Source organism: Oncorhynchus nerka, linkage group LG24 (genome assembly GCF_034236695.1).
Source record: "Oncorhynchus nerka isolate Pitt River linkage group LG24, Oner_Uvic_2.0, whole genome shotgun sequence".
Lineage (NCBI taxonomy): Eukaryota > Metazoa > Chordata > Actinopteri > Salmoniformes > Salmonidae > Oncorhynchus > Oncorhynchus nerka.
In genome coordinates, this window is record NC_088419.1 from 27,755,765 (window position 1) to 27,897,221 (window position 141,457).

Below are 141,457 nucleotides of genomic sequence, written 5' to 3' on the forward strand. Positions count from 1 at the left end.
AGCGCGCACCACCGCTAACTAAGCTAGCCGTTTCACATCCGTTACACTAGACTAGCCAAAACCATTGACCAGACTATAAAGACATCATTGAAGGTGCCTCTGTATGTATGCAGAGCATCACATAGTGCTCTGCTCCTCCTCGTCTTGGAGAGGCTGCGTTCTGTTTCTATGGCAACACCCCTCCTCCTCATCCCTTTCCTCACGTTCACATCTCTTACGCAACCTCCTCTGTCTGATTCCCTTCTCCGAGGCAACGACCCCCCTGCACTGTGCGAGACCCGCAGCATCAATCTGACAGGAGGATATAGCAGGAGACGAGACAAGGACACGGAGAAAAAACATGGCGCTCATCCCATCTCAGGTGCTAAGGGTAGCCATTCTCCTGTCCTATTTCTCCATCCTCTGCAATTATAAAGCAATTGACATGCCCGCGCATCAAACATATGGCGGGAGCTGGAAGTTTTTAACATTCATAGACCTGGTAAGTGTAATATTGTTCTCTAGACCGGAGCCTGGTCATTCAGAAATGCTAGCACGTCATGGTATGATATGCTACAGACAGTCAGTGTCCTACCTCCAGTTGTTGATACCGCCCACCCTCAGTTGCGAAACGGGCCTGCTGTGTTATTAGGCTGTCAACTACAATATGTTGTTTCTTCCAGCGCTGTACAGACTCGTCAATTTTTTGGGCAAGTGTTACGGTCATTAAAAGCTCACACCCACTAAAAAGCCCCCCCCCCCTCTTCTCGGCTGCTGATGCGCGCAAGTCAGTTGCCTTTTTTGTTGCAACATTGGAATCACATGAATCACAATGATTAAGGAACCATCCGTGGCCCGTGGGTACCCGAGATGATGTGATTAGGATAACGACATCCCGAGCTCAAATGATTCCCCTGTTAGATCACACAGCCTTTATTTTAAGAGAACGTTGTTTGGATAGTAAAAAACCTTCTACGAAAACACCCAGGATGTTTTCTTTATCTCACTGTCTGTGTTTTGCTCTTCTTTTTTCTAGGAATAGTTGCACTATTGTTTTCTGAAATACTTTTTCACATTTTGCTTACTCTATAAGTATATGTACACGCACACACACACACACACACACACACACACACACACACACACACACACACACACACACACACACACACACACACACACAAACACACACACACATATATATATATTTAGATCCTGATGTTCTGTCAGTTTTTCAACAGATGACTCATGTTTTCCACATTAGAAGCCCACTGCTGAGCCATTTTACCACTATTTTTATGGCAATGGCGCGAAATGCAATAACAGCAATAAACATGTTTTGTTATTGTGCATTACAACATCTAGTTTAAGCCTATCGTATAAATCCTGACAACAAAGTTTGTGTGTCGCACGTGCATGCGCATGTTTGTGCATGTGTGTGTTTACTATTTAGTCATGATTCTGTCTTTAGTCATGATGAATTACTGCCGTGATGATAAAAACGCCAATGTGACGTGAATATGCCAACCCCAGGAATAGTACTTAGATTTAGCTCCCAATTTACTGTAATGAAAATGTGCAATGTCCTACTACTTATGACGGATTCTCTCATTCTTCTGCTTATTAGTTTTATTTTTCTCAGGAATCAAAGCTACTCAAAAAGTATCCAATTATTATACTTGAGTAAAAGTAAAGATACTTTAATAGAAAATGACTCAAGTAAAAGTGAAAGTCACCCAGTAAAATACTACTTGAGTAAAAGTCTAAAAGTGTTTGGTTTTAAATATACTTAAGTATCAAAAGTAAATGTAATTGCTAAAATATACTTATGTGTCAAAAGTAAAAGTATGAATAATTTAAAATTCCTTATATTAAGCAAACCAGACATCCCCATTTTCTTGCTTTTGTGATTTATGGATAGCCAGGGGCACACTCCAACACTCAGACATAATTTACAAACGAAGCATGTGTGTTTAGTGAGTCCGCCAGATCAGAGGCAGTAGGGATGACCAGGGATGTTCTCTTGTTAAGTGCGTGAAAGGACCATTTTCCTGTCCTGCTAAGCATTCCAAATGTAACGAGTACTTTTGGGTGTCAGGGAAAATGTATGGAGTAAAAAGTACATCATTTTCTTTAGGAATGTAGTGAAGTAAAAGTAAAAGTAGTCAAAAATATAAATAGTAAAGTACAGATACCCCAAAAACCTATTTAAGTAGTACTTTAAAGTATTTTTACTTCAGTACTTTACACCACTGCTACTCACACCCCACTGTGAACAGATTCCAGTTCCACATCTAGTTTTGATACACATTTGGTTGATTTGTAAACTAATGTGAATTCAACATGAAATCAATAGAAAGTGTCACCATGTCATTGGATTTAGGTTAAAAGTTGGGTGAAGAAAATAACGTTTGCCTTACTTTGATGATTCTTCGCAAATCCAAACAGTTTTCCGTGTTGATTCAACCTCATCATATTGATTGCGTTATTTTTGAAATGACGTGAAAACAACATTGATTTAACCAGTTTTTTTGCCCAGTGGGACACTGGTAGTGGGTAGTTTGCTCTGTTTTAGCTCACACAAATAGGGGCACAAGAAATGAAGGTAACACGATGTGAGGTTGATATGGATTGAGTTTGACATGAAACAGCTAGGCCTTTTGAATAACTGTTTTCATTTGATTCTATACGTCATCATCATGATCAAGTGTTGCTATATGAAGCAGTTATTATTCGAACAGACAACGAAGAAATATTATCACAGCAAAAGATGCCACTCGCTCGCAGGCTTTAGAATCAGACCTTACTCAGGGCGAATGGGATAGAAGTCTAGTGGAAAACTCTAGAAACCAGCCACGGTAGCCAGGCCTAACCTCCACGCCTCTGTCTGTCTACACTAATTCTGTTACACTTCACTTGGTTTAGGACCTTGGCTGCCTAGCTGTGATTTTAGCCTGTAGATATGTTTTCATTGGGTCTCAGTCATTCATTATTGAGTGTGGGGTTCAGATGTGGGGTTCCATCTGTGATTCATGAGGAGCAGAACACAGGGCTGTCCAGTGGGTTGATACCACCAGTGAGATCTGGCCTTTGTCCACATGAATCAATAAGCAGAACAAAACGTCTCACCCCTGTGCTTGGAGGAGTCAAGTCATATGATCTGAAAAGTTTTGTTGTGGTTTAGCATAGTGCCTCTTCGGATAAAAACTGAGGCACCTAGCAGACAGATTATGAAACTGAGTCATACTTTTGGTTTAAAATGTTCTCTCACTTCCAAGTTGTTAGTTATTAAATTAATCCGTTTTAAAGGCCCAATGCAGTAACAATTTTGTTTTTCCTGTGTTTTGTATCATATTGTTCAAAAACAAACACTGTGAAAGTGTGAATAAATGTGATCAGAGTTATTTCCAGATAGTTGCTGTTTGAAAATACAATTTACACAGGACCTTCTAATCAGCCGGTTTTACATGGGCAGAGTTTTGACTTGCCAAAATGTATATTTTTTTATTTCACCTTATTTAACCAGGTAGGCCAGTTGAGAACAAGTTCGGATTTACAACTGCAACCTGGCAAGGCAGTGTGACAAAAACAACAACACAGAGTTACACATGGAATAAACAAAAGTACAGTCAATAACAATAGAATATTGTATACGGTGTGTGCAAATGAAGTAAGGAGGTAAGGCAATAAATTGGCCAATTGTGGCAAAGTAATTACAAATTAGCCATTTACACTGGAGTAATATGTGTGCAGATGAGAATGTGCAAGTAGAAATACTGGTGTGCAAAAGAGCAGAAAATGAGGGGATGAGGTAGGTAGTTGGTTGGATGGGCTATTTACAGATGGGCTGTGTACAGCAGCAGCGATCGGTAAGCTGCTCTGACAGCTGACGCTTAAAGTTAGTGAGGGAGATATAAGTCTCCAACTTCAGTGATTTTTGCAATTCGTTCCAGTCGTTGGCAGCAGAGAACTGGAGGGAAAGGCGGTGTTGAAGGTGTTGGCTTTGGGAATGACCAGTGAAATATACCGGATGGAGCGTGTGCTATGGGTGAGTGTTACTATGGTGACCAGTGTACCTAGCAAAGACTTATAGATGACCTGGAGCCAGTGGGTTTGTCGACGAATATGTAGCGAGGACCAGCCAACGAGAGCATACATGTCGCAGTGGTGGGTAGTATATGGTGCTTTGATTACAAAACGGATGGCACTGTGATAGACTGCATCCAATTTGCTGAGTAGAGTGTTGGAAGCTATTTTGTAAATGACATCACCGAAGTCAAGGATCGGTAGGATAGTCAATTTTACGAGGGTATGTTTGGCAGCATGAGTGAAGGAGGCTTTGTTTGCTAAATAGGAAGCCGATTCTAGATTTAACTTTGGATTGGAGATGCTTAATGTGAGTTTGGAAGGAGAGTTTACAGTCTAGCCAGACACCTAGGTATTTGTAGTTGTCTACATATTCTAAGTCAGAACAGTCCAGAGTAGTGATGCTAGTCGGGTGTGCGGGTGCGTGCAGCGATCGGTTGAAGAGCATGCATTTAGTTTTAATAGCATTTAAGAGCAGTTGGAGGCCACGGAAGGAGTGTTGTATGGCTTTGAAGCTCGTTTGGAGGTTTGTTAACACAGTGTCCAAAGAAGGGAAAAAACTTACAGAATGGTGTCATCTGCATAGAGGTGGATCAGAGAATCACCCGCAGCAAGAGCGACATCATTGATGGGGCGGGAGGTGCAGAGCTGTTGGCCGGGGTTGGGGTAGCCAGGTGGAAAGCATGGCCAGCCGTAGAGGGATGCTCATTGAAATTCTAGATTATCGTGGATTTATCAGTGGTGACAGTTTTGCCTGGTCTCAGTGCAGTGTGCAGCTGGGAGGAGGTACTCTTATACTCCATGGACTTTACAGTGTCCCAAAACTTTTGGAATTAGTGCTGGAAGATACAAATTTCTGTTTGAAAAAGCTAGCCTTTGCTTTCCTAACTGAGTGTGTGTATTGGTTCCTGACTTCAGTGAAAGTTGCATATCGCGGGGACTATTCGATGCTAGTGCAGTTCGCCATAGGGTGTTTTTGTGCTGGTCGAGGGCAGTCAAGTCTGGAGTGAACCAAGGGCTATATCTGTTCTTAGTTCTACATTTTTTGAAAGGGGCATGTTTATTTAAGATGGTGAGGAAAGCACTTTTAAAGAACAAACAGGCATCCTCTACTGACGGGATGAGGTTAATATCCTTCCAGGATACCCGGGCCAGGTTGATTAGAAAGGCCTGCTCGCAGAAGTGTTTTAGGGAGCGTTTGACAGTGATGAGGGGTGGTCGTTTAACAGCGGACCCATAACGGACGCAGGCAATGAGGCAGTGATCGCTGAGTTCCTGGTTGAAAACAGCAGAGGTGTATTTAGAGTGCAAATTGGTCAGGATTATATCTGAGGGTGCCCATGTTTACGGATTTGGGATTGTACCTGGTAGGTTCCTTGATAATTTGTGTGAGATTGAGGGCATCTAGCTTAGATTGTAGGACAGCCGGGGTGTTAAGCATATCCCAATTTAGGTCACCTAGCAGTGCGAACTCTGACAATAGATGGGGGGCAATCAATTCACATATGGTGTCCAGGGCACAGCTGGGAGCTGAGGGGGGTCTATAACAAGCGTCAACAGTGAGCGACTTATTTCTGGAGAGATGGATCTTTAAAAGTAGAAGCTCAAACAAAAATCTCTACAGTAGATAACAATTCTGCCCCCTTTAGCAGTTATGTCTTGATGGAAAATGTTGTAATTGGGGATGGAATTTTCAGAATTTTTGGTGGCCTTCCTAAACCAGGATTCAGACAGCTAGGACATCAGGGTTGGGGGAGTGTGCTAAAGCAGTGAATAAAGCAAACTTAGGGAGGAGGCTTCTGATGTTAACATGCATGAACCCAAGGCTTTTACGGTTGCAGAAGTCAACAAATGAGACCTATTGGAGACACACAGGGCCTGGGTTAACCTCTACATCACCAGAGGAACAGAGGAGGAGTAGGATGAGGGTACGGCTAAAGGCTATAAGAACTGGTCGTCTAGTGCGTTCGGAACAGAGAATAAGAGGAGCAGATTTCTGGGTGTGGTAGGATAGATTCAGGGCATAGTGTACAGACAAGGGTATGGTAGGGTGCGAGTACAGTGGGGGTAAACCTAGGCATTGAGTGACAATGAGAGAGGTTGCATCTCTGGTGGCGCCAGTTATGCTAGGTGCGGTCTCCGCATGTGTGGGGAGTGGGACAAGGGGGCTATCTGAGGCATGTTGAGCAGGACTAGGGGCTTCGCAGTAAAATAAAACAATGAGAGCTGCCCTAAACAACAGTATACAAGCTAAAATAACAAGGTAAAATAACAAAGAGCGTTCCAAACCTCTCTGCCAATAACAGCTAGTTTTCAGGTTATAATGCCCCTCCAATTAGGCAAAATTCTTGCTTGAGAAATATGTTTTGCTGAAAGGTGATTTTTGTTTCTTTTTGACGTTTTTATTGAAAAACTATTACAGTAAGGTACTTAATTGTTACACAGAAAAGTATTTGATTGTGTGATAAAAACAGCTGCACAGAGCCTTTAAGTCAAATAAGTGACCATATAGAGCATGTGTCATCTGTTTTATGTCACACACACACACACACACACACACACACACACACACACACACACACACACACACACACACACACACACACACACACACACACACACACAAACATTATATAAGTGGCATAGCTGCAGTGCCAGAGTGTCAGGTGATGCCCAGAGGGGGCAGGTGTGGACAGAGAGATATTATGTCTGGCTTTACATACTGTCCCCTTCCCTAGACCACCCAGTACTTATGAAGGCCCTCTCTGCACCTGGCCAGCACACTACACAGCACATGTAAAGAGGGCTAGGGGGAGTGTAGGACAGTGCCTAATGTCTTTGCTAAGTAAGACATGATGCATTACTCTACTCTCCTGTCAGCCTCTGCTAACTGTGGAGGTAATTAGGTTCCTAGACATTACATTGCTTCCCATTAGTCTATATAGGGCAATACATGTTGGATATGTTCTGTCTTGTAATTACATTATGCTGTAGTATGTACATCATCACTCCTATAGCTGTTAAACTTCTAAACTGGTTCTGTATCTCTCTTGTTCATGCAGCTTCAATATTCTCCTTCCCAGACTCCCTCTGTGCTCCACTCTCCCAGCTGCAGACATTTGAGTTGTGTGGAGCAACACTTTATAACCTGAGCTCCAGTCCAGGAATTATTGTAGTTGCTCCTAAATGCCTGCAATACAGGGCAGGGAAAGAGCCTGTAGAAATATTAAAAGGGTTTTATGCTTAGATTTTGGCATTCATTCCCTGTGAGAGCTCTGTTTTCCAAACCCCTTGTATTTAAGTGAAAAAGAACCTGGAAGGCATTCGTTTTTTTTGCATAGCCTCAGGCTAAACCTGCTGCTTACAAAGGCAAAAAAAACAGGTCAAAGATATAAAGGCTGCGAAAACGCCTGAGATATGAAACAGCTGTCTTGTATGTTAACTAGGTGTCACACTAATGCTGTTGCTGAGCACTACCCTGTCCTAGAACCAAGTTCTGCAATGCAATTTTTGGACCGAAAAGATAATGCTGGTTCCTGGAATCCGAAATGAAACATTGAATTAAATGAGAATGAAAGTCACACTTTCCAGTCTGTTGGGTTTGTGCTGTGGCGATAAAGACACCCTGTTATGTTCTCTAGCTCTTAATTTCATGCAAAAATAATCCCCTCCGCTGCCACAGACTGCTCATAGACCCACATAAAATGACATATGCTAGTTTAAGGGGATAGACATCGAAAGTATGAGGTTTATGTAATTGTTCAGTTGTTATATAATTATTTGTATTGCTATATAAAATGTGTATTTTATTTAAATGTATGTATGGCAAAATATGCGTTGCGTTTTAGAGGACACCTCAATGAACTCCTTTTTGATATACATATGAATGTTTTATAGATATGCTTTTGGGGATTCATATGCTTCCCATGAATATAATGTGATATTAATATTTAATGCTACTGTCCTCTTGAGAGATGACGAACTCTACTGATTCTGTGACCCAAAATAATCTCCTGTTCACCTCTCCGGATTTAAATTGTGTTGTAAAATTCTTTATCCCGTGACACAACTCCTGGATCAGCTATTCTGCTTAGAAAGAGTGACATGATAATGTCTAACTATTGTGTAATCTGTTGTGGCTGCTCTTATCTCTAAGAACACATCGTTTTGTCCTCGCCTTCCCTGCTCTAGGTGATCCAGGCAGTTTTCTTTGGCGTGTGTGTGCTGACAGACCTGTCCAGACTGCTGACCAAGGGCAGTGAGAACCAGGAGCAAGACAGGCAGCTTAGGAAGCTCATTGGCCTGAGGGACTGGATGATGGCCGTGCTGGCCTTCCCCGTTGGAGTGGTGAGCGATAGTCACAACACAACACTACAGTAGGCCTGGAGCGTTGGAGTCTGCTCTCAGATCTGATTGTGTTGTACCGCTAACTCAACGACCATTGAAGTAGACTATACTGTACAGAACAACCAGATCTGGGACTATGATAGTTTCCCTTTTACAGTACGCCAACGATGCACAAATTCACTGAGAAAGAAGCAGAAGACACTGTAAATGCTCTGCATTGTTAAGAACGGCCTTTCTTAATCTGACAGTCTAGATGCTTGAAACCACAGATCCACAACAACCATATGTTTCCATTCTCGTTCCCTTTTCAAGAATCATTCATGGATAGAAGAAATATATTTGAAGAAACAGCTAATGTACCGGAATATGTGCTTCATTGCATTATTGTTATTTAATGCAAGTATCCTCAGTGCAGCATACAATACTACAGCTTCACTGATGTAGAGTACAGTGCATTCGGAAAGTATTCAGACCCCTTGACATTTTCCACATTGTGTTACCTTACAGCCTATTCCCCAAAAATGATTTATACACAATACTGCATAATGACAAATTAAAAACAAGTTTTTAGAAATTTTTGCAAATTTATTCAAATAAAAAACAGAAATATCACATTTACATAAGTATTCAGACCCTTTACTCAGTACTTTGTTGAAGCACCTTTGGCAGCGATTACAGCCTCGAGTCTTCTTGGGTATGACGCTACAAGCTTAGCACACCTGTATTTGGGGAGTTTCTCCCATTATTCTCTGCAGATCCTCTCAAACTCTGCCAGGTTGGATGGGGAGTGTAGCTGCACCAGCTATTTTCAGATTTTCGATCGGATTCAAGTCCGGGCTCTGGCTGGGCCACTCAAGGACATTCAGAAACTTGTCTTGAAGCCACTCCTGCATAGTCTTGGCTGTGTGCTTAGGGTCGTTGTCCTGTTGGAATGTGAACCTTCGCCCCAGTCCTGAGCGCTCTGAAGCAGGTTTTCTTCAAGGATCTTGCTGTACTTTGCTTCGTTCATCTTTGCCTCAATCCTGACTAGTCTCCCAGTCCCTACCGCTGAAAAACATCCCCACAGCATGATGCTGCCATCACCATGCTTCCCCATAGGGATGGTGCCAGGTTTCCTCCAGACGTGATGCTTGGCATTCAGGCCAAAGAGTTAAATCTCGGTTTCATCAGACCAGAGAATCTTGTTTCTCATGGTCTGAGAGTCTTTAGGTGCCTTTTGGCAACTCCAAGCGGGCTGTCATGTGCCTTTTACTGAGGAGTGGCTTCTGTCTGGCCACTCTTACATAAAGGCCTGATTGGTGAGGGGTGCAGAGATGGTTGTTGTTCTGGAAGGTTCACCCATCTCCACAGAGGAACTCTGACCATCGGGTTCTTGGTCACCTCCCTGACCAAGGCCCTTCTTCCCCGATTGCTCAGTTTGATCGGGCGGCCAGCTCTAGGAAGAGTCTTGGTGGCTCCAAACTTCTTACATTTAAGAATGATGGAGGCGACTGTGTTCTTGGGGACCTTCAAAGCTGCAGAAATGTTATGGTACCATTCCCCAGATCTGTGCCTCAACACAATCCTGTATCAGAGCTCTTCCTTCAACCTCATGGCTTAGTTTTTGCTCTGACATGTACTGTCAACTGTGGGACCTTACATAGACAGGTGTGTGCCTTTCCAAATCATGTCCAATCAATTGAATTTACCACATGTGGAGTTGTAGAAAGTTGTAGAAGGATCTCAAGGATGATCAATGGAAACAGCATGCACCTGAACTCAATTTTGAGTATCATAGCAAAGGATCTGAATACTTATGTAAATAAGATATTTTTTTTAATGTTTTTTTTATACATTTGAAACACTTCAAAAAACCTGTTTTCGCTTCGTCATTATGGGGTATTGTGTGTAGATTGCAGAATTATTATTTTTTTTCATCAATTTTAGATTGAGGCTGTAAGGTAACAAAATGTGGGAAAAGTCAATGGGTCTGAATACTTTCCGAAGGTAGCGTATCTGAGAAGCATAACAAAAACTCAACAACTCCACATACTAAACAGGTGTCTGTTTTTCTTCCAGGTCGCCAGACACATGCTAGTCTTTAGCCTATATGTTGGTCAGCCAAATCCATCTCACTTCTCACTGGTGAAACCGAAAGGCTGGCGGAAAGGAAATGTCCCCTAGCTAGCCTTCCCTGTGAGTCAGTGGACACCTTTCCCTGGTGCATGCTGCTGCCTGTGGTCTTACTGGACTGCACTGGCCTCTGGGAGGGCCTTTGCATAAGTAAGGACACCGAGTCACATTGTCTTGGATGCAGCACGGCCCATTTGCTTTGCAAATGCCAAGTCATCTATCAGGATGGGTGTCATGTGACAGCCTTGGAGGCAGCGGTCAGGCAGCGGGCAGGCAACGAGAAAAAGGAAACTGTGTTTGTCTTGCTTTTATATGCTCTTGTGTCCGTGATTGCCATCTGATAATTACTCTGAAAATATTTAAATTGGATCTTTGCTGCCGTCTTTTTTTTTCTGTTGCAGGAAGAGGTGATGTTTTAGTTTCATACAGTGAGGAGGTGGCGAAGGGCCAGGGTGCCCAGGCAGCAGGCGCTGAGGGGTTCGTACAGAGATGTGTATTTATAAGGTACTGGGAAGATACTGGTTGCCAATATGATGGTTTTTCCAGGCCTCGAGCCAAAAGATAGGGACATCATTTCATGTTCAATAACTTTGGCCTAGTCACTGTGTAATAAGTAAGAAGAAAATTACATGTCATGTCATCATCTTTTTTAACATGGCCTAAAGTGAAATAGGGACAGGCATGTTCTGTGTATCACAGTCCTTGTTTACCATAGATCATGTGACGTGTGCTGGGACCGAATTTTGATCCTGTGTTCTTCTGTGTAGGTACCCTTAGAAAAAAACACATGAAAAAAAAGAACGTGCAAAAAACATGTGAGTCAGACATGTGGTTTCCATACATTCGACCAAAAGGGCCAGCACTCATTTTGAAGTCGTAGGCGGGGCTTACCTCATCACGTGACCATGAGCAACCATGACCGATTCATACACTTTGACATGTGCATTTTCACATTTAAATGTCAACTAGGACTGTCAAACAAATTTGATCCAGTTCATCGCAGGATTTCCTGTGATTGATCAGGATTAATCGCAAATTAATCATTTGCTCAAATTGAGCTGTAATTTAAGATGTATTTATACAAAAAGCATTAAAGGAATATTATCATAATCAGGTAAATTGATAAAGACACTTTCTTTAACCTCAAAGTCAACTTGTTTTGACATTGTTGTTTTTAGTATATAGATTATGCATGTTGGATGTTTTCAGTGTTTCAACACTTTCAAACCAAAATTTCAAAAAGTGACCTTGAGTTAACTGATTAACTCTGACAGCGCAAATTTTAACATGTCAAAAAGGATAGATAATAGGCCTCCAGAGGGGCACATCGGTCTAAGGCCCTGCTTTGCAGTGCTTGAGGCGTCACTACAGACCAGGCTTTGATCCCAGGCTGTATCACAGCCGGCCACGACCGGGAGACCCATGAGGTGGTGCACAATTGGCCCAGCATCGTCCGGGTTAGGGGAGGGTTTGGCCGGCCGGGATGTCCTTGTCCCATCACCCTCTAGCGACTCCTTGTGGCGGGCCAGGTGCATGTACACTGACTTCGGTCGCCAGGTGTACGGTGTTTCCTCCGACACATTGGTGCGGGTGGCTTCCAGGTGAAGCGAGCAGTGTGGCTTGGCGAGGTCGTGTTTCAGGCGAGTCCGTACGGGAGTTGCAGCGATGGGACAAGACTGTAAATACTAATTGGATACCACAGAAAAAGGGGTAAAAAAAGATAAATAAGAAGACAGTCAGCGCTTCTCTGTCCTTTACACTGGGCTCTTCTAACGGTCACTGACCAACGTATGAAGAAGAGAGGAGCCTTCAGCTGTAACACTCCAAATGGAATGAAATAAAAGTAACAAGTAATTAAAGAGCAGCAGTATAATAACAAAATAACAATAGCGATACTATATACGGGGGGTACCGGTACAGAGTCAATGTGCGGGGCACCGGTTGGTTGAGGTAATATGTACATGTAGGTAGAGTTATTACAGTGACTATGCACAGATGATAACCACAGAGAGTAGCAGCGGTGTAAAAGACGGGGAGGGGCAATCCAAGTAGTCTGGGTAGCCATTTGATTAGGTGTTCAGGAGTCTTATGGCTTGAGGGTAGAAGCTGTTTAGAAGCCTCTTGGACCTAGACTTGGCGTTCCGATACCGCTTGCCGTGTGGTACCAGAGAGAACAGTCTATGACTAGGGTGGCTGGAGTCTTTGACCATTTTTAGGGCCTTCCTCTGACACACCTGGTATAGAGGTCCTGTATGGCAGGAAGCTTGGCCCCAGTGATGTACTGAGCCGTTTGCACTACCCTCTGTAGTGCTTTGCGGTCAGAGGCTGAACAGTTGCCATACCAGGCAGTGATCAAGATGGCGCTGAGGAACATGGCTGAAGTTTTACATTCTCCCAACCAATAGTGCTATTTTGTTTGTTTTTTGGCATTTTGTGTAACATATTTTTTAACTTATTGTGTACATAATGTTGCTGCTACTGTCTCTTATGACCAAAAATAACTTCTGGATATGAGAACAGCGATTACTCACCGTGGACTGGAATAAACTTTTTCCTTTAACGAGTCCGACAAGAAGGATATCCTGCTTTCTGGGAACAGGCCCAGATCCATGCCTTTTGCGTGAAGAAAAGACGCAGGGAAAGGGGCCGCAGATCGGGCAGCCTTCTGAGAATCCGTAGGCGAGCAAGTAAACTCCCACTGCCATCTGTTCTTCTTGCTTCTTTCCTGCCTGGATGGCAGGAAGCTTGGCCCCAGTGATGTGCAGGGCCATTCGCACTACCCTCTGTAGCGCCTTACGGTCAGATGCCGAGCAGTTCCCATACCATACCAGGCGGTGATGCAACCAGTCAGGATGCTCTCGATGGTGCAGCTGTAGAACCTTTTGAGGATCTGAGGACCCATGCCCTCCTCACGATTGTCTTAGTGTGCTTGGACCATGTTAGTTTGTTGGTGATGTGGACACCAAGGAACTTGAAGCACTCAACCTGCATCCACTGCAGCCAGGTCGATGAGAATGGGGGCGTGCTCGGTCCTCTTTTTCCTGTAGTCCACAATCAGCTCCTTTGTCTTGATCACCTTGAGGGAGAGGATGTTGTCATGGCACCACACGTCCAGGTCTCTGAACTCCTCCCTATAGGCTGTCTCGTCGTTGTCGGTGATCAGACCTACCACTGTTGTGTCATCGGCAAACTTAATGATGGTGTAGGAGTCGTGCCTGGCCGTGCAGTCATGAGTGAACAGGGAATACAGGAGGGGACTGAGCACACACCCTTGAAGGGCCCCTGTGTTGAGGATCAGCATGACTAATGTGTTGTTACCTACCCTTACCACCTGGGGGCGGCCCGTCAGGAAGTGCAGGATCCAGTTGCAGAGGGAGGTGTTTGGTCCCAGGGTCCTTAGCTTATTGAAGAGCTTTGAGAGCACTATGGTGTTGAACGCTGAGCTGTAGTCAATGAATAGCATTCTCACATAGGTGTTCCTTTTGTCCAGGTGGGAAAGGGCAGTGTGGAGTGCAATAGAGATTGCATCATCTGTGGATCTGTTGGGGCGGTATGCGGAATTGGAGTGGTTCTAGGGTTTCTGGGATAATGGTGATGATGTGAGCCATGACCAGCCTTTCGAAGCACTTCATGTCTACAGACGTGAGTGCTACGGATCGGTAGTCATTTAAGCAGGTTACCTTAGTATTCTTGGGCACAGGCACTATGGTGGTCTGCTTGAAACATGTTGGTATTACAGACTCAGACAGGGAGAGGTTGAAAATGTCAGTGAAGACACTTGCCATTTGGTCAGCGCATGCTCTCAGTACCCGTCCTGGTAATCTGTCTTGTGAATGTTGACCTGTTCTAAGGTCTTACTCACATCGGCTGCGGAGAGCGTGATTACACAGTCTTCCAGAACAGCTGGTGCTCTCCTGCATGTTTCAGTGTTATTTGCCTTAAAGCGAGCATAGAAGTAGTTTAGCTCGTCTGGTAGGCTTGTGTCACTGGGTAGCTCTCGGCTGTGCTTCCCTTTGTAGTCTGTAATAGTTTGCAAGCCCTGCCACATCTGACGAGCGTCAGAGCCGGTGTAATACGATTCGATCTTAGTCCTGTATTGACGCTTTGCCTGTTTGATGGTTTATCGGAGTGCATAGTGGGATTTCTTACAAGCTTCCGGGTTAGAGTCCCACTCCTTGAAAGCGGCAGCTCTAGCCTTTAGCTCAGTACGGATGTTGCCTGTAATCCATGGCTTCTGGTTGGGGTATGTACGTACGGTCACAGTGGGGACGACGTCATCGATGCACTTATTGATGAAGCCAATGATTGATGTGGTGTACTCCTCAAATGCCATCGGAGGAACCCAGGAACATATTCCAGTCCATACTAGCAAAACAGTCCTGTAGCTTAGCATCTGCTTCATCTGACCTCTTTTTTATTGATCTAGTTACTGGCGCTTCCTACTTTAATTTTAGCTTGTAAGCAGAAATCAGGAGAATAGAATTATGGTCAGATTTGCCAAATGGAGGGTGAGGGAGAGCTTTGTATGGGTCTCTGTGTGTGGAGTAAAGGTGGTCCAATGTTTTTTCCCCCTCTGGTTGCACTTTTAACATGCTGATAGAAATTTGGTAAAACAGATTTAAGTTTCCCTGCATTAAAGTCCCCGGCTACTAGGAACGCCGCCTCTGGGTGAACGTGTTCTTGTTTGCTTATACTCAGGTAGGCCAAGTTACCTTTTTACAGAACGCCATTACAGAATTAGTAAATATATATGTGAAAACACTGCTACTACTGCAACATGTTAACACCACCTTTTCACATGAGGAGAATAACACTGTTTCGCCACCACAGCTGAACTTGCAATTCGATATGTGGAAGTTATATTTTCAAATGCAGATGTCTCTTACATATGAAACTGTTTTCACATGTGCAACTGCAATTGTGTGAGGTGAAAACAAATTTAAATTTAACCTCAACATGTGAAAACCGCTATTTCACGTGAAAATGCGATTTCACGTGTGTTTTTTTTATAAGGGTAGGCTGTAAGACATGAGTCAATACAGAAGCAGAGCAGAGAGTGAGACCACGTGCTGCTCCTCAGGTGTCCTCCTAAAAACCAGCGGCCAGTTACTAGCGTCACCATCACAGAGCAGTGCAGGCTGCTATATGATGAGCCACTTGGCACTGGCCCCTGTCTGAGAGTTGGCCATGAAGTTCAGTTTACACACCACACAATGGATGTCATTAGTGTCGCGGCTAATGCCGGGAAAAATGAGCCCCAGTCGACGATGATGTTTGGTAATGATAATATACGTGTATCTCTAGACTGTTCTAGTGCTCTAGTGTGTGTGTGTGTGTGTGTGTATTCTCCCTGGATTGGTCGGGTATGAATGCATCCCTGGCAGGGTGCAGCGCACCCCTTCATTCTTCCCACCTCTCCACGTGATGAAAGAGGAGAGCGTGCCATCAGGGCACAATATCAGGGGCATCTCACATGCATCCGTCTGAGGCGCAGATGGTAGGCCAGGTAATTCCATCCACCTAACTGGGCTGCGGATGGTTTGGCTCCTGGACAGGCTTGAAGGCCCCTGACAGGGCCAGGTGTGGTTTCCCTACGGGCCCGATGACATGGAGCCCACGCAGCTAAAAAGGCTGAGGGTGTGGAAATGTGAAATGTCTAAATAAACTACCTGTCTCAGACCGAGTCCATTTACTCGCACTCTGCACCTCGGAGAGGAAATAAGAAATGCTGTTTCTCGCTTTCGAGGGGCTTTAATAAGCTGCTCCCTCAGTGTCAATGCTCTCCATTCAGCAGGCCTGCCTGCCGTGGCCTTGTAACGCAGCCTGTTTATTTGGCTACAGCGGCAAGTCATTGGAAACTTACTGGAAAACAGAGATCCAGTTAAATACTGTGAGAATACGAAGCAAAACAGGATTCTGTCACATCACTAATCGAGGTTGATTAATGCTAATAGGTTGGGTAGTTGGGTATGGTCGGGAGCAGTTAGAACTGTCTGGATCAAAGAGATTACGGGCAGAACTGGAATCCGTTCACCGAGGAAGCTGCTCCACTCCATGGAGCTGGAACTTCAAATAGACCCTTTCAAAGCCTCTACACTCGACAGTAACATGCTTGTTTTTGCAGTGCGTTTGATATCCTCACAAGCTGACTACTGTCCTTCCTACAGGGGGCATACAGGGCTTGTGGAGAAGCGTCGGGATAAGAGACAAGGAAAGGAGAAGAAGTCAGCTCTTAGGGATTAATTATGGTATGCTGATATGAAAACATTAGCCCAGAACTGTCGCTCCGCTTCACCTCACGGCTGCATGGTGGGCTTTAGCGCTAGCTCGCCTCGTTGTTAGTATGAGAGTGCCAGGCAGCCTGCCTTTGAAGGAGGAATGGATAGAGGAGATAGCTAGTGCTCAGGTCAGAGGCTGACATCTCTGCGCTCCAGGACTGTCCTCAAATGAACAGACTGTGGGGGTGGCTGGGCCAAGCTCAACCCGGGCCAGGTCAGGCCAAGCAGGAAACCTCATGGAGAGACAGGGAAGAGAAGGGCCACAACAGAACCAGGGGATTTCCTGGGTACATGATGACCTGAGGGATACCGCGCCTCCAGAGGGTGTAAAACGCAGGCGGATATGGTCTGGAAAATACAAATAGACCATTGCATTGCCATTTAAATTACAGACGTATTTATCTTGTCTGAAAAATATGACATGATAATATAATATGAAGACTTAGAGCTGAAAACACAATTTACCGTACTTTTTAAAAATCTACCCTTTGGATAGGTTGAACTATATTTTCTTGGCATAACATGGGCAGCATGTAAACATTCATGGTTATTTGATCCCCTGGGCCCATAGCTTCTCGAGGCTGGATGGTGTGTCCTATGACATGGCTCAATTTGCTGTACGTTTGGGTGTGTAATGGTACGTGTGTCACATATATATTATAGACTATATATATATATATATATTTATAGACTACCACAACCTCACGTTACACAATATACCAACCTAGTATTTCCAGCACAAAACATGAACTTACCAACAAATATATCTATGCCAAGTGCAGTGAAGTTTAACTTTGAATTAGTCCTATGTCCTCACTATGCCTCCTATGTTCTCACTATAGCTCCTATGTCCTCACTATTTCTCCTATGTCCTCACTATGTCTCCTATGTCCCTGTCTCTCTGCAGTTTGTGGTGACCATGTTCTGGACCCTGTACTTGTATGACAGAGACCTGGTGTACCCCAGACTGCTGGACAACTTCATACCCCAGTGGCTCAACCACGGCATGGTGAGTACTGTCTGTCTGCTATACAGTTCCCAGGCCTGTCATAGCATTACTCTGTTACATTATTTAGTATGGCTAGTACAGGGTGTCTAGAAGAAAAAAAGAGCTAGAATAAGATAATGGTTATGCATACATTTTTGTCAAAAAGACAAATGTTATTTAGTCCCAAAGATAAATGTTGTTTCACCCACCACACGTCTATGTGGTCATATTTGTCATTTAACATAATCATTTATCACAGTTAATACGAACAGTTACTCCAGTTGAGGTATTTATTATAGGCCATAAGCATTTTCCCATCACTATTTGAGAACCCACTCAGTAAATAAATAGACATTTGAGAGCATATCTGGAGCCCCAGACATTAGTCACAGTGGACAATGGGCAGCTAATGGTGCCTAAACGCTTCCTATAATAGCAGACAAGTAGCGAGGCCCATTTTGTTCTCCTCAATAAGAACAAACCTTCTCTATGGTCATATTGACGTCAGCATTCAAAACAATGGGAAGAGGTTTTTCAACTGCTGATATCAATCAGATGGAACTGAAGCCCTCCTGCTGGCACAATTAAATGATAGGCTTGTTATTCTAGCAGGTGAGACTGGTGATTGATGGCTGTGTTCACTGTGTGTGTGTGTGTGTGTGTGTGTGTGTGTGTGTGTGTGTGTGTGTGTGTGTGTGTGTGTGTGTGTGTGTGTGTGTGTGTGTGTGTGTGTGTGTGTGTGTGTGTGTGTGTGTGTCATCCAATTCCTACAATCACATCCCATTCCTACAACAAGAGTCAAGCCTCCAGCTGTGTGCATAGACAGTGTATGTAAGGTAAATACGTCTCAATCAATGGATGTCTTAATGGATGCGACATATTGTAGTAGTCTGTGTCGTGCCTAGCGAACCAATAATAGTACACAGACTGGTTGCTACGTAACAATAACTGTGTTCACATAGACTGCGTAAGCAATGATAAAGTCTGTGTATGCAATTTGGGCTGGAGTTTATGCAAATGTCCAAAGCGTCACAGATGATATTAAATGGTGTTTAATGGGCCATACTACCGAATATCAGCATACCTTTTTTCAGTCAAACCGTGGAACAATGCCTTGTTTAGATTGCAACTATGGATATGCAACCTTTCCATTCAGTAGAGATCACGTGAGAGATAAATCAGATCATTTTCAAGTGGCGCTATGCAAAAGTGCCAGACTCATATCCTCAAGCTTATTACACTGAACCATATCCACAGCAGCCAGGAGTGTTGTTTGTTGTGTGTGTTGGAATCTGGGTTGCTACGGTCAATTCAAGTCCCAATTGCTCGGATCAAACATAAACAGATCCATGATCATGATTCCGCAAATCAGGACGAGATGTTACCCAGCGCCTCAACAATCATGTGGACCAACATGACCCTGTCCAACCCAGAACAGACACACTCACAGAAAGTGGCCTGGCCTCCAGTCCTGCTAACCATGTTGCTAAGGGCCAACCCCAGGAAATAACCACAACGGGTCCAACAGCTGAAAACAATTCATAATATGCAAACCTTCCAGATATGTGAGCACTGGACGGGTGACGACTGCAGCAGCAGAGTTACTCCATAGTAAATATTTTGCCACATTCCATGGTACCGCATTTGTTTGTTTACCCCCGCTGCCACGGCAACTGTCTCCCGCTCCCTTCTGTGTTAGGAGGGAGTGACCGGACCCTGTTACTGTTTGGCAGTCTGGCCTGGCCTGTGTCTGCTATTACAGTTCACTACAGAGCAAGAGAGCCTGGCCTAGTTCAGCCCTATATATCTATCGCCTCATCACACTGCATATCACAGGGCTGCTGGTTGAAAATTCAAATACGCAGGCAAACAGGCAGCAGGTTGTAACAGAGGAAAGGAAGGCAGGCAGGAATTATTTTGCACCCTGTCTACCACACAATGAAGCCTTGATGCACACAGAGCGATGCAGGGGAGAGAGGTGTTGATAGAAACCTGGTCACACCTTTCCCTCAGTGTGGGAGATACAACAGACCATCCTCACACAGTCCCTGACACAGTGCACTGCTGCACACAGCCCTAGAGATAACGTTATTCAGGGAAGGCACAAAGAGAAGACAATAATGTTTTATAGACTGTGTAAGGAGGACTCTGATTACAATGCTGTTAGTATAGCATGTAGTACTGTCAAAGTGATATCCCACTGAATGTCCTAGTAACGTTCCATTAATTTATGCAGAATATCCCGCCCTGAATATTCCTTTCAAGTTCACAAAGTAAAGAGAGACTTCAAAAGTGTGCCACGGAAAGTGTAAATCTGCCATCAAGTGATTTGCCTTCCAGAAGATACACAAAGGAAGAGACAATAAACCAGTGTGAATTCTAGAGCATTTGTCACCAAAGTGGGAATATACGGAACAGTTTCCCTCAGCACATGTTTTGATGTTGTCAATTCCCGGTGCTGCATGTTCGGCAAGCTTAACAGGCTTCCCTTAATGTGACTGTGACAATTAGGGCAGAGTCACTTCATCGCCACTTAAACAGTTAGGCATTGCGGATTCTCTGTGAGAGTTCCACCGAGTTCCACCTGCGTCAAACTCGCTTCAACAATAATCCAAGTCTTCACTATGTTATAAGTGGGCTGCTGAGAGAGGACTGTCTCTGTACTGTAATGTTCATTCCAGACATCTCTCACCGCGAACAGTCCAGGTTCAAAGCAGCTCAATGCATGTCAATGCTGCAAGTAAACATTTTGACATTTCCCCGGAAGGATACATATGTAGGGCTGGCGCCAGCTGGCTACCAATGTCCCGGTTCACAATAACAACAAGAGTCAGAAACCAACAAAACAAGTGGAAGATTGAGAGAAACAGACAAGTTGGAGGTATTCTATTCTTGTTGGGCCCCTGTGGCGTTCGCAGAAAGCCTCTCTCTCCCTCTCTGTCAGGGCATGCTTATATTTCATTCAGCAGGTCGGTTCAGGGGACGTTTAAATGACACTGTGCCTTGAGATGGACCTCATTGTGCGCTGGGGTCTTTATGACTGATTATCCCTGGTAAACACCCCCTACGTCTCAGCCAGGCCTTTAGTTGCGCTGCCAAGTGTAAAGCCAGGGGACAATGTGATACACCACAGCACCCTTTCCATAAGAGCAGTCCTCTGATTCCCCCACATCAACTATTCATGTTCCTTCTCTTTTACTTTGTTGTGTTCCCTCTCTATGTTCTTTTGTCATGTGTATTTAATTACCTACGTGGAAATGTATTTGGATTATTATTAAGTTTTCATCACAGATGGTTGTAACAATATCACCTCCTCATGGAGCCCCACAGTGGAGGTGTCATACCCATAAAACGTAGCGGTGAAACAGGGAAATGGTTCCAATTGTTTCTCCACATTCATTTTTCCCACAGGGGGATTTTAAAAACACTTAAAATAAGGGCTGTGTTTCTTGTAGGCTTACACTGGCGTGACATTTTGATAACTATGTAAATCTCTCTGGGACAAGGTGACTCATCAATATATACAGCTCTATTTACCTCAGAACCCAAACATGCTAATTAGCATCAAAGTAGACATGATGCAAGACTCCAAGCTCCAGCACGTCATCTCAAAATCAAATCAGATTTTATTTGTCACATACACATGGTTAGCAGATGTTAATGCGAGTGTAGCGAAATGCTTATGCTTCTAGTTCCGACAGTGCAGTAATATCTAACAATAATATCTAATAGTAATATCTAACAAGTAATCTAACAATTCCCCAACAACTACCTAATACACACATATCTAAAGGGGTGAATGAGAATATGTACATGTAAATATATGGATGAGCAATGGTGAAGGTGCAATAGATGGTATAAAATACAGTATATCCAGATGAAGTCGGAGGTTTACATACACCTTAGCCAAATACATTTGAACTCAGTTTTTCACAATTCCTGATATTTCTGACATTTCAAAAATCCCTGTCTTAGGCTTTATTTTAAGAATGTGAAATGTCAGAATAATAGTAGAGAGAATAATTTATTTCAGCTTTTATTTCTTTCATCACATTCCCAGTGGGTCTTATATACACTAAATTAGTATTTAGTAGCATTGCCTTTAAATTGTTTAACTTGGGTCAAACATTTCGGGTAGCCTTCCACAAGCTTCCCACAATAAGTTGGGTGAATTTTGGCCCATTCCTCCTGATAGAGCTGGTGTAACTGAGTTAGGTTTGTAGGCCTCCTTGCTTGCACACGCTTTTTCAGTGCTGCCCACACATTTTCTATAGTATTGAGGTCAGGGCTTTATGATGGCCACTCCAAAACCTTGACTTTGTTGTCCTTAAGCCATTTTGCCACAACTTTGGAAGTATGCTTGGGGTCATTATCCATTTGGAAGACCCATTTGCAACCAAGCTTTAACTTCCTGACTGATGTCTTGAGATATTGCTTCAATTTATTCACATAATTATTTTCCTCATGATGCCATCTATTTTGTGAAGTACACCAGTCCCTCCTGCAGCAAAGCAACCCCACAATATGATGCTGCCAACCCCGTGCTTCACGGTTGGGATGGTGGTCTTCGGCTTGCCCCCCTCCCCCTTTTCCTTCCAAACTTAACAATGGTCATTATGGCCAAACAGCTCTATTTTTGTTTCATCAGACCAGAGTACATTTATCCAAAAAGTACCATCTTTGTCCCCATGTGCAGTTGCAAACCGTAGTCGGGCTTTTTTATGATGGTTTCAGAGCAGTGGCTTCTTCCTTGCTGAGCAGGCTTTCAGGTTATGTCGATATAGGACTCGTTTTACTGTGGCTCTAGATCAATACTTTTTGCACCGGTTTCCTCCAGCATCTTCACAAGGTCCTTTTCTGTTGTTCTAGGATTGATTTGCACTTTTCGCACCAAAGTACGTTCATCTCTAGGAGACAGAACGTGTCTCCTTCCTGAGCGGTATGATGGCTGCGTGGTCCCATGATGTTTATACTTGCGTACTATTGTTTGTACAGATGAACGTGGTACCTTAAGGCGTTTGGAAATTTCTCCCAATGATGAACCAGACTTGTGGAGGTCTACAATTTTTTTCTGATGTCTTGGCTGATTTCTTTTGATTTTTCTATGATGTCAAGCAAAGAGGCACTGAGTTTGAAGGTAGACCTTGAAATACATCCACAGGTACAGCTCCAATTGACTCAGATTATGTCAATTAGCCCATCAGAAGCATCTAAAGCCATGACATAATTTTCTGGAATTTTCCAAGCTGTAAGGCACAGTCAACTTAGTGTATGTAAACTGCTGACCCACTGGAATTGTGATACAGTGAATTATAAGTGAAATAATCTGTCTGTAAACAATTGTTCGAAAAATGCACAAAGTAGATGTCATGCACAAAGTAGATGTCCTACCAGACTTGCCAAAACTATAGTTTGCTAACAATACATTTGTGGAGTGGTTCAAAAACAAGTTTTCATGACTCCAACCTAAGTGTATGTAAACTTCCAACTTCAACTGTACATGTGACATGAGTAATGTAAGATATGTAAACATTATTAAAGTGGCATTATTTAGAGTGCATTGTATAAAGTGACTCATGATCTATTTATTAAAGTGACCAGTGATTGGGTCTCAATGTAGGCAGCAGCCTCTCTGAGTTAGTGATTTCTGTTAAGCAGTCTGATGGCCTTGAGATAGAAGCTTTTCAGTCTCTCGGTCCCAGCTTTGACGCACCTGTACTGACCTTGCCTTCTGGATGGTAGCGGGGTGAACAGGCAGTGGCTCGGGTGGTTGATGTCCTTGATGATCTTTTTGGCTTTCCTGTGACATCGGGTATCATAGGTGTCATGAAGGGCAGGTAGTTTGCCCCCGGTGATGCGTTGTGCAGACCGCACCACCCTCTGGAGAGCCTTGCGGTTGAGGGCGGTGCAGTTGCCATACCAGGCTGTGATAGAGCCTGACAGGATGCTCTCGATTGTGCTGTAAAAGTTTGTCAGGGTTTTGGGTGACAAGCCACATTTCTTCAGCCTCCTGAAGATTTCTTCACCACACTGTCTGTGTGAGTGGACCATTTCAGTTTGTCTGTGAAACTTAAAACTTTCCACTTTCTCCACTGCTGTCCCTTCGATGTGGATAGGGGGATGCTCCCTCTCCTCTTTCCTGAAGTCTACGATCATCTCCATTGTTTTGTTGATGTTGAGTGAGAGGTTGTTTTCCTGACACCACACTCCAAATGCCCACACCTCCTCCCTGTAGGCTCTTGTCGTTGTTGGTAATCAAGCCCACTACTGTTGTGTCGTCCGCAATCTTGATGATTGAGTTGGAGGCGTGCATGGCCACGCAGTCGTGGGTGAACAGGAAGTACAGGAGGGGGCTGAGCACGCACCCTTGTGGGGCCTCAGTGTTAAGGGTCAGTGAAGTGGAGATGCTGTTTCCTACCTTCAACACCTGGGGGAGGCCCGTCAAAGTCTAGGACCCAATTGCACAGGGAAGGATTGAGACCCAGGGCCTCCAGCTTGATGATGAGCTTGGAGGGTTCTATGGTGTTGAATGCTGAGCTGTAGTCAATGAACAGCATTCTTACATTCTTAGATATTCCTTTTGTCCAGATGGGATAGGGCAGTGTGCAGTGTGATGGCAATTGCGTCGTCTCTGGTCCTGTTGGGGTGGTATGCAAACTGATGTGGGTCTAGGGTGGCCGGTAAGGTGGAGGTGATATGATCCTTGAATAGTCTCTCAATGCACTTCATGATGACAGAAGTGAGTGCTACGGGGCGGTAGTCATTTAGTTGAGTTATCTTTGCCTTCTTGGGTACAGGAAGAATGGTAGCCATCTTGAAGCATGTGGGGACAACAGACTGGGATAGGGATTGAATGAATATGTCCGTAAACACACCAGCCAGCTGGTCTGCGCATGCTTTGAGGACACGGCTAGGGATGCCGTCTGGGCCAGCGGCCTTGCGAGGGTTAACACGTTTAAATGTTTTACTCGCGTCAGCCACAGAGAAGGAGAGGGGGGTGCAGTCCTTGTTAGCGGGCCGCGGCGGTGGCACTGTATTACCCTCAAAGCGGGCAAAGAAGGTGTTTAGTTTGTCTGGAAGCGTGACGTCTGTGTCCGTGACGTGGCTAGATTTTTTTTTGTAGTCCGGGATTTCCTGTAAACCCTGCTACATATGTATCATGTCTGAGCCATTGAATTGGGACTCGACCTTGTCGCTGTACTGTAATTTTGCTTGTTTGATTGCCTTGCGGAGGGAATAGCTACACTGTTTATATTCAGACATATTCCCAGACCTCTTTCCATGGTTAAATGCGGTGGATCGCACTAAATGCGTGAATGCCGCCATCCATCCACTGTTTCTGGTTAGGGTAGGTTCTACTAGTCACAGTGGGTACAACATCTCGAATGCACTTCTTTATAAACGCACTCACAGAGTCAGCGTATAGGTCAGTGTTGTTCTCTGAGGCTGACCGGAACATATTCCAGTCCACCGGATTAAAACAATCTTGAAGCGTGGCTTCCGATTAGTCGGACCAGCGTTGAATGGTTCTCATCACTGGTACATCCTGTTTGATTTTGTGCCTTTAAGACGGAAGGAGTAAGATGTCGTCGTGGTCGGATTTTCCGAAGGGAGGGTGTTGGAAGGCTTTGTATGCATCACGGAAGTTAGAGTAGCAGTGGTCGAGGGTATTATGCATGCACGTAGCTCAATCAATATGCTGTAAGAATTTAGATAGACTTGTTCTCAAATTTGCTTTGTTAAAATCCCCAGCTACAATAAATGCAGCCTCAAATGCAGTGTCTCTAGCTGACATCTTTGCTAACAGGTTTTGTGTCAATTTAAAACTTACACAAGACAGTTCACAAAATTGTATATTGAAAGAAATGTAGCCAATTCATTCATTACTAAATTTAGCTAATTTTAGGTAGTTAATCCAGAGATTCTTACCTTTGCCTCGACTCGACAGTCTCGTTCAGACCATCATGGCATTTGTAGTTCTTTATGATAGCCATATTAGCAGCTAATTAGCATTGCATTTTTGGGGGGTAAATACAGGCAAATATATTGATAAAAGTCACCATGTCCATGTCACGTTGTATAAATGATTGGAGACAGGCGCAGGAATTTGTAATAGGGTTTTTTATACTCCACCCAAAATATACAACATGCCCTGAAAAGGCATGGGGACGAAGCCCAAAACAAACACGTGTAAACACAGGGATGTAACCCAATCAAAGAGCGAGGTTACAAAGAGCTAATAAATACACGGGACGAGACCCGTAATAACAATACACGGGACGAGACACGTAATAACAATACACGGGACGAGACACGTAATAACAATACACGGGACGAGACCCGTAATAACAATACACGGGACGAGACACGTAATAACAATACACGGGACGAGACACGTAATAACAATACACGGGACGAGACACGTAATAACAATACACGGGACGAGACCCGTAATAACAATACACGGGACGAGACCCGTAATAACAATACACGGGACGAGACCCGTAATAACAATACACGGGACGAGACCCGTAATAACAATACACGGGACGAGACCCGTAATAACAATACACGGGACGAGACCCGTAATAACAATACACGGGACGAGACCCGTAATAACAATACACGGGACGAGACCCGTAATAACAATACACGGGACGAGACACATAATAACAATACACGGGACGAGACCCATAATTACAAGTGCACAACAATGCATGGGACGAGACCCGTAATAACAAGTGCACAAAAATACACGGGACGAGACCCGTAATAACAATACACAGGACGAGACCCGTAATAACAAGTGCACAATACACGCGGCACGAAAGCCGAAACAACAAAGCACAGGTACTCACAAGACCAACGGACATGGGAACAATAAACGACCAGGACAATGGAGAACAGAGGGCACATATATACAATTACTAATCAGGGGGAATGGGAATCAGGTGTGCGTAATGAGACAGTTCAGTGACGCCTGGAGGCCGGTGACGTAGACCTCCGGAACTGGGGCATGGAATGAGCAGCAGTACCGGGGGAATCAGTGACAGTCCTAGAGAGATTGACACGGTTATCAAAACGTCACGACAGGGTAAGCCTACACCAAACATAGCCCTTATTCTAAAATCCCCTATGGGAAAAATTAGTGGTGGAAAAATGATTGGAACCATTTCCTTCTTCGAACGCTAGGTTTTATGGGTATTATGACTCATATTGTGGTACTCTTTTCCCAGATGTGAATCTCTATATACAGTATAATACTATATTTTCTCCCTGACTCCGTCTCTTAGTTTTGAAGTTAGTACAGTGTCTTACAGAGAGTGACAGGACTGAAGAGTCTGTCAACTCTGCAGACTGCCTCCTAAACTGTCTCTGAACTGTTTGTGGCATTTAAGTCCAATTCCTTGTGCTGGATTTGTGGGCAGTCATTAAGAGTGGAAAATAGCAGTGCCCACAGACAAATGTGGAATGGACCCTTTGCAGAGGAGAAGATTGTGTGTAACTGTACACTTCTGCTGTGACTTTGGGGTTTGTTTAGACTGTGGGACAGTGGAGATGGCCATTTAAAGTAAGTCTTTACAGTCCCTACTGTAACTCTTGTGAAAGTAGAGGTCTCTGTCAGTATGGCCACAATCGATCAACGTCCCATCCAATATACTGCTGGGATGATTGCGGCTTCCAATGCACTCTAATGGTGTCCACATTCTTGATAATGACATGTTTGGTTTACCAACATCTGAGGAGCTACATCTTTGGAGTTAACACACTGTGTAAGTTCAACCAATGGTATTACCCAGACCAAGGATAAGACACTTGTACTATAAGAAACAGATGTGTTTGTGTAAGTCGACTGTTTTCAGAACTCTTATGCACTTCACATTGCATACTGTACATTTGGATGCAGAGATGTTTTTGGCGCAGTCTCAAGAACGCAAAACACAGATGAGACGAACACCCCATCCATAATGAGAAAGGCATGGCTAGGTGTAGCCCACTGTCAACCAGGCTCCGCCATGGTTACAGCACTGCAACTCCCACTTACATCATCCTGTTAAAGGCAAGACCCAGGTTCTAAACACTGTGCAGCTTCCTATGTCTTGGACTGATAAAACACCACAGGTACAGTCTAGGGAAGATATAGGTGGCTGTAATAAGATTGCCCCCTGGTGGGAATTGCCCAGGTAGCTACCTGGTACATGGCTACATGAAGGAGCGTTTATTGGCTGACATGATACCGTTTTATTGCAGGCATCAAAGGCAGTTGTGGGTCCTCCTACATTTGTACCTTGACATAATTTCGACCTGTTATAGGGCCTAGTGTTCCCCACATTATCTGATGGCTACACCAATCACTCAGGGTAGTCCCACGGAATTCCCTATGTAATGTCACAATGCAGATATGTAACTCTTTTTGGGGGGACTTCTTATATATAGTGTTAGGTGTGACCGAGATGGCAGCGCAGCAATTCATCTCTCTGGATAGCAGTCTACTATTCCCGGTGGCGGTATTAAAGGTAGCTGGGTGCAATCATTGTGCTTCAGTAGACACCAGGGTACTTGAGAGTGCATAACACTGGTTATAACCTGACTGAGCATGTCTGTCACTGGTCCACTCCATGGAAACAACCTGCCCCACTGACCTCAGGTTGCTTCATCTTCCACTGCTTGTTGATGTTTTCTCGGCCTGCCGTCACATAGTCATGTAAGTCTTATCTTTTACACGCTAACTACCTGCAGCCTTTTAGAAAAGCTGCAAAGTGACAGATGGGATCTGGCTGTTATTACTGGCAGGTGTCCAATATTTTACTAAGGACATACTGTACCTTAGTCTTGTGTAAGACCTGCTCAGTTGGGGCTGAGATGGCAGAGGGAAGAGAAGACAAGTGAAGAATAAGGGAAAGGCAGGCAGACGTTCTTATATGACTCAGCTCCCCTGTATTCTTCTAGAGAACAGAATGGGTCAGTTTAATTTCGACTAATGCCCAGTAAGGACAGCTGGTCTAAACAACTTATTGTGATTGGCTCGAGGCTATAGTGATGACAACACAAGGCCAGAGGTGCCATCTATGTATTGAGGGGCCTGTGATCTATAACCCCACAACCCCCTTGAACTTCCTTTCGATTAGAGCGTTGGGCCAGTAACCGAAAGGCGAATCTCCGCGCTGACAAGGTAAAACGCTGTCATTCTCCCCCTGCGCAGGGCAGTTAACCACTGTTCCCCGGGCGCCAAAAATGTGGATGTCGATTAAGGCAGCCCCCCACTCCTCTCTGATTCAGAAAGGTTGGGTTAAAGTCACATTTCAGTTGAAGGCATTCAGTTGTACAACTGACTAGGTATCCCCCTTTCCCATTTCCCTCCATCCCAGTGCTGGCCTTTGCTAACTGGCCTGTCCTGTCCTCAGCGTTAGGTCAAAGGTCATGGTCCCAGCTGGCATGAAGAGTTAGGCACATCATCACTAACCAGCGTGCCCATGTAGCCCGGAGCAGCCCTGCCAGCCCTAACAGTGGTGCCAGGAGTATTCATCCACGATGGCCTGTCATAACATGATAATCACATTAAGAATGCCAGTAGAACCCAGTGTTCTGCTCCCATAGAGTGCAATCATCCTCCTCTTTCCTTCCTAATGGGAGACATTACACAGAAACTCAATCCCCAGTGGGAGAACCATACGGCTCTGCTGCTCCTCTAGTGTCACAGAATAGCTTTCCTTCCTTCACTCTGATTATGCTTTACCAAATTAGATATTGAGGCAAAGTCAAATGCAGTCCCTTTTCCGTGGATAAAGAGGGAGACATTGTTGCATGTTTAATTTATATAACATAGGACATGTTAAACTCTTCTCTGTTGTAAGTCATCATACCAGAAGCCTCTGCATACTGTTTCTCGTGCCTCGGACAATATCCTTCAAGATTCTGCCAAGAGGTGCATCTCTCCACAGAGGAACCCACCCCGCCTGAAATGTACATCGGGAGAAGCTTCTCAAGCTGGAGGAAAACAACGCCTCTCCCGAAAACGCTGGGAAGGCCGATAAAACTACGAGGAGCGTATAAAACGTGCAACATTTTTCACGGAGACCTCGTGGGGCTGCCATGAACTGTTCTTTATATCGCAAGCATATTGTGGAGGGGAAAAGGAGGGAGGGGATGGGAATGTAGCAGAGGAGTGCAGAAGAAGAAAAAATGACCTGGCATCATTAGCTACTCAGCAGTAAGCCTCTCCCCGTCAACTTTGACTTGCTTATTTGGTTTAAGAGACGTTGGCCGTTGCTCAAACGTTTTCACATCTGCTGAAATTTGTTTGGTTCGGGGTTCCAGAAATGGGTTTGGAAGTGCAGATGAGCCTGGCCACGAAACCAAGGAGGTGGCCAAATTCACCGGGCATCAGGAGATTTTAAGAGTGTTCTCTGTCTGCTACAGTTACACTAAAAGAGTTGCGCATCCCAACAGACTTGAAATGAAACTGAAAATGAACTGAAGTCTGATGTCTCCGGATGGTAGTCAGTCACACAGACACGCTTTTTAATATAGCCCCCATCAGACACAAGTGTGATGCCACTATTCCAGATCCATCTGATAGTCTGAGAAATAGTTTACATCACTATGGGACCTCCATTTATTCAAATGGAGCTAATTAGTTGATATGAAAGTATAAAAGTAATTCCTTAATATGATCACAGAGGGACCATTCTAATGAGGGAGGTCCACTATCATACAAGAGAACATAACATGGGGGCTGTGTCTGGCTCTGCTGTGTATCTCTGGAAGAGGCCCTGTGAGTGTCAGCACTGTCCCAGCCAGCATGTTAGGGAGGCAGGGAGGTGACATGTGTTCATGGTTGACAGGTGTCCAGCTGACAGCTCCTCCACGGGGGGGGGGGGGGGGGCTCTCTACCCCAGCTCTCATCACCTCTGGCCTGGCCACTGCCTCTGGAGCCTCAGCCTGTCCTGTCATGGACACACACACAGTGGTGATGAGCTGAAGAGGCTCGTAGGGGTGCAGAGCTGCTCCCCCTGCCATCCCGACTGCAGGGCCCTCATCAGAGACACTTCCTCCAGTGTCAGAGGAGATCATCGATATTTGAGTGTGTGTTTTTTCAATTTCGGACAGGAAAGTGAGCGATTACAAGATGATGAGGGCTGTGGACATCTGCAGACTCAGCTGAAACCAAGGCCTTTCTTACAGTACAGCCATGGCTCTGACTAGTGTCATGTCTTTACTATCATTAACTGAAGATTTGTAGTTTTTATCAAAGATTCTCTGTAATTAGCATTTCGTGATTAACTAATCAGGCAAATGTAATTAACTAGGAAGTTGGGGCACCAAGGAAAATATTCAGATTACAAAGTTGTAATTTTCCTAATTCAACTTTTCAGATATTTTAATATCTGTTCATTTAGTCTTCTGATTAATGACCTATTCTTTATTTTACCTCACGTTAGTCTCATTCCAAAGGTCGTAAATTGTTGGTTATCTGAACGAACCCAGTCTTAAATCATTTATTTACTAACTAAGTCATTCACAGAAATGCATAAACAAACAGTAGATAGTTACAAGGAAATGTTAACGGAGTTTCCCTAGTGGCATAAACCGGCATTGCGGCTTGGTGTACAAAAGGGAAGTGGGGGTTGACTGAGATAAGACAACACACAGTTGATAATTATAACAATTGAAATGCTAATCCTTCGCACATGAACGCTCACTCATTCGGGAACAATTGCAATCAATATATATATATTTACGCTCAGTGTGTCGTCAGGATCTCTGTTGAAAAGTTGGAGAGTTTGTTGGAGAGTTTGTCCACCCTCTCTGTCGTGGTTAGAATGGATAGTTCAGAGTGAAATTAATTTATGTCATTTTGGATAGATGTTTCGGCGGTTTTCGGTCTTCGCGTTCAATGATACCGAATTCCTAGCTGCAGACTAGTAATTAATTTCAAAGACTGGTTCTTATTCTGTCGGTATCGATAGTCTAAGAGTTTAACCACGTGGGATGGTTAAAAGATTCAGCAGTCTGGTCTCAAACCTTGGCCCTCTCGTTATTGAAGTAAGCTGGTCTGCAACCTTTGTCCTCTCGTAATTGAGAGCAACATGGTCTGTTGAGAAATTCTCAAGGTGGGGGTTTTATTCGGAATTGCAGAAAAGGGCCTGTCCCAGGATGCCCCACCATAACTGTGCTCATGGGCGGTCCTCTGATTTAGTTATACTGCAAAGGGAATTGGAGTTTCCTTCATTAAACAGTCCAAAATCACATGACACAATTTCACAAACAGTATCATCCTCACTCATTCATCTTATACAACAATTAGATGTAAGCCTCATATCTGAGGCTATTATATAAACATTGTTATGGTAATATGGCCGTATTGTCTCCCATGAGTTTATAAAATTGTACCAAACAGACCAGTTCGTAGCTGGATTCTTCACCGATCTTTTATACCTTCTCCAGAACATAAATGTTGTTCGGTTCTCCAGTTCTGTGAGGTGGAAGAAATTCATTTTTTCTCTCTATGAAACTTTTCTCTTTCTCTCTCTATACTGTGGCCATGAGGAGATAATCTCCTCCAGGAATTTACGACCTCTCTCTGATCACAGCAGCCTGGGTGTAGGAGACAGGGGGGTAGGGGGATGGTACCTAGAAAAGGGCTGGTGCAGAGGTAGGGGTGCTCGTGTAACAGTATAACTTTAGACCGTCCCCTCGCCCATTACTGGGCGCGAACCAGGGACCCTCTGCACACATCAACAACAGTCACCCAAGGGGAACCACTACTTCAAGGTCTCAGAGCAAGTGATGTCACCGATTGAAACGCTATTTAGCGTGCACCACTGCTAACTAGCTAGCCGTTTCACATCCGTTACACTCGCTGTACCCAAAGACGGCAACGTCATGACACTAGCTCCTGACTGACCTTATTTAAGTGAAAACAGAGAGGCAACTCATTGTTAAACACTATAATGTAGTGCTCTCAGAGCCCTGTCTGCCGTGCAGATGCTTACCGCGGAGGAACATTTTGAGGGGAGATTTTGCTGAAAATAATCTGACTCTACCTTGCTGCTTGGGCCAGCTGTGTGTGAAGCGGGAGAACAGATGTGCACGGTGTCTGAGAGAGACAGATTCAGTTAGCCGGAGAGAACCAACCCAACTTCTCCAACAACCCAGGGAGGGAAGGAAAGAGAGAGAGAGAGAGTGAGAGACATCGAAAAAAGAAAAAAAGAGAGAGGCTGAGAGGGAAGATAGAGAAAGAGAGAGAGAACACGAGTGTTCAATGGTATTGATTTTCCACCAGAAAAACAATCACTTCCCGTGTTCTCTGCTCTGCTATTTCCTTCTGGTTTGCAGACTGCTGGGGGATTACTTAAAAAATATCAATAATTGCAGGTCAATTTTTCTGGATGCTAATATTTCAGGGCAGTTTGAGGCGCAGTGGTGTACAATATCATGATTGAGTCGCCGGCCACATTAAACCTGGAAAAGTTACTAAGTTAAGTTCCCCCGTCCAAACCCTGTCATTAAAACGGGTGCATAGCTGGCTCACTAGCTCATCCTTGACAACTGGGAAAATATTTACTCATCTCGACTCAGTGAACGATGGCCGTTTCACAGCTTGCTTTTTTGCCCATTGTTCCCAAAGCCGGTGTAAATCTTACTGCGTGAGAAAATCGGTTAGAGAAACACAATTCCTTATTTAGTTGAATTACAAAGACCTTTAGTGTGACTCTGCTTTAGCAGTACATTTCCAAACATTTGTGAGAATGCGTTCACAACCCTGTTGGTGGGATGGCAGCAGGTGAGGTGTGATGCATCCGCGCATTCAATGCTGCGCGTTGGCTCCTCAACGCATAATACGAATGTGAAGTCTTGACACTTGGCTTTCTCACTTATCATACGCTCCATTGGTGTTTTCAGAGCGCAGTGAGACCTGCTCCTCTCTTCCTCTCTCTTTCTTTCTCCCCAGTGTTTGTGTTTGACATGGCCTATCCTGTTTTAGCCCTGGACCACTTGAGTGACTTGCTCTTTTTTTGTAGAGGGGATTTTCCACAGACAGTACTGGCATCCCAGACCATAGGTCTCTGAGAGCTCCTCAATCTGGTGGTCAGAGAGAGAGAGTGAGAGAGACAGAGACTGTCACATTAGATTCATAAAACAGGGATAAAATAAAACATGACTGAGTCATTTGAAATCCTGGATACAAACATGTGGGCGGGGGTTGAAAAATGCACCTTCCGGCCATATCAATGAATTTCCACCCTGTCCAGACTGAGAGGAGCTGAAAGGAGAGGAGCAGGGACACAAACCGAACAGACTCTCCTTATCAGCATTGGTGTTTGCGGTATAATGAGAATACCCCTGGAGGTATTTTCTAGAGATTGCGTTGCTGACGTGGGAAGAGGGGCTACGGGGTCATGTGAGCCCTCTGTTGACTGGGAGCTGCTGAGAGTGTGTTGCGTGGGTTGGTGGAGGGTGGGCAGGTGGTGGAGTGCGGCTGGAGGGAGGGAGCAGTGTGTGTGGAGGGGAGGGGGGACTCTACACCCGACCTTGGGAGGGAGCGCTATTTCTGTCACCCAATACCCTCTGGGAGCCCTTCACTAGGCCAACAGGCATCCCATCACGCCCACTGCAGCAAAATAACTCTGGTGTCCACAATCCCACAATGCCCTGACGGCAGCACACACACGGGCTGGCCTGGCAGGGAGGGAGGGGAGAAGGGGGAGAGCTCATGACACTAAGTACACAGGGTGAAATAAGTGACTTAAGCATGTCAGGCATCTTGTCACTGATTAGAAAGGGAACTGAGAGCCCAGTCAATAATTCATGCTCTATCTATATGTGACAGGAGAGGTGGAGGGGAGGGTCGCTCTCACCTCCCAATGTCAGCTAACCTACTGAAGGTTCACTCACCGTAGGGGGGGTAAGAAAAGACACCGTGTCTCCAGTGTTTGTACATACTTACATTCTCATTGTCACTTCGAGTTATTGCCACAAGCACAGAAATCAAGCGCATCAGCTGATATTGCACCAATCAGATTCCTCATTCTACCTTAACATGGCTGTCTATTTAGTCAATCAAGTTCTGCACACACATTCTCTGATGGCTGCCGCGCACAAGCTATGCACTGGTGTTGCTGGTGGCATGCTATTGTTGTTACATGCTCTACCCGCCACGCATGTCTGTTTCCTGCGTACCCACCCCGGACTCCACCTGTTTGCGCACTGCTTTTGTTTCTGTCACAGGGATTTGCACAGCGTTTTTAGCTCACTGTCTGTAATTGTTATTATCTTACCATGATGCATGCTCTAGCAGTGAGCTACCCCAAAGGAGCAGAGCTCAATGCCAAGACTAATGCATTGCATGCATTGTAATCTTTCTTGAATATGTGGCATTTCCTGTCTGAACCAGTTCATTTGTGTATGGATAGTCTAATGTAACGGAGTCAGTCGTGACAGCAATGGAAAGGCAGGAGTCTTTGTGGCTTCAGAAGTGAAGCTCTCTCTTGTTGTCTATTTATTTGTTCTCTGGTTGTCCATTGTGTGTGGTGGCTGTGGTAATTACCATACTTTGCATAGCATACAGAGGTACAGAGGTCCTCAAAATATGTCCCCAGCACTTGGATAGCAGTAGCAGACAATAATGACAATAGAAGTACCAGTAGCTGAGGCTTCACACTCCTGACCGCAGGGTGTCTGGTTCAAATCCCAACCAGGCTACAGCTGTGAAAGCCTTGTGTGATAAAATTCACCCTAATTGCTCTGTGGGGAAACGGAGAGCCTGAGTAGCTTCCAGGGTATCTTCACTGTGGACCAGGGCATCTGCCAAGCAACATGTTCAATGGAGATCATAGACCTCTCCATTGCATGAATTAATAAGCATTGTCAGGAAGCATGAGACCAAAGCTCATCATGGACATGGTTTTATATGGCAAGTCAAAATAAATTAAGTGTGAGTGATATTGGCGGGGAGAGTTGTTCTTGGAGCCTGTGTTAAAACCACCTTCCTTCACTGGCCTGGGTCTGTTGTGGGAGAACTCTTCTCAGAAGTGCTAACTAAACTCTCTCTACCCTCTCTGCACTACTCCACTTAATCCTGCTTGGCCTTTCGATGATGGCCATTACTGCTCAAGTAAACCCATACTGTAAATCTAGAGGTTATTCTTGCCTCAGCGTTTAGATGAACTCTGTCTGAAAAAGTGTCCATGTCTCCGTGCCTACGCATTTATATGATAGGAGAAGGAGATTGAGATAGCAAGTGAGAGGGAAAGACAGACAGATAAGTGAGCGAGACTTTGACTCTGACACAAACCATGCACAGCACAGCACGCTCTCCCTGGGAACATTTGCAACTCCAGGAGAGCAGAGCGGTGGAAGAGCTCCTCTCTCCTGAAAGGGAGTATGTAATGTCTCTGTGGAGATGAGGTACTTCTTACCTCATTTGCACTTCCAGCAGCTGCGTGGAACTGCCGCGCATCAAGGTTCACTCTCAGGCTATAGCACAGGAGAGATGTATGGATGTGTCTATCTCCCCCACATGTCACGATCAATCCTCTATAGTGTCTTTATTTTCACATGCACAGGATACAGCAGGTGTAAAACAGCACAGTGAAACGCTTACTTGGAGCTCTTTCCCAACAATGCACAATAAAAGTAATGATATAGAAGAAGAAAAAACATGAAAATTATGAGAATAAAATCAAATAAAAAACAGGAGGTCAGTTCCAGAGTCCAGTGTGCAGGGGTAGTGGAGGGAGGTAGGTTTCTACATGTACACAGAGGTAAAAGTGACTAGTAGCAGGATATATACCAATGGTGATAATTATCGCTATAGCAGCAGCGTATGTTGTGAGTGGGTGTTTGCATGGTGATGAGTGTAAGTGTATGTGTGTGTGTGACTATGTGTGTATGCGTGTGGGAGAAGAGTGTAGATGTGTGCCTCAGTGGGTAGAGATCTGTGGATGAGATCTGTTGATGAGACCTGTGGATGAGACCTGTGGATGAGATCTGTGGATGCGCATAGAGGTCAAAGATAGGAGGGGAGTGTGTGTGTGTGTGTGTGTGTGTGTGTGTGTGTGTGAGTGCGTGCGTACTGTGACTGGCTTAGCCTCAGTCTACACCCTACCCATTGTGTGTGTGTGTGTCATGAGCGCAATTCAATAGTGTTTAGGGAGCTTCATTTGTGTGACCAGGACATGGTAGAATAGGTTATGTTCTGCTGTAGTGTGGTGAGAGGCCAGTAAGAGGTGTAATAAATAACATTGAATAGCATTTACTGGCACATTAATGAGGAGTTGAGGGTAAACCACCGTTTCTGGGCAGAGCCGTGTAATGCCAACATGTCAGGTATTTAAGAACAGATTAGACTGGAACATGGCTCATTGATAGTCATTGTTATAATGCAGTGTACAGAACATTGGGTCAACTGAGGCTAGACTGGTATGGGAGGAGATTCTTCTGTTGGTCTGAATGTAAGAAGGCTGCCATCTGGTGACTGGTGTAAGTAATGCATACATGGAAAGGCCAGTGTCCTCCATCAAGCTTTGAACTGGTTATGAACCATTGGAGCGCTGTAAGCTTTGTTTTAAAGTCCTAGCTTATAGGCTCACATACCAATGACCAAAGCACAGTTAATGGCATTCTCACCACATGGTTACATGGGCCTAGTATCCACTACCATTCACACTTTTGAATGAACAGAAAACTACCAAAAAATGTTGGATGAACCACACATTAATACTGTATTATGAACCCAGGCCACTTCTGGCCCACTCAGTGGAAATGTATGTTCAGGGAGCTGATTTTGATTTCAATTAGCACAGGAGAGAGGTCTCTCAACTGTGACCCTCCACATCCCCCACCAATGGCTAGAGCACCTTTAGAGATACTGTCATTAGCTCCCATTTGCAATTAGTCACATGCAACATTTCCTCCACGGCCACCCAGCCTGTGTCTTTGTCATTGACAGCCTGGTTTTCAGTCTGTTTCTGCTTGATACCAACTTATTTGGTGTGACAATGCAAAAATAATCGTCTGAATCAGAAACAGCTAGAAGCAAGGTTAACTGTAGTATGCTGCACCGTACAAAATAGCCTGTTTCCATGGCTGCTGCCTGTTTCAATATTCTCTCAAACTTCCCACTTCCTCTATTTCTAATCAGCCGTGCACAGACACTTAGACACACACACACGTTACGTAATGGTTCTATTCCTGACAGAGCGCAGGTGGTCTATAAGAACAGCAGGTGAGTCATGAGCACATTGATTAAAGAGAGGGAGCATCACTCAGTGTGTGCGGTAGGGGCGACAAGGTGGGCTCTACCGGGCCCCAGCGGTCTGCTGGTTTCAGCTAGGTGAAAAAACATGGTAAAAAATAGCAGCACACACACCACGAAATATTAAAGGGTATTAATAGTTCAACTCCAGGAACTCTGCCCGCCCCTCTGCAAACACCACGCTGGAGCATCCTTAGCGGCAGACTCCAAAAAATATCTGATCCTTTGAGCACATTGGAGGAAAAAAGGCCCCACATCCTGAGCCAAAGCAAGCAGATTACTGAATTATTGAAAGTCACAACAGTAAAATGTCAGCGAGGTCCGTCAGACAGACAACATAAGAGGAGAGCAGTGGGGATTTGAATCATGAGACACTCACTCTGGAGAGCAGAGCACTCGTCTCTACGCAGCAGCATCACACGTCATCTGTTTAACGTCTCCCACACACACGGCTCGATAAAGAACGTCATTACTCTCTTATGACCCTGCGCTCAATGTCCCAGACTGACAGAGCTTCTAGACTCCCACTGTTTACATGAACCTATCTATAGGCTGTCTGCCTGAGTGCCTCATCATAACATCTCTCTCTCTCTCTCTCTCTCTCTCTCTCTCTCTCTCTCTCTCTCTCTCTCTCTCTCTCTCTCTCTCTCTCTCTCTCTCTCTCTCTCTCTCTCTCTCTCTCTCTCTCTGCTGTAAAGCCATACTGTGTGGTACTAATGTATCATGTCTCAATCGTTGTCACTGAGCCTGAGGTGAGACATGTACCGTGTCGCTAATACCAACTTCTCTGCTCCAGCACACAACCGTCCTCCCCTTCATCATCATTGAGATGAGGACCACGCACCACCAGTATCCCAGCAGGCCTTGTGGAACAATAGCTGTGTGCAGCTTTGCCATGGGATACGTTATATGGTAAGAGCCCCTTTCCTCCAACAATGGCTGGCTGAACTCTTCCTCGGTTTGTGTTGCTAATTGATAAGAGACCATAAAAGGCTAGCCCTGGGCTAAGGGAGATTTAAGCGAGTGTTCACACTTGCACATTCTAAAGTGGGCTAGCATCAACCCTGCTCCAGAGCAGGGTTAGTACCGACTTTTCGGATTTAGACCCAGATCAAACACGGTGCCAAAATAGCCCGTGTGAAATAGGGTTAAGAACAATGCCTAGAATGCTTACTGTTCAATCACAAAAGCTGAAATGTCACTTAATTGACATATGCTTGTGATGCCTGTAATCGTTCTGCACGTTATTTTGATATGTAAATTCACACTATTTAATCCTTCTTCCTGAGGACAAAAAACAAAACATTGGTTGCTATATCTAACAAAAATGGTTGCTGTACAGCAGGCTGGCTACCATCTTCTCACTTCAACTAAAGGTCAACTACAACTAAAAACTCAACGGCTGGATGGGCAGTAAACGCACCATTTGTCTGTTTCCATAGATTTTCTATTTACATATCTATCCATAATTATAGTATTGTTGCATGATTTCACCTGGATCAGAAAAGTTGATGTCTCATTCCCCATAGCACTCTCTGTACAGGGTGAGATCGAATTTCAAAAGTGAAACATTGTTTCTGAGGTCAGACAGGCAGACAGCAAGTTTTATACAAACCATTACTGTTGGAAATCAATGCTCGGCTAGCTAGAAGCAAGATGATTGTGTTAATTAATGTCTAATTGCTTATATTATTGTGTTTGTCCATTAGCCTACACTGTAAAACATTTCCTGTCATTTTTACTGTAAAATACTGGCAGCACTGTAGCCAGAAGGTTACTGTAAATTTACATTGAATTACTTACAGCACATAAGCCAGTACATTACTGTAGATTTACAAGACCTTTACTTGAACACAAATGTACAGCATATTACTGGAACACCTGACCACAGCGACATGCTGTGTTTCTAGATTTTACAGTGGAAGCACAGTGGTTAGTAAAATCTTGTAGATGTACAGTGCAAGTAGCTTGTGCTAACGACGGGCAGTATTTCTGTTACATAGATTTGATATACTGTATGTATTTCAAAACGTGCAATTCCTATTTTTTTATTTGTGGCCTGAACTACAATTCATGTGACCTATTTTATAACGGTTTAATTAGAATACACGTATTTTCTAATACAAATATATACTTGCAAGTAGCCCGCAGAACTACAACATTCTCTGTAACGGTAACATCATCTTTTTACTGGCTATGACTATGGTATATTCTTGTTTAACTTAGATTAATACGCTGGCTGCAAGTCGCTCTGGATAAGAGCGTCTGCTAAATGATCAAAATGTAAATGTGAAAATGGACACTTGCAAAGCACGCTGGGTATTATTCTAAGCACCTTTGCCCCCAAACGAGGCCACATTTGATTAAAATACAAATAGTTTGAGGGCGCAGCTCATTAGAATAATAACCAGCAGTGTGCTTTGCAAATGTTCATTTTTAACATTTCCATTTTGGTCATTTAGCAGACGCTCTGGTCGAAAGCGACATACAGTCAGTGCATTCCTCTAGGGTTGATTCAAAAACAGCACATCACAGTCAAAGCGACTAACACGTTTCTGTGATCGTTTGTGGGAAGGTGTTGTAGTTAAGGATACATTGGTCTTCCACATATCCTGTATTTGTTACAAGTTACCTTTTGAATGTATCTTTGCCTATCTCTGGCTATATTACTGTAAAATTCACAGTAACTTCCCACCAGCGTACTGGAAAATGCAGAGCAATGACAGTACAATACTGTAAAATTAGGCTACTATAATGTAAGAAAGTAAATGCTACTGTAATCATGTTGATATTTTACAGTACTTTACTATAATTACATGGGATTAGTACAAGCAGGTTGGCTGCTAGGTATTTGTATATTACAGCCTATTTATGAATATGTGGTGTTTTACATCATTTGCACTTCTAGAGGCCTAAACAAAAGCTCCCAAACTGGATGTGACTACAGGGCAAAACATATCGAAAAGGACATGGCTTAATTTCCAACCATTAAAGACTTGCAGCCACTCTGATCCGTCCCATAATCTGTCTCCTGTACATTTAATTGTTAGGGAACTACTACCACATATCACTTAAATTGGTACAGCACTCTCACTAAGGGGTGCAACAAGTATAGCCTCTTACAAGGCACGCCTCAACTTTGGTTCATGAGCCACAACAATACCATGCACCCACAAAAGTTTTTTGCAGCTCAAAAATTACAGTATGGTACTGTATTCTGTGAGATGGTACTGAATTACAGTAAATTACTGACAGCACACTAGCCAGTAAATTACTGTAGATTTACAGGACAAATATACAAAAATATGGTATGGTACTTCATTCTGTGGGCTACTGCATTCTCACTAATAGGGTGCAACAAATATAGCCTCTTACAAGGCACGCCTGTAGAATGTTACTGTAAAATTGCTGTAATTGTACAGCAGTGTAGCAGAATGCCATTGAGCCCTCATAATGCATTGCTCTTTACAGTACTATACTCTAATATAGAGTTACAGTAGCTAACTAAAAGTTTTGCTGTAAATGTACAACAATTTGTTACAGTGCAGTGCTTTGGAATACAAGTGTGAATCCTTAGCACAGGGCTAAAGCTTAGCCCAGGTTTAACAAATGCTTGTGTGAACAGGCTAAACTAGCCCAGGGCTAAGATAGCCAGGGGCTCAGAACAATGCAGTGTGAAAAGGCCTAAAATGTTATTGTCCATTTCCACTTGGGGCCATTAAAACAGACTCTTGAAAACAGGCATAGGACACATATAAGAACATACTGTACAGAACAGAGAAACCATTACAGCAACATCACAGTATAAATACTGTATACTGTGTGTCTTGATGATGAATGTGATCTGTGTGACTAATGAGAAGACAGGGATGTCCAGCCGCCCCGCCCCTCCCCTCTGCTTCCCCAGGCCCGGAGGTCTGGCAGCTAGCTCCATTCCCACGTTCCTCATGGCTCTGTCCCTCCACGCACTTATGATGGATGACCTTCTCCAAGCATGGCAACACACAGTCTCTGCTGCAGAAAAAACAGCCTCTATCAGTCAAGAAAGAGAGAAAGAAAGAGAGGGGGGGGAGATCTGTCTGGTCTGGCAGAGAGGCCTACATTGTGACAACACATGTTACAGAACCAGAGGACCAGACCCTAGTCCTGAGCACTGCACATTTAATGCTCTCAGAGAGGAGAGGCTTGGAGCCGAGGGAGCCCTCTACTGCAGCCATAGTTAACCAGGGCCGACAGCAAGGAGAAGGGGATTTGCCAGACCCACCTGACGTGTAGGAGCCTCAGGCAACAAACACCTTTCTTCATTTTAATCCCTGGCTAAATTAAGATGATTATATCCCCACAGGTCTCACAGGGTCAGAGAATCTGTCTCGTTTCCCTATGCTGGAGTTGGGTAAATCCATAGGCAGTCTTCACAGGAGGCTGGTGGCACCTTCATTGGGGAGGATGGACTCGTGGTAATGGCTGGAGCAAAATGAATGGAATGGTATCAAATATATCCAACATGGTTTCCATGTGTTTGATGCCATTCCATTCGCTCTGTTCCAGCCATTATTATGAGCCGTCCTCCCCTCAGCAGCCTCCACTGGCTGCCTTAAATGGGGATTCCCAGCCAGGGAGTTACAGAGAGAGGGTGGGAGGGGAATAGACAGAGAGAGCGAAAGAGAAAGATGTCAAGCCTAAAGTAGGACGAGCTAAGCTTCAGTGGCAGACATGTCTGATCTGTACAGTCTGTCAGACACCAACAAATTGTCAAGTGATGAAATGCTATGTTACTAAAATGAACCTCACATGTAGGGATTTCCCCTGAATCCATAGAGACATAGTCTAAAATCCCTCTTGGTTAGGAAGGAATTATACGGAACGTAATAAAAGAGGATAGAGGTCAACGGATGTAACAACTAATGTAACTGTTAGAAACCACCTTGTTTACCTCCACATGTGCAACTTGAAGACTTAAAAGTGCCATTCAACTAATTGCCCAATTATTGAATTCAGCTAATTGAAGCATTTACATAATTCACGGCCTTACTGACGCCCAACAACTTCCGTCTGTGGACTCAAGTATGTGCAATTTTTCATATTAGTGGGATCAGCTGTATTGTGCAGCAGCCTCGGGCCAGGGTAAGGGCCAGGGTAAGGGCCAGTCCAGTTTCACCTTGAGTGATTGCTTTGGAATCAGGGGAGGCTGTGAGTGGGCCAGCTGACGCACTGGACTCTGGCGCCTCTCACTAATGTGCCCTTGTCCAGTACTGTATGCGCTCTCTCTCCCTGAGATCTCCCCTGGCAGTATCTTTCTCCTTGAGACCTGCCCTGGCAGTGTCTCTCTCTCTCTGAGATCTCTCCTAGCAGTGTCTCTCCCTGAAACTTCTCCTAGCAGTTTCTCTCTCCCTGAGACCTCTCCAAGCAGTGTCTCTCTCTCTCTCTGAGACTCTCCTATCAGTGGCTCTCTCTCTGAGACCTCTCCTAGCAGTTTCTCTCTCCCTGAGACCTCTCCAAGCAGTGTCTCTCTCTCTCTCTGAGACTCTCCTATCAGTGGCTCTCTCTCTGAGACCTCTCCTAGCAGTGTCTATCCTTGAGACCTCCTCTAGCAGTCTCTCTCTCTCTGAGATCTCTCCTAGCAGTGTCTCTCTCCCTGAGACCTCTCCTAGCAGTCTCTCTCTCCTTGAGACCTCACCAAGCAGTGTCTCTCTCTCTCTCTCTCTGAGACTCTCCTGGCAGTAGCTCTCTCTCTGAGACCTCTCCTAGCAGTGTCTCTCTCTCTGAGACCTCTCCTAGAAGTGTCTCTCTCTCTGAGACTCTCCTAGCAGTGGCTCTCTCCCTGAAACATCTCCTAGCAGTGTCTCTCTCCCTGAGACCTCTCCCAGCAGTGTCTCTCTCTGAGACTCTCCTAGCAGTGTCTCTCTCCCTGAGACATCTCCTAGCAGTGTCTGTCTCTCTCTGAGACCTCTCCTAGCAGTGTCTCTCTTTCCGAGACCTCTCTTAGCAGTGTCTCCCTTTCTCTCTCTGTGTGAGACTCTTCTAGCAGTGTCTCTGTCTATGTGATCTCTCCTAGCAGTGTCTCTCTCCCTGAGACCTCTCCTAGGAGTGTCTATCTCTCTGAGAACCCTCATTTGCATGGTCTCTCTCCCTGAGACCTCTCCTGGCAGTGTCTCTCTCTCTGAGACCTCTCCTAGCAGTGTCTCTATCTCTGAGAACTCTCATTTGCATGGTCTCTCTCTCTGAGACCTCTCTTAGCAGTGTCTCTCTCTCTGAGACCTCTCTTAGCAGTCTCTCTCTCTGAGACCTCTCCTAGCAGTGTCTATCTCTCTCTGACCTCCCCTAGCAATGTCTCTCTCATCTGAGATCTCTGCTAGCAGTGTCTCTCTCTCTCTCTGAGATCTCCTAGCAGTGTCTCTCTTTCTGAGACCTCTCCTAGCAGTGTCTCTCTCTTGGAGACCTCTTCTAGCAGTGTCTCTCTCTCTGAGACCTCTCTTAGCAGTGTCTCTCTCCCTGAGACATCTCCTAGCAGTGTCTGTCTCTCTCTGAGACCTCTCCTAGCAGTGTCTCTCTCTCTGAGACCTCTCTTAGCAGTGTCTCCCTTTCTCTCTCTCTGTGAGACTCTTCTAGCAGTGTCTCTCTCTATGTGATCTCTCCTAGCAGTGTCTCTCTCCCTGAGACCTCTCCTAGGAGTGTCTATCTCTCTGAGAACCCTCATTTGCATGGTCTCTCTCCCTGAGACCTCTCCTAGCAGTGTCTCTCTCTCTGAGAGCTCTCCTAGCAGTGTCTCTATCTCTGAGACCTCTCTTAGCAGTCTCTCTCTCTGAGACCTCTCCTAGCAGTGTCTATCTCTCTCTGACCTCCCCTAGCAATGTCTCCCTCATCTGAGATCTCTGCTAGCAGTGTCTCTCTCTCTCTGAGATGTCTCCTAGCAGTGTCTCTCTTTCTGAGACCGCTCCTAGCAGTGTCTCTCTCTCTTGGAGACCTCTTCTAGCAGTGTCTCTCTCATCTGAGATCTTTCCTAGCAGTGTCTCTCTCTCTCTCTGAGATCTCTCCTAGCAGTGTCTCTCTCTCGGAGACCTCTTCTAGCAGCGTCTCTCTCTCTGAGACTTTTCTTAGCAGTGTCTCTCTCTGAGACATCTCCTAGCAGTGTCTGTCTCTCTCTGAGACCTCTCCTAGCAATGTCTCTCTCTCTGAGACCTCTCTTAGCAGTGTCTCCCTTTCTCTCTCTCTGTGAGACTCTTCTAGCAGTGTCTCTCTCTATGTGATCTCTCCTAGCAGTGTCTCTCTCCCTGAGACCTCTCCTAGGAGTGTCTATCTCTCTGAGAACCCTCATTTGCATGGTCTCTCTCCCTGAGACCTCTCCTAGCAGTGTCTCTCTCTCTGAGAGCTCTCCTAGCAGTGTCTCTATCTCTGAGAAACTCTCATTTGCATGGTCTCTCTCATCTGAGACCTCTCCTAGCAGTGTCTCTCTCATCTGAGACTTCTCCTAGCTCTGTCTCTCTCTCTGAGACCTCTCCTAGCAGTCTCTCTCTCTGAGACCTCTACTAGCAGTGTCTATCTCTCTCTGACCTCCCCTAGTAATGTCTCTCTCATCTGAGACCTCTCCTAGCAGTGTCTTCCTCTCTGAGACATCTCCTATCAGTGTCTCTCTCTCTCTCTCTCTCTCGGAGACCTCTTATAGCAGTGTCTCTCTCTCTGAGACATCTCATATCAGTGTCTCTCTCTCCCTGAGACCTCTCCTAGCAGTGTCTCTCTCTGAAAGCTCTCCTAGCAGTGTCTATTTCTCTCTGACCTCCCCTAGCAGTGTCTCTCTCATCTGAGACCTCTCCTAGCAGTGTCTCCCTCTCTGAGACCTCTCCTAGCAGTGTCTCTCTCTGAGACCTCTCCTAGCAGTCTCTCTCTCTCTCTCTGAGACCTATCCTAGCAGTGTCTCTCTCTCTCTGACCTCCCCTAGCAGTGCCTCTCTCATCTGAGACCTCTCCTAGCAGTGTCTCTATCTCTGAGACCTCTCTTAGCAGTCTCTCTCTCTGAGACCTCTCCTAGCAGTGTCTATCTCTCTCTGACCTCCCCTAGCAATGTCTCTCTCATCTGAGATCTCTGCTAGCAGTGTCTCTCTCTCTCTCTGAGATGTCTCCTAGCATTGTCTCTCTTTCTGAGACCTCTCCTAGCAGTGTCTCTCTCTTGGAGACCTCTCCTAGCAGTGTCTCTCTCCCTGAGACCTCTCCTAGGAGTGTCTATCTCTCTGAGAACCCTCATTTGCATGGTCTCTCTCATCTGAGACCTCTCCTAGCAGTGACTCTCTCATCTGAGACTTCTCCTAGCAGTGTCTCTCTCTCTGAGACCTCTCTTAGCAGTCTCTCTCTCTGAGACCTCTCCTAGCAGTGTCTATCTCTCTCTGACCTCCCCTAGCAATGTCTCTCTCATCTGAGATCTCTGCTAGCAGTGTCTCTCTCTCTCTCTGAGATCTCCTAGCAGTGTCTCTCTTTCTGAGACCTCTCCTAGCAGTGTCTCTCTCTTGGAGACCTCTTCTAGCAGTGTCTCTCTCTCTGAGACCTCTCTTAGCAGTGTCTCTCTCCCTGAGACATCTCCTAGCAGTGTCTGTCTCTCTCTGAGACCTCTCCTAGCAGTGTCTCTCTCTCTGAGACCTCTCTTAGCAGTGTCTCCCTTTCTCTCTCTCTGTGAGACTCTTCTAGCAGTGTCTCTCTCTATGTGATCTCTCCTAGCAGTGTCTCTCTCATCTGAGACCTCTCCTAGCAGTGTCTCTCTCTCTCTGAGACCTCTCTTAGCAGTCTCTCTCTCTGAGACCTCTCCTAGCAGTGTCTATCTCTCTCTGACCTCCCCTAGCAATGTCTCTCTCATCTGAGATCTCTGCTAGCAGTGTCTCTCTCTCTCTGAGATGTCTCCTAGCAGTGTCTCTCTTTCTGAGACCTCTCCTAGCAGTGTCTCTCTCTTGGAGACCTCTCCTAGCAGTGTCTCTCTCCCTGAGACCTCTCCTAGGAGTGTCTATCTCTCTGAGAACCCTCATTTGCATGGTCTCTCTCATCTGAGACCTCTCCTAGCAGTGACTCTCTCATCTGAGACTTCTCCTAGCAGTGTCTCTCTCTCTGAGACCTCTCTTAGCAGTCTCTCTCTCTCTGAGACCTCTCCTAGCAGTGTCTATCTCTCTCTGACCTCCCCTAGCAATGTCTCTCTCCTCTGAGATCTCTGCTAGCAGTGTCTCTCTCTCTCTCTGAGATCTCCTAGCAGTGTCTCTCTTTCTGAGACCTCTCCTAGCAGTGTCCCTCTCTTGGAGACATCTTCTAGCAATGTCTCTCTCTCTGAGACCTCTCTTAGCAGTGTCTCTCTCCCTGAGACATCTCCTAGCAGTGTCTGTCTCTCTCGTCTCTCTCTGAGACCTCTCTTAGCAGTGTCTCCCTTTCTCTCTCTCTGTGAGACTCTTCTAGCAGTGTCTCTCTCTATGTGATCTCTCCTAGCAGTGTCTCTCTCCCTGAGACCTCTCATAGGAGTGTCTATCTCTCTGAGAACCCTCATTTGCATGGTCTCTCTCCCTGAGACCTCTCCTAGCAGTGTCTCTCTCTCTGAGAGCTCTCCTAGCAGTGTCTCTATCTCTGAGAACTCTCATTTGCATGGTCTCTCTCATCTGAGACCTCTCCTAGCAGTGTCTCTCTAATCTGAGACTTCTCCTAGCTCTGTCTCTCTCTCTGAGACCTCTCCTAGCAGTCTCTCTCTCTGAGACCTCTACTAGCAGTGTCTATCTCTCTCTGACCTCCCCTAGCAATGTCTCTCTCATCTAAGACCTCTCCTAGCAGTGTCTCCCTCTCTGAGACATCTCCTATCAGTCTCTCTCTCTCTCTCTCTCTCTCTCTCTCTCGGAGACCTCTTATAGCAGTGTCTCTCTCTCTGAGACATCTCATATCAGTGTCTCTCTCTCCCTGAGACCTCTCCTAGCAGTGTCTCTCTCTCTGAAAGCTCTCCTGGCAGTGTCTATTTCTCTCTGACCTCCCCTAGCAGTGTCTCTCTCATCTGAGACCTCTCCTAGCAGTGTCTCCCTCTCTGAGACCTCTCCTAGCAGTGTCTCTCTCTGAGACCTCTCCTAGCAGTCTCTCTCTCTCTCTCTGAGACCTATCCTAGCAGTGTCTCTCTCTCTCTGACCTCCCCTAGCAGTGCCTCTCTCATCTGAGACCTCTCCTAGCAGTGTCTCTCTTTCTGAGACCTCTCTTAGCAGTGTCTCCCTTTCTCTCTCTGTGTGAGACTCTTCTAGCAGTGTCTCTGTCTATGTGATCTCTCCTAGCAGTGTCTCTCTCCCTGAGACCTCTCCTAGGAGTGTCTATCTCTCTGAGAACCCTCATTTGCATGGTCTCTCTCCCTGAGACCTCTCCTAGCAGTGTCTATATCTCTGAGAACTCTCATTTGCATGGTCTCTCTCATCTGAGACCTCTCCTAGCAGTGTCTCTCTCTCTCTGAGACCTCTCTTAGCAGTCTCTCTCTCTGAGACCTCTCCTAGCAGTGTCTATCTCTCTCTCTGACCTCCCCTAGCAATGTCTCTCTCATCTGAGATCTCTGCTAGCAGTGTCTCTCTCTCTCTGAGATGTCTCCTAGCAGTGTCTCTCTTTCTGAGACCTCTCCTAGCAGTGTCTCTCTCTTGGAGACCTCTCCTAGCAGTGTCTCTCTCCCTGAGACCTCTCCTAGGAGTGTCTATCTCTCTGAGAACCCTCATTTGCATGGTCTCTCTCATCTGAGACCTCTCCTAGCAGTGACTCTCTCATCTGAGACTTCTCCTAGCAGTGTCTCTCTCTCTGAGACCACTCTTAGCAGTCTCTCTCTCTCTGAGACCTCTCCTAGCAGTGTCTATCTCTCTCTGACCTCCCCTAGCAATGTCTCTCTCCTCTGAGATCTCTGCTAGCAGTGTCTCTCTCTCTCTCTCTGAGATCTCCTAGCAGTGTCTCTCTTTCTGAGACCTCTCCTAGCAGTGTCTCTCTCTTGGAGACATCTTCTAGCAATGTCTCTATCTCTGAGACCTCTCTTAGCAGTGTCTCTCTCCCTGAGACATCTCCTAGCAGTGTCTGTCTCTCTCGTCTCTCTCTGAGACCTCTCCTAGCAGTGTCTCTCTCTCTGAGACCTCTCTTAGCAGTGTCTCCCTTTCTCTCTCTCTGTGAGACTCTTCTAGCAGTGTCTCTCTCTATGTGATCTCTCCTAGCAGTGTCTCTCTCCCTGAGACCTCTCATAGGAGTGTCTATCTCTCTGAGAACCCTCATTTGCATGGTCTCTCTCCCTGAGACCTCTCCTAGCAGTGTCTCTCTCTCTGAGAGCTCTCCTAGCAGTGTCTCTATCTCTGAGACCTCTCTTAGCAGTCTCCCTCATCTGAGATCTCTGCTAGCAGTGTCGCTCTCTCTCTGAGATGTCTCCTAGCAGTGTCTCTCTTTCTGAGACCTCTCCTAGCAGTGTCTCTCTCTTGGATACCTCTTCTAGCAGTGTCTCTCTCATCTGAGATATTTCCTAGCAGTGTCTCTCTCTCTCTCTGAGATCTCTCCTAGCAGTGTCTCTCTCTCGGAGACCTCTTCTAGCAGCGTCTCTCTCTCTGAGACTTTTCTGAACAGTGTCTCTCTCTGAGACATCTCCTAGCAGTGTCTGTCTCTCTCTGAGACCTCACCTAGCAATGTCTCTCTCTCTGAGACCTCTCTTAGCAGTGTCTCCCTTTCTCTCTCTCTGTGAGACTCTTCTAGCAGTGTCTCTCTCCCTGAGACCTCTCCTAGGAGTGTATATCTCTCTGAGAACCCTCATTTGCATGGTCTCTCTCCCTGAGACCTCTCCTAGCAGTGTCTCTCTCTCTGAGAGCTCTCCTAGCAGTGTCTCTATCTCTGAGAAACTCTCATTTGCATGGCCTCTCTCATCTGAGACCTCTCCTAGCAGTGTCTCTCTCATCTGAGACTTCTCCTAACTCTGTCTCTCTCTCTGAGACCTCTCCTAGCAGTCTCTCTCTCTGAGACCTCTACTAGCAGTGTCTATCTCTCTCTGACCTCCCCTAGCAATGTCTCTCTCATCTGAGACCTCTCCTAGCAGTGTCTCCCTCTCTGAGACATCTCCTATCAGTGTCTCTCTCTCTCTCTCTCGGAGACTTCTCCTAGCAGTGTCTCTCTCTCTGAAAGCTCTCCTAGCAGTGTCTATTTCTCTCTGACCTCCCCTAGCAGTGTCTCTCTCATCTGAGACCTCTCCTAGCAGTGTCTCCCTCTCTGAGACCTCTCCTAGCAGTGTCTCTCTCTGAGACCTCTCCTAGCAGTCTCTCTCTCTGAGACCTATCCTAGCAGTGTCTCTCTCTCTCTGACCTCCCCTAGCAGTGCCTCTCTCATCTGAGACCTCTCCTAGCAGTGTCTCTCTCTCTGAGACCTCTCCTAGCAGTGTCTCTCTCTGAGACCTCTCCTAGCAGTCTCTCTCTCTCTCTGAGACCTATCCTAGCAGTGTCTCTCTCTCTCTGACCTCCCCTAGCAGTGCCTCTCTCATCTGAGACCTCTCCTAGCAGTGTCTCTCTTTCTGAGACCTCTCTTAGCAGTGTCTCCCTTTCTCTCTCTGTGTGAGACTCTTCTAGCAGTGTCTCTGTCTATGTGATCTCTCCTAGCAGTGTCTCTCTCCCTGAGACCTCTCCTAGGAGTGTCTATCTCTCTTAGCAGTCTCTCTTAGCAGTCTCTCTCTCTGAGACCTCTCCTAGCAGTGTCTATCTCTCTCTGACCTCCCCTAGCAATGTCTCTCTCATCTGAGATCTCTGCTAGCAGTGTCTCTCTCTCTCTCTGAGATGTCCTAGCAGTGTCTCTCTTTCTGAGACCTCTCCTAGCAGTGTCTCTCTCTTGGAGACCTCTCTTAGCAGTGTCTCTCTCCCTGAGACATCTCCTAGCAGTGTCTGTCTCTCTCTGAGACCTCTCCTAGCAGTGTCTCTCTCTCTGAGACCTCTCTTAGCAGTGTCTCCCTTTCTCTCTCTCTGTGAGACTCTTCTAGCAGTGTCTCTCTCTATGTGACCATTTGCATGGTCTCTCTCCCTGAGACCTCTCCTAGCAGTGTCTCTCTCTCTGAGAGCTCTCCTAGCAGTGTCTCTATCTCTGAGACCTCTCTTAGCAGTCTCTCTCTCTGAGACCTCTCCTAGCAGTGTCTATCTCTCTCTGACCTCCCTAGCAATGTCTCCTCATCTGAGATCTCTGCTAGCAGTGTCTCTCTCTCTGAGATGTCTCTCTAGCAGTGTCTCTCTTTCTGAGACCTCTCCTAGCAGTGTCTCTCTCTCTGAGACCTCTTCTAGCAGTGTCTCTCTCATCTGAGATCTTTCCTAGCAGTGTCTCTCTCTCTCTCTCTCTCTCATCTGATCTCTCCTAGCAGTGTCTCTCTCTCTGAGACCTCTTCTCTCTGAGACAGCGTCTCTCTATCTGAGACTTTTCTTAGCAGTGCCTCTCTCATCTGAGACCTCTCCTAGCAGTGTCTCTCTTTCTGAGACCTCTCTTAGCAGTGTCTCCCTTTCTCTCTCTGTGTGAGACTCTTCTAGCAGTGTCTCTGTCTATGTGATCTCTCCTAGCAGTGTCTCTCTCCCTGAGACCTCTCCTAGGAGTGTCTATCTCTCTGAGAACCCTCATGTGCATGGTCTCTCTCCCTGAGACCTCTCCTAGCAGTGTCTCTCTCTTGGAGACCTCTTCTAGCAGTGTCTCTCTCATCTGAGATCTTTCCTAGCAGTGTCTCTCTCTCTCTCTCTCTCTCTCTGAGATCTCTCCTAGCAGTGTCTCTCTCTCGGAGACCTCTTCTAGCAGCGTCTCTCTATCTGAGACTTTTCTTAGCAGTGCCTCTCTCATCTGAGACCTCTCCTAGCAGTGTCTCTCTTTCTGAGACCTCTCTTAGCAGTGTCTCCCTTTCTCTCTCTGTGTGAGACTCTTCTAGCAGTGTCTCTGTCTATGTGATCTCTCCTAGCAGTGTCTCTCTCCCTGAGACCTCTCCTAGGAGTGTCTATCTCTCTGAGAACCCTCATTTGCATGGTCTCTCTCCCTGAGACCTCTCCTAGCAGTGTCTCTATCTCTGAGAACTCTCATTTGCATGGTCTCTCTCATCTGAGACCTCTCCTAACAGTGTCTCTCTCTCTCTGAGACCTCTCTTAGCAGTCTCTCTCTCTGAGACCTCTCCTAGCAGTGTCTATCTCTCTCTGACCTCCCCTAGCAATGTCTCTCTCATCTGAGATCTCTGCTAGCAGTGTCTCTCTCTCTCTGAGATGTCTCCTAGCAGTGTCTCTCTTCTGAGACCTCTCCTAGCAGTGTCTCTCTCTTGAGACCTCTCCTAGCAGTGTCTCTCTCCCTGAGACCTCTCCTAGGAGTGTCTATCTCTCTGAGAACCCTCATTTGCATGGTCTCTCTCTCTGAGACCTCTCCTAGCAGTGCCTCTCTCACTCTGAGACTTCTCCTAGCAGTGTCTCTCTCTCTGAGACCTCTCTTAGCAGTCTCTCTCTCTCTGAGACCTCTCCTAGCAGTGTCTCTCTCATCTGAGACTTCTCCTAGCTCTGTCTCTCTCTCTGAGACCTCTACTAGCAGTGTCTATCTCTCTCTGACCTCCCCTAGCAATGTCTCTCTCATCTGAGACCTCTCCTAGCAGTGTCTCCCTCTCTGAGACATCTCCTATCAGTGTCTCTCTCTCTCTCTCTCTCTCTCTCTCTCTCTCTTTCCTAGAGACCTCTTATAGCAGTGTCTCTCTCTCTGAGACATCTCATATCAGTGTCTCTCTCTCTCTGAAAGCTCTCCTAGCAGTGTCTATTTCTCTCTGACCTCCCCTAGCAGTGTCTCTCTCATCTGAGACCTCTCCTAGCAGTGTCTCCCTCTCTGAGACCTCTCCTAGCAGTGTCTCTCTCTGAGACCTCTCCTAGCAGTCTCTCTCTCTCTCTCTCTCTCTCTGAGACCTATCCTAGCAGTGTCTCTCTCTCTCTGACCTCCCCTAGCAGTGCCTCTCTCATCTGAGACCTCTCATAGCAGTGTCTCTCTTTCTGAGACCTCTCCTAGCTGTGTCTATCTCTCTCTGACCTCCCCTAGCAATGTCTCTCTCCTCTGAGATCTCTGCTAGCAGTGTCTCTCTCTCTCTCTGAGATCTCCTAGCAGTGTCTCTCTTTCTGAGACCTCTCCTAGCAGTGTCTCTCTCTTGGAGACATCTTCTAGCAATGTCTCTCTCTCTGAGACCTCTCTTAGCAGTGTCTCTCTCCCTGAGACATCTCCTAGCAGTGTCTGTCTCTCTCGTCTCTCTCTGAGACCTCTCCTAGCAGTGTCTCTCTCTCTGAGACCTCTCTTAGCAGTGTCTCCCTTTCTCTCTCTCTGTGAGACTCTTCTAGCAGTGTCTCTCTCTATGTGATCTCTCCTAGCAGTGTCTCTCTCCCTGAGACCTCTCCTAGGAGTGTCTCTCTCTCTGAGAACCCTCATTTGCATGGTCTCTCTCCCTGAGACCTCTCCTAGCAGTGTCTCTCTCTCTGAGAGCTCTCCTAGCAGTGTCTCTATCTCTGAGACCTCTCTTAGCAGTCTCTCTCTCTGAGACCTCTCCTAGCAGTGTCTATCTCTCTCTGACCTCCCCTAGCAATGTCTCCCTCATCTGAGATCTCTGCTAGCAGTGTCGCTCTCTCTGAGATGTCTCCTAGCAGTGTCTCTCTTTCTGAGACCTCTCCTAGCAGTGTCTCTCTCTTGGAGACCTCTTCTAGCAGTGTCTCTCTCATCTGAGATCTTTCCTAGCAGTGTCTCTCTCTCTCTCTGAGATCTCTCCTAGCAGTGTCTCTCTCTCGGAGACCTCTTCTAGCAGCGTCTCTCTCTGAGACTTTTCTTAACAGTGTCTCTCTCTGAGACATCTCCTAGCAGTGTCTGTCTCTCTCTGAGACCTCACCTAGCAATGTCTCTCTCTCTGAGACCTCTCTTAGCAGTGTCTCCCTTTCTCTCTCTCTGTGAGACTCTTCTAGCAGTGTCTCTCTCCCTGAGACCTCTCCTAGGAGTGTATATCTCTCTGAGAACCCTCATTTGCATGGTCTCTCTCCCTGAGACCTCTCCTAGCAGTGTCTCTCTCTCTGAGAGCTCTCCTAGCAGTGTCTCTATCTCTGAGACCTCTCTTAGCAGTCTCTCTCTCTGAGACCTCTCCTAGCAGTGTCTATCTCTCTCTGACCTCCCCTAGCAATGTCTCCCTCATCTGAGATCTCTGCTAGCAGTGTCGCTCTCTCTCTGAGATGTCTCCTAGCAGTGTCTCTCTTTCTGAGACCTCTCCTAGCAGTGTCTCTCTCTTGGAGACCTCTTCTAGCAGTGTCTCTCTCATCTGAGATCTTTCCTAGCAGTGTCTCTCTCTCTCTCTGAGATCTCTCCTAGCAGTGTCTCTCTCTCGGAGACCTCTTCTAGCAGCGTCTCTCTCTGAGACTTTTCTTAACAGTGTCTCTCTCTGAGACATCTCCTAGCAGTGTCTGTCTCTCTCTGAGACCTCACCTAGCAATGTCTCTCTCTCTGAGACCTCTCTTAGCAGTGTCTCCCTTTCTCTCTCTCTGTGAGACTCTTCTAGCAGTGTCTCTCTCCCTGAGACCTCTCCTAGGAGTGTATATCTCTCTGAGAACCCTCATTTGCATGGTCTCTCTCCCTGAGACCTCTCCTAGCAGTGTCTCTCTCTCTGAGAGCTCTCCTAGCAGTGTCTCTATCTCTGAGAAACTCTCATTTGCATGGCCTCTCTCATCTGAGACCTCTCCGAGCAGTGTCTCTCTCATCTGAGACTTCTCCTAGCTCTGTCTCTCTCTCTGAGACCTCTCCTAGCAGTCTCTCTCTCTGAGACCTCTACTAGCAGTGTCTATCTCTCTCTGACCTCCCCTAGCAATGTCTCTCTCATCTGAGACCTCTCCTAGCAGTGTCTCCCTCTCTGAGACATCTCCTATCAGTGTCTCTCTCTCTCTCTCTCTCTCTCTCTCTCGGAGACCTCTTATAGCAGTGTCTCTCTCTCTGAGACATCTCATATCAGTGTCTCTCTCTCTCTGAAAGCTCTCCTAGCAGTGTCTATTTCTCTCTGACCTCCCCTAGCAGTGTCTCTCTCATCTGAGACCTCTCCTAGCAGTGTCTCCCTCTCCTAGACCTCTCCTAGCAGTGTCTCTCTCTGAGACCTCTCCTAGCAGTCTCTCTCTCTCTCTCTCTAAGACCTATCCTAGCAGTGTCTCTCTCTCTCTGACCTCCCCTAGCAGTGCCTCTCTCATCTGAGACCTCTCCTAGCAGTGTCTCTCTTTCTGAGACCTCTCTTAGCAGTGTCTCTCTCTTGTCTGAGACTCTTCTAGCAGTGTCTCTGTCTATGTGATCTCTCCTAGCAGTGTCTCTCTCCCTGAGACCTCTCCTAGCAGTGTCTCTATCTCTGAGAACTCTCATTTGCATGGTCTCTCTCATCTGAGACCTCTCCTAGCAGTGTCTCTCTCTCTCTGAGACCTCTCTTAGCAGTCTCTCTCTCTGAGACCTCTCCTAGCAGTGTCTATCTCTCTCTGACCTCCCCTAGCAATGTCTCTCTCATCTGAGATCTCTGCTAGCAGTGTCTCTCTCTCTCTCTGAGATGTCTCCTAGCAGTGTCTCTCTCTCTCTCTGAGACCTCTCCTAGCAGTGTCTCTCTCTTGGAGACCTCTCCTAGCAGTGTCTCTCTCCCTGAGACCTCTCCTAGGAGTGTCTATCTCTCTGAGAACCCTCATTTGCATGGTCTCTCTCATCTGAGACCTCTCCTAGCAGTGACTCTCTCATCTGAGACTTCTCCTAGCAGTGTCTCTCTCTCTGAGACCTCTCTTAGCAGTCTCTCTCTCTGAGACCTCTCCTAGCAGTGTCTATCTCTCTCTGACCTCCCCTAGCAATGTCTCTCTCATCTGAGATCTCTGCTAGCAGTGTCTGTCTCTCTCTGAGATGTCCTCTCCCTGAGACAGTGTCTCTCTTCTGAGACCTCTCTAGCAGTGTCTCTCTCTTGGAGACCTCTTCTAGCAGTGTCTCTCTCTCTGAGACCTCTCTTAGCAGTGTCTCTCTCCCTGAGACATCTCCTAGCAGTGTCTGTCTCTCTCTGAAACCTCTCCTAGCAGTGTCTCTCTCTCTGAGACCTCTCTTAGCAGTGTCTCCCTTTCTCTCTCTCTGTGAGACTCTTCTAGCAGTGTCTCTCTCTATGTGATCTCTCCTAGGAGTGTCTATCTCTCTGAGAACCCTCATTTGCATGGTCTCTCTCCCTGAGACCTCTCCTAGCAGTGTCTCTCTCTCTGAGAGCTCTCCTAGCAGTGTCTCTATCTCTGAGACCTCTCTTAGCAGTCTCTCTCTCTGAGACCTCTCCTAGCAGTGTCTATCTCTCTCTGACCTCCCCTAGCAATGTCTCCCTCATCTGAGATCTCTGCTAGCAGTGTCTCTCTCTCTCTGAGATGTCTCCTAGCAGTGTCTCTCTTTCTGAGACCTCTCCTAGCAGTGTCTCTCTCTTGGAGACCTCTTCTAGCAGTGTCTCTCTCATCTGAGATCTTTCCTAGCAGTGTCTCTCTCTCTCTCTCTCTCTGAGATCTCTCCTAGCAGTGTCTCTCTCTCGGAGACCTCTTCTAGCAGCGTCTCTCTATCTGAGACTTTTCTTAGCAGTGTCTCTCTCTGAGACATCTCCTAGCAGTGTCTGTCTCTCTCTGAGACCTCTCCTAGCAATGTCTCTCTCTCTGAGACCTCTCTTAGCAGTGTCTCCCTTTCTCTCTCTCTGTGAGACTCTTCTAGCAGTGTCTCTCTCTATGTGATCTCTCCTAGCAGTGTCTCTCTCCCTGAGACCTCTCCTAGGAGTGTCTATCTCTCTGAGAACCCTCATTTGCATGGTCTCTCTCCCTGAGACCTCTCCTAGCAGTGTCTCTCTCTCTGAGAGCTCTCCTAGCAGTGTCTCTATCTCTGAGAAACTCTCATTTGCATGGTCTCTCTCATCTGAGACCTCTCCTAGCAGTGTCTCTCTCATCTGAGACTTCTCCTAGCTCTGTCTCTCTCTCTGAGACCTCTCCTAGCAGTCTCTCTCTCTAAGACCTCTCCTAGCAGTGTCTGTCTCTCTCTGAGACCTCTCCTAGCAGTCTCTCTCTCTGAGACCTCTACTAGCAGTGTCTATCTCTCTGACCTCCCCTAGCAATGTCTCTCTCATCTGAGACCTCTCCTAGCAGTGTCTCCCTCTCTGAGACATCTCCTATCAGTGTCTCTCTCTCTCTCTCTCTGTCTCTGTCTCGGAGACCTCTTATAGCAGTGCCTCTCTCTCTGAGACCTCTCCTAGCAGTGTCTCTCTCTCTGAAAGCTCTCCTAGCAGTGTCTATTTCTCTCTGACCTCCCCTAGCAGTGTCTCTCTCATCTGAGACCTCTCCTAGCAGTGTCTCCCTCTCTGAGACCTCTCCTAGCAGTGTCTCTCTCTGAGACCTCTCCTAGCAGTCTCTCTCTCTCTCTGAGACCTATCCTAGCAGTGTCTCTCTCTCTCTCTGACCTCCCCTAGCAGTGCCTCTCTCATCTGAGACCTCTCCTAGCAGTGTCTCTCTTTCTGAGACCTCTCTTAGCAGTGTCTCCCTTTCTCTCTCTGTGTGAGACTCTTCTAGCAGTGTCTCTGTCTATGTGATCTCTCCTAGCAGTGTCTCTCTCCCTGAGACCTCTCCTAGGAGTGTCTATCTCTCTGAGAACCCTCATTTGCATGGTCTCTCTCCCTGAGACCTCTCCTAGCAGTGTCTCTATCTCTGAGAACTCTCATTTGCATGGTCTCTCTCATCTGAGACCTCTCCTAGCAGTGTCTCTCTCTCTCTGAGACCTCTCTTAGCAGTCTCTCTCTCTGAGACCTCTCCTAGCAGTGTCTATCTCTCTCTGACCTCCCCTAGCAATGTCTCTCTCATCTGAGATCTCTGCTAGCAGTGTCTCTCTCTCTCTGAGATGTCTCCTAGCAGTGTCTCTCTTTCTGAGACCTCTCCTAGCAGTGTCTCTCTCTTGGAGACCTCTCCTAGCAGTGTCTCTCTCCCTGAGACCTCTCCTAGGAGTGTCTATCTCTCTGAGAACCCTCATTTGCATGGTCTCTCTCATCTGAGACCTCTCCTAGCAGTGACTCTCTCATCTGAGACTTCTCCTAGCAGTGTCTCTCTCTCTGAGACCTCTCTTAGCAGTCTCTCTCTCCTGAGACCACTCCTAGCAGTGTCTATCTCTCTCTGACCTCCCCTAGCAATGTCTCCCTCATCTGAGATCTCTGCTAGCAGTGTCTCTCTCTCTCTCTCTGAGATGTCTCCTAGCAGTGTCTCTCTTTCTGAGACCTCTCCTAGCAGTGTCTCTCTCTTGGAGACCTCTCCTAGCAGTGTCTCTCTCTTGGAGACCTCTTCTAGCAGTGTCTCTCTCATCTGAGATCTTTCCTAGCAGTGTCTCTCTCTCTCTCTGAGATCTCTCCTAGCAGTGTCTCTCTCTCGGAGACCTCTTCTAGCAGCGTCTCTCTCTCTGAGACTTTTCTTAGCAGTGTCTCTCTCTGAGACATCTCCTAGCAATGTCTCTCTCATCTGAGACCTCTCCTAGCAGTGTCTCCCTCTCTGAGACATCTCCTATCAGTGTCTCTCTCTCTCTCTCTCTCTCTCTCTCTCTCTCGGAGACCTCTTATAGCAGTGTCTCTCTCTCTGAGACATCTCATATCAGTGTCTCTCTCTCCCTGAGACCTCTCCTAGCAGTGTCTCTCTCTCTGAAAGCTCTCCTAGCAGTGTCTATTTCTCTCTGACCTCCCCTAGCAGTGTCTCTCTCATCTGAGACCTCTCCTAGCAGTGTCTCTCTCTGAGACCTCTCCTAGCAGTCTCTCTCTCTCTCTCTCTGAGACCTATCCTAGCAGTGTCTCTCTCTCTCTGACCTCCCCTAGCAGTGCCTCTCTCATCTGAGACCTCTCCTAGCAGTGTCTCTCTTTCTGAGCAGTGTCTCTCTCCCTGAGACATCTCCTAGCAGTGTCTGTCTCTCTTTGAGATCTCTCCTAGAAGTGTCTCTCTCATCTGAGACCTCTCCTAGCAGTGTCTCTCTCTCTCTGAGATCTCTCCTAGCAGTGTCTCTCTCTCTGAGACCTCTCCTAGCAGTGTCTCTCTTTCTCTGAGACCTCTCCTAGCAGTGTCTCTCTCTCTGAGATCTCTTCTAGCAGTGTCTCTCTCAGACCTCTCCTAGCAGTGTCTCTCTCTATGTGATCTCTCCTAGCAGTGTCTCTCTCCCTGAGACCTCTCCTAGGAGTGTCTATCTCTCTGAGAACCCTAATTTGCATGGTCTCTCTCCCTGAGAACTCTCCTAGCAGTGTCTCAATCTCTGAAACCTCTCCTAGCAGTGTCTCTATCTCTGAGATCTCTCCTAGCAGTGACCCTCTCTCTGAGACCTCTCCTAGCAGTGTCCCTCTCTCTAAGACCTCTCCTAGCTGTGTCTCTCTCTCTTAGACCTCTCTTAGCAGTGTCTCTCTCCCTGAGACCTCTACTAGCAGTATATCTCACTCTCTTACCTCCCCTTAGCAGTGTCTCTATCTCTGAGATCTCTCCTAGCAGTGACCCTCTCTCTGAGACCTCTCCTAGCAGTGTCCCTCTCTCTAAGACCTCTCCTAGCTGTGTCTCTCTCTCTGAGACCTCTCTTAGCAGTGTCTCTCTCCCTGAGACCTCTACTAGCAGTATATCTCACTCTCTTACCTCCCCTTAGCAGTCTCTCTCTCTCTGAGAGCTCTTCTAGCAGTGTCTCTCTCTCTGAGACTTTTCTTAGCAGTGTCTCTCTCATCTGAGACCTCTCCAAGCAGTGTCTCTCTCCCTGAGACCTCTCCCAGCAGTGTCTCTCTCTCTGATACCTCTACTAGCAGTGTCTCTCACTCTCTTACCTCCCCTAGCAGTGTCTCTCTCTCGGAGACCTCTTCTAGCAGTGTCTCTCTCTCTCTGAGACTTTTCTTAGCAGTGTCTCTCTCTGAGACATTTCCTAGCAGTGTCTGTCTCTCTCTGAGACCTCTCCTAGCTGTGTCTCTCTCTCTGAGACCTCTCTTAGCATGGTCTCCCTTTCTCTCTCTCTGTGAGACTCTTCTAGCAGTGTCTCTCTCTCTGAGATCTCTCCTAGCAGTGTCTCTCTCCCTGAGACCTCTCCTAGGAGTGTCTATCTCTCTGAGAACCCTAATTTGCATGGTCTCTCTCCCTGAGAACTCTCCTAGCAGTGTCTCACTCTCTGAAACCTCTCCTAGCAGTGTCTCTATCTCTGAGAACACTCATTTGCATGGTCTCTCTCATCTGAGACCCCTCCTAGCAGTGTCTCTCTCTCTCTGAGACCTCTCCTATCAGTGTCCCTCTCTCTGAGACCTCTTCTAGCAGTGTCTCTCTCTCAGACCTCTCCTAGCAGTGTCTCTCTCATCTGAGACTTCTCCTAGCAGTGTCTCTCTCTCTGAGACCTCTCCTAGCAGTGTCTATCTCTCTCTGACCTCCCCTAGCAATGTCTCTCTCATCTGAGTTCTCTCCTAGCAGTGTCCCTCTCTCTGAGACCTCTCCTAGCAGTGTCTCTCTCTGAGACTCTACTAGCAGTGTCTCTCTCCCTGAGAACTCTCCTAGCAATGTCTCTCTCTCTGATACCTCTACTAGCAGTGTCTCTCACTCTCTTACCACCCCTAGCAGTGTCTCTCTCTCTGAGACCTCTCCTAGCAGTGTCTCTCATCTGAGACCCCTCCTAGCAGTGTCTCTCTCTCTCTGAGACCTCTCCTAGCAGTGTCCCTCTCTCTGAGACCTCTTCTAGCAGTGTCTCTCTCTCAGACCTCTCCTAGCAGTGTCTCTCTCATCTGAGACTTCTCCTAGCAGTGCCTCTCTCTCTGAGACCTCTCCTAGAAGTGTCTATCCTTGAGACCTCTCCAAGCAGTGTGTCTCTCTCTGAGACCTCTCCTAGCAGTGTCTCTCTCTCTGACCTCCCCTAGAAGTCTCTCTCATCTGAGACCTATTCAAGCAGTGTCTCTATCTCTGAGACCTCTCATAGCAGTGTCTCTCTCTCTCTCTGAGACCTCTCCTATTAGTGTCTCTCTCTCTCTCTGAGATCTCTCCTAGCAGTGTCCCTCTCTCTGAGACCCCTCCTAGCGGTCTCTCTCCCTCTCTGAGACCTCCCTAGCAGTGTCCCTCTCTCTGAGACCTCTTCTAGCAGTGTCTCTCTCTGAGATCTCTCCTAGCAGTGTCCCTCTCTCTGAGACCTCTCCTAGCAGTGTCTCTCTCTGAGACTCTCCTAGCAGTGTCTCTCTCTCGGAGACCTCTGCTAGTAGTGTCTCTCTCTCTCTGAGATCTCCCCTAGGAGTGTCCCTCTCTCTGAGACCTCTTCTAGCAGTGTCTCTCTCTCTGATATCTCTCCTAGCAGTGTCTCTCTTTCTCTGAGACCTCTCCTAGCACTGTCTCTATCTCTGAGACTTCTCATAGCAGTGTCTCTCTCTCTGAGCCTTCTCCTATCGGTGTCTCTCTCTCTCTGAGATCTCTTCTAGCAGTGTCTCTCTCATCTGAGACCTCTCCTATCAGTGTCTCTCTCATCTGAGACCTCTCCTAGCAGAGTCTCTCTCTCTGAGCCCTCTCCTAGCAGTGTCCCTCTCGCTGAGACCTCTCCTAGTAGTGTCTCTCTCTCTCTGAGACCTCTCCTAACAGTGTCCCTCTCTCTGATACCTCTGCTAGCAGTCTCTCTCCCTGAGACCTCTCCTAGCAGTGTCTATCCTTGAGACCTCCCCAAGCAGTCTCTCTCTCTCTCTCTATCGCTCTCTCTCTCTCTCTCTCTCTCCGAGACCTGTCCTAGCAGTGTCTCTCTCCCTGAGATCTCCCCTAGAAGTGTCTCTCTCTTCTCTGAGTCCTCTCCTAGCAGTGTCTCTATCTCTGAGACCTCTCATAGCAGTGTCTCTCTCTCTGAGCCTTCTCCTATCGGTGTCTCTCTCTCTCTGAGATCTCTTCTAGCTGTGTCTCTCTCATCTGAGACCTCTCCTATCAATGTCTCTCTCATCTGAGATCTCTCCTAGCAGTATCCCTCTCTCTGAGACCTCTTCTCGAGACCTCTCCTAGCAGTGTCTATCCTTGAGACCTCCCCAAGCAGTGTCTCTCTCTCTCTCTCTCTCCGAGACCTGTCCTAGCAGTGTCTCTCTCCCTGAGATCTCCCCTAGAAGTGGCTCTCTCTTCTCTGAGTCCTCTCCTAGCAGTGTCTCTATCTCTGAGACCTCTCATAGCAGTGTCTCTCTCTCTGAGCCTTCTCCTATCGGTGTCTCTCTCTCTCTGAGACCTCTCCTAGCAGTCTCTCTCATCTGAGACCTCTCCTAGCAGTGTCTCTATCTCTGAGACCTTTCATAGCAGTGTCTCTCTCTCTGAGACCTCTCCTATCAGTGTCTCTCTATCTGAGACATCTCCTAACAGTGTCTCTCTCTCTGAGATCTCTCCTAGCAGTGACCCTCTCTCTGAGACCTCTCCTAGCAGTGTCTCTCTCTCTGAGACCTCTCTTAGCAGTGTCTCCCTGTCTCTCTCTCTGTGAGACTCTTCTAGCAGTGTCTCTCTCTCTGAGATCTCTCCTAGCAGTGTCTCTCTCTATGTGATCTCTCCTAGCAGTGTCTCTCTCCCTGAGACCTCTCCTAGGAGTGTCTATCTCTCTGAGAACCCTAATTTGCATGGTCTCTCTCCCTGAGAACTCTCCTAGCAGTGTCTCAATCTCTGAAACCTCTCCTAGCAGTGTCTCTATCTCTGAGATCTCTCCTAGCAGTGACCCTCTCTCTGAGACCTCTCCTAGCAGTGTCCCTCTCTCTAAGACCTCTCCTAGCTGTGTCTCTCTCTCTGAGACCTCTCTTAGCAGTGTCTCTCTCCCTGAGACCTCTACTAGCAGTATATCTCACTCTCTTACCTCCCCTTAGCAGTCTCTCTCTCTCTGAGATCTCTCCTAGCAGTGTCTCTCTCTTTGATACCTATCCTAGCAGTGTCTCTCACTCTCTGACCTCCCCTAGCAGTGTCTCTCTCTCTGAGAGCTCTTCTAGCAGTGTCTCTCTCTCTGAGACTTTTCTTAGCAGTGTCTCTCTCATCTGAGACCTCTCCTAGCAGTGTCTCTCTCCCTGAGACCTCTCCCAGCAGTGTCTCTCTCTCTGATACCTCTACTAGCAGTGTCTCTCACTCTCTTACCTCCCCTAGCAGTGTCTCTCTCTCGGAGACCTCTTCTAGCAGTGTCTCTCTCTCTCTGAGACATTTCCTAGCAGTGTCTGTCTCTCTCTGAGACCTCTCCTAGCTGTGTCTCTCTCTCTGAGACCTCTCTTAGCATGGTCTCCCTTTCTCTCTCTCTGTGAGACTCTTCTAGCAGTGTCTCTCTCTCTGAGATCTCTCCTAGCAGTGTCTCTCTCCCTGAGACCTCTCCTAGGAGTGTCTATCTCTCTGAGAACACTAATTTGCATGGTCTCTCTCCCTGAGAACTCTCCTAGCAGTGTCTCACTCTCTGAAACCTCTCCTAGCAGTGTCTCTATCTCTGAGAACACTCATTTGCATGGTCTCTCTCATCTGAGACCCCTCCTAGCAGTGTCTCTCTCTCTCTGAGACCTCTCCTATCAGTGTCCCTCTCTCTGAGACCTCTTCTAGCAGTGTCTCTCTCTCAGACCTCTCCTAGCAGTGTCTCTCTCATCTGAGACTTCTCCTAGCAGTGTCTCTCTCTCTGAGACCTCTCCTAGCAGTGTCTATCTCTCTCTGACCTCCCCTAGCAATGTCTCTCTCATCTGAGATCTCTCCTAGCAGTGTCTCTCTCATCTGAGACCTCTTCTAGCAGTGTCTCTCTCTCAGACCTCTCCTAGCAGTGTCTCTCTCATCTGAGACTTCTCCTAGCAGTGTCTCTCTCTCTGAGACCTCTCCTAGAAGTGTCTATCCTTGAGACCTCTCCAAGCAGTGTGTCTCTCTCTGAGACCTCTCCTAGCAGTGTCTCTCTCTCTGACCTCCCCTAGAAGTCTCTCTCATCTGAGACCTCTTCAAGCAGTGTCTCTATCTCTGAGACCTCTCATAGCAGTGTCTCTCTCTCTCTGAGACCTCTCCTATTAGTGTCTCTCTCTCTCTCTGAGATCTCTCCTAGCAGTGTCCCTCTCTCTGAGACCCCTCCTAGCGGTCTCTCTCTCTCTCTGAGACCTCCCCTAGCAGTGTCCCTCTCTCTGAGACCTCTTCTAGCAGTGTCTCTCTCTGAGATCTCTCCTAGCAGTGTCCCTCTCTCTGAGACCTCTCCTAGCAGTGTCTCTCTCTGAGACTCTCCTAGCAGTGTCTCTCTCTCGGAGACCTCTGCTAGTAGTGTCTCTCTCTCTCTGAGATCTCCCCTAGCAGTGTCCCTCTCTCTGAGACCTCTTCTATCAGTGTCTCTCTCTCTGATATCTCTCCTAGCAGTGTCTCTCTTTCTCTGAGACCTCTCCTAGCACTGTCTCTATCTCTGAGACTTCTCATAGCAGTGTCTCTCTCTCTGAGCCTTCTCCTATCGGTGTCTCTCTCTCTCTGAGATCTCTTCTAGCAGTGTCTCTCTCATCTGAGACCTCTCCTATCAGTGTCTCTCTCATCTGAGACCTCTCCTAGCAGAGTCTCTCTCTCTGAGCCCTCTCCTAGCAGTGTCCCTCTCGCTGAGACCTCTCCTAGTAGTGTCTCTCTCTCTCTGAGACCTCTCCTAACAGTGTCCCTCTCTCTGATACCTCTGCTAGCAGTCTCTCTCCCTGAGACCTCTCCTAGCAGTGTCTATCCTTGAGACCTCCCCAAGCAGTCTCTCTCTCTCTCTCTCTCTCTCTCTCTCTCTCTCTCTCTCTCTCTCTCTCTCCGAGACCTGTCCTAGCAGTGTCTCTCTCCCTGAGATCTCCCCTAGAAGTGTCTCTCTCTTCTCTGAGTCCTCTCCTAGCAGTGTCTCTATCTCTGAGACCTCTCCTATCAATGTCTCTCTCATCTGAGATCTCTCCTAGCAGTATCCCTCTCTCTGAGACCTCTTCTCGAGACCTCTCCTAGCAGTGTCTATCCTTGAGACCTCCCCAAGCAGTGTCTCTCTCTCTCTCTCTCTCCGAGACCTGTCCTAGCAGTGTCTCTCTCCCTGAGATCTCCCCTAGAAGTGTCTCTCTCTTCTCTGAGTCCTCTCCTAGCAGTGTCTCTATCTCTGAGACCTCTCATAGCAGTGTCTCTCTCTCTGAGCCTTCTCCTATCGGTGTCTCTCTCTCTCTGAGACCTCTCCTAGCAGTCTCTCTCTTTTCTGAGACCTCTCCTAGCAGTGTCTCTATCTCTGAGACCTTTCATAGCAGTGTCTCTCTCTCTGAGACCTCTCCTATCAGTGTCTCTCTATCTGAGACATCTCCTAACAGTGTCTCTCTCTCTGAGATCTCTCCTAGCAGTGACCCTCTCTCTGAGACCTCTCCTAGCAGTGTCCCTCTCTCTAAGACCTCTCGTAGCTGTGTCTCTCTCTCTGAGACCTCTCTTAGCAGTGTCTCCCTGTCTCTCTCTCTGTGAGACTCTTCTAGCAGTGTCTCTCTCTCTGAGATCTCTCCTAGCAGTGTCTCTCTCTATGTGATCTCTCCTAGCAGTGTCTCTCTCCCTGAGACCTCTCCTAGGAGTGTCTATCTCTCTGAGAACCCTAATTTGCATGGTCTCTCTCCCTGAGAACTCTCCTAGCAGTGTCTCTATCTCTGAGATCTCTCCTAGCAGTGACCCTCTCTCTGAGACCTCTCCTAGCAGTGTCCCTCTCTCTAAGACCTCTCCTAGCTGTGTCTCTCTCTCTGAGACCTCTCTTAGCAGTGTCTCTCTCCCTGAGACCTCTACTAGCAGTATATCTCACTCTCTTACCTCCCCTTAGCAGTCTCTCTCTCTGAGATCTCTCCTAGCAGTGTCTCTCTCTCTTGATACCTCTCCTAGCAGTGTCTCTCTCTCTGACCTCCCCTAGCAGTGTCTCTCTCTCTGAGAGCTCTTCTAGCAGTGTCTCTCTCTCTGAGACTTTTCTTAGCAGTGTCTCTCTCATCTGAGACCTCTCCTAGCAGTGTCTCTCTCCCTGAGACCTCTCCCAGCAGTGTCTCTCTCTCTGATACCTCTACTAGCAGTGTCTCTCACTCTCTTACCTCCCCTAGCAGTGTCTCTCTCTCGGAGACCTCTTCTAGCAGTGTCTCTCTCTCTCTGAGACTTTTCTTAGCAGTGTCTCTCTCTGAGACATTTCCTAGCAGTGTCTGTCTCTCTCTGAGACCTCTCCTAGCAGTGTCTCTCTCTCTGAGACCTCTCTAGCAGTGGTCTCCTCAGATCTTTCTCTAGCAGTGTCTCTCTGAGACTCTTCTAGCAGTGTCTCTCTCTCTGAGATCTCTCCTAGCAGTGTCTCTCTCCCTGAGACCTCTCCTAGGAGTGTCTATCTCTCTGAGACCTCTCCTAGCAGTGTATCTCTCTCTGAGACTTCTCCTAGCAGTGTCTCTCTCTCTGACCTCCCCTAGAAGTCTCTCTCATCTGAGACCTCTTCAAGCAGTGTCTCTATCTCTGAGACCTCTCATAGCAGTGTCTCTCTCTCTGAGACCTCTCCTATTAGTGTCTCTCTCTCTCTCTGAGATCTCCCCTAGCAGTGTCTCTGAGACCTCTTCTAGCAGTGTCTCTCTCTCAGACCTCTCCTAGCAGTGTCTCTCTCATCTGAGACTTCTCCTAGCAGTCTCTCTCTCTCTGAGACCTCTCCTAGCAGTGTCTATCTCTCTCTGACCTCCCCTAGCAATGTCTCTCTCATCTGAGATCTCTCCTAGCAGTGTCCCTCTCTCTGAGACCTCTCCTAGCAGTGTCTCTCTCTGAGACTCTCCTAGCAGTGTCTCTCTCTCGGAGACCTCTGCTAGTAGTGTCTCTCTCTCTCTGAGACCTCTCCTAACAGTGTCCCTCTCTCTGAGACCTCTTCTAGCAGTGTCTCACTCTCTGACCTCCCCTAGCAGTGTCTCTCTCTCTGATATCTCTCCTAGCAGTGTCTCTCTCTCTGAGACCTCTCATAGCACTGTCTCTCTCATCTGAGACCTCTCCTAGCAGTGTCTCTCTCCCTGAGACCTCTTCTAGCAATGTCTCTCTCTCTGATACCTCTACTAGCAGTGTCTCTCACTCTCTTACCACCCCTAGCAGTGTCTCTCTCTCTGAGACCTCTCCTAGCAGTGTCTCTCATCTGAGACCCCTCCTAGCAGTGTCTCTCTCTCTCTGAGACCTCTCCTAGCAATGTCCCTCTCTCTGAGACCTCTTCTAGCAGTGTCTCTCTCTCAGACCTCCCCTAGCAGTGTCTCTCTCTCTGATATCTCTTCTAGCAGTGTCTCTCTCTCTGAGACCTCTCATAGCAGTGTCTCTCTCTCTCTGAGACCTCTCCTTCAGTGTCCCTCTCTCTGAGACCTCTTCTAGCAGTGTCTCTCTCTCAGACCTCTCCTAGCAGTGTCTCTCTCTCTGATATATCTTCTAGCAGTGTCTCTCTCTCTGAGACCTCTCATAGCAGTGTCTCTCTCTCTCTGAGACCTCTCCTTCAGTGTCCCTCTCTCTGAGATCTCTCCTAGCAGTGACCCTCTCTCTGAGACCTCTCCTAGCAGTGTCCCTCTCTCTAAGACCTCTCCTAGCTGTGTCTCTCTCTCTGAGACCTCTCTTAGCAGTGTCTCTCTCCCTGAGACCTCTACTAGCAGTATATCTCACTCTCTTACCTCCCCTTAGCAGTGTCTCTCTCTCTCTGAGAGCTCTTCTAGCAGTGTCCCTCTCTCTGAGACCTTTTCTAGCAGTGTCTCTCTCTCAGACCTCTCCTAGCAGTGTCCCTCTCTCTGAGACCTCTCCTAGCAGTGTCTCTCTCTGAGACTCTCCTAGCAGTGTCTCTCTCTCGGAGACCTCTGCTAGTAGTGTCTCTCTCTCTCTGAGATCTCCCCTAGCAGTGTCCCTCTCTCTGAGACCTCTTCTAGCAGTGTCTCTCTCTCAGACCTCCCCTAGCAATGTCTCTCTCATCTGAGATCTCTCCTAGCAGTGTCCCTCTCTCTGAGACCTCTCCTAGCAGTGTCTCTCTCTCGGAGACCTCTGCTAGTAGTGTCTCTCTCTCTGAGACCTCTCCTAACAGTGTCCCTCTCTCTGAGACCTCTTCTAGCAGTGTCTCACTCTCTGACCTCCCCTAGCAGTGTCTCTCTCTCTGATATCTCTCCTAGCAGTGTCTCTCTCTCTGAGACCTCTCATAGCACTGTCTCTCTCATCTGAGACCTCTCCTAGCAGTGTCTCTCTCCCTGAGACCTCTTCTAGCAATGTCTCTCTCTCTGATACCTCTACTAGCAGTGTCTCTCACTCTCTTACCACCCCTAGCAGTGTCTCTCTCTCTGAGACCTCTCCTAGCAGTGTCTCTCATCTGAGACCCCTCCTAGCAGTGTCTCTCTCTCTCTGAGACCTCTCCTAGCAGTGTCCCTCTCTCTGAGACCTCTTCTAGCAGTGTCTCTCTCATCTGAGACTTCTCCTAGCAGTGTCTCTCTCTCTGAGACCTCTCCTAGAAGTGTCTATCCTTGAGACCTCTCCAAGCAGTGTGTCTCTCTCTGAGACCTCTCCTAGCAGTGTGTCTCTCTCTGAGACCTCTCCTAGCAGTGTATCTCTCTCTGAGACTTCTCCTAGCAGTGTCTCTCTCTCTGACCTCCCCTAGAAGTCTCTCTCATCTGAGACCTCTTCAAGCAGTGTCTCTATCTCTGAGACCTCTCATAGCAGTGTCTCTCTCTCTGAGACCTCTCCTATTAGTGTCTCTCTCTCTCTCTGAGATCTCTCCTAGCAGTGTCCCTCTCTCTGAGACCCCTCCTAGCGGTGTCTCTCTCTCTCTGAGACCTCCCCTAGCAGTGTCCCTCTCTCTGAGACCTCTTCTAGCAGTGTCTCTCTCTCAGACCTCTCCTAGCAGTGTCTCTCTCATCTGAGACCTCTCCTAGCAGTGTCTCTCTCTCTGAGACCTCTCCTAGAAGTGTCTATCCTTGAGACCTCTCCAAGCAGTGTGTCTCTCTCTGAGACCTCTCCTAGCAGTGTCTCTCTCTCTGAGACTTCTCCTAGCAGTGTCTCTCTCTCTGACCTCCCCTAGAAGTCTCTCTCATCTGAGACCTCTTCAAGCAGTGTCTCTATCTCTGAGACCTCTCATAGCAGTGTCTCTCTCTGAGACCTCTCCTATTAGTGTCTCTCTCTCTCTCTGAGATCTCCCCTAGCAGTGTCTCTGAGACCTCTTCTAGCAGTGTCTCTCTCTCAGACCTCTCCTAGCAGTGTCTCTCTCATCTGAGACTTCTCCTAGCAGTGTCTCTCTCTCTGAGACCTCTCCTAGCAGTGTCTATCTCTCTCTGACCTCCCCTAGCAATGTCTCTCTCATCTGAGATCTCTCCTAGCAGTGTCCCTCTCTCTGAGACCTCTCCTAGCAGTGTCTCTCTCTGAGACTCTCCTAGCAGTGTCTCTCTCTCAGAGACCTCTGCTAGTAGTGTCTCTCTCTCTGAGACCTCTCCTAACAGTGTCCCTCTCTCTGAGACCTCTTCTAGCAGTGTCTCACTCTCTGACCTCCCCTAGCAGTGTCTCTCTCTCTGATATCTCTCCTAGCAGTGTCTCTCTCTCTGAGACCTCTCATAGCACTGTCTCTCTCATCTGAGACCTCTCCTAGCAGTGTCTCTCTCCCTGAGACCTCTTCTAGCAATGTCTCTCTCTGATACCTCTACTAGCAGTGTCTCTCACTCTCTTACCACCCCTAGCAGTGTCTCTCTCTCTGAGACCTCTCCTAGCAGTGTCTCTCTCTGAGACCCTCCTAGCAGTGTCTCTCTCTCTGAGACCTCTCCTAGCAGTGTCCTCTCTGAGACCTCTTCTAGCAGTGTCTCTCTCTCAGACCTCCCCTAGCAGTGTCTCTCTCTCTGATATCTCTTCTAGCAGTGTCTCTCTCTCTGAGACCTCTCCTAGCAGTGTCTCTCTCTCTCCTAGACCTCTCCTTCAGTGTCCCTCTCTGAGACCTCTTCTAGCAGTGTCTCTCTCTCAGACCTCTCCTAGCAGTGTCTCTCTCTCTGAGAGTGTCTCTCTCTCTGAGACCTCTCATAGCAGTGTCTCTCTCTCTGAGACCTCTCCTTCAGTGTCCCTCTCTCTGAGACCTCTCCTAGCAGTGTCCCTCTCTCTGAGACCTCTCCTAGCAGTGTCCTCTCTCTAAGACCTCTCCTAGCTGTGTCTCTCTCTCTGAGACCTCTCTTAGCAGTGTCTCTCTCCTGAGACCTCTACTAGCAGTGTCTCACTCTCTTACCTCCCTAGCAGTGTCTCTCTCTCTGAGACCTCTCTTCTAGCAGTGTCTCTCTCTCTGAGACTTTTCTTAGCAGTGTCTCTCTCATCTGAGACCTCTCCTAGCAGTGTCTCTCTCCCTGAGACCTCTCCCAGCAGTGTCTCTCTCTCTGAGCAGTGTCCTCTACTAGCAGTGTCTCTCACTCTCTTACCTCCCCTAGCAGTGTCTCTCTCTCGGAGACCTCTTCTAGCAGTGTCTCTCTCTCCCTGAGACCTCTCCTAGCAATGTCTCTCTCTCTGATACCTCTACTAGCAGTGTATCTCACTCTCTTACCACCCCTAGCAGTGTCTCTCTCTCTGAGACCTCTCCTAGCAGTGTCTCTCATCTGAGACCCCTCCTAGCAGTGTCTCTCTCTCTCTGAGACCTCTCCTAGCAGTGTCCCTCTCTCTGAGACCTCTTCTAGCAGTGTCTCTCTCAGACCTCTCCTAGCAGTGTCTCTCTCATCTGAGACCTCTCCTAGCAGTGTCTCTCTCTCTGATACCTCTACTAGCAGTGTCTCTCACTCTCTTACCTCTCCTAGCAGTGTCTCTCTCTCTCTGAGACCTCTCCTAGCAGTGTCTCTCTCCCTGAGACCTCTCCTAGCAATGTCTCTCTCTCTGATACCTCTACTAGCAGTGTCTCTCACTCTCTTACCACCCCTAGCAGTGTCTCTCTCTCTGAGACCTCTCCTAGCAGTGTCTCTCATCTGAGACCCCTCCTAGCAGTGTCTCTCTCTCTCTGAGACCTCTCCTAGCAGTGTCCCTCTCTCTGAGACCTCTTCTAGCAGTGTATCTCTCTCAGACCTCTCCTAGCAGTTTCTCTCTCATCTAAGACTTCTCCTAGAAGTGTCTCTCTCTCTGAGACCTCTCCTACCAGTGTCTCTCTCCCTGAGATCTCTCCTAGCAGTGTCCCTCTCTCTGAGACCTCTCCTAGCAGTGTCTCTCTAGCAGTGTCTCTCTCTCGAGACCTCTGCTAGCAGTGTCTCTCTCTCTCTGAGACCTCTCCTAGCAGTGTCTCTCTCTGAGACCCTCCTAGCAGTGTCTCTCTCTCTAGAGACCTCTCCTAGACCTCAGTGTCCTCTCTCTCTGAGACCTCTTCTAGCAGTGTCTCTCTCTCAGACCTCCCCTAGCAGTGTCTCTCTCTCTGATATCTCTCCTAGCAGTGTCTCTCTCTCTGAGACCTCTCATAGCAGTGTCTCTCTCATCTGAGACCTCTCCTAGCAGTGTCTCTCTCCCTGAGACCTCTCCTAGCAATGTCTCTCTCTCTGATACCTCTACTAGCAGTGTCTCTCACTCTCTTACCACCCCTAGCAGTGTCTCTCTCTCTGAGACCTCTCCTAGCAGTGTCTCTCATCTGAGACCCCTCCTAGCAGTGTCTCTCTCTCTCTCTGAGACCTCTCCTAGCAGTGTCCCTCTCTCTGAGACCTCTTCTAGCAGTGTCTCTCTCTCAGACCTCTCCTAGCAGTGTCTCTCTCATCTGAGACCTCTCCTAGCAGTGTCTCTCTCTCTGAGACCTCTCCTAGAAGTGTCTGTCCTTGAGACCTCTCCAAGCAGTGTGTCTCTCTCTGAGACCTCTCCTAGCAGTGTCCCTCTCTCTGAGACCTCTTCTAGCAGTGTCTCTCTCTCAGACCTCCCCTATCAGTGTCTCTCTCTCTGATATCTCTCCTAGCAGTGTCTCTCTCTCTGAGACCTCTCATAGCAGTGTCTCTCTCATCTGAGACCTCTCTTAGCAGTGTCTCTCTCCCGGAGACCTCTCCTAGCAATGTCTCTCTCTCTGATACCTCTACTAGCAGTGTCTCTCACTCTCTTACCACCCCTAGCAGTGTCTCTCTCTCTGAGACCTCTCCTAGCAGTGTCTCTCATCTGAGACCCCTCCTAGCAGTGTCTCTCTCTCTCTGAGACCTCTCCTAGCAGTGTCCCTCTCTCTGAGACCTCTTCTAGCAGTGTCTCTCTCTCAGACCTCTCCTAGCAGTGTCTCTCTCATCTGAGACCTCTCCTAGCAGTGTCTCTCTCTCTGAGACCTCTCCTATTAGTGTCTCTCTCTCTCTCTGAGATCTCTCCTAGCAGTGTCCCTCTCTCTGAGACCCCTCCTAGCGGTGTCTCTCTCTCTCTGAGACCTCCCCTAGCAGTGTCCCTCTCTCTGAGACCTCTTCTAGCAGTGTCTCTCTCTCATACCTCTCCTAGCAGTGTCTCTCTCATCTGAGACTTCTCCTAGCAGTGTCTCTCTCTCTCTCTGAGACCTCTCCTAGCAGTGTCTATCTCTCTCTGACCTCCCCTAGCAATGTCTCTCTCATCTGAGATCTCTCCTAGCAGTGTCCCTCTCTCTGAGACCTCTCCTAGCAGTGTCTCTCTCTGAGACTCTCCTAGCAGTGTCTCTCTCTCGGAGACCTCTGCTAGTAGTGTCTCTCTCTCTCTGAGACCTCTCCTAACAGTGTCCCTCTCTCTGAGACCTCTTCTAGCAGTGTCTCACTCTCTGACCTCCCCTAGCAGTGTCTCTCTCTCTGATATCTCTCCTAGCAGTGTCTCTCTCTCTGAGACCTCTCATACCACTGTCTCTCTCATCTGAGACCTCTCCTAGCAGTGTCTCTCTCCCTGAGACCTCTTCTAGCAATGTCTCTCTCTGATACCTCCCTAGCAGTGTCTCTCACTCTCTTACCACCCCTAGCAGTGTCTCTCTCTCTGAGACCTCTCCTAGCAGTGTCTCTCATCTGAGACCCCTCCTAGCAGTGTCTCTCTCTCTCTCTGAGACCTCTCCTAGCAGTCTCCCTGTCTCTGAGACCTCTTCTAGCAGTGTCTCTCTCTCAGACCTCTCCTAGCAGTGTCTCTCTCATCTGAGACTTCTACTAGCAGTGTCTCTCTCTCTGAGACCTCTCCTACCAGTGTCTCTCTCCCCGAGATCTCTCCTAGCAGTGTCCCTCTCTCTGAGACCTCTCCTAGCAGTGTCTCTCTCTCTGAGATCTCTCCTAGCAGTGTCTCTCTCCCTGAGACCTCTCCTAGAAGTGTCTATCCTTGAGACCTCCCCTAGCAGTGTCTCTCTCTCTGAGACCTCTCATAGCAGTGTCTCTCTGACTGAGATCTCTTCTAGCAGTGTCCCTCTCTCTGAGACCTCTCCCAGCAGTGTCTCTCTCCCTGAGACCTCTCCTATAAGTGTCTATCCTTGAGACCTCCCCTAGCAGTGTCTCTCTCTCTCTCTCTGAGACCTCTCCTAGCAGTGTCTCTATCTCTGAGACCTATCATAGCAATGTCTCTCTCTCTGAGACCTCTCCTATCAGTGTCTCTCTCTCTCTCTGAGATCTCTCCTAGCAGTGTCTCTCTCTCTGAGACCTCTCCTAACAGTGTCTCTCTCTCTGAGATCTCTCCTAGCAGTGTCTCTCTCTCTCTGAGATCTCTCCTAGCAGTGTCTCTCTCCCTGAGACGTCTCCTAGAAGTGTCTATCCTTGAGACCTCCCCTAGCAGTGTCTCTCTCCTTGAGATCTCCCCTAGAAGTGTGTCTCTCTTCTCTGAGACCTCTCCTAGCAGTGTCTCTCTCTCTGAGACCTCTCCTAGCAGTGTCTCTCTCTCTCTTAGATCTCTCCTAGCAGTGTCCCTCTCTCTGAGACCTCTCCCAGCAGTCTCTCTCCCTGAGACCTCTCCTATAAGTGTCTATCCTTGAGACCTCCCATAGCAGTGTCTCTCTCTCTCTCTGAGATCTCTCCTAGCAGTGTCTCTATCTCTGAGACCTATCATAGCAATGTCTCTCTCCCTGAGACCTCTCCTATCAGTGTCTCTCTCTCTTGAGATCTCTCCTAGCAGTGTCTCTGTCATCTGAGACCTCTCGTAGCAGTGTTTCTCTCTCTGAGACCTCTCCTAGCAGTGTCTCTCTCTCTGAGATCTCTCCTAGCAGTGTCCCTCTCTCTGAGACCTCTCTTAGCAGTGTCTCTCTCCCTGACACCTCTCCTAGAAGTGTCTATCCTTGAGACCTCCCCTAGCAGTGTCTCTCTCTCTCTCTCTCTCTGAGACCTCTCCTAGCAGTGTCTCTCTCCCTGAGATCTCCCCAAGAAGTGTATCTCTGTTCTATGAGATCTCTCCTAACAGTGTCTCTCTCTCTGAGATCTCTCCTAGCAGTGTCCCTCTCTCTGAGACCTCTCCTAGCAGTGTCCCTCTCCTTGAGACCTCTTCTCGTGACCTCTCCTAGCAGTGTCTCTCTCTCTGAGACCTCTCCTAGCAGTGTCTCTCTCTCTGAGATCTCTCATAGCAGTGTCTCTTTCTCTGAGACCTCTTCTAGCAGTGTCTCTCTCTGAGATCTCTCATAGCAGTGTCTCTTTCTCTGAGACATTTCCTAGCAGTGTCTCTCTCTCTGAGACCTCTCCTAGCAGTGTCTCTCTCTCTCTGAGATCTCTCATAGCAGTGTCTCTCTCTCTGAGACCTCTCCTATTAGTGTCTCTCTCTCTCTCTCTGAGATCTCTCATAGCAGTGTCTCTTTCTCTGAAACCTCTTCTAGCAGTCTCTCTCTCTCTCTCTCTGAGATCTCACCTAGCAGTGTCTCTTTATCTGAGACCTCTCCTAGCAGTGTCTCTCTCTCTGAGACCTCTCCTATTAGTGTCTCTTTCTCTGAGACCTCTGCTAGCAGTGTCTCTTTCTCTGAGACCTCTCCTATTAGTGTCTCTCTCTCTCTCTGAGATCTCACCTAGCAGTGTCTCTCTCTCTGAGATCTCTCATAGCAGTGTCTCTTTCTCTGAGATCTCACCTAGCAGTGTCTCTTTCTCTGAGACCTCTCATAGCAGTGTCTCTTTCTCTGAGACCTCTGCTAGCAGTGTCTCTTTCTCTGAGACCTCTCCTATTAGTGTCTCTCTCTCTCTCTGAGATCTCACCTAGCAGTGTCTCTCTCTCTGAGATCTCTCATAGCAGTGTCTCTTTCTCTGAGATCTCACCTAGCAGTGTCTCTTTCTCTGAGATCTCTCATAGCAGTGTCTCTTTCTCTTAGACCTCTCCTAGCAGTGTCTCTCTCTCTCTCTGAGATCTCACCTAGCAGTGTCTCTCTCTCTGCGATCTCTCATAGCAGTGTCTCTTTCTCTGAGATCTCACCTAGCAGTGTCTCTTTCTCTGAGACCTCTCCTATTAGTGTCTCTCTCTCTCTCTGAGATCTCTCCTAGCAGTGTCTCTCTCTCTGAGACCTCTTCTAGCAGTGTCTCTCTCTCAGACCTCTCCTAGCAGTGTCTCTCTCTCTCTCTGAGATCTCACCTAGCAGTGTCTCTCTCTCAGACCTCTCCTAGCAGTGTCTCTCTCCTTTGAGGGCACGTTACCTCAATCCACTGACACTGATGGTCCTTCTAATGTCCTCTACCACTGTACTGTATCGGTAGTACTGTATGTTCAAGTATAGCATTACATGTACTGTATGTACTCCATTTCAGTGGTTCGGCATAGTTTAGGACGGGTACGTTTATATCATCATCTCACTATTAAAAATGTTTAGTCTGGATTCCTACAGTAAGACAACCATGTGGGTGTGCTGTCTGTCAGACACTCACTGGACCAGACTGAAAGGGATGTGGCTGGATACTCTAGAAGGCAGACAGACCAAGTGACACAGACAGTGGGTGGATGGATGGCAGCAACAAAGGATCTCCACTTTGGCCAACTTTGAGCCTCTATTGACACAGACAGCTGGCTGTAATATAAAAGTATAAACTCTGCACTCTCTCTCTTTCCTTATATCTTTGTCCTCTATCTCACCCCTACCTCCCTCTCGCTCTCCTGTCAGGATGTGCTGGGTGAACCATGTGACCGGCGTGTGGGTCTACCCCCTGTTGGAGCAGATCAGTCCCCTGGCGAAGGTGGCCTTCTTCTTCTGCCTCACTGTCCTGATTAACATCTACTACGTCCTGGGAGAGATCCTCAACAGCTACATCTGGGACGGCTCCAAATGTAAGCCCTCAGGACGTCTGGCAGCCGCTGGTGTGTGTGTGTGTGTGTGTGTGTGTGTGTGTGTGTGTGTGTGTGTGTGTGTGTGTGTGTGTGTGTGTGTGTGTGTTAGCCACAGTGCGAAGCGGAATAGCATGTTAGGTGCCTGTCCTGGCGCAAATCCCTGCACAGAATCCCTGTGATTTCAGAGTCTCTATTAGTTCTCGCACTCACACCAGCACTCACCCACACACACAAGTGCAAACTAGTGCAAAATGTGTAACACACTAACATATTTACCCACACACACACATTGCACATACACTCGCACACCTGTACACACTTGAGCTATCACACACACACATTCCAATACCCATTTCCATTAAAAGTGCGGGCTGGGAGGTCTGTGGGAGTAGTGCTACCTGCGGTGCTGAGTAACAGATGGGAAATGAGGAGAGAAGAAGAGTTGACTGCAGCTAGCAGACACCAAATCCCTCCATCCCTTCTCCTCCCACCTGTTTGACACTGACCCAACAAATCAGCACAACCATTCCATTTCCTATCACAAACTTCTACATCCTTTGATCTGCTCACTATTCCCTCATCTCTCTGTCCATTCTCATTTCTCTTGTCCTCTCCGGTCTCCTCTTCTCCTCTCTTTTCTGTCTCTCTCTACCATTCCGCTCCCTTCACCCATGTTCTCTCCTCTTTCTCCCTCCTCTCTTTTCTTTCTAATCCCTTCATCCTCTAGCCCATCCTCTTTCTCCCTCTCTCTCTCCCACTTCACTTCTTTCCAATCCACTCTCCCTGGCTCTCTCTCTTTTGCTCTCTCCTTTCCAATCCCCTCTCTCCTCTCCTTGGTTTAGTCCTGCTGTGATTTAGCTCCATCCTTCAGAGCTCATGTTCCCATCTCACCACTCCAACATAACCTCAATTTGCCCATATGGGACATTTGATGATAGATATATGAGGCCAATTGGTCAGCTATGAATGTTCAATTGGTTTTTCATTTTGGATATAAAGTGGTATTTGCGACTATGGTCTCTGAAAACTCTACATTTACAAACTGTTAATATTTCTGTTCTCTGTCTTATACAACTTCATATTCCCCTCAGCACCACTGATTTGAGTTGTGTACGATTAAAGTAGAGAAAACCGTGCGTTGATATTTCTCTGTCTTCCAGGTGTTCTAGACACAGACAAGGCTAAATCCGACTGAAGGCCAACACGTGTGGGAACCTTGCCATCAAGTCAAGACCCAGTCCTCACTGGGCTGCCGCAAAGACAGGCCCAATCCCGACCCGGACTGCAGAATAACAAACACTGTGTAAATAAATGATGGAAAAATACGTGAGAATGTTATGTTGGCTTTTAAAGCTGTGTTGGGAGTCCTCCTCTTAAAATTGTTGAGACTGTAGCTAAGAACTGAGATGCCTGTTTTCCGTCGATGACAAGGTGGGATATGAATTCTCCACCTTTCTATTCACTGGAGGTATGACAATGACATTACATTTACCCACTTATTCATATTTAATCATCCTGTTCATCCACCTCAAAGGCTCAAGTTATTATCTGAACACAGAGTATAGTGTATTAGTGGAATGAACTAACTGCTACGGTATGATATTAATCTTAAGATGCTTAGGCACGCCAGCAGAGTTAGCAAAAGCCATGTATTCAAATTCTCTTCTCTTTTTTCTTTTGACTGGAGTGCTTTCCAGCGAGGGCATCTCGTACAGTGGCATGAATGATTGCCTTTTCTTGAATGTGTATTGTCTAACAGCTGTACCATAGAATGTTATTTTCTGGGACAGCCAGACTGGCAGCTCCGCAGCTCCAAAATATCCTTTCTTGTTTTAATGCTTTTGTAAAAAAAGAAAAGAGAAAAGGATGACCGCATTTAAAGTGTATGGTCTTTCAATAAAAAGTTGTTATTTAGAGCGAGTCAGAGGTGTCGTGGACGTGTGTGTGTGTGTGTGTGTGTGTGTGTATCTGTGTGTGTGTCTGTGTGTGTGTGTGTGTGTGTATGTGTGTGTGTGTGAGCCAGTCTCACTACAGCTCTTCTCTTCACAGACTCACACAACACTAAGTTCCAGGGGAATGACGGCCCAGCCATTCAATTAAAAATAACCACACGTATGATTTCATTTTTGCTCTATATTTTCACTGGCAATTTCTGCCTTGCTTTTTCAGACGCACTCGGTCCAAACATAACAATTCCTTTGTGCAGCGCTGGACAAGCTCTTAACGAGAAACACACACATTCCAGTCCATAAAGACACACTAAATAACCAGAAGCTCAATGCAGAACAAATGTACCCATAATATGTATTTTTATTCACAGCTATTCCAAGGCTCTAGTGACTCTGGGAGACAGACCTCAAAAGCTCTCTCCAAATAATATGTTAGCCTATAATGTAAGTATACCACAGTATAGAATAGAAACATTTGGTACATTCTTTGAGTGGCTGTACGTTTATTTCGAGAGTGATATGATCTCCGCTGCTGTTTATCATTTTTAAACAGACTGGCAATTTATTACAACCCTATTAACACCAATGTTTAAACAGAGCCAAAACAGGCAAATACCAGAGCATACTACATCTCCTCTCTAGCTATCCTCACTTTTATATTCAACAAAACCTCTTAAAGTGCCCCACCAGAACCAACTCCTGTAATAACAGCTGTCAGCTCAATTAGATGGAAAAATGAAACCCTTCTCATCCATCCCTCTCTAGTGAAACAGAAATAGGTGGTCTTGACAACTGTGGTTTTTCATCCTGATAGAGAATGACATCTTTGCCGGGGTAAGTTGTTTTGTATACACTTTTGTAATGGCGGAATGTGTGCACAGTCGCAGGCTCTCTGTCAGCTTGATAACAAGAGAACGACACTTCAGTCTTCTCATTAACACTGCCGGTCCCCCATGTGGAGGTGACAAATTGAATGCATTTTGAAGGATTTTGCTGGCATACATTAGCATAGTAATTAGGGCAAAAACGGTGTTCGGTAAGCAGGAAAAGCTTGAGCAACATGCAAGGCTTAGTCAAAGCCAATCAAAAGTGTCATGACTACAAACTCACAAGCAGAAATGCCAGAGCCAGATAACATTACCGCTCGACGTGTATCGACATCAGTGGAGGTAAAAGCTGTTTAAATGCAACTTTTCTGTCTCCAGGCCCCACTAGGTGGAAAACAACGCAGCTAAATCTGCAGCCACAAGATGGAGGCCCAGATATAGCCCTGCATCGTGGCTCCAAGTACTCACTGTGATGGTTCTCAACCCCTGCAACCTCCAAGCACAGAAAATACAGAGTACAGATCCTTTGGCAAGGTGTGTGTGTGCGTGTCTGCCGGATGTGTGTGGGCGGGCGGGCAGCTGAGCAAGTGTACTGTGCCAGTCTGAGGCAGGGATCCTGAGTGGTACTTTGGCTGGAGCAGCAGAGCTCTACAGGAGTGACTTTCAGGGGGGGTTGTAGTTGTATAGTTAGAATGTAGCCAAGGGCAAGAGATTGCATCTAATTCGCCACAGCCGCAATCATCAACGATTTGAAACCTTTAAAGGAATGAGTCATAACACACAAATCCAGGGGGACGTGACGGTATTAAGTGATTAAGAATAATTACACTGCAGCCGGTAGGTGATAATCACTGTTCTCTTATTGTAGAAAACTCTCAAACACCAGTCAGTTACTGAAAATCTGAAATAAATGGTCAAATTTCCTGTAGATGTAGCAATGGTGATCACTAGCTAGAGGTTCGCAGTTCTTCAAACTTACATTGTCACCTTCACAAAGTGTTTATCCACAACATTTACATATACATTGGTGAATAAACTACATACGGTAGTTGAACTAAATAAAGAGAACATTTTGTGCATTTCAAAACAGTTTTATTCGATTTACAAGAGAGAGTTTTAAACCATAGTGAAAGCTACAGCAGGTCAGTGTGGAGCAGTCACTTGGAGCTGGTACAACCGGAACTGTCTGATGCTGACTGGGTGGTTACTTCCTCTGTTCCTGATCCTGTCCAGGGAAGAGACCACTAAGGGTTTAAGGCTGAGGGATGCTGCCTGCCTGCCTGCTGCAAGTGAAGGGGAGGCGCTTCAGACTGACTATTACCCCTCACAGCTGTGCTCTATGCTACAAACACATTCCGTTTGTCACACACCAAACTGCAGTGCTGGTGTGAGTGTTGGTGGTTACTGAGACTGAGATCAAAATAACTGCGTGAGTCGATGGAACGGACATTTGTCTCCTTTCTGATCTGAAATAAGTTGGTCCCACATTGAAATATAGTCCCTCTGCAGTGAAATCTGGCCTAGTCATTCAGTAGGAGAGACAGGACTGTCTGCATGGGCGCTCCCAGTCTATTATACTATTCAGTGGTCCTTCTCCCGCTGAGACTAATGCTGTGAATACGTATTTGTTCTTCAGCAGAAAATAAATAAATCACAAAGCAGCTATGCCACTTAGTATCAACATTTTCAAAGTAGAGAACCCCACCATCCTATTGTACATGACGACGCCAGTACTTAACAATCCAAGACATGCATAACAAACCCAGAAACTATCACAGACATGATACATTGGAGTGGGAATTGGCCTCGGGAAATGACCTCAACACTGATTTCAGATCCATGACGGCAGTTGATGACTGACGCCAGAGAGAGAGAGAGAGCTCCTTTAGAGGTTGCTGAGGGGCCCCCGGTACCTGCCTTAAGCTCAGCTCATCCTAGACCCAGGGTGCTCGGAGTGGGATCACATTCTGTGTTAGATGAGAACCCAGACAATAATGCAGACCGGACAGTTTCTGTCTACTTGGTACTGTACACTAATAACCATAATAAAGTCAGCAGCAGCTCCTCACATAGCCAACCACACAGGAAAGATACAGAGCCTGCAAAGCATCACAATCAAGCCACTTTCCAGACGTTTGTGTCCAGCCAAACTATACTGTAAGGGTCTAATATACTGTCAATAATATGAAAATGAGTGCTAACACAAACGTCTGAGCAAATAAGTGAGAACACAAAAAATATATATTTGATTCCTTTGTCAGAAAGACAAATCCAAGTCTGTTTAGGGAAAAAGCTTTGTTAGCTACTCCATTTACATCATCCGTCTCTGCTCCTCACCTCATTCCTTAAAGTCTAGAGCCCCCTGCTGGACACCAACAAAATATCACTCCTTCCTCGTCCTCGGCTTGGGAGCTGAAATGGAAAAAACGGTCTTTTAAAGTTGTGCAACTATAACGTACATGATAATACTTAGATAGGTATAATGCTGGTTACAGAATGAGATGCACCCTAAAAGAGCAGTTCTTACCATTAGGGTTCTCCTGTTTATAAAAAGCCTTCAGCATCTCCACTGCTTCCTCTGCTCTGAAGCCAGAGATACACTGAAAATGAAGGAGCAATTGTTTAATCATTGCCCTCCTGAAGTCAATTAATGATCCTACTCAACTCTAGACTAGGCTCGGATGCATTTCAACATGAGATAATCAGTCTCTTTCCAACAAAAGCACAAAGAGAGACTGGGTTCAAAATGAATGCTGTGAACACTGGACGACATATTGTACCTTAAATGATGAGCCAGTGTGAGGTAGATCAGCCGAGGGGATGTCTAGAACAGATCCACAGCCACCAAACCTGTCATTATTACACCCATAGACCACTAGAGGAATGTCTGTTGCACTGTTAAGGTAAAATTGATAATGAGGGGCATCCCGAGTGACACAGCGGTCTAAGGCACTACAGACTTGGCTCATCAAGCTCTAGCGACTCCTTGTGGCGGACCGGGAGCCTGCAGGTTGACTCTCGTAGTCAGTTGAACTGTGTTTTCTCCGACACATTGGTGCGGCTGGCTTCCGAGTTAAGCGGGCGGGTGTTAAGAAGCGCGCTTTGGAGGACGCATGACTCGGCCTTCGCCGCAGAGCCCGTTGAAGAGTTGCAGCGATAAGACAAGATCGAAAAAGGGGGAAAAAAAAATATATATATATATATATATATACATAAATACAATTTAAAAAGGATAAAGAGGTTTAAAACGCAAGGCGAGTTCATTTTGAATCGCCGGGTGCCGCGGGTAGGCAGAGTTCGCACATTTTAGACCATTCTATTGGGCCTCAAGTGAAATTTCCACCCACCCGGGGCATCAGGCAAAACAAACTCGCTCTCGGACATGTCCTACAGAGTAGGGTGTCCACCCATTCTTCCAAGAGTGGGTGAAAACGAGCTTTGGTGATGAAATTTCACTTCCTTATGTTAGTAAAAATACATTTTACCAAGACATATGATTACAAATATTCTGAATTGTTCAGTGAGGTCTTTCTCGAACAGATCATTAACATTATATCCAAAAAGTCCGATTTCATAACCTAATTAACCTAATACATCCAATAACAAGCACCGAGCTCTTTTGACATAGCGGAGCAGGTTTCTCGTAACAATTTGAGGACCTTACATTTGTCGTCTTCAGAGTTGTATCAGCGGGTCGTAAAGGGCTAAATTAGCTTGACAAGAGCGGAATTAAATGTGAAAGACTGAAAATAAAAAGCTTGGTATACGCTCAGTGTTCCGTTGACATTTCACAGATACGCTTGTTTGGTGAGAAATGTTCTGAAAAGAACAGGAATTTTCGAATGTGTCCTAAAATGTGAAAATACTACATGCCATGTCTCAAACTCGATAACCATTTTACATCTATATTAATCTATGTCCTGCGGATTCGAGAAGACAGATGACGATTTCAACAGGAAAGCCACCCTGTCAGGTAGCCAGTAACCTTCATTCTTGCACACAATCCAGCCTAGCTGTTTTTCCAGATTTTTGACCACTTTTTTTCCCTCTGGCCTCCATTGATTTAGTCACCCCCATTTTACAAGGGTCAAAACTACAATCATTTTTGAACGGATTATGAGACATGAGGTTTGGACCATTGGTTTTCTTGGAGGATTATCTATACAACATATTATTTTACCCATTGGTCAAAATATCAATTTTTGATTGGCCATCCTATACTGAGTCATTTGAGGTAAACCCTCACAACAAACCTACACAAATGCTACAGTAAACTAGGTAAACCCAAGTGGAGACTGGTTGATGAGGTCATAAGGATACTGGTCAGGCGAAGAGCTCCTGCACACATGATGCAAGGCTCCACAGTCACGTAGAGCACAGTCCTCTCACACACTGTCCTGGGGTCCAGGTCTCTATGACGACACCACTCCAGCACCTGGTCCAGAGCCACCATCTCAGCATGGCGAGTGGCCTGGAACACACAGAGACAGCTAACATTAACAGGCATGGTGTTGGAAGGATAGGAGAAAGAGAACGATTCCAGTGGTTCTCAAACCTCTCCTCTGGGATCTCCAGCACTTCCATGTGCTAGCTCTGGAATAGATCAAACACTTCTGAGTCAACTAATCCTCAAGCCCATGACTAGGTGAACCAGGTGAGCCAGTTCAAGCCCATGACTAGGTGAGCCAGTTCAAGCCCATGACTAGGTGAACCAGGTGAGCCAGTTCAAGCCCATGACTAGGTGAACCAGGTGAGCCAGTTCAAGCCCATGACTAGGTGAACCAGGTGAGCCAGTTCAAGCCCATGACTAGGTGAGCCAGGTGAGCCAGTTCAAGCCCATGACTAGGTGAACCAGGTGAGCCAGTTCAAGCACATGACTAGGTGAGCCAGGTGAGCCAGTTCAAGCCCATGACTAGGTGAGCCAGGTGAGCCAGTTCAAGCCCATGACTAGGTGACCCAGGTGAGCTAGTAAAAGGCTACAACAACATTGTGAAACGTCTGGTGATCCAAGAGGAGAAGCTTGAGAACCACTAGATTAGGGTACCGGTATGGCTTTGGTAAATGCCTTTGTTTGGATACGTGCAAGGCAATAACCACAGCAAATAACAATTGAGGAGATGTGTTTGCCTGTGATAGCTCAGCTGAAATGATTAAGTTACTCACATTTTTTGTTTCATTCACTTCATTTCTCCCCTTTCCAAGAATCTCATTGTTGTAGACCATGAGACATCCAACAGGCACCTCGCCATTCTCCAAAGCTTCTTTTGCCTGTAAAGAGGTGGAGATTATTATTAGTACACCAGCCATTTAAAATAGTGTGTTGTAATTTACTGGTGGGATTGACCGTTGGTGGTCGCGGTTCCGTTCCTTTTGCGTCTTCATAGTGAAAACGCAAAAGAAAAGTAACTGATTTGTTTTGGCGTCCTCTAAAAGTTATTTAAACGCCTAAATAACTAAACACCGACCACCTCGGGACCCCAATGGGTGTACGTTTTGGTTTTTGCCCTAGCACTACAAAGCTAATCAAGCTTTAATCAATTGAAGTAGCGGTGTAGCGTTAGGGCAATAACCAGAACCTGCACCCCATGGGATCTCGAATATCTACTTTGGGAAACGCTGCCCTATGCCAAACCAACCATGTCAAAGGCATTAGCCATCCACCTCTGTATGTCTTCGGCACATGGCTGGAAGTTCTCTTTAGAAACGACATCATTCCCCACATGCTCTGTCCCCATGTTGAATGTACAGTCTGAGAAACTAGATAAATTAGATTACACAAACGCACACCAACTAGCTACTCCAATTACAGAGAGCTCATGCGACAGTTATAAAATCCCCACCGTCTGCCTGGAACAAATTTGCGCACATTGAAGGGGAAGATAATATTGGACGGACCACGCAGGCATTTATTTTGCAGATGATCGCAGAAACACTGATCAATCGATGTTGCTTTGCGCAGCTTCCCACCTCCGTGTTTGACATGTAGCTAGCATTCCAATTCGTGTCATGTGCGACTGTGGAAAATAACACGGTTGGGTGCTTTGTTTCTTCTGTTTTATAAATCGTCTCAAAAATGTTTTCGTCTACGTGGAATTTTCTGAAGCGCCACAAAAGGAAATTTATTTTCGCTGGAGCTTTTGTCGGAGGTAACGTTAGCTAGCGACGCTATCAAAGATAACGTTGAGCTAGTTAGCCAAGTGCTAACGTTTTCATTATTTAGAAAAGTTGGCTAGCAAGCCATAATGTTTACCTGTGTGGGTCTAGACTTTATCAGAAATGTTTAATGTAAACTTTGACGATTATGCATATATGAAGCTAAGTTATGAAAATGGTTAGAAAATGAAAGTCCTGAAAGATAATCGTGGTAGGTAAATCTAGTTAATAGCTAATCTCATTCTAGCTACCTTGACCTTACGTTTGCCGGTTCCAGGTGTGTACTTTCTTGGTAAATATGCTCAAAAGAAAATCCGAGAGATGCAGGAGCTTGAGGCATCGGAGTACATCGCTCAAGCCCGACGTCAGTTCCACTTCGAGAGTAACCAGAGAACGTGCAACATGACAGGTACAGTACTGCTGTCTACCTGATCGGCACATCATCTTCAGCCTAGTAACAGTCCCAGAAGTCTCCTGCAACACTCATTATGTCAAGTGATTGAGTTACTGCTGTATTGATTCATATTCCTATTTGTGCAGTTTGACACCCTGTTAATGCTTTTTTTTCATTATTATTATTTTTTTTTAGTGTTGTCAATGCTCCCTACATTAAGAGAAGCCATTTTACATCATCTAAACTCTGAGAGCCTCACTACACTGCTGAAGAGCAAGTAAGTGTCTTATGACCTCTGTCGGGGAATTGCTAAAGCTATAGTTAAACAAAATTATTAGTTTAAAGTATTAATGACATTTGCTGTTTCTCTTCTAGACCAGCAAATAAACTTGACATATGGGAGGACCTGAAGATTATTAGTAAGTTATTGTTCCTTAACAGCAATTACGTTTTGAATCAATAACTAAAGTCATTTGATCACTTGATATACAGGTTTGTCATGGAATCACTCTTTTTCCTATTCCCCCAGGTTTCACCCGAAGTGTTGTGGCTGTGTACAGTACATGTATGTTGGTTGTTTTACTCCGTGTCCAGCTCAATATCATTGGTGGCTACTTATACTTGGACAACTCTGTCAGCAAGAGTGGCATGGTAAGCCTTTGAGCTTCAATCTCTTTTAATTCCCAGACAAACATTTAGCCTGGAGAATCTCTATTTAAAATGTTTTTGTTGTTGTTCAGGAATTGGCTTTATCTGTGTCCATAAAACCACCTCTGGATGTGGGGTGGTCTATAAATGCAATTTTTGTGTTCTGTGCTCCACCAGATGCCCTTGGCCCCTCCAGATGTGCAACAACAATACCTCTCCAGCATCCAGCACCTCCTTGGGGATGGTAAGAGACAATTACTCTGCTTTCTGAAATAGCTAGGCCTTTAGTATAACACGTCCTCTGTTGATTAGCCTAAATGAGTTCCACAGGCTATAAAGCATCCTTGCATTTTACGGATTCTCTCTGACTCCCAAGGGTTGAGTGAGATGATAACAGCAGTTAAGAAAGCTGTGCAGAACACATTGGGCGGGTGAGTCAGTGCCAGCCACATGCACGCATTGCACAGCAGCACCTCAAACCACATTAGGAGGATTAAGTCATATGTGATGCTTTTGCCTGTCAGTGACTGTGTGTCTGTCTCCCCACCCACCCAGGGTGTCCCTGAAGCAGAGTCTGTCCCTTCAGGAGCTGGAGCAGCACCTTAACCAGATCAGAGCCCAGGTGGAGGAGAGAGACGGGGGCTCCACACACAGACCTCTCTCCTGGTACATGATGCCTGACGAGGAGAACACTCTGGCTGCACAGGTGACAGCCCTCACCTGCCCATTTTTTAAATATATTTTTTTACTGTTCTGACCAGCAGACCAGCAAACTAAACCAGCAAAAACAGTGTAGGACACAAGATGCAACTGAAATTTTGCGGGAGAGGGGATGGAGGCATCTTGTTATGACATGCATTATCTGAATTAGGCCCACATAATTATACCTATGGAAAAAGAGTGGCTTCTATGGAGGAACTTTGAATGTCTTTGGACTTCCGAGTTGGTTTAACGTTGGACCAGAGCAAATGTTAGCTAGGGAACAAGCTAAAAACAAGTCTTACCTCTTGTAGTTTATACTTCTAATGTGAAGCTATAGTATCCTTAACTTGGAAAAAGTTGATCTATTATTTTAAACATATCTCCCTAATGCCTGAATTGTGATTTTTATTGGTATGAATCTTGTCCTGGAGGCAGTACTAAGCGAGTTCCACTAGCTTGGCCAGCTGTAGGCTACAGTAACCTATACTTCAGAGGGGAGGGGTAGGTAGCCTACACACACACCCACTGGCAAAGATTTCCAGCTGGCAGGCAGACACTGGCATATACGTTTCTGAGCGACAGAGGGAGGGCTTTGCATAGGCAATTTCTTAGAGTTTTTGTTGGACTGGAAAAAAATGCCTGGAATGTTATTAACCTGGTTCCCATGCTTTTAAAATAACGATTCGGTTCCGGAACAGTATAGATGGCTTCCGGTTCTGTTACTAAATAAATAAATACAAATCTGGTTTTCGTTTCTGTTCCCTGAACCGGTTCCAACCATTGCTGGATTGTCAACCCTGGTCAGATTAATGGTCATGAACTGATACAACTTTATGTATTTTTTTGTTTTGTTTATTTGGGTTAAAACTGGGGTTTACATTATTTAATTGTTTGACAGGCCTGTGGTCTGACGGAGAATGATGTCACTACGATAAAGCTGCTCAATGAAACCAGAGACATGCTTGAAAGGTAAAATGGAGGCCTAACACTCATTGACCCTTATTTAGAGAGGTTTATCTTGCGTGTGGGTGTGCTGAACTGTGTCCCCTCTGTTCTCCAGCCCGGACTTCGGAACTGTACTCAACACCTGCCTGAACAGGGGCTTCAACCGTTTCCTTGACAACATGGCAGAGTTTTTCCGGCCCCCACCCGGAGTACAAGGAGACTCCACCCCAATCACTACACCTGATAGGTCTGTTTTTTTTGTGGATGAATTTAGTTGGCAGCAATTTATGGGAGGTCACTTGTCATAGTAAATCACTTTCTGAATTCTACAAATGAAAAAACTTTTTTTTTTTGTATAAAATGAATCTACCTATCAATTAATGCCCCCTCCACAATCTCTTCCAGTCTCTTGCATGTAAGTCTCCCAGTTGCCAAAATCATCCCCATTGTGAATGGACAGATCCACTCCATCTGCAGTGAAATACCAAGTCACTTTGTACAGGTAAGAGCTCATTTGCCTTTGGGAAGGATTTCCATTTTTGAATCCCAGCATGTTTTAAGTCTTGAGTCTAAGGATGACACTTTTCCTCTTTGCAGGATCTCCTGATGATAGACCAAGTGAAGGAGTTTGCTGCCAATGTGTATGAGACATTCAGCACATCCCATGAACTGCAGAAATAAGGGAGTTGACATATTCCTGGTAGACCTGGCCCGCTCTTCCTGCTCTGTATCTTTGCATGACGCTGCCTGCTGTGGACATCACGAATGGAGGAAGAAATGCTCTTATTCGTTGTACCATGTCAGAATACTTGAGGACTGTTCCATTGTGGAATGTAATGCCATGAACTGCCGCCTACTCCAGCTGTAGACTTCAAGGTGAGATACCCACTTCATCTTGGGAAGTTTAGTTTTTGGCTCACGGTTTATAAAGTCAGCCAGCCAGACTCCTCTGAATCAAAGTAACTTTCCTGTGTCATGAAAAATAAATCAAATCCTGAAAGCCTTGTCCCACTTTACGTAGACGTTGTTTCGATACATTAACCATAAGTTGAACTACTGTCGCTTTGAGTTTGAACTATTTTCTCCTTTCTATTACTGTTGTTGAAGAGTCAACCCTTACCTTCCATTTTGACCTTTAATCTACCATTATCAACAGTGCTGTGTCATCAAGGCTGCAAGTTCTCATTACACCTCAGTCTAATTCCTGTTTAACAATGTTCAGTATTGTCTAATACATAATTCTGCACTTTTTATGTTGTCTCTTCTTTGGAAAAGTGATCTTTAAGGTTTGTTTTCTTAAATCATGGAAATTGGGAAATTTCAGAGGTGAGAATGTAGGCCTATGTATTATATATTTTGTAACATAACATTCTAAATGACAACAGAAAATGTAAGTACTGTAGTGTTGACATTGAAAATTATAAACACATGATTTAATATATTCAGTATTTGATTTGTGTTTCCTATTATACAGAAATGTAGGTTGCCGTTTCATTGACTGCTGCGTCTGTATCATACTGTAGGGTTGATTTACGAAGTTCCTTTGCGCTTCAGCAGAGGGCAGCACAGAACTAAGGACTAACGTTGACTCCCTCAAGCTGCCAATAAAGGCAGGTTGGCATTTATTCGGATGACTCATGAAGGCTGCTCTGCAGGGTAGCACTAGATGGCACAGCTAGAAATGAATCAAATCTGATTTTTAACCCTAACCTTGTGCCTAACCTTAAATTAAAACCTGAAATCTTAAAACAACCTCAAAAATATATATATTTTTAACGATATATAGCCAATTTTGACTTAGCAGCTGGCCCATCTTGTGGAATTCACTTAGTACTGCCTCCAGGACAAGATTCATATCAATAAATGTCAACCTACTCAATAAAAACTTGCTATGGACCAAGTACAGCTCTATTAAATGTTATTAGGAAATACATTAGATTACCTTCCTTGTTAATTTCACAGTATTTATTTTACAAATGGATCCGCCACCATTATTTAAGAAGTTAAACATAAAGAAAATGACCAAAAACATGTATTTTGTGTAGTTGGCATGTTTTATGAGTCCTAGAAAATACTGATGGCAAACAACCTCCTAAACCCTTGTTTTCAAAGATTACATTGTTCATATGATATGAGTGTGTGACTAAACATGACATCATCTAGTTATTGACCTTTGTGATAAACACATTGATTCACATTTCAATTTCATTTTAAGCTCCTTTTCTGGTTTATATTTTTTCACTTGACTACACATTTTAGTATGTTACGGGGTAGAAAAGATGATTAGATGTAAAGTGTTTGAATATAAAATGGCCATTTCAGGTGAAACATAAACAAATACATATTTTTGTGAAAACCAGCACTATAACCAGGAATATGACTTTCCCAAAGCGGCTCCTTTGTCTGCACCGCCCAGGGAATTTGAACCGAGTGAGGCTTCGGATGCGCGCACACCACCCACTCGCTAATGTCCAGTCCCTAGTAACAAAGTTGACGAAATCAGGGAAAGAGTTTCTTTCAAAGAGATATCCGGGATTGTAGCATACTCTGTTTCACGGAAACATGGCTAGCTGGGGACATGCTGTCGGAGTCCGTACAGCCAACGAGATTTTCAGTGCATTGCGCCGACAGGAATAAACATCTCTCCTGTAAGAAGAAGGGTGGTGGTGTATGTTTCATGATTAACAACTCATGGTGTAATTGTAAAAACATACAAGAACTCAAGTCCTTTTGTTCACCTGACCTAGAATTTGTCACAATCATATGCTGACCGTATTATCTCGCAAGAGAACTCTCCTCGGTTATCATCACAGCCGTGTATATCCCCCTGCAAACGGATATCAAGACGGCCATAAAGGAATTCACTGGACTTTATGCAAACTGGAAACCATATATCCTGAGGCTGCATTTATCGTAGCTGGGGATTTAACAAAGCTCATTTGAGAACAAGGCTACCTAAATTCTATCAGCATATCGATTGCAATACACGAGTGAGTAACACGCTCGACCATTGCTACTCTAACTTCCGCGATGCACACAAGGCCCTCCCCCGCCCTCCTTTTGGTAAATCCGACCATAACTCCATCTTGTTGCTCCCCTACTATAGGCAGAAACTAAAACAGGAAGTGCCCATGCTCAGGTCTATCCAATGCTGGTCTGACCGATCGGATCCCACGCGTCAAGATTGCTTCGATCACGTGGACTGGGATATGTTCCGGGTAGCCTCAGGCAATAACTTTGACGTATACGCTGACTCGGTGAGCGAGTTTAGAAGGAAGTGTATAGGAGATATTGTACCCACTGTGACTATTAAAACCTTCCCTAACCTAAAACCGTGGATTGATGTCAGAATTCGCGCAAAACTGAAAGCACGTACCACCGCATTTAATCATGGCAAGGCGACTGGAAACATGGCCGAATACAAACAGTGTAGTTAATCCCTCCGTAAAGCAATTAAACGAGCAAAGTGTCAGTAAAGAGACAAAGTGGAGTCGCAATTCAATGGCCCAAACACAAGACCTTTGTGGCAGGGTCTACAGACAATTACGGATTACTAAAAGAAAACCAGCCCTGTCGCAGACATCGACGTCTTGCTTCCAAACAAATTAAACAACTTATTTGCTCTCTTTAAGGATAATACAGTGCCACTAACGCGGCTCGCTCCCAAAGACTGTAGGCTCTCCTTCTCCGTGGCACCCATGAGTAAAACATTTTAGCGTGTTAATCCTCGCAAGGCTGCCAGCCCAGACGGCACCCCTAGCCGCGTCCTCAGAGCATGCCCGGACCAGCTGTCTGGTGTGTTTACGGACATATTCAATCAATCCCTATCCCAGTCTGCTGTCCCCACATTCTTCAAGAGGGCCACCATTGTTCCTGTTCCCAAGAAAGTTAAGGTAACTGAACTAAAAGTCTATCGCCCCGCCCCTTGGCACTCACTTCTGTCATCATGAAGTGCTTTGAGACACTAGTCAAGGATCATATGCCCTCCACCCGACCTGTCACCCTAGACCCAATCCAATTTGCTTACAGCCCCAATAGGTCCACAGATGATTGCAATCGCCATCACACTGCTCTATCCCATCTGGACAAGAGGAATACCTATGTAAGAATGCTGTTCATTGACTACAGCTCAGCATTCAACACCATAGTACCATCCAAACTCATCCTTAAGCTTGAGACCCTGGGTCTCGACTCCGCCCTGTGCAACTGGGTCCTGGACTTCCTGACAAGCAACCCCAGGTGGTGAAGGTAGGAAACAACATCTCCCCTCCACTGATCCTCAACACTGGGGCCCCACAAGGGTGCGTTCTCAGCCCCCTCCTGTACTTCCTGTTCACCCACGACTGCGTGGCCATGCACGCCTTCAACTCAATCATCAAGTTTGCAGATGACACTACAGTGGTAGGCTTGATTACCAACAACAACAAGACAGCCTACAGGGAGGAGGTGAGGGTCCCCGGGAGCGTGGTGTCAGGAAAATAACCTCTCATTCAATGTCAGCAAAACAAGAGATGATCGTGGACTTCAGGAAACAGCAAAGGGTACACCCCCTATTCTCATTGATGGGACAGCAGTGGAGAAGGTGGAACATTTTAAGTTCCTTTGTGTACATATCACTGACAAACTGAAATGGTCCACGCACATAGACACTATGGTGAAGAAGGCACAACAGCGTCTCTTCAACCTCAGCAGGCTGAAAATGTTTCGCTTGTCACCGAAAACCCTCACTAACTTTTACAGGTGCACGATTGAAAACATCCTGTCAGGTTGTATCACTGCCTGGTACGGCAACTGCACCGCCCACAACCGCAGGGCCCTCCAGAGGGTGGTGCGGTCTACACAACGCATCACCGGGGGCAAACTACCTGCCCTCCAGGGCACCCACAACACCTGACGTCACAGAAAGCCAAAAAAGATCAAGGACAATAACCACCCAAGCCACTGCCTGTTCCCCCGCTTCCATCCAGAAGGTGAGGTCAGTACAGGTGCATCAAAGCTGGGACAGAGAGATTGAAAAACAGCTTCTATCTCAAGGCCATCAGATTGTTAAACAGCCACCACTAGCACAGAGAGGCGGCTGCCTACCTACAGACTTGATATCATTGGCCACTTTAATAAATGGAACACTAGTCACTTTAATAATGCCACTTTAATAATGTTTACATATTTCACATTACTCATCTCACATGTAAACTCAGCAAAAAAATAAATGTTTATTTTCAGCAAACTTAACATGTGTAAATATTTCTATGAACATTAGAAGATTCAATAACTGAGACATTAACTGAACAAGTTCCACAGACATGTAACAGAAATTGAATAATGTGTCCCTGACCAAAGGGGAGGGGGAGCAAAATCAAATGTAACGGTCAGTATCTGTTGTGGCCACCAGCTGCATTAAGTACTGCAGTGCATCTCCTCAGGGACTGCACCAGATTTGTCAGTTCTTGCTGTGAGATGTTACCCCACTCTTCCACCAAGACACCTGCACATTCCCGTACATTTCTGGGGGGAATGGCCCTAGCCCTCACCCTCCGATCCAACAGGTCCCAGACGTGCTCAATGGGATTGAGATCTGGGCTCTTCGCTGGCAATGGCAGAACACTGACATTCCTGTCTTGCAGGAAATCACACACAGAACGAGCAGTATGGCTGGTGGCATTGTCATGCTGGAGTCATGTCAGGATGAGCCTGCAGGAAGGGTACCACATGAGAGAGGAGGATGTCTTCCCTTGTAACGCACATCATTGAGATTACCTGCAATGACAACAAGCTCAGTCCGATGATGCTGTGACACACCGCCCCAGACCATGATGGACCCTCCACCTCCAAATCGATCCCGCTCCAGAGTACAGGCCTCTATGTAACGCTCATTCCTTCGACAATAAACTTGAATCCAATTTTTACACCTTTATTGAATCTTTATTTAACTAACAAGTCAGTTAAGAACACATTCTTATTTTCAATGACGGCCTAGGAACGGTGGGTTAACTGCCTCGTTCAGGGGCAGAAAGACAGATTTTCACCTTGTCAGCTCGGGGGATCCAATCTTGCAACCTTAGTTAACTCGTCCAACGCAATAACGACCTGCCTCTCTCGTTGCACTCCACAAGGAGACTGCCTGTTACGCAAATGCAGCAAGCCAAGATAAATTGCTATAGCTAGCATTAAACTTATCTTATAAAAAACAATCAATCATAATCACTAGTTAACTACACATGGTTGATGATATTACTAGATATTATCTAGCGTGTCCTGTGTTGCATATAATCTGACTGAGCATACAAGTATCTAAGTATCTGACTGAGCGGTGGTAGGCAGAAGCAGGCGTGTAAACATTCATTCAAACAGCACTTTAGTGCGTTTTGCCAGCAGCTCTTCCTTGTGCGTCAAGCATTGGGCTGTTTATGACTTCAAACCTATCAACTCCCGAGATGAGGCTGGTGTAACCGAAGTGAAATGGCTGGCTAGTTAGCGCGCGCTAATAGCGTTTCAAACTTCACTCACTCTGAGCCTTGGGGTGGTTGTTTCCCTTGCTCTGCATGGGTAACGCTGCCTCGATGTGGTGGCTGTTGTCGTTGTGTTGCTGGTTCGAGCCCAGGGAGGAGCGATACACTGGCAATACTAAAGTGCCTATAAGAATAGTCAAAGGTTAATGAAATACAAATAATATAGAGGGAAATAGTACTATAATAACTACAACCTAAAACTTCTTACCTGGGAATATTGAAGACTCTTGTTAAAAGGAACCACCAGCTTTCATGTTTTGAGCAAGAAACTGAAACGTTAGCTTTCTTGCATAGCACATATTACACTTTTACGTTCTTCTCCAACACTTTGTTTTTGCATTATTTAAACCAAATTGAACATGTTTCATTATCTACTTGAGGCTAAATTGATTTTATTGATGTATTACATTAAGTTAAAATAAGTGTTAATTCAGTATTGTTGTAATTGTCATTATCACAAATACATTAATCGGTATCGGCTTTTTTGGTCCTCCAATAATCGGTATCGGTGTTGAAAAATCATATTTGGTCGACCTCTAGTTGTTACACGTGGTCTGCCACTGCGAGGACAATCAGCTGTCCGTCCTGTCTCCATGTAGCGCTGTCTTAGGCGTCTCACAGTACGGACATTGCAATGTATTGCCCTGGCCACATCTGCAGTCCTCATGCCTCCTTGCAGCATGCCTAAGGCACTTTCACGCAGATGAGCAGGGACCCTGAGTCAATAGAATGGCCTCTTTAGTGTCCTAAGTTTTCATAACTGTGACCTTAATTGCCTACCGTCTGTAAGCTGTTAGTATCTATATGACCGTTCCACAGGTGCATGTTCATTAATTGTTTATGGTTAATTGAAAAGCATGGGAAACAGTGTTTAAACCCTTTACAATGAAGATCTGTGAAGTTATTTGGATTTTTACAAATTATCTTTGATATACAGGGTCCCGAAAAAGGGACATTCCTTTGTATATACTGTATACTGTATCCTTAACCGCTCTGTCCCTGCTAATCCATATATTTTATACTTATATATTCTTATCCCATTCCTTTACTAGATTGTGTGTTTTAGGTTTTGTTGTGGAATTTGTTAGATATTAGGTGTTGTTGTGGAATTGTTAGATATTACCTGTTAGATACTGCTGCACTGTTGGATCTAGAAGCATAAGCATTTCGCTACACTCCCAATAACATCTGCTAACCATGTGTATGTGACCAATACAATTTGATTTGAAAGTATTTTCATCACAAACCCAGTGTGTGTCAAGTGATTTAGAAGACCCCTTCAAGACTGTGGTCTTACATTGCACTATTATATCCTCGACACAGCCAGTGGTTTATGAAACTCAGACATGAAAGAGAAGGGATTCCTAAAGAACAAAAGAGTGTAAGATTGTGACTGATCTGGTGGTGCTATTATGGCACGCCCTTGTCAAGGTCCCCAGAGTTTCATAACAAAGCCTTCCAGTCAGGGAACTGGCACAAGGCTAAATAAAGGACAGACTGTGTACTCACGTCCATGATGAATATGGGTTAAGTGATACTAAAAGTGATGGAAATCTTTTTTGTGTGACACGGGGTGAAACCGGTTCAGTCATGCTGACGAAAGCCGTTTTAGGCTTCAAAATAGAGGGACAGTGTAAACATACATAATGGATGCTTTGTTACATAAAGCAATTGTGATTAGTAACTGTGAGGGTGTTTTCCACAAAGCATGTTCACAAACAGCTCACCTCCAATCACATGACTTGTTGAGTGTGCCCTCTGTGGTGTGCATCCAGCAAACAGGAAATTCCCCTATCACATGACTGTCGCCTGGAAGGCTGAGGGCGTGAAGGTAAACAAAATTGTCTGATTCCGTCAGTGCAGCAATATCTAACATGTAAACTAACAATTCCACAGCAACTACCTAACAGACACATATCTAAGGAAAGGAATGGAATAAGAATATGCACATGTCAATATATGGTTGAGATTTGAAATAATACATAAAAAACATAATACTGCAAGGTTCCTTAAGGACTAGAAGTGAGGCAGCCCTCTCTGTCGGCGCCATCTTTTGGTAAACATTTCAGGCATTATCCTTGCTCTTTCCTCATCTGAGAGTGACTACTGTAGGCTGGTTTGTACACTCCTCTCTGTATTTATTTGGAAAGTGAAGCAAAAATGAGTACATTTGTCTCTATACTCCAGGATGTTTTATTTGAGATCAAATGTTTCATACTGTATGAGGTGACAGTACAGTGTCTGTTTTACCGTTTAGAAATAAAATCACTTTATGTATCTAGTCCCCCATTTGAATGTGAATTTTTCTTCATAAGTATTTGGACAAATTCACTTATAGTGTATTAAAGTAGTCAAACGTTTTAGTATTTGGTAGTGGACTAAACTCCATGGTGAAGGAAGTTGATGATGAACTTCAACAACGGCGTGGAGCCGAGACCAGGCTTTGTGGAATCTAGCTCCGATTACATCGATTCGCCCAAGGTCAATACTTATAAAAAATAATCATATGAAACGCCCACATTGTACCTCTGTAGTTGCGTGCCTTTCTTTGTTTGCTAAAATCCATATATTTTCAATAAACGTTAATCAAATAACACCAACAAATGTTTCTTGGTTTAGATTCAATTGGCACATGCGCATTTGCGCTGAGTTGCCATCTTAGAGCAACAGCAATGAGCAAACAGTCAGCGGTTGTATTTGATTCATGTTTATTGAGAAAGTATGAATTTGATCAAACAAAGAAAGGCACACAGATACAGAGGACAATCATAAGTACAAGGTAGGAGTTTCATCATTTAAAACATTTTATGTGTAGGAGATAGATAGTGGCACAGCGGTCTAAGGCACTGCATCTCAGTGCAAGAGGCGTCACTACAGTTTCTGGTTCGAATCCAGGCTGTATAACATCCGGCCGTGATTGGGAATCCCATAGGGTAGCACACAATTGGCCCAGCGTTGTCCGGGTTTGACCGGGGTAGGCTGTCATTGTAAATAAGAATTTGTTCTTAACTGACTTGCCTGGTTAAATTTAAAAAATGTAATATATAAATAAATAGATTCCACAAAGCCTGGTCTCGGCTCCATGCCGTTAGTGAAGTTCCTCATTAAACTTCCTTCACCATGGAGTTTAGTCCGCTAAGTATTTGGTCCCATATTCCTAGAACGCAATGACTACATCAAACTTGTGACTCTACAAACTTGTTATATGAATTTGCAGTTTGTTTTGGTTGTGTTTCGGCTTATGTTGGAACCAATAGGAACTGAATGGTGAATATTGTATTGTGTCATTTTGGAGTCAATTTTATTGTAAATAAGAATAAAAGATGTTTCTGAATGCTACCATGATTATTAATCATGAATGAATTGTGAATAATGATGAGTGATAAAGTTACAGAGGAACAATGATCATATCCATCATTATTATTCAGAATTCCTTCATGATTATTGATAATTATGGTAGCATCCACATTAATGTAGAAGTGTCCAGAAACATCTTCTATTCTTATTGACAATTAAAGTGTCTCCAAAATAACACAATACATTATTCACCATTCAGTTCCTATTGGCAAAGCGTAATCCGAAACTCATCCAAAACAAACTGCAAATGCATCCAACAAGTTTGATGTAGTCATTTTGTGCTAGAAATATGGGATCAAATACAAAACTTTTGACTACTGTAATGAAATATGTGAATTTGTCCAAATAGTTCTTCAAATAGCGGGACTAGATCCATAAAGTGCTTTCATTTCTAAACAGTAAAACAGATATGTATGAAAATAACCTGAACTTTAAGGTGACATTCTGTACTATCACCTCATATGAAACCAGTATAGAGCCTCACTGTCCAAATAATTACAGAGGGGAGTGTCACACACACAGAGGGGAGTTCTACACCCCCTAGTGGACATCCGGTGTCTCCTTGACCTGCAGCCATTCTCCCAGTTCTCTCCCTCTCCCTCTGTGTGTGTGATTGTGTAGTATGAGACAGGTGTGCTGGAGTCAGAGACGTTCCCCACCAGCTGCAACCCATTCCATAATCAAGACCTCTACAAATACTCTGTCCTGCCACTTCCACTCTGCCAGATCCTAATCTCCATTCAGTCAGTCATGCGTCTAGCTATGTGTTGTTATTTAAGATCCTGTATCCTGCTGTGCCTATTTCCTTGCCTGACACTGTTTCTCCTCTCACTGCAGTTTTGCCGCTCTGACTCTGGTTCCTGTCTTCTGTTCCACATCTCACCACCCTGCTACCCTGTTCTGGAATCAACTCATCAACACTCCCTTGAACCTGTTTACCCTGTCCCAACCCCAGCTCACTCCAACCTCAGCCTCCACATCTGGTTTCCTACAACTCATCCAAGCTTCCCTGGATCTGCACTTCATCTCTCCCTGTGTTACAATAAATATATTGGTTCATCCCTGTTTCCTGGTCTGAGTCTGCTCTTTGGGTTCCCCTGTGCTGCTCCGCTTAACAGCAATAGCATGTTATGACAGAGCATATTCTAGAAAGAGCGAGGTCATTATCTTCCTGTCCTCAGACTACTTTCAAGCCTATTTGGTTCTGCAAACTAATACATTCTGGTATTGGGTAGTAGATATATTGAAATGAAATATGTGTAGTACATTAGTGAAAATGTGAATGTGACTCAATTCACACAAATAATAAAACATATTGTTTATTACACTTTTGTAACAGTCTATAGTGTTTTATCATTAGTGGACTACTATTGAATATCTGTTCTACTTAACTTAAATCCCTCAAGCTTAAATGTCTGCTTCTTCAGCAATTAAGGGTGAGTCATCACAACTGGCAGTGAATCACCAGAACCTTCCCTGTCAAAAGGCTTAGCTCACCTCTATTCCCCCTCACAGGTTATCAAACCCGTAACAATAACAACCTTTATTACAGTATCACAAGCCTCTCCTGAGACTGTGGTTTCAAGTGAAATAGGCTATTTATTCTATCCCATATGCATACAGAAGTTGTTCCCAACTTCAACTGTAGGCTACCGTAGCTTTATAATTAATTCATAGAAGTATTTCAAATCACATTATATTGGATGCGTACACATCATTTGCAGATGTTAGCGCAGGTGCAGCGAAATGCTTATGTTTCTAGCTTCAACAGTGCAGTAATACCTAACAATACACACAAATCCAAGAAATAAAAAGAAAGAAATGAAGAAATATCTGAATGAATATCAGAAGAAATATTATGTGTTATGGACAGTATATGAATAGAAAAGGTGTGTACAGCAGTAGGTATATAGGATACGCCATGACTAGAAGTTGGTATAACAGTATGTAAACATGATTAAAGTGATCCGTGTTCAATGATTCTGTATGTACATAGGGCAGCAGTCTTTAAGGCGCAGGGTAGAGTACCGGGTGGTAGCCGGCTAGTAACGGTGACTAAGTTCAGGGCAGGGTACTGGGCAGTGGTGACTATTTAACAGACTGATGGTCTTTCAGTCTCTCAGTCCCAGCTTTGATGCACCTGTACCGTTTCCGCCTTTGAGATGGTTTCAGGGTGAACAGGCCGTGGCTCGGATGGCTCAGGTGCTTGGTGATCTTGGCCTTCCTGTGACACTGGGTGCTGTAGATCTCCTGGAAGGCAGGCAGTGTGCCCCCGGTGATGCATTGGGCTGACCGCACCAACCTTTGGAGAGCCCTGTGGTTGCGGACGGTGCAACTGCCATACCAGGCGGTGATACAGCCCGACAGGATGCTCTCAATGGTGCGTCTGTAGAAGTTTGTGAGGGTCTTAAGGGCCAAACTGAATTCCTTCAGCCTCCTGTGGTTGAAGAGGTCCTGTTGCGCCTTCTACACCACGTTGTGTGGATGGTCCATTTCAGGTTGTCAATGATTTGCACGCCGAGCAACTTGAAGCTTTTCGTTCCGTCAATGTGGATGGGGGCGTGCTCTCTCTTCTGTCTCCTGAAGTCGATGATCAGGTACTTCATTTTTTGGACGTTGAGGGAGAAGTTATATTCCTGGCACGACTCCGCCAAGGCCCTCACCTCCTCCCTGTAGGCTGTCTCATCGTTGTTGGTATACAAGCCTACCACTGTAGTGTCATCTGCAAACTTGATGATTGAGTTGGAGACGTGCGTGGCCATGCAGTCATGGGTGAACATGGAGTACAAGAGGGGGCTGAGCCTGCACCCTTGTGGGGCCCCCGTATTGAGGATCAGCGTAACGGACGTGTTGTTGCCTACCTTCACCACCTGGGGTCGGTCCGTTAGGAAGTCCAGAACCCAATTTCACAGGGAGGGGTCCAGACCCAGGGCCCTGAGCTTAGTGGTGAGCTCGGACGGTCATGGTGATGAAGGCTGAGCTGTAGTCGATGACCAGCATACTTACATAGGTATTCCTCTTTTCCAGATGGGATAGGGCAGTGTGCAGTGCGATGACGAATGTGTCATCCGTGGATCTGTTGGAGCGGTATGCAAATTGTAGTGGATCTAGGGTATCGGGTAAGGTGGAGGTGATATGATCCTTATCTAGCCATGATGACAGAAATGAGTACTATGGGGCGATGTTCATTTTTTTCAGTTACCTTCGCTTTCTTGGGCACAGGAAAAATGGACAACAGACTGGGATAGGAAGAGATAGGAGGGGAGGAGCAGAATAGAGGCGTGATCTGATTTGCCGAAGGGGAGTAGCAATGGTCAAGAGTACTCGACGAGCGTGTAGCGAAGGAGATTTGTTGATAAACTTCAGTAGCATTTTCCTCCAATTTGCTTTATTAAAATTCCCCAGCTACAATACATGCGGCCTCAGGATATGCGGTTTCCAGTTTGAACACTGTAGTTCCTTGAAAGCCGCCGAGGTGTCGGCTTGAGGGGGAATACACATGGCCATGATGATGACCGAAGATATTTCTCTCGAACAAATCTCTCTCTCAAACTAATCTAAAAGCAATTTCAAACTATTCTAAAAGCAATGTAATCAAAAAGGTGACATCATCCATTTAGCCAGCCATGTGCTAGGCTTGTTTACCAGCCGTGTATCTTTGACAGGTGTTCAGAGGGTTGGTTGTATTTGTGCTACTATAGCAGCCTGTTCAGAGCAGAGACAGTCAATTTGCTCAGGCCCTGTGTGTGTGTGTGTGTGTGTGTGCGTGTGTGCATTATTGATTTCTTAAGCCAGTCCCTGGAGTAATCTCTGTCCTGAGTCCTGATTGGTCCCTGGCCAGTGTTCTCATTAACTATTCACAAAGCACTGTGATGATGCACACTCCAGTCACACCACGGATTTGGGAGATGATGTCACTTCACCTGAGCAATCCCATTGGCTAAAGACCCTCCACTGGCAGGCTTGAGCAGTGAGCACGGAGTATCAATTTTATCCCTGCTTCAAAACAATGAGGTTACAAAAAAATCACATGGCTTTCCTGGTATGACGTCGCCCCTGCAAGTTGTAAAGAGTATGAGTTACTGTAACAATGAATTGGAAATGATATACTTGTATAGATACTGTAAACAGTACACTTTATGCTTGCCAGTAAACAAGTGATACACTAAGTGTGTTCTTTAGTTTCCAGCACAAATAACACTGGTATAATCGGGTTACTTATACTGACAATAATGTCATTTTTGTGGTTTCATAAAGGATTGACCTGTAGGATAGTAGAGGCCACATAATGATGACAACACAAGCACCTGACTTCACAGCGGTATGCGAGAGCTTGTCTTATGACCACATTGTATATATTTCTTTATGGGAATGAGTGAGACAATCTTGGCCAGCCCAAAGTTGCAGTTTCATGTAGATCTGTGATATCTGTGATCTTGGATAGTAAAGGGAATAAGACAGGTAGAACCTTCTGAAAGTCACTCACATTTTGCTTCAGGAAGTCATGTATGGTGGCGCTGTGATCCGTTTTCCTTCCTCAAAAACAAGGGAAACATTTTACTTGCCTTAGGTCAGGTCATGACAACCTGGATCAGTGTGATTGCTGAAACTTGTTCATGGTACGACACAGTTTGATTTCAAGTACTATGATGTCATACTTTACATCAGTGATTCCCAACCAGGGGTATTACGACCCCTGGAGGTACTTGGCCTAGCCACAGGGAGTACTTGAGAAGACTCATGAGACCATAAGTCTAATGGTAAAATGCACATGAGGGGTACTTTAGTGGTACAGTAACTGAAAAAAGGTTAGTAACCACTACTGTACATCATATCAAACTTTGCTTCAGGATATCTAAGGGAAACAGGACTTGTGATGATATACACATACAGTGTACAATACACACACACACATTGACATGTGTTATTCCAATATTCTAAGGTCATCAGGATATTCAATATAGCTCTAAGGTCATGGATCATGTCATCAGATGTGACATCTGGAATCCTAATTTCACTTCTGAAAGCAATAACTTCAACAACTTGATTTAGCTGCCATGTTCTCACCCCATGACTGTGCAACTTAACCACTGCTTTCAGGTCAACACCATACAGTACTGGGACTGCGTGTGATGTAGGCGTCTCCATGTTCTCACCCCTGACTGTGCAACTTAACCACTGCTTTCAGGTCAACACCATACAGTACTGGGACTGCGTGTGATGTAGGCGTCTCCATGTTCTCACCCCTGACTGTGCAACTTAACCACTGCTTTCAGGTCAACACCATACAGTACTGGGACTGTCTCCATGTTCTCACCCCTGTGATGTTTCAGGTCAACACCATACAGTCTCCATGTTCTCACCCACCCCTGACTGACTGTGCAACACCATACAGTACTGGGAACCACTGCTTTCAGGTAAACACCATACAGTACTGGGACTGCGTGTGATGTAGGTGTCGCCATGTTCATGTAACCAGTTTACACATGAGACTGAAATAACACAATGCAGGGAGCCTAGCTACAAAAGGAAATGAGGTCAGGGCCTGTGACGGGCTTGGGAATCCTGGCTGCGGCTTCCCCTCTGCTGCCTGCCCTGCCTGTCTGCATGCCTGGGATAAACGTCTACTGGGTGGGAGGGCATTGCTATGGCTGCAGCCGGGTAAACACAAACACGGCTGGGATCTGGGCTGCGTTCAAGAGTGAGCGCTGTGGAGGAGGTAGTACTGATTTAACTGGGGATTGCTTTATAAATAACTATTACTTCTGCTGTCCATGCACAATGCCAATGTACAGTGTTAAGGAAGCTACAAACTTCTTTTTAAAGGCTGCCGTGTCAGCCAATGTCCCTACGTAGTGAGCTCAAATGCAACATCACAGAGTTTCACTAAGCATATTTACATATAGACACATTTTTGTCCTCACCTTAGCCTTCCATTGCTGACAGGATCCTTATAGCCGCAATAGTGGTTGAGACAAATGACAGCATATGTTAGTTCCTGATTTGAGTGACCTTTGTAACACAGAGCAAAGTTACTGCTACCCATTGGTTAATACCTCCGTTTTTTTAAATGCATCCCAAACCACTAATTACTGTAATTTACAGTGTTAAATAACAATAGTATGTGAAGAAATGTTTCATTTTGTCATTATAATAAGGTTGTTAACAACGTGAAAATCGTTGTGGAAATCTGTTGCAGCTCAAGTCGACTACATAACTCATTAGCTACACACAATAATACCAAAGTCAATACCAAAGTCAATATCAGCATGTGAAGTAGCTAGTTAGCTGTAAAATTGCCTAAACAAACTGCACTATCCATTTAGGAGTCTACAATCTCACCATGTTCAACCTGCCAATCGCAGAGTTGAGTCTGACATTGGCAACGGCCATGTAACGGTACCATACAATGCACCCTGAACTGAAGAGGCAGTCAAATAGGAGAAATGTGGTGGGCCCTCTGTTAAATTACACATTTCTCCAGGTAGGAATATCGGAGAAAAATAATCTATGGCTCATTTGAGAGAATATAACCTCCCACATTATGACATTGGCCAGTATTGAAATCTGACATGTATGATAGACGTTTTCATGATCTAAAAGTCGTATTCCTATTAACTTCCAGTGTAGTGAGAGAGACTTTATCACAGTGCTACGTCATACTGATCCAATTTCTAATAGCTCAGATACACATGAAAACATGAACTTACCCACAGAGAATTAGAACATCGCTCAGAGATGCACAAAAACAATATAACATTCACAATGGGTTCATCTTTCCTTTAAAGACAATCCGAAATGAGTGCCTCATAATACTGGGACCTTGAACAACTCATCTGGGGAAGTCTCTGGCACTCACTGTTCAATATGCTCACTAAGATACATCATGGGTTATGGCCCAAGCAACACTTATAGGCCTTAAACTTTATCTTGGAAAACGACTGTGGTTCCCTACAGTAAACTGCAATAGATTACTACCAACTAATCAGCTGTGATGAGCCAATAAGCAGCTTTCAACACACTTCTATAAAGGACAAAAACTAAATGAAGACACTTCTGAATCCCCTCATTATAAACAGTATGGCATTAGTTCTACAACAAGTGACTGGTATACTATTGTTGATTAATACATTATAGATTAATACCATTCATAATAACGAATGTTATAGGGCCTATTCAGTGGTTGTTTTAATACTATTTTGTAATAGATACGTTATTATTGTAATTTATATTAGTGAGTAATATTATTAATTACTATTAGTATTATAATATTACTCATTAATTGATCTTGATGTTGTTGATTGTCAGTCTCTCTCTTCTGCAAACGCTAGCAAAACATGTTCCAAAAAATAATGGCTAAACGCATCAGCGCATTCTGGCTAGTGGCTGCGGTTGATGGTGGAGGGATATACATTAGACATCCCCGCAAAACGAAACCCTACGATTTGTGGTAAATGTATCTATTTCGACATTAATGCTGACCACCAAAACCTTAATATTAGCCAACATAATTTTTGGGATGGAGCGTTTCTCGGTGCAGGTGGATTGCATACGGTTAGCAGTTTCACGCTATGACTAATGTTTTGCGACTTACTGGAATGTAATGGTGATTCACTTAGTTCGAAAGTGCAAATGATATAGCCTGCCTCTGTCGCGTGATCTGTGTTGAGAGCTTGTTCCCTATCTTGATTCGTTTTTTCACATTCCAGCTCGTTGTCTGATAATGGTAAAGGGAGGATGACTCGACCACTTCCCGGAAAGGATTACGTAGTCTTCTCCCTGTGAGAATCAACACGTAGAGAGGTTTCTCAAGTAGGGAGAAACCATTTGCTGTTATGTAGGGTTTATCACTATGGAATATCAACATTGATGTCTATTGTTGCTGTTAAGTGATGAACTACTAATTATATTGATCTCAGTATAAATAAATAGTGAAAGTATTTGCTTCTATAATGAAACAAAATAAAGGGCAGAACATGTAGACTATACTGTAGGTTCGCCCAAATAACCTACATATTGCCCCTTTTGCCTATTGAATAAACAAACAGCATAGATTGATTAACATACAAATTGATCAACATCATGACAGGCTATAATATGGAAGGGATATTTTATCTTGAAAAACAGCTTTCATCAACTGACATGCATGTGAGAGAAAAAATGGCCTAAACTTTCAAAAACTGTCATGTAAATCGTGGTTGGACACAGTAGCATATATATGATAGGTATAGCCCAATGCATATGGATAACAAACATCAAAATTTAGTTGAAGTAAACCAGGACACAGGTGTTTGGTAAATCAATGTGCTATGTCATGATGGATGAACATTCATAGTTGCACAACATGAGTTAATGTTTACCCTCCTCCCATCACCTGATAAAGAGATGTAGGGAATCAGAAACAACCCAGAGAGACGCCTGTGTGTTTCACGTGTAATGAAACTGTGTGACCCACCAGTCCCGTTTGTTGTTTCACACAGTCATCAATGTAAGGCTCAGTCACAATTTAGAACGAGAAGAAGCTAAAGTGAAAGTGTGACAAAAATGACAAATCATCGTGCCTCTTCCAGAAACTTCTAAATGGATTATTGTGAGGACATCATTTAAGCAAGTAAATGCCTATTCATATACCTTGAGGAACAAAACCTTAATTCAACACTTTCTATTGTCATATACAATTGAGAGACAGTCATTAAATTATATAGCAAGTCAGTATGTGACGGTGTCACAGCCCCTCAATCTTTTTGAAGGTTCGACGTGAACCTGGACATTTGAAATATTTGTCTGCCGATGTATGGGAGGTGTAAATTCTATGATGTGATTATATCTTGGGAGTCCAGGCTGTCTATGCATTGGGTGGTGTTGTATGTTTGGAAAACTGCTTAGGGTCTTTGGTTTAGCGTAACTGTTTATAAGCCTTGCACTTTCTGAGAGGTTATAAAACATATATCAAATGCGAACAAATAACCATGACATCGAATGACACAAAGGTCCCAATGATCTCGTCACCAGATAAAACAAGTCAAATCAAGTTTCGTATGAAGAAGTACCCATTTAAAGTGTGGCCTCAGCGTACCTTTTGGAGTTAAACATACTGTACATGCTGCTTTTCTTTTCTCTTTCTACCCAACTGTGAGTCATTTAATAGAATGAGGGACTGTGTTCTTTAATACTTTTATATCCTGTGTGCCAGCCTTTTTTATGTCTCTCAATCTCTCATGGACAAACTACATAAACACCTTTAGTGCTTTGAAAAAGTTGACTACTTTGGTATACACCCTTACATTTATGGTTTACGTAGGCTACACTTAACATTAAAAAACCCCACATGAAGTAGATCTCCAGGTTTGAGGAAGCAGTCTAGTTGATTATTAACTTGTACGAGCCAGGTATGCACCTTGGAGTCACTGTTATATGACAGTCTGATGTCTATAAAGCTTCCGATATGGAAAGTCAACATGTGTTTCCAATACTATGACATGGCTCCTTGGTGACTGTGTGTGTACAGATACAAATGAAACCCATGTAAACCAGGAGAAGTGGTGGCAATGACGTTGAATGGTGGAAGGGTTGGCGATAGGATAGGACGTTTCCAGAAGTCAAAGGTAATAGCTGGGATCAGACAAGGGAGGGCACGGAGGGGAGACTGGCTGACCTGACTATTACCAGAAAGCTGCACTTCACATCAACTAGAGGAATGCAGTTCTCGCTTACTTCACACTCCCAACCACCATTCTCCCAGAGGCCAGCACAGCTTGAACAAATGCAAAACTATAGTGAAACACTGTCAAGTGAGCCACTACAAGCTATGAATAATTACCAATATTTCAAACGCTATTGCATATTTCAAAACATCATTTTGAAAATGTCTTTATCCATCCAGTTCATGACATTAAAAAATAAAATATATATATAAAAAATTACCCCTCCCAAAAGTTTTGAAACCTCTTGAAATGCTAGTGTAAATGAGAAGTTTATGTCTTAGGCCAATATACTGGAAGTAAAACGTTTTACTAGCCTAAAAAACTCAAACGCATCTGTGCCGACAACTGAAATATTTTCTAACTGAGAAATGAAAGCAGTGATCCCTATAGAAGTTCACAGTCTCAGTAGCATGGTTGGAGTTTCTTATCAGTTTAACCTTGTTGTGGAATCAAACAAAGATACCATAGAGTAATGACGAATAATGTTCCTGTTATCGTGTCCATATATCACTTTTACATCACTTTTTCCATAAGAGCTAAATTAAATTTCCTTGAGACTATAGCTAAGTAATATGACAGTAGATTTTGTACAATGGGGTAGATGCTTCATTATACAACCCATCTTGATCTTGAGCGCTTACAAATATAATCTTGCGAGATCAGGATGGTTCTTATGAGGCTGGTAGATGTAGCATTATAGATATAAACTGGCCCTGACCTGGCCACCCATATCAATCAAGATTTGTTATTAACTTAACATGTGATTCACATCAAATATGAGATCTACAATTATGATATTTCAATAATATAAGTAATTGTGGTAAAAGTAATAGATAATATCCAAATACAACACAAAACACAAAAAGATTAAATGATTTACAGTGACCTTGAATTGTAAATCCTCATTTTATGAGCCTTGATAACTGTAGTTCAATGTACCTTCACTTTATTTCAGAAGCAAATGGCTAATTAATTGAAGCTTCCTGATAAACTAGACTTTATATTATGATGATGATGATTATTATTATTCCTATTGCTAGTATCCTAGACATACAGCAACAGTCAAAGGTTTGGACACACCTACTCATTGAAGGGTTTTTCTTCATTTTTACTATTTTCTACATTGTAGAATAATAGTGAAGACATCAAAACTATGAAGTAACACATACAGAATCATATAGTAACCAAAAGAGTGTTAAAAAATCAAAATATATATTTTAGATTCTTCAAAGTAGCAACCCGTTGCCTTGATGACAGCTTTGCACATTCTTGGCATTCTCTCAACCAGCTTCACCTGGAATGCTTTTCCAACAGTCTTGGAGTTCCCACGTATGCTGAGTTGGCTGCTTTTACTTCACTCTGCGGTTAGACTCATCCCAAAACATCTCAATTGGGTTGAGGTCGGGTGATTTTGGAGGCCAGGTCATCTGATGCAGCACTCCATCACTCTCTTTCTTGGTCAAATTGCCCTTACACAGCGTGGAGGTGTGTTGGGTCATTGTCCTGTTGAAAAACAAATGATAGTGTCACTAAGCGCAAACTAGATGGGATGGCGGTTCGCTGCAGATTGCTGTGGTAGCCATACTGGTTAAATGTGCCTTGAATTTGAAATAAATCAGCAACAGTGTCACCAGCAAAGCACCCCCACACCATCACACCTCCTCCTCCATGCTTCACGGTAAGAACCACACATGCAGAGATCATCCGTTCACCTATTCTGCATCTCACCAAGACAGGGCGGTTGAAACCAAAAATCTTAAATTTGGTCTCATCAGACCAAAGGACAGATTTCCACCGGTCTAATGTCCGATGCTTGTGTTTCTTGGCCCAAGCAAGTCTTCTTCTTATTGGTGTCCTTTAGTAGTGGTTTCTTTGCAGTAATTAGACCATGAAGGCCTGATTCACACAGTCTCCTCTGAACAGTTGATGTTGACATGTTCCTGTTACTTGAACTCTGTGAAGCATTTATTTGGGCTGTAATTTCTGAGGCTGGTAACTCTAATTAACTTATCCTCTGCAGCAGAGGTAACTCTGGATCTTCCTTTCCTGTTGCAGTCCTCATGAGAGCCAGTTTCATCATAGCGCTTGATGGTTTTTGTCACTGCACTTGAAGAAACTTGAAATTTTCCAGATTGACTGACCTTCATGTCTTAAAGTAATGATGGACTTGTGTTTCTCTGCTTATTTGAGCTTTTCTTGCCATAATATGGACTTGATCTTTTACTAAATAGGGCTATCTTCTGTATACCACCCCTACCTTGTCACAACAAAACTGATTGGCTCAAACACATTAAGAAGGAAATAAATTCCACAAATTAACTTTTAACAAGGCACACCTGTTAATTGAAATGCATTCAAGGTGACTACCTCATGAAGCTGGTTGAGAGAATGCCAAGAGTGTGCAAATCTGTCATCAAGGCAAGGGTGGCTACTTTGAAGAATCTCAAATATAAAATATATGTTGATTTGTTTAACTCTTTTGTTGGTGTCACATATCAGTTTGCAAACAATGTCATTTAAAAAAAAATATCATTGAGTTAATAAAGCTGCATACAAACATGGTCTCTTTTTTGTTTTCTTGAGTAAGGCAGCTCCAAAATGCAGGTGTTTCAGGCTAGCTCAGTGCTTACTGTGGTGGTGGGTCAAGCCAGCAGAAAATATGGAGTGTTGTACCATGATTGGCTCAGTGTTTTGTCACTCATGGGGACAATATGTCACCGCTAAGTCTAAGGGTAGACTTTGAACATTCTAGCCCCTTGGGTGCTGCCATAGAGTTACATTAGAAGTGCCCATCCAAGAAAGCTCAAGATCATTGGCCACAGACAAAATGACGTCAAATCGCGTTATATCTACAGTAGCTTTGATTGGACAACATCATACTTACAAAATATTAGCTAGCAGACATTATCATAAATCAAGTCGACAATCTACTGGCAAATCCTTTTCAATCCTTGTCATATGAAGAGAAATAATGGAGAGAAATTATAGATAAAACGTATCGGTGCTCATCGGCCATTGGACATAAACATTACACATCAAGTTGGAAATCGCAAATTCAACAATGAGTGGTTTGGAAGGAATCAGTGACAGTGGCTGTGTGGTCCCAAATCTGGGATTAAGGGACTCTTTTCCAAGTTTAAAATGACTTAACTTCAGACTTCAAGACGACTAGGAATTACGGAAAAATGAGCTCCACATGGGAAATACGTTTTGAAGTCATCAAACTCAGAATTCTAATTCGGGAACTCAGGCCTCATTGTAGAGCTACGACCTGAAGATCTATGACGTCATCATGATTTCGACCTTGTTTTTTCAGAGTTCTCAGTTGTCTTGAAAGCACCCTAAATCCAGAGAATGCCAGACTTTGATGACATAATTTGCCCACAAAGGACCGTAGTGACACCTTCCTGTTAAAGTGAGCACAGCACAACAAGGTGAGTCCAAAAATGTATTGTCTGCTGCTGCATAAATGATGTAATATGCCAGGCAGATAAGTATACTCTAGCTAAGAAAGTAATACTAAGTGCATTTTGTGTAGTAAGCTGTTAGTAACCCATGTGCCTCACCCTAATAATTTGGTCTATTTACCCCTCTTAATTTTGTCTACTGTTCTGACTTAGACTATAATCTGTTTTAGAGAAATGTAACCATCAAATTTTGTAAGAGCTTTCATTGTCTGCTTATATGCCCTCTTTATTTATCCTATGGTTCTGATTTGGTGAACAGGGAGAACACTGTAATAACGGCCTATGTTCTGATTTCTGTCACAGTACATTTCAAAAGTGCTATTCAAATAATTATATTGACTGCGTCCGTCCTAGTTCACTCATTAATGTCTTAATCGAAATTACAGATTGCCTATTATTCGCTTGTCGTCCCCTTATGCCATAGTTTGTACATCTCAACTGTCATTAGAAACCACATTTGTTTAAGCAAGTCAGCCATATCAGCTATGTTTTTTTAAAAGGTAGTAAACTAGTCTGAATTAACTGTTTCGCTGCCAGACAAGGCTGATAGCCAGGTGTAGCAGTGGTAAGATGTTGGGACAGCTTTATGTAGGACCTAACAGTTTGTGTGCACCGTTTGTCACCGTTATAGTGCAATTAATGTATTGTTTAGTGGTGTGTTGTGTTGTGGCTTTGCTGGCATGTATCCCCCCCACCCCAAGCTTTACATGCTAAAATCGTCACTGTTCTGTAATGTAGAAAATAGTTTTAAAAAATAAAGAAAAACTCTGTAATGAGTAGGTGTGTCCAAACTTTTGACTGGTACTGTACCTTTGCACTGAACGCTGGTTATGATATGATTGATATGATAAGAGATAGATGGGCAAGCCCCTCACTGCTACATTCAACATCCCTTTGCTTTTTTGACACGAGACAATAAAATGTATAGACTATACAAAAAATGCCCCGGATCATTAAACTATTATGTCTTTATTTGCTGTGAAATGTTACGACAAATTCCTTGTGAGTAAAGGGGGCTGAGCATGCCCTGTTATGGTGTGCTACACGGGGTTGCTGGGTTGCATCATTGCAAATAAGTGCTATAAATAGGATTACGTCACCACGACCCGCCCACCTATTAGTAAATGCCTTGCAAGAGCGACTCACTATAAAAGAGGGTGATGCAACGCTTCATCGACAACTGTAGCTTTCTTAACAGGCAGAAGAGCCTCACAACCAGGAGCAGAATAAAGACCTTTCATTTCTTCACTGAAAACATAATCAGGTGGGTCAATTGTTTTTGTTGTAAAAACTTTCTACCGGTGTGATATAGGATAAGCGCTTTCAGGAAAAAAGACTGTGCCACGTGTAGCATAGTGCCAGCTGGACTGACATCCATTTAATAACGAAAACGGGCTTACATTTAGAAATCTTACTCATATCTTTGTTTGTGTGAATCAAAGTGTAGTTTATTTCTCATTGTCTAATGTGTTGTATTGAAATGGTCTGTGGTAACTGGTTGATATGTTGTAACACATTCACCTGTCCCTAAATTAACACGCACTTCAAAGAGAAAGAATGTTAGGACTGCATAGCTTGTTACATTGTTTAAAGGGCGATATATTGTTGTAATGTTGGCACGTCAGGCAAAAAAATGTAGCGTGCAACTGCTGTGTCTGGTGGAATAAGTGACATTCTAGTTATCATACCAAAATAGTCTAATGGTATACATTAACCAGCAGATTGCTGCTCATATCTGACGTTTTTTATTTAGTCCAGTGAGTGTCCATGTTTAATGTTTTTTGTTTCGCTTAGTCAGCTTAATGTGACACAGCATCACGTTTTTTCTTCTTCAGTTTTTCATAATGATGCTTCAGCATCCGGGATTCAGCCTGTCCGACATCAGCGCGTCAGCCTTGGTACCCTGCCTGTCCCCGCCTGGAACACTCACGCTCGAGGACTTCACCAACTTCACTCCCCTGGTAAAGGAGGAGTTGCGACATGCTATCCAGAACAAGCGGCTGTCCAACGGACTGAGCACCGATATGAGCGACTGTGCGAGCTCAAGTTCAGACAGAACGTCTGAAGCTCCAAGTGTCAAGAGGGAGGTAGGGATGTCAACATTAGTCGCTTACTGTAACATCTACTCCCCCATAATACCAATAGTAATTCATACATAACTTAGGGGAAAGTTCTTTTTTTTTTGAATATGTCTGTTTTAAGTATTCCCTGAGAATAAATTTGTGTCTATACAGATGAGATCACTGTGATTACACGTTTATCAACACATTGTAAAGCCTACCATACATTATTAAATTATCAGCCATATCATTAATTTTTCAGGAAGGTTGTTACCATTATTCAAGGTTGTTCATTTTCCTGATGTGTCATTAACAGAACATCCCAGAGGAAAGTGACAGGAGGAAAAGAAGACGAGAAAGAAACAAAGTAGCTGCTGCCAAATGTAGGAATAAGAAGAAGGAGAAGACTGACTGCCTTCAAAAGGTATGTTCAGTGTTTTTTACAGGGCAGTACAACATTATTATGATGGGGAGAGATGATTCATATGAATCAGAGGCTGCCAGACTGTGCCAAGTGGTATTTTGTGATTTATTAAGTAGACATACAGTATTATATTATCTCATATATGTAATTATTCAAAATATTTTTCTAATTAATGTGCCATAAGGATGATTTCTATTTAACCTCCATTTATTTTGTATGACTCGTAATTGAAATACATAAATAGATAAGGGCTCTATAGAAATGTCTGCCTGAAAACAGCAAAGGAACACTCCAGTATTTACATACAAACTAAAATGCACTAAACCTAATTGAGTATTTTTTTAAAGGAACCAAGGGAGCTGTCAGTAACAGGATTGAACCAAACCACTATTCCCTTCTCCCCTCCAGGAGTCTGAGATACTAGAGTCAGTGAACTCAGAGCTGAAGGCACAGGTTGAAGAACTGAAAAACCAGAAGCAGCAGCTGGTCTACATGCTGAACCTCCACCGGCCCACATGCATCGTACGGGCCCAGAATGGCCAGACCCCTGAAGATGAGAGGAACCTGTTCATCCAGCAGATCAAGGAGGGTACCCTGCAGATGGAACAGCTGGACCACCACCACACCTCAGTGCCAACCACCTGTGGCCATCACTGATCCACACACTCCTGGGGGAAGTAGGGTACTACTCACTCACTCAGACAGATGCTCACTGTCCTCTGGCAACTGTACTGTACCTGCGTCAAGTGAAGGCTCTGTCGGGCCGGCAAAGGCGCTTTGCGCGTCCCACTCTTAAACTGGACTTGACAGCACAAGGACGGACACCCCGTGTGCTACCTAGGGTAGGCTTGTGGTGTTCCGGCAAGTCGGCGAATGTCAAAGCACTAAAACATAGAAATGCATCCAATGTGTTTATTGTTTCCTTAAATCTTTTACATTGTTATTCGAGGCTGATGACTCATTCTGTTTTTTTGTACCAAAGTATTACGTCAATGTGGTAGAGGCACATGATTCACTGGTCAGTTGAGATAGATGCTTGTTGAGGAAAAATACGATTAAAGTGGAGAGATAGTAATGGCTGTGTACTGTGTGTGACATTAATAGCCCTGTTATTACTGTCATATAAGAGAAGAGGTTAATCATTGTGTGACGTGTTTGCTGTTGTGTTTGTTGAATATATTCTGTCGTAGCTGTGTCTATAGCTCACTTTATTCCCCCTTGACTTGCCTAACAAAAACCTCTGAAGCTGCTACTACTAACTCAGGATATACAGGTATAGTTCATATCAGAGGAACCCTCATGTTATAGGACAGTAAAGGGAGTGCATGCAATGAGGATTCATTCAGACAGCATTTCAACTAACTTACTGACAATGGCACTGTTAGCCCTGGACCTCCCTAAATGAAAATCAGTCATTACATCGCTGTAAACTGGTGTATTTGGAATAGGCCCTGATTACATAATGATCTGTAGTATTGAAGATATGGTTGTGTGATTTCGTATTAGAATTTCTTCACCTAGATAAGTCTGTAGTTACTGTATACCATATACGTAAACCAAATAACACCTATTGTCTTCTGTGTATTATTGAGGCTTATAAAATAGACCCACTAGGTATCAGTAGCTAGATATCTAAGTGGAATTATTTATCACTCTGCTTGTCTGAAGTTTTCACTTTAAAGTCATGGAAGATTACATGAATTGCCTCAGTGTTCGTCTGCAATTACTAAGTCCTTAAGCCCACTGCCAAACCAACCCCCCTCCCATCAGTCCACTGTTTGTGCTGTGACATCGTCACAGGTCAGTTGCACAACCAGAAACTCTGGTTAGCCTCATTGCTCAAACTACACATTTTTGCGATCAACAGTAGCTTTTGTCTGTATATTCTGTAATGTCTCAAACTAATCCATGTGTGGTTTATGGTAAGGGACTGTTTATTTTGGTTGGTTTGTGAGTAAACGGTTGCGATGAACACAGTGAAAGAGATTCAGGTGTCCATGTGTTTTGTTTTTTGTTTTTATTTCAGTGTTTCGTGTTCAAACAGGAATGCTAGTCATGGATGGGGTCACTACTGAGATCATTAATTTGATGGATAACACGCCTGTTTTATACTTCAATACCTTTCTTGCTTTTCTATTCCACCATCCATTTCTTTGTTTCACTTGAACATTGTTCACTAAAAATTATTAAGTGTGTTTGAGTGGATGTAAAAGATCAAATTGTATCAAGTCAGGTAAAACTACACGCTGAAACAAATTAAGTACTCATTTCTATTGTCTGTTGATTTTAGTTTTTGATACTTTATTAATAAAGGTATATATATATATACTTCAATTGATTTGGTTTGGGATTGTTTCTGGGGAACGACTCACCACATTTTAAAACAATTTTAGCAAGGGATTCAATGGTATTGGTATATTGACACTGCATAGTTGTGATACAAAACAAATATTCATAAACCTGTTTAGCATCTCAGCACAGTTGTGCAGTTGATGCTCGTCTGAGAACAAGCCAGGACATGTCTGCCTCTTTGGAAAACACATATCTAGGACAGGCAGGGGAGAGACTGGAAGAGTGTGTTTTCATCCTGTGCCAGGCCATCTCAACATGAGTCAGTGGGTGTTATCTGACGAGATGGGCTGTGAAATACCATTTCACTCAGAACACCAGTACCCCCACCCCACTGTTGTCCACATTCCATAAAAAGTAACATCCCATTTTTCTGATGGTGGTTTTTGATAACTACACAACTGAGTTACTCAAAACTCCTAGCAGCCAGAATGCAACCAGAATCAACATGATTTTTGGGTTATTGTCTGACCAATATTAAAGGACCAGTGCAGTCAAAACGAGATTTCCCTATATTTTATAGACACGGAGTGTACAAAACATTAGGAACACCTGCTATTTCCATGACACTAGACTGGCCAGTTGAATCCAGGTGAAAGCTATGGTCCCTTGTTAAATCCACTTCAATCAGTGTAGACGAAGGGGGAGACAGGATAAAGGATTTTTAAGCCTTGAGGCAATTGAGACATGAATTGTGTACGTGTGTTATTCAGAGTGTGAATAGGCAAGAAACAGGGTATGGTAGTAGTTGAACAGGGTATGGTAGTAGATGCCAAGAACTGGGGAACGTTTTCGAGTCCATGCCCCGACGAACTGTCTGTTCTGAGGGGAAAAGGGGGTGCAACTCAATATTAGGAAGGTGTTCCTAATGTTTTGTACACTCAGTGTTAATGTCCACAGCATGAGGTTGGAATAATACTGTGAAATTGTGAAAGTTATGAAAATGCCCTTTTAGTGTAACAGCTGTTTGAAAAGACTGCCTGAAATTTCAGACTATTTTGGTGGGATGGACTTTTGGCCTGCCTGGTGATGAATCAAATCAAATGTTATTTGTCACATGCGTCGAATATAGCAGGTGAAGACCTTACCGTGAAATGCTTACTTACAAGTCTTTAAATCAACAATGCAGTTCAAGAAATAGAGTTAATAACATATTTACTTGAAACTCTGGGGGCAGTATTTCATTTTTGGATTAAAAACGTTCCCGTTTTAAACAAGATATTTTGTCACGAAAAGATGCTCGACTATGCATATAATTGACAGCTTTGGAAAGAAAACACTCTGACGTTTCCAAAACTGCAAAGATATTGTCTGTGAGTGCCAGAGAACTAATGCTACAGGTGAAACCAAGATGAAACTTCAAACAGGAAGTGAGCCAGATTTTTGAGGCGCTGTGTTCCAATGTCTCCTTATATGGCTGTGAATGCGCCAGGAACGAGCCTACACTTTCTGTCGTTTCCCCAAGGTGTCTGCAGCATTGTGACGTATTTGTAGGCATATCATTGGAAGATTGACCATAAGAGACTACATTTACCAGGTGTCCGCCTGGTGTTCTCCGTTGAAATTGGTGCGTAATCTCCAGCTGCATGTATTTTTCCATGTGATTCAGAGGAGAAATCAAACTTCCACGAATGATATATCATTGAATAGATATGTGAAAAACACCTTGAGGATTGATTCTAAACAACGTTTGCCATGTTTCTGTCGATATTATGGAGTTCATTTGGAAAAAAGTTCTGCGTTTTGATGACTGAATTTTCATTTTTTTTTCTTAGCCAAACGTGATGAACAAAACGGAGCGATTTCTCCTACACAAATAATCTTTTTGGAAAAACGGAACATTTGCTATCTAACTGAGAGTCTCCTCATTGAAAACATCCGAAGTTATTCAAAGGTAAATTATTTTATTTAAATGCTTTTCTTGTTTATGTGAAAATGTTGCCTGCTGAATGCTAGGCTTAATGCTATGCTAGCTATCAATACTCTTACACAAATGCTTGTTTTGCTATGGTTGAAAAGCATATTTTGAAAATCTGAGATGCCAGTGTTTGAGAGCCAGTATATTTATTTCATTTCATTTGCGATTTTCATGAATAGTTAACGTTGCGTTATGATAATGAGCTTGAGGCTATGATTACGCTCCCGGATACGGGATTGCTCGTTTTTTTTTTTTTTTTACGTTTCAAACAATGTTTCAAACGATTAATAGAGCAATAAGAAAGAGACCTCTTTCCAAACCTCTTTGCCAATAACAGCTAGTTTTCAGTTTTCCCCTACCCTCTCAGACCACCGGTTTTATATACTTAAATTGTTCTAGAGAATTTCGTTTAAGCGCTTCTCTAGAACATGATTGGGAAATATGGATGTAGATGATTACTCTGACATATTAACCTGAACAGGTGTAACACACACAGAGAGAATAAACGTTCCACCATCTAAACATTGGCTCACAATCAAACATTGAGAATTCAAAATGATTAACATTATTAAAAGGCACTGGATCATTGTTTAACACCAGAGGTCAAATTCGGGTCGAAGTAAAGTTGTGAGGTGAAAAGTGTGTGTGCTGTAATGTTCTCAGATGAGTAGGCCCGTAAAGGATGTTTTCATTCTCTCTCTCTCGGAGGCCGAGGTATGTTATTATAGGCCTTCTGTATCTCATCGTGATAACTGTTCCTGCAGCCTTGCAGCACTCAACTCAGTCTCATTAACTAATAAAACATGACAAAACATTTCAATCAAGTGCCATTCGCAATGCTTCTCAGAGAGTTGCGCTACAAAATGAAGTACAGGAATGATTCAACCCTCACAGAAATGTGTCACGCCATGGTAATTCATGCAATGATAGTGTGCACTATTTGACATCCTGAGATGTGTTTTCCAAGCTTCTGAAATGGGCATGGCATTTGAATACCTCCCCAAATACATTTTTTCTTATGTAGTACAGTACAACCACTTATTACAAGCATCCAGACATGAACTGATAGATGCTGTAAGTCAAATCTATATCACAAACCCGCCTGTCCAGATATCCATTCTCCTCTGAGCTGTCAGTGACAGTTTGTTGGCAAACTGCCCTCTCTCTGTCGGGGTCAGATGAGAGTCATACTAGTGGAGGTTGATACTGTGTCCTGAAGTTCTGAGTGACACAAGATAAGCCACCACGCCATACAGGAAATGTGATGCAATAGTCATATGAGAACTGCATGCAATCAACAGCAGTTTAAGGTCCGTTGTGAAATGGTGGTTTCAATGCTGCAGAGTTGGGTCATTGTGTAACAATTAGCCCTATAGCTTAATACTGTTGATACTTTTGATAATGACATACTTGGTTTTATATGGATGGGGTAGAAATTAAGGGATAAATCCTAAATTGCATATAAGTACAATTTTCACTTACAGTATGCGTGACTAACTGAAAATTAGTTTCATTAGGATTTGCCCCGAAGCCAGGGTTTATAGGAAGGTTGAGGAGTTGTGTTGGTGTGTGTGTCAGTTGTGTGACAAATTCACATCTTTTGAAATTCATTAGAAATGTGGAATTCATTCAAACTTTGTCACATAAATGATGGATATGTTACCAGGCACTCCATCCACCAGAACTCTACAACTACCAATGGTGAATAGAAAACATCCCATTCTGGAGTGGTGCCTGAAACAGCGTTTTCCATAAAGCCCCAAATGATGGAATTTCTTGTGTAAGAATGGTGTCACATCCCTCCAATAGAGTTCCAGACACTTGTAGAATCTATGCCAAGATGCATTGACGCTGTTCTGGCTCGTGGTGGCCCAACGCCCTATTAAGAAACTACCTGTCAGTGTTTCCTTTATTTTTGCAGTTACCTGTATATGTACACAGTATATTATGTAGAAACATAAAACATGTTTCAGTTCCTCTAAAAATTCATGCCCGGTACAAGTAAGTCTTCTGGGAAGCTTTTGGGCAAGTACCTATACAATATGTTCACAGGAACAACAATGGATAGGACATTCATCATACTGTAAAAGTACATTCAGCCACTGGAAGGCAGTAAAGAGTCTAGTTTTTGGTTCTTGGCTACCATATCTGACAGCCATGGAGCACACAATGTCAATCATTTTAACATCAGTCTGACTATATGCTCTAGCTTTATGCTGTTAACATGACTCTTTTTTCATCCTAGGTGTAGTGCATCCATAACTGCCAATGAACTAGAAGGAAGTGAAGGATGGGAAATGTCACTTAGGCTATCCATTGAGTTATAAATCAAGCAGCTACAGTGCCTCAAGCTCTTGAAAAGGAAGTCATGTTCATCTGAATTTGTAAATGACATGCCCACATGCTCTATATATGTAATGTATACCATAACAATGTATTTACACTATGATCCTCCCATTTTATGGAATGCCCCTCGCCCTTATATGTCATGTCTGCACCAACAAAACATTTTGGTTCTTCAATGATAGATGCAAACGGGTAAGGTTAACTTTGATTCTGCACAAATAAAGACCAGCAAAATCTTATCATATGGAATGTGCACAGGCTCCATAATGGGGGGAAAAAAGGCATATGGTTCTCGAACACTTAAAGAGATTGTCAGCAGATTTGGTTTTCTTGCATGTTTTTAAAAGGAGAAATGTAATATTTAAAAAGGAGCTGGGTTGGAGAGGCATATGCTGCCACATACTGTAGTAACAGCAGAAATGTAGGCATCCTGGTAAATAAGAATACACCATTTTCCCTTATATCCCACCACATGGAACAAGAAGGCGGTTTTCTAATGTTGAAGTGTACCTTACATGGTGAAAAAAACACATTGATTTAATTGTATATCCCACCAGGGGCAAATCTGGTGCTTTTAGATAGAATTCAAGCTATAGTTGATCAAATCCAGACAGGAACTATTATTTTAGCAGGTGACCTAAATCATACATGCGATAAGATTGCACCAATAGAAAATACACTTAGCAAAAGAATTTGAAGAATTAACAGTGCACATCTTCTGGAACCAAAATTCCCCTTAGGGGAATGATAATCTCATACTCGGCAAAAGTTAAATCTGATTTAGAAATAAAAATGAGAAATAAAAAAAGAGAAATCAATCAATTCAGTCCTAGTTCCGTGTATCGAACTGTTTTTTCAGTTATAATAAAACCAGGGAAATCAGGAGAGTCCCCTGCTGATTACAGACCCATAAGTTTAATAAATTGTGACATTAAAATATTAACAAAGCTTATAAGCAATTGAATGGCAAAAGTCTTACCAGACTTGATACATATCAATCAAACAGGGTTGATAAAAAATATAAGCAAATGTCACGACTTCCACCGAAGATGTTCGGCGGCGCTCGACGGTCGTCGTCACCGGTCTACTAGCTGCCACCAATCCCTTTTTCCTTTTCTGTTTGTTATGTCTGTACTGATTTCACCTGTTCCTTGTTTGAGATTTGTTTTAGGGCTATTTAAGCCGGTTAGGCCCGCCTGCTTTTGTCCGGGCTTGTTTTCTGTTTGTCTGTGGATGGTTGCGTGTAGTATGTTCTCTGACCTTTTTGGTGTCCCATTTTGGGTCGGTCATATTTTGTTCGCCTGTTGTGTTAGCGTTGACCACTTACCCATTTACCGAAATAAAGTCGGTTTTCTATGAATCCTCTGCTCTCTGCGCCTGACTCCGCACCCACCACTCTTAGCTGTGTGACAGAAGCCTGCACCCTTCATGGAGTCAGCAGGAGCAGCTGCACCCCCTCTCCCATCTATGGAGGAGCGTGTCCTCCATCACACGGCCATCCTTCACCGAATCGGGTCAGCGATGGATCAGATGATGGAGAGGATGGACCGATGGGAGAGGAGTGGCCTCCCTACCTCTCCTCCTCAACCTACTCCTCCGGCGGCATCCGGATCCAATGCTCTTCGTCTCACACCCCCAAGGCAGTACAGTGGAGCGGCGGCTGGGTGCAAGGGGTTCTTGCTCCATTTAGAGCTGTACCTGGCTACCATTCGCCCGACTCCCCTCTGGGGAGGAGAGCATGAGCGTCCTCGTCTCCTGTCTGACGGGTTGAGCCCTGGAGTGGGCCAACGTAGTGTGGAATGGCCCAGAATCCGCAAGGCACCACTGCCCAGAGTTCACCCGCCAGTTCCGGTACGTGTTCGACCACCCACCAGAGGGCCGAGCGGCGGGTGTATGTCTGTTTCACCTTAGACAGGAGACGAGGAGTGCGCAGGACTTCGCGCTGTAGTTTCGGACCTTGGCCGCTGGAGCGGGGTGGAACGACAGGGCCCTGATGGACCACTACCGGTGTAGCCTCCGGGAGGACGTCCGCAGGGAGCTAGCTTGTCGGGACGCCACCCTCTCTCTCGACGAGCTGATTGACATGTCGATCCGACAGGACAACCTGCTAGCTGCCCGCGGGTGTCCAGAAAGGGTCATGTTAGTTTCACCTCCCGGCCTTCCCGCTCCAATCCCTATGGAGTTAGGGGGGGCCGCATCGAGGGGAACCGGAGGAGGAGGCTCCTCCTGCACCAGTTGTGGTCGGAGAGGACACACTGCCGATCGGTGCTGGAGGAGCTCGTCTGGGAGTCGAGAGGGCAGGCAGAGCACTTCTCGGTCACCCCAGGTGAGTCAGCACCAGACTCACCCAGAGCTCCCTGTGGGTCACATGTTTTTACTAATCTGTTTCCCTGAGTTTTCTCCCTCTCTCCAGCATAAGGCGCTAGTCGATTCAGGCGCAGCTGGGAACTTTATGGATTGCGGACTCGCATTGAGGCTAGGGATTCCGCTGGTATCGATCGATCAACCCTTTCCCGTGCACTCCCTAGATAGCCGACCGTTAGGGTCAGGGCTGGTCAGGGAGGCCACGGTTCCACTGGACATGGTAACGCAGGGAGATCATAGGGAGCGGATTAGTCTCTTCTCTTCAAGGGTTTTTCTTGATTTTTTACTATTTTCTACATTGTAGAATAATAGTGAAGACATCAAAACTATGAAATAACACATGTAATAAAAAGTGTTAAACAAGTCAAAATATATTTTATATTTCAGATTCTTCAAAGTAGCCACCATTTGCCTTGATGACAGCTTTGCACACACTTTGGCATACCAGCTTCATGTGGAATGCTTTTCCAACAGTCTTGAAGGAGTTCCCACATATGCTGAGTACTTGTTGGCCGTTTTTACTTCATTTTGCAGTCCAACTCATCCCACACCATCTCAATAAGCTTGAGGTCGGGTGATTTTGGAGGCCAGGTCAGCACTCCATTACACTCCTTCTTTGTCAAATAGCCCTTACACAGCATGGAGGTGTGTTGGGTCATTGTCCTGTTGAAAAACAAATGATAGTCCCACTAACTGCAAACCAGATGGGATGGCATATCGCTGCAGAATGCTGTGGTGGCCATGCTGGTTAAGTGTGCCTTGAATAAAAAAAAAAAATCACAAACAGTGTCACAGCAAAGTACCCCCACACCATCACACCTCCTCCTCCATGCTTCACGGTGGGAACAACAAATGCGGAGATCATCCGTTCACCTACTCCGCATCTCACAAAGACACGGCGGTTGAAATCAAAATTCTCACATTTGGAGATTCAGACCAAAGGACAGATTTTCTCCAGTCTAATGTCCATTGCTCATGTTTCTTGGCCCAAGTAACTCTCTTCTTATTATTGGTGTCCTTTAGTAGTGGTTTTGTTGCAGCAATTCGACCATGAAGGCCTGATTCACGCAGTCTCCTCTGAACAGTTGATGTTGAGATGTGTCTGTTACTTGAACTTTGTGAAGCATTAATTTGGTCTGAAATCTGAGGTGCATTGACGATTTCTGAGGCTGGTACCGCTAATTAACTTATCCTCCGCAGCAGATGTAACTATGGGTCTTCCTTTCCTGTGGCGGTCCTCATGAGAGCGATTGATGGCTTTTGCGGCTGCGCTTGAAATGTTCTTGAAATTTTTCAGATTGACTGATGATGGACTGTCATTTCTCTTTGCTTATTTGAGCTGTTCTTGCCATAATATAGATTTAGTGTTTTACCAAATAGGGATATCTTCTGTATACCACCCTTACCTTGTCACAACACAACTGATTGGCTTAAACGCATTACGAAGGAAATAAATTCCACAAATTAACTTAACAAGGCACACCTGTTAATTGAAATGCATTCCAGGTGACTACCTTATGAAGCTGGTTGAGAGAATGCCAAGAGTGTGCAAAGCTGTCATCAAGGCAAAGGGTGGCTAATTTGAAGAATCTGAAATATAAAATATATGTTGATTTGAACACTTTTTTGGCTACTACATGTTATTTCATAATTTTGATGTCTTCACTAATCAAATCAAATGTATTTATGAAGCCCTTCTTACATCAGCTGATATCTCAAAGTGCTGTACAGAAACCCAGCCTAAAACCCCAAACAGTAAGCAATGCAGGTGTAAAAGCACCTAGGAAAAACTCACTAGAAAGCCCAAAACCTAGGAAGAAACCTAGAGAGGAACCAGGCTATGAGGGATGGCCAGTCCTCTTCTGACTGTGCCGGGTGGAGATTATAACAGAACATGGCCAAGATGTTAAAATGTTCATAAATGACCAGCATGGTCAAATAATAATAATCACAGTAGTTGTCGAGGGTGCAACAGATCAGCACCTCAGGAGTAAATGTCAGTTGACTTTTCATAGCTGATCATTGAGAGTATCTCTACCGCTCCTGCTGTCTATGCAGAGTTGAAAACAGCAGGTCTGGGACAGGTAGCATGTCTGGTGCTACCTGTCATGTCCAGGGTTCCATAGCCGCAGGCAGAACAATTGAAACTGGAGCAGCAGCAAGGCCAGGTGGACTGGGGACAGCAAGGAGTCATCATTCCAGGTAGTCCTGAGGCATGGTCCTAAGGCTTCAGGTCCCCTGAAGAAAGAGAAAGAAAGAAAGAGAGAGCATACTTAAATTCACACAGGACACTGGAGAAATACTCCAGATATAACAGACTGACCCTAGCCCCCACTATTATTCTACATGTAGAAAATAGTCGAACATAAAGAAAAACCCTTGAATGAGTAGATGTGTCCAAAAGAAACTACAGAAATATCACATTTACATTTGTATTCAGACCATTTTCTCAGTACTTTGCTGAATCACCCTTGGCAGTGATTACAGCCTGGAGACTTCTTGGGTATGATGCTAAAAGCTTGGCACACCTGTATTTGGGGAGTTTCTCCCATTCTTCTGTGCAGATCCTTTCAAACTCTGTCAGGTTGGAAAGGGAGCGTCGATGCACAGCTATTTTCAGGTCTCTCCAGAGTGTAATGAACACTCAGGGAGAAAAAGGTGTAGATTCACGCACAGAGCACGGCAGGTGTTTATTTCACCTTCACAGAAGGCACGAATCGTGGTCACAGGCAGGCAATGGTCATACACAGGAAGGCAAACAGGCAGGTGAATCAAAACTAGGACTGAAGACTAACTGGTCCTCACAAACGAGCTAAGAAAAGGCATAGTAGAGTCAAAACTAACAATACCTCACAAAGGCACGAACAGAATGAACTGAACTAAATAAGGAGCTGATGAGACCAGGTGAGACCAGATGAGACCAGGTGACTAACACAGGTGAAATCAATGAACAAAAAAGAAAGACAGGGCTACGTTCAAGAACACAACTAAACAGAACACAAGGTTGACTAAGAAAATAAAAACAAAAACTTACACAGAGATGTTTGATCGGGTTCAAGTCCGGTCTCTGGCTGGGCCTCTCAATGACATTATCTTGGCTGTTCGCTTAGGGTCATTGTCCTGTTGGAAGGTGAACCTTCGCCCCAGTTTGAGGTCCTGAGTGCTGTGGAGCAGGTTTTCATCAAGGATCTCTCTGTACATCTTTCTCATCCTGACTAGTTTCCCAGTCCCTGCAGCTCAAAAACCTCCCCACAGGATGATGCTGCCACCACCATGCTTTACCGTAGGGAATGGTGCCACGGCACTTCTCCCCTGATTGCTCAGTTTGGCCGGGCGGTCAGCTCTAGGAAGGGTCTTGGTGGGTCCAAACTTCTTCCATTTAAGAATGATGGAGGCCAGGGCCTACCGAGTGACGTATCGGTCTAAGACGCTGCATCGCAGTGCTTGAGGTGTCACCAAAGACCCGGGTTTGATCCCAGGCTGTGTCACAACCAGCCGTGATCGGGAGTCCCATAGCGGTTTTACACATTTGTCACAATTTAGAATAAGGCTGTAACGTAATAAAATATGGAAAAAGTCAAGGGGTCTGAATACTTTCCGAATGCACTGTAGATTTATCAATAATGGCCTTGAATGGCCTTTTCTATTCAAAACTTTGGAAGCTTTCAACTTTCCAGCGGAATTAATACATTTGATAAAAATATCATGTAAATGTACTAAAGCAAAAATCTACACAAATAAGACATTCTTCAATGAAATTGCATTAGAAAGGGGCACAAGACAGGGATGTCTCTTCTCTCCCCTCCTGTTTGCACTGGCAATTGAACCGCTAGCAGAAAGAATTAGACAGGACCCAATAATGAACAGGTATCAGTATTGGTAAACATGAATATAAACTAAACTTATTTGCAGATGATCTCCTAATAACCTGACCAATATTGAAAACGCAATGCCCCCTTTGCTAAACAATATTAGCAGAATACTCTAAAATCTCAGGATATAAAATGAATGTGGAAAAAAACAAAATAATGTTAATAGGAAAAATAAAATAACTCATGAACAAAAATTTGAAATACTTAGGGTGCTTGGTAAGTGATAACAAACAACAAACATATAAAGATAACTTTATTCCATTTTTATTTTATTCATTTTTATTTCACCTTTATTTAACCAGGTAGGCTAGTTGAGAACAAGTTCTCATTTGCAACTGCGACCTGGCCAAGATAAAGCATAGCGGTGTGAACAGACAACACAGAGTTACACATGGAGTAAACAATTAACAAGTCAATAACACAGTAGGAAAAAAAGGGGAGTCTATATACATTGTGTGCAAAAGGCATGAGGAGGTAGGCAAATAATTACAATTTTGCAGATTAACACTGGAGTGATAAATGATCAGATGGTCATTTACAGATAGAGATATTGGTGTGCAAAAGAGCAGAAAAGTAAATAAATAAAAACAGTATGGGGATGAGGTAGGTAAAAATGGGTGGGCTATTTACCGATAGACTATGTACAGCTGCAGCGATCGGTTAGCTGCTCAGATAGCAGATGTTTGAAGTTGGTGAGGGAGATAAAAGTCTCCAACTTCAGCGATTTTTGCAATTCGTTCCAGTCACAGGCAGCAGACAACTGGAACGAAAGGCGGCCAAATGAGGTGTTGGCTTTAGGGATGATCAGTGAGATACACCTGCTGGAGCGCGTGCTACGGATGGGTGTTGCCATCGTGACCAGTGAACTGAGATAAGGCGGAGCTTTACCTAGCATGGACTTGTAGATGACCTGGAGCCAGTGGGTCTGGCGACGAATATGTAGCGAGGGCCATATGACTAGAGCATACAGGTCGCAGTGGTGGGTGGTATAAGGTGCTTTAGTGACAAAACGGATGGCACTGTGATAAACTGCATCCAGTTGGCTGAGTAGAGTGTTGGAGGCAATTTTGTAGATGACATCGCCGAAGTTGAGGATCGGTAGGATAGTCAGTTTTACTAGGGTAAGTTTGGCGGCGTGAGTGAAGGAGGCTTTGTTGCGGAATAGAAAGCCGACTCTAGATTTGATTTTCGATTGGAGATGTTTGATATGAGTCTGGAAGGAGAGTTTACAGTCTAGCCAGACACCTAGGTACTTATAGATGTCCACATATTCAAGGTCGGAACCATCCAGGGTGGTGATGCTAGTCGGGCATGCGGGTGCAGGCAGCGAACGGTTGAAAAGCATGCATTTGGTTTTACTAGCGTTTAAGAGCAGTTGGAGGCCACGGAAGGAGTGTTGTATGGCATTGAAGCTCGTTTGGAGGTTAGATAGCACAGTGTCCAAGGACGGGCCGGATGTATATAGAATGGTGTCGTCTGCGTAGAGGTGGATCAGGGAATCGCCCGCAGCAAGAGCAACATCATTGATATATACAGAGAAAAGAGTCGGCCCGAGGATTGAACCCTGTGACACCCCCATAGAGACTGTCAGAGGACCGGACAGCATGCCCTCCGATTTGACACACTGAACTCTGTCTGCAAAGTAGTTGGTGAACCAGGCAAGGCAGTCATCCAAAAAAACGAGGCTACTGAGTCTGCCGATAAGACTATGGTGATTGACAGAGTCGAAAGCCTTGGCAAGGTCGATGAAGACGGCTGCACAGTACTGTCTTTTATCGATGGCGGTTATCGATGGCGGACATTTAATATCCCTTTGAGCATGGTGAAGTTACTAACTTTGGCTGTTATATAAAATACACCCAGTCACTACAAAGATACAGGCGTCCTTCCTAACTCAGTTGCTGAAGACGAAGGAAACTGCTCAGGGATTTCACCATGAAGCCAATGGTGACTTTACAGAGTTTAATGGCTGTGATAGGAGAAAAATTAGGATGGATCAACAACATTGTATTTAATCCACAATACTACTTTAATTGACAGAGTGAAAAGAAGGAAGTCTGTACAGAATACAAATATTCCAAGACACTAAAGTAATGTGGCACAGCAATTCACTTTTTATCCTGAATACAAATATTTAGATATTTAAAAAAATATGCAACTTAAAAATTACATATCACAAAATGTATATTTTAAATCTTTTGGACATCAAAGCAACCTTATGGGAAACTTATTTGAGACAGAAAAGGATGATCATATATGTGTATGTAAAACCTTGCAGAGAGCATATCCAATTGACAATTAGAAAAATATATAAAATATTGGAACTAAGACATAAAAAGAACACATCTTGGCACAAGATGGAGGAAATGTCTGAGCATAACTACTGAAATTACAGTTAACGAAAATCTACGCCGAATCCAATACAAACTAATATATAGTTTTTATTATAAATGTCACGCCCTGACCGTAGATTGCTTAGTATGTTTCTATTTTTTTGTTTGGTCAGGGTGTGATGTGGGTGAGCATTCTATGTTTGTATGTCTAGGTTTTATATTGCTATGTTTTGGCCGGGTATGGTTCTCAATCAGGGACAGCTGTCTTTCGTTGTCTCTGATTGAGAACCATACTTGGGTAGCCTGTTTTCCCCACTGTTAGTTGTGGGTGGTTATTTTCTGTTTAGTGTTTTCACCTTGCAGGACTGTTTTCGGTTATTCCTATTGCTATTTTGTAGTTAGTGTTCAGTTCAGTATATTAAAGATGAACACGTACCCCGCTGCATTTTGGTCTGACAATTCCTCTTCTTCTTCCGATGAATGCCGTGACAATAAAAGACACAAAAATCACAGATTCTACAGCACAACGGCAGAGTCATGTCTTGAGTTTAAAATGAACTATGACTCAATAATCCATGCTTTTTGGGAATGCTATAAAGTCCAAAGTTATGAGTGGAGCTAAAATAGTTGGCTGTCAGAAGAAGTATTACACTGTAAACGTACATTTAATCTGTCTGTCTGCATATTTCAAGACATTGCATATGGGAGTGTAGTGAGATACCCAATGGGCTGGACGATTCTCTTCTCATCACTCATCTTGAAAAACTGTATACTAAAAACGTGGAACTCAATCAATCCGCCATCACTAACATAATGATTTATCATTGAAATACTGAAATAGCATGGGCGACCAAGAAAAACGAATTGGTACAATTGAAGGCCACGTGGCAATAATCCAGGCACTAGGGATGGGGGTGTGCGCATGCGGGTCTAGGCAGATGAGATGTAGTCATTGTTTGTGGGCGTCTGTACAGTAAGTTGTTGTTCGTATGTGTATGTTTGTATCTGGTGTGGGGAAAACATTATTTCTTAAAGAAAAATAAAATATGAATGTGTATACTAATATACTAATGATATACCTCATTATGCCCTAAAATCTCCTGGACTGAAAGTAGTATCATCTGTGTTGTGTGGTGGAAGTCCAAGCAGTCTGTGCTCATTTGAAAGTGAGAAGAGAAAGTTCGAAGAGAAAATAACTAAGAAGAAGTACATACCGGTATGAAGAAGCGATCCACACAAAAGGCTTTATTATAATCACCACAATCCCCCTCAAATGCAGAATGCAGAAGTCTATAAATCCTTTGGTATGAAATGAACTGTCTGTGTGGCTGAAGAGTCTTTCACATTTCTCAGTGGTCAGTCTGCATTTAGGAGAAGCCTTGCCAATTACTACTGTGAATGTATCCATCCATTCATAATAACATTTTAGAGAAGCCTGCAGTCATGTCATCAAGATAGACCATACATGCTGTAGATCATTGATTGGGACAAGAATTCCCTAAATGTTCCCCCTTTTATTGAGTTAGTGAATGATAATGGCTTGCTTCAAACGTATTTAATTTTTTAAAGTTATGAGACGAAGATGTAATGAGTTTAGTGAGTATTTACCCCCATTATAGAGAAGAGAGGGTACACTCTATAACAATGTCATAACATGAGCTAACAAACAATAATAATACAACTGTACATATTATAGTTGGATTAAGTGATTTGATTATTTTATTTTATCAATTGAATTGCATGAATCCATTGGTAATAGCCAGTGTATTAAATGTTTTAGATTAGGGACTAAGAAACCAGAAACCAAAAACCTTTAAATGGTTTCTTTTTTTCTGGTAAAGTATAAGTAAGTTCCCACATGGTCAAGCCCAGGTACTGGTAAACCAGTTTGGTTAACCAAAACACACGTGATAAGAGGTGTGGTAACCACATTTATCAGAAACAAAGGGAAATGGTCTCATTGGGAAAGGGATATGCAATTTATGTTCAATGTATTATACGAAACATTTAAACAGGAAAAGCAACTTGAACATCTGAAACAAAGCTCATTACGTAAGCCTATAATTATTAAATTACAACTTGATTCAAACTGTACAAAAACAATTGACGCCGAGAATAAAAAGGACAGATGAGGACATATAATCTGACCTGTTAACTCTGTTTACAAGTCTCCCACGTTGGTTTGTCTCTGTGGTCCGTGCATGGTATGTTGGCTATCTGGGCAGACAGGAGGGGACCCCTACATCCCTGGGTCCCAACGTCCCTGACCCCAGGTTGGCAACACAGTGCATGATGGGACAGAGAGGCTCATGGGCCTTGAGGGCCTCCGTTAGACGCCTCTGCTCCTCAGACAGAAACTGCACATCCTTCTTCAGCTGTCTGTTCTTCTGCTCCAGACACTCATATGCCTGTATAGGACAAACTGGGCTCAGTTACTTTATAGTCTTACTTTCTGAGTAGAGTACAATATTAATCTACTTCAGGGATGGGCAACTGCCGCATGAAGTTGCTCAGATCTATTCCGCCCCCCACCCCTCATTTCTTACATATGGCAAAATATGTAGAATTGCAGGAAATTTGCTTTAAAACAGCCAATTTTCCTCTCCCCTCCATGGCAAAATGAGTAGAATTGCATGAAATTACACTGAACAAAATATAAACGCAAAATGTAAAATGTTGGTCCCAGAATTTTTGCATAAGCACAAAAAGCAAATTTGTCTCAGATTTTGTGCACACATGATTTTTTACGTCCCTGTTAGTGAGCATTTCTCCTTTTCCAAGATAATCCATCCAACTGACAGCTGTGGCATATCAAGAAGCTGATTAAACAGCATGATCATTACACAGGTGCACCTTGTGCTGGGGACAATAAAAGTCCACCCTAAAATGTGCAGTTTTGTCACACAACACAATGCAACAGATGTCTCAATTGGCATGCTGACTGCAGCATTGTCCACCAGAGCTGTTGCCAGAGAACTGAATGTTAATTTTTCAACCATAAGCCGCCTCAAATGTTGTTTTAGAGAATTTGACAGTACATCCAATCGGCCTCACAACCGCAGACCACGTGTAACCACGCCAGCCCAGGACCTCCACATCCGGCTTCTTCACCTGTGGGATTATCTGAGACCAGCCACCCGGACAGCTGATGAAACTGTGGGTTTGTACAACTGAAGAATTTCTGCACAAACTGTTAGAAACCTTCTTACAGAAGCTCATATGCATGCTAGTAGTCCTCACCAGGGTCTTGACCTGAATGCAGTTCGACTTCGTAACTGACTTCAGTGGGCAAATACTCCCCTTCTATGGCCACTGGCACGTTGGAGAAGTGTGCTCTTCACGGATGAATCCCGGATTCAACTGTAGCGGGCAGATGGCAGACAGCTGATGTTGTGAGCAATGTTCCATGGTGGCGGTGGGGTTATGTTATGGGCTGGCATAAGCTACGGATAATGTAGTTTATGGCAATTTGGGATGGCAATTTGAATGCACAGAGATCCCATGACAAGATCCATTGTCGCTTGAAACTTGTCATTTGAAACTTGAAAAGATCCTGAGGCCCATTGTCGTGCTATTCATCCGCCGCCATCATCTCATGTTTCGGCATGATAATGCCCCATGTCGCAAGGATCTGTACACAATTCCTGGAAACTGTCCCAGTTCTTCCATGGCCTGCATACTCACCAGACATGTCACCCATTGAGCATGATTGGAATGCTCTGGATCAACGTGTACAACAGTGTGCTCCTGTTCCCGCCAATATCCAGCAACTTTGCACAGCCATTGAATAGGAGTGGGACAAAATTCCACAGGCCACAATCAACAGCCTATGTGAAGAAGATGTGTTGCGTTGCATGAGGCAAATGGTGGTCACACCAGATACTGACTGGCTTTCTGATCTACGCCCCTACTTTTTTTTAAGGTATCTGTGACTAACAGATTTACTGATTTCCTTATATGAACTGTAACTCTGTAGAAATTGTTGCGTTTATATTTTTGTTCAGTATAGTTCTAAAATTGCTAAATCATCTCTCCGCCCCATGACAAAATGTATAGAATTGCAGAAATCTTGGTTTAAAACGGCAACATTTTCTCTACATCACATGGCAAAATGTGTAGAATTGCACGAAATAAACTCTAAAACTTAAAAAATGTATCTCTGCTGTCAAGGGGGAGGGGCACTAAAATGATTTGCTTGCAGTTCGGTGGGTGGGGGGGGTACACAGACCCGCGAGCCACTGCGGCCCCTCATGATGAGTTCAGTTTTTTTGTGGTCCCCACCCCCTTCAAAGTTGCCAAAATCCCTGATCTACTTGATCAAGAGAATGAGTGTGACATTGATAGCTGTGTCATTACCGTCATATAACAGAAAATGTTAGACTATGCCAAAATAGGAGTTGTGTGATGATGAGGAGTCTGTTGTGCATGCACTGACCCACCTCATGCAGCTCATCTGCTCTTTGTGTCTTCTTTTTTCGTCTGTTCTTCGCTGCCACCCTGTTCTTTTCCCTTCTTTTTAGCCTCCTGTCTTCATCACCATCATCACCAGAGCTCTGCAGCTGAGGTACAGTTGGTCTGTATTACGTTTGTCACTATTAGAATATCACATACAAGCTGTTGCTCTTTAGCTTTGACTGATCTCTGTGTGCACTCAACACAATGTTGCTGGTGTAGATTATATTTTATCATACAAAATATGAAACAATATAAAAATACAAGTGAAAATGAATAAGTGGTAACCAAATAGGCCTAATACCAGTTGTGGAATAAGTACCCAATTGTCAGACTTGAGTAAAAGTAAAGATACCTTAATAGAAAATGACTCAAGTAAAAGTGAAAGTCACCCAGTAAAATACTACTTGAGTAAAAGTCTAAAAGTATTTGGTTTTAAATATACTACTAAGTAAAAGTATAAATAATGTCAAAGTCCTTATATTAAGCAAACCAGATTGTATTGTTATTTATGGACAGCCAGGGGCACAATCCAAAACTCTGGCATCATTTACAAATGTAGCACGTGTGTTTAGTGAGTCGGCCAGATTAGCAGCAGTAGGGATGACCAAGGATGTTTTCTTGATAAGTGTGTGAATTGGGACATTTTCCTGTCCTGCTAAGCATTCAAAATGTAACAAGTACTTCTGGGTGTCAGAAAAATGTATGGAATAAAAAGTACATCATTTTTCTTCAGGAATGTAGTGAATTAAATGTTGTCAAAAATATAAATAGTAAAGTAAATATACCCATAAAAACGACTTAAGTAGTACTTTAAAGTATGTTTATTTAAGTACTTTACACCACTGCCTAATACATTATTAAAGTAATTAAAGTCTATTTATGCTATTTAACACTTACCTCACATATTTCAAGTAATAACATGTTTTGATTCTTGCTGTGTAGAAAGCTGCCAGAAATATCGCTGTCAGACATCACAGATGCGATAACAATGCATTGATAGATTACTTAAATACAAAACGTCAAAACAAGTCCTCCTCGAATTTTATTTCAGATAGCAAGATCCAAGGTATGTACAAGTGAGACCGGGCGTATACGAGACAAACAGTTTCACTTGTTCAAACTGCACTTGCCGCTTTTCAATATTTATTTTAAGTCACGTGCTAAAAAGCGTCAGATGCCCTTGAGTGTTCAACCAGCAACAGAATAAAGTGCGCTCTAAAAAGCTGATTTAGGACAAGCGGAAAATACCCTATACGTTTACTGTACCTGTATGATACTCCTTAAATTGTTGCAAACAGATGTAGGCTTGTTATATATAATATATTCTTGTGTCATACATTTAATTTACATTTTAGACCAGATAGGGTCCATCAACAGTCCACAATTACTTTAATAAATGAAGGTCAGTCAATACGGAACATTTCAAGAACTTTTAAAGTTTCTTCAAGTGCAGTCGCAAAACCCATCAAGCGCTATGATGAATTTGGCTCTCATGAGGACCGCCACAGGAAAGGAAGATCCAGACTTACCTCTGCTGCAGAGGATAAATTCATTAGAGTTAACTGTACCTCAGATTGCAGCCCAAATAAATGCTTCTCAGAGTTCAAGTAATACATCTCAACATCAACTGTTCAGAGGAGACTGCACGAATCAGGCCTTCATGGTTGAATTTCTGCAAAGAGACCACTACTAAAGGACACCAATAACAAGAAGAGTTGCTTGGGCCAAGAAACACGAGCAGTGGACATTAGACCGGTGAAAATCTGTCCTTTGGTCTGATGAATCCAAATTCAAGATTTTTGGTTCCAACCGCCGTGTCTTTCAGATGCAGAGTAGGTGAACGGATGATCTCTGCATGTGTGGTGCCCACTGTGAAGCAAGGAGGTGGTGTGATGGTGCTTTTCTGGTGACACTGATTTGTTTAGAATTCAATGCACACTTAACCAGCATGGCTACCACAGCATTCTGCAGCGATACACCATCCCATCTGGTTTGCAGTTAGTGGGACTATCATTTGTTTTTCAACAGGACCATGACCTAACACACCTTCAGGCTGCTTAAGGCCTATTTGATCAAGGAGTGAGAGTGCTTTATCTGATGACCTGCTCTCCAAAATCACCCGACCTCAACCCAATTGAGATGAGTTGGACCGCAGAGTGAAGGAAAAGCAGCCAACAAGTGCTCAGCAGATGTGGTAACTTCCAAGACTGTTGGAAAAGCATTCCAGGTGAATTTTTAATTTTACCTTATTTTACTAGGCAAGTCAGTTAAGAACAAATTCTTATTTTCAATGACGGCCTAGGAACAGTGGGTTAACTGCCTGTTCAGGGGTAGAACGACAGATTTGTACCTTGTCAGCTCTGGGATTTGAACTTGCAACCTTTCGGTTACTAGTCCAACGCTCTAACCACTAGGCTACCCTGCCGCCCCAAGCTGGTTTCGAGAATGTCATGTGTACAAAGCTGTCAAGGCAAAGGGTGGCTACTTTTGAAGAATCTGAAATATAAAATATATTTAGATTTTTTTAACACTTTTGTGGTTACTACATGATTCCATGTGTTATTTCATAGTTTTGGTGTCTACACTATTATTCTACAATGTAGAATGAGGTGTCCAAATTTCTGACAGGTACTGTATATTTCCACACTATGAGTTTGGAATAATACTGTAAAAACGGTACCCTTTTAGTGTGAGAGCAGTTTGGTGGAATGGAGTTTTGGCCTGTCTGATGACATCACTGAGCAGTAAATTGGTTAATAGACCAATAAGATAGTTCCAAACCTCTCTGCCAATTACTCAGACCACCACCACAGTCCTAACATTTTAATTGAATCACACTAAGGTACTGCACAATCACTAAGGTAAACACAATCACACTAAGGTACTGCATTGTTACCCAGTAATTATTTGATATTGAGATAAAAAAAACAGCTGCATTGGACCTTTAAACCTGGCTGTTACAGCTTGTTTAAGTAGCCTTTATTCACATAAGCCTACAACCTGTGCGTTTTCAACTGTGACAAATGCCAAACGGCAAAGGGGAAAAAAAGAACACACAAGCAAAAATATATATTTTCTCTTCTAAAGCCATTTAAATATACAGTATAAAAACAATGTACACTACTATTGGGTGCATTTCCCATTATCCATCATGTGAGGGCAGTATTGTATCACAGACTGCTGCAAACATAGGCCTTATCACTGTGGGGAGTACTACAGTATTGCATCCTTCCAATCACAAATAAGAGTACATGTTCCATGATCAGGAAGCATTTATGTGGCATATATTTCACTCAGGGTTGTCATTGCTGTTACAAATGGCTGGCCTCTTTAGACCAGGAGCATAGTTGTTTCTGAGCTCTGTTTGCTCCATGGCTCTCCTGATGGGTGGTCTGGTCCTACTAGCTCTCTTTTCCTCTCCATTGGGCCTGCTGCCCATCACCTCCCTGAACACCTCCAGGGACTCCGCTGTGGGACACATGTTCAGCACCTGTCCCAGGCCCTCGGCCCTCTGCTGCACTACCTGGAGAGACTGGACAGCAGAGAAACATCAGTCATTCAAGACCATGGTCAAAGAATTAAACTTGTGTTGCATAGAAAAGGGTGTAGTGGGTGGGAAATAACAGAAAGCTACATAGACTGTCCTGTTACCTTCATTACTGCGCTGGCTTGCTTAAACATACGAGGTGCAGCATCCAATAAAGTGGCCATGATGGTTTCTGAACAGGGGAAAGTTCACCGACTATCAATCAAAATCATGGGAACATAACATTTCATGTTCCAGTGTCATGCAAAGCATGACATTTCCAGTACACTATTCTGTAAGCGTTTGAGTTGATTAGATCTGATTGGGCTAAATGCTTGCCTTGTACTGGGTCCTTTCCCATTTCTTGTGGCTTCACTACTTCTTCATACATTCCCTAAAAATAGAGCATACTTTCATTTTGTGAACACATGGTACATGCCATATTTTCAAATGTATGACATTTCAAACTGCAGTATGAAGTATGAGAGTGACAATCATGGCTATGCAAAAGTAATGCTTCCATTTTCAATGGGACCACTCAATCAGACATAATCCATTAATTCAGACAAACGTGAAACCAACCATGAGTTTACGCTCCGCCTTTAGTGACCGTACGACATAGGGGAGGATCTCTTTAGGACCTTTACGTCGTTTCCGAGAAGTTCCCACAATGTTCTCATCCAGCAGGTCGTCAAGTGCACTGCATTCATCTTCTAAGAAGTGATATTATACTGTTGTAAAGCAATTTAAAAGTCTTTCTGAATTACATTTCTTTTAAAAGCATAAATGTGGGAACTAAACATCTACCTATCGTACCAATAATTGTCATTAGACTGAGCAACAAACTCATCCAGTTCAATCTTTACTTGATATCAACTCACCGATGACACCAAGTTCCTCCTCCCTCACTGAATAATCTTTACATTGATGTCCTATTGTGCCTTGAGCTGCTTAATAAGAATCAAAACGATCTGTGCCCACATTTACAGCAGGCTACATTTCTAAAAGTTTAATATCACATGCAGCTAGCAAGAATAGATGGTTTCCAGAAACAGCCAAATGATGGAGTTACTGGTGCATTTAACAGATATTCTGGTTTACTATAAAACATGTTCACTATCTTCAAAACAACTGATCAAACTGGATAATAACAAACTCATTGCAGTGTGGTTGATAGTACACAGATATGTCTTCTTTTCAACTGAAAGGCAATAGATGTATAAAATAATAATAATAATGTAATAGGAGACAGGAGATATGCTCACCCTCTTCATCAGGAGCCTCCTCCCACGTCTGATTATTGATCAACACGTTTTCTTGAACAGCAGTCTCGAAGTTCTAAAAATCAAGATATCAAGTGAAATTGAGACTCCTCCATATAACGTTGCCACGAGCAGCAGGATGAACTGCAGATATTGCAGATTAATGCAATGCATTCTTTTTTTATTGAACATTTAACTAGGCAAGTCATTCACACCAATGATGTGTATAAACCTGGTTGCTGATGCTATGTATTGGCCATTGAGAGGCTTTGAAGTAACCAGTCGGCCATATTGGAATTTCCCAGTCGTCCTCCAAGGGAATGAATTTAATTCTACAGTATTTCAATTAAATGTTTCATGGACAAAGGTACATGTATTGAATTTAAATAAATAAATAAATATAGTTTACATTGGGCACAGTAACATTAGTCATCTCTAAAACTTTTTTTTTTAAACTGGGTGGTTTGATCCCTGAATTCTGATTGGCTGAAGGCCATGGTATATCAAATCAAATTTTATTTGTCACATACACATGGTTAGCAGATGTTAATGCGAGTGTAGCGAAATGCTTGTGCTTCTAGTTCCGACAATGCAGTGATAACCAACAAGTAATCTAACTAACAATTCCAAAACTACTGTCTTATACACAGTGCACAGTGTAAGGGGATAAGGAATATGTACATAAGGATATATGAATGAGTGATGGTACAGAGCAGCATACAGTAGATGGTATCGAGTACAGTATATACATATGAGATGAGTATGTAGACAAAGTAAACAAAGTGGCATAGTTAAAGTGGCTAGTGATACATGTATTACATAAGGATGCAGTCGATGATGTAGAGTACAGTATATACGTATGCATATGAGATGAATAATGTAGGGTAAGTAACATTATATAAGGTAGCATTGTTTAAAGTGGCTAGTGATATATTTACATCATTTCCCATCAATTCCCATTATTAAAGTGGCTGGAGTTGGGTCAGTGTCAATGACAGTGTGTTGGCAGCAGCCACTCAATGTTAGTGGTGGCTGTTTAACAGTCTGATGGCCTTGAGATAGAAGCTGTTTTTCAGTCTCTCGGTCACCGCTTTGATGCACCTGTACTGACCTCGCCTTCTCATCCTTCTAGACCTATCGGCTGCCTTCAATACTGTGAACCATCAGATCCTCCTCTCCACCCTCTCAGAGTTGGGCATCTCCGGCGCGGCCCACGCTTGGATTGCGTCCTACCTGACAGGTCGCTCCTACCAGGTGGCGTGGCGAGAATCCGTCTCCTCACCACGTGCTCTCACCACTGGTGTCCCCCAGGGCTCTGTTCTAGGCCCTCTCCTATTCTCGCTATACACCAAGTCACTTGGCTCTGTCATAACCTCACATGGTCTCTCCTATCATTGCTATGCAGACGACACACAATTAATCTTCTCCTTTCCCCCTTCTGACGACCAGGTGGCGAATCGCATCTCTGCATGTCTGGCAGACATATCAGTGTGGATGACGGATCATCACCTCAAGCTGAACCTCGGCAAGACGGAGCTGCTCTTCCTCCCGGGAAGGACTGCCCGTTCCATGATCTCGCCATCACGGTTGACAACTCCATTGTGTCCTCGTCCCAGAGCGCTAAGAACCTTGGCGTGATCCTGGACAACACCCTGTCGTTCTCAAATAACATCAAGGCGGTGGCCCGTTCCTGTAGGTTCATGCTCTACAACATCCGCAGAGTACGACCCTGCCTCACACAGGAAGCGGCGCAGGTCCTAATCCAGGCACTTGTCATCTCCCGTCTGGATTACTGCAACTCGCTGTTGGCTGGGCTCCCTGCCTGTGCCATTAAACCCCTACAACTCATCCAGAACGCCGCAGCCCGTCTGGTGTTCAACCTTCCCAAGTTCTCTCACGTCACCCCGCTCCTCCGCTCTCTCCACTGGCTTCCAGTTGAAGCTCGCATCCGCTACAAGACCATGGTGCTTGCCTACGGAGCTGTGAGGGGAACGGCACCTCAGTACCTCCAGGCTCTGATCAGGCCCTACACCCAAACAAGGGCACTGCGTTCATCCACCTCTGGCCTGCTCGCCTCCCTACCACTGAGGAAGTACAGTTCCCGCTCAGCCCAGTCAAAACTGTTCGCTGCTCTGGCCCCCCAATGGTGGAACAAACTCCCTCACGACGCCAGGACAGCGGAGTCAATCACCACCTTCCGGAGACACCTGAAACCCCACCTCTTTAAGGAATACCTAGGATAGGATAAAGTAATCCTTCTCACCCCCCCTTAAAAGACCTAGATGCACTATTGTAAAGTGGCTGTTCCACTGGATGTCATAAGGTGAAAGCACCAATTTGTAAGTCGCTCTGAATAAGAGCGTCTGCTAAATGACTTAAATGTAAATGTAAATGTGGATGATAGCGGGGTGAACAGGCAGTGGTTCGGGTGGTTGATGTCCTTGATGATCTTTATGGCCTTCCTGTAACATCGGGTGGTGTAGGTGTCCTGGAGGGCAGGTAGTTTGCCCCCGGTGATGCGTTGTGCAGACCTCACTACCCTCTGGAGAGCCTTACGGTTGAGGGCGGAGCAGTTGCCGTACCAGGCGGTGATACAGCCCGCCAGGATGCTCTCAATTGTGCATCTGTAGAAGTTTGTGAGTGCTTTTGGTGACAAGCCAAATTTCTTCAGCCTCCTGAGGTTGAAGAGGCGCTGCTGCGCCTTCTTCACGACGCTGTCAGTGTGAGTGGACCAATTCAGTTTGTCTGTGATGTGTATGCCGAGGAACTTAAAACTTGCTACCCTCTCCACTACTGTTCCATCGATGTGGATAGGGGGGTGTTCCCTCTGCTGTTTCCTGAAGTCCACAATCATCTCCTTAGTTTTGTTGACGTTGAGTGTGAGGTTATTTTCCTGACACCACACTCCGAGGGCCCTCACCTCCTCCCTGTAGGCCGTCTTGTCGTTGTTGGTAATCAAGCCTACCACTGTTGTGTCGTCCGCAAACTTGATGATTGAGTTGGAGGCGTGCGTGGCCACGCAGTCGTGGGTGAACAGGAAGTACAGGAGAGGGCTCAGAACGCACCCTTGTGGGGCCCCGTGTTGAGGATCAGCGGGGAGGAGATGTTGTTGCCTACCCTCACCACCTGGGGCGGCCCGTCAGGAAGTCCAGTACCCAGTTGCACAGGGCGGGCCGAGACCCAGGGTCTCGAGCTTGATGACGAGCTTGGAGGGTACTATGGTGTTGAATGCCGAGCTGTAGTCGATGAACAGCATTCTCACATAGGTATTCCTCTTGTCCAGGTGGGTTAGGGCAGTGTGCAGTGTGGTTGAGATTGCATCGTCTGTGGACCTATTTGGGCGGTAAGCAAATTGGAGTGGGTCTAGGGTGTCAGGTAGGGTGGAGGTGATATGGTCCTTGACTAGTCTCTCAAAGCACTTCATGATGACGGAAGTGAGTGCTACGGGGCGGTAGTCATTTAGCTCAGTTACCTTAGCTTTCTTGGGAACAGGAACAATGGTGGCCCTCTTGAAGCATGTGGGAACAGCAGACTGGTATAGGGATTGATTGAATATGTCCGTAAACACACCGGCCAGCTGGTCTGCGCATGCTCTGAGGGCGCGGCTGGGGATGCCGTCTGGGCCTGCAGCCTTGCGAGGGTTAACACGTTTAAATGTCTTACTCAACTCGGCTGCAGTGAAGGAGAGACCGCATGTTTTCGTTGCAGGCCGTGTCAGTGGCACTGTATTGTCCTCAAAGCGGGCAAAAAAGTTATTTGTCTGCCTGGGAGCAAGACATCC

The 141,457-nt window shown here is 44.8% G+C and overlaps 6 protein-coding genes and 2 long non-coding RNA genes across 10 annotated transcripts in view; 4 read left to right on the forward strand and 4 right to left on the reverse strand.

Annotated features, from left to right (window-relative positions):
- The first annotated feature begins 225 nt into the window (after positions 1 to 225).
- Positions 226 to 78,026, forward strand: aig1 (androgen-induced 1 (H. sapiens)). Its single transcript, XM_065009433.1, has 6 exons — positions 226 to 481; positions 8,257 to 8,412; positions 17,710 to 17,811; positions 38,847 to 38,962; positions 75,949 to 76,112; positions 77,273 to 78,026. The coding sequence occupies exons 1-6, from the start codon at positions 341 to 343 to the stop codon at positions 77,305 to 77,307; spliced, it is 714 nt and encodes a 237-aa protein (XP_064865505.1). The 5' UTR covers positions 226 to 340; the 3' UTR covers positions 77,308 to 78,026.
- A 1,704-nt stretch (positions 78,027 to 79,730) lies between these two features.
- On the reverse strand, positions 79,731 to 84,771 carry adat2 (adenosine deaminase tRNA specific 2). Of its 3 annotated transcripts, none has more exons than XM_029631393.2 (7): positions 84,525 to 84,771; positions 84,052 to 84,156; positions 83,209 to 83,359; positions 81,669 to 81,775; positions 81,416 to 81,488; positions 81,226 to 81,300; positions 79,731 to 80,113 (listed from the first exon to the last, which is right to left on the reverse strand). In XM_029631393.2, exons 1-6 carry the CDS (start codon positions 84,621 to 84,623, stop codon positions 81,272 to 81,274), a joined length of 564 nt encoding a protein of 187 aa, XP_029487253.1. In that variant the 5' UTR covers positions 84,624 to 84,771; the 3' UTR covers positions 79,731 to 80,113; positions 81,226 to 81,271. The 3 variants fall into 3 exon arrangements, with proteins under 3 accessions (XP_029487253.1, XP_029487254.1, XP_029487252.1); XM_029631394.2 differs by having other exon boundaries at positions 79,731 to 80,132; XM_029631392.2 differs by having other exon boundaries at positions 79,731 to 80,855.
- A 43-nt stretch (positions 84,772 to 84,814) lies between these two features.
- Positions 84,815 to 89,171, forward strand: pex3 (peroxisomal biogenesis factor 3). Its single transcript, XM_029631390.2, has 12 exons — positions 84,815 to 85,034; positions 85,319 to 85,450; positions 85,631 to 85,712; positions 85,811 to 85,854; positions 85,965 to 86,086; positions 86,261 to 86,327; positions 86,460 to 86,514; positions 86,639 to 86,789; positions 87,684 to 87,754; positions 87,846 to 87,977; positions 88,136 to 88,232; positions 88,328 to 89,171. Exons 1-12 carry the CDS (start codon positions 84,962 to 84,964, stop codon positions 88,409 to 88,411), a joined length of 1,110 nt encoding a protein of 369 aa, XP_029487250.1. The 5' UTR covers positions 84,815 to 84,961; the 3' UTR covers positions 88,412 to 89,171.
- Positions 89,172 to 96,076: 6,905 nt separating this feature from the next.
- Positions 96,077 to 98,661, forward strand: LOC135564294 (uncharacterized). Its single transcript, XR_010460870.1, has 2 exons — positions 96,077 to 98,339; positions 98,434 to 98,661. It is a non-coding gene; the product is annotated as an uncharacterized LOC135564294 (long non-coding RNA).
- LOC115107304 (uncharacterized) lies at positions 96,931 to 103,801 on the reverse strand. Its single transcript, XR_003860181.2, has 3 exons — positions 103,521 to 103,801; positions 102,083 to 102,132; positions 96,931 to 101,652 (listed from the first exon to the last, which is right to left on the reverse strand). It is a non-coding gene; the product is annotated as an uncharacterized LOC115107304 (long non-coding RNA).
- A 2,282-nt stretch (positions 103,802 to 106,083) lies between these two features.
- On the forward strand, positions 106,084 to 115,585 carry atf3 (activating transcription factor 3). The gene is made up of 5 exons (XM_029631395.2): positions 106,084 to 106,207; positions 110,617 to 112,031; positions 112,603 to 112,854; positions 113,144 to 113,251; positions 113,660 to 115,585. Exons 3-5 carry the CDS (start codon positions 112,612 to 112,614, stop codon positions 113,906 to 113,908), a joined length of 600 nt encoding a protein of 199 aa, XP_029487255.1. The 5' UTR covers positions 106,084 to 106,207; positions 110,617 to 112,031; positions 112,603 to 112,611; the 3' UTR covers positions 113,909 to 115,585.
- A 14,067-nt stretch (positions 115,586 to 129,652) lies between these two features.
- Positions 129,653 to 135,620, reverse strand: batf3 (basic leucine zipper transcription factor, ATF-like 3). Its single transcript, XM_029630698.2, has 3 exons — positions 133,786 to 135,620; positions 132,873 to 132,992; positions 129,653 to 130,841 (listed from the first exon to the last, which is right to left on the reverse strand). The coding sequence occupies exons 1-3, from the start codon at positions 133,858 to 133,860 to the stop codon at positions 130,647 to 130,649; spliced, it is 390 nt and encodes a 129-aa protein (XP_029486558.1). The 5' UTR covers positions 133,861 to 135,620; the 3' UTR covers positions 129,653 to 130,646.
- A 204-nt stretch (positions 135,621 to 135,824) lies between these two features.
- The window catches only part of nsl1 (NSL1 component of MIS12 kinetochore complex), an 8,101-nt gene continuing 2,468 nt past the window's right edge, over positions 135,825 to 141,457 (reverse strand). The window contains exons 2-6 of the mRNA XM_029631398.2: positions 137,680 to 137,752; positions 136,997 to 137,127; positions 136,754 to 136,808; positions 136,540 to 136,607; positions 135,825 to 136,420 (exon numbers count right to left, since the gene is read on the reverse strand). Coding sequence (XP_029487258.1) covers positions 136,178 to 136,420; positions 136,540 to 136,607; positions 136,754 to 136,808; positions 136,997 to 137,127; positions 137,680 to 137,752 — 570 coding nt within the window. The 3' untranslated portion in view covers positions 135,825 to 136,177. The remainder of the gene's footprint in view (positions 136,421 to 136,539; positions 136,608 to 136,753; positions 136,809 to 136,996; positions 137,128 to 137,679; positions 137,753 to 141,457) is intronic.

Excerpts from the sequence above, each read along its gene's own strand:
- adat2 (XM_029631393.2), bottom strand. The coding sequence starts at position 84,623 with ATGGGGACAGAGCATGTGGGGAATGATGTCGTTTCTAAAGAGAACTTC. Across the intron at positions 83,360-84,051 it reads AAGTGAATGAAACAAAAAAT|GCCACTCGCCATGCTGAGAT; the intron begins GTGAGTAACTTA and ends TGTGTGTTCCAG. Across the intron at positions 81,776-83,208 it reads AGGAGCTCTTCGCCTGACCA|ACATTCCTCTAGTGGTCTAT; the intron begins GTATCCTTATGA and ends ACAGTGCAACAG.
- atf3 (XM_029631395.2), top strand. The coding sequence starts at position 112,612 with ATGATGCTTCAGCATCCGGGATTCAGCCTGTCCGACATCAGCGCGTCA. Across the intron at positions 112,855-113,143 it reads CTCCAAGTGTCAAGAGGGAG|AACATCCCAGAGGAAAGTGA; the intron begins GTAGGGATGTCA and ends TGTCATTAACAG. Across the intron at positions 113,252-113,659 it reads AGACTGACTGCCTTCAAAAG|GAGTCTGAGATACTAGAGTC; the intron begins GTATGTTCAGTG and ends TCTCCCCTCCAG.
- pex3 (XM_029631390.2), top strand. The coding sequence starts at position 84,962 with ATGTTTTCGTCTACGTGGAATTTTCTGAAGCGCCACAAAAGGAAATTT. Across the intron at positions 85,855-85,964 it reads GGAGGACCTGAAGATTATTA|GTTTCACCCGAAGTGTTGTG; the intron begins GTAAGTTATTGT and ends CTATTCCCCCAG. Across the intron at positions 86,328-86,459 it reads CCAGCACCTCCTTGGGGATG|GGTTGAGTGAGATGATAACA; the intron begins GTAAGAGACAAT and ends CTGACTCCCAAG.
- batf3 (XM_029630698.2), bottom strand. The coding sequence starts at position 133,860 with ATGTCTGACAGCGATATTTCTGGCAGCTTTCTACACAGCAAGAATCAA. Across the intron at positions 132,993-133,785 it reads TATTACTTGAAATATGTGAG|CTGCAGAGCTCTGGTGATGA; the intron begins GTAAGTGTTAAA and ends ACTGTACCTCAG. Across the intron at positions 130,842-132,872 it reads GAGCAGATGAGCTGCATGAG|GCATATGAGTGTCTGGAGCA; the intron begins GTGGGTCAGTGC and ends TGTCCTATACAG.
- aig1 (XM_065009433.1), top strand. The coding sequence starts at position 341 with ATGGCGCTCATCCCATCTCAGGTGCTAAGGGTAGCCATTCTCCTGTCC. Across the intron at positions 17,812-38,846 it reads AGTGGCTCAACCACGGCATG|CACACAACCGTCCTCCCCTT; the intron begins GTGAGTACTGTC and ends TCTCTGCTCCAG. Across the intron at positions 76,113-77,272 it reads CATCTGGGACGGCTCCAAAT|GTGTTCTAGACACAGACAAG; the intron begins GTAAGCCCTCAG and ends TCTGTCTTCCAG.